The following is a 144,179-nucleotide window of genomic DNA, read 5'->3' on the forward strand; positions in this document are numbered from 1 at the left end:
CAAGGGTTTCTCCAGGTAATCGGCATGCTGCTCCGATCATGCTCCGCGTGGTCGGAGCAGCGTCATGTTTATCTATTTATCTTTGTGTTTCTCATGCTGAAGTGTTGTTGATGGCGAGTGATACTAGTTATCTTAAGCGATTATGATACTGCATTAGTTCTGAATAGTATATCTATGCTCTACTTGCTGTTCGTAATCATTTAGCTGCCCTTGTACGTGATCCCAGGTGCAAGGGCAGCACCTTGCTCTATTCTTGCTTAGTAGATCTATTATGTTATGGTAGTTCTTTGTACTACAAGGATTTGGTTTAATATTCGTATGATTAGGCCCTTCAAATGGGTTGAATGTTCTGGTTGCATGTCTGGTGCTTTATGGTAATCTAAGGAGGGATTATTCCGGGAATCGGCTTATTAGTTGGTTTTTAGGCCTCTTTTTGGGTTAGTGTCTTATTATCCTTCATGTTCGTTAGGCTTAACCACGCCTAGGATGTTCCGGTTACACGGTGAAGACTTTTACTGTCGTAGATTGGATTAGCTTGGTGATTACAGAGCATGCTTTTATCTTTTCTATCGGATTCGTACAAGATATTTGAATATTAGTAGATCCGATCTGTTAAACGAGTGCAATCGGCTTCTTTCAGCCGATTTTGAGGGTTACCCGGAGATCCGATCTAGTACAAGAATAGGTCCGGCCCAGTACAGAGGCACCATCGGCTTTTCTAGCCGACCTCGGGAGTCATTTTAAGAGCCGATCGTGGCTCGGAGTAATGTTTGACATGGCTGTGCGTGCAGGGAAATAACTGATAACAACTTCTACACCTTCCTGATCAGGTATAGGTCAGATGGCACGCCTAGCACTTCACCAAGCCAGGGCGTGTGTCGGACTTCTGGGCTGTTAACCGAGGGATTGGGACCCACCAGCCGTCTTGGAAGCCTCCCGTCTCCTCGTGTTGCCTGTCTCTGCTCGCCGGTGAGTTTTGACCGATAACACATTCTAGCACGCCCGGTGGGACTTCATCGACTACTTCATCGACTCATCGACTACTTCATCGACTACATCGACTACTTTCTTTGACTACATCAACTACAATCGACTGCATCATCTTCTTCGGCTACATCGAATTTCGTTGTCAAGATGCCGAACGAGAACCCGATTACTTATGAAGAGTTGTCTGATGAGCACAAGCAGAAGTATAATGAAATAAAGGCTGCTTTTGAAGCCAATCTCATCGGCTCATTTGAAAGGACCCGTCACCACGACATCAGATGGAAGGGATTTTCATCTGAAGCTGCACTCGACGAAGTGGATCTGTCTACTCCTACGGAAGAACGCACGCGAGCTCTCCACTAGGAAGTCAACTACATGGTGGCTCATTCATTACATTGACATTCTAAGAGTTTAGTGAACACCCTTGAGCATGTCGCAGTACGTGTGGTGTAGGAGATTATGAAACACCAGTACTCTCCAACAGGACCTGTTTTAGGGAGTCACAAAAGGGAGTTGCCTTCTCAAGCCAAGCCACCAGTGCCTTACACATTTGCAGCTCCAGAGCAACATAATTCTCCAACATACGTCATATACAAGGTGGGAGGTGACACTGCTGATTACCAATTCTTTAGTGAACCCCCCAAGGAGGTACCGCATGGGTATGTTTGTGCGTATATACCAGATGGCGGTAACCCGGCACAACCCACGCAGAGAACAACTGGGAGAACATCTGTAGTCGATGCCGACAAACAGGCATGGCTGGCTACTTATGCGAGAGGGCCGAGTCACGAAGGTACGCACTCGGCCCCAGAAGTTCATACAGTGGATCAGATTAGTGCCATTTTGAGATATCAATTTGGCATTCTCCCAAGAAGGCGAGTGATCGGCTACACCAAGCCGTACCCAAGTGAGTATGACTTGATTCCCCTGCCGCCCAAGTATCGGCTGCCTGAGTTCACCAAGTTCAGCGGAGCGGAAGGATCCAGCTCCATAGAGCACGTGAGCTGATATCTGGTGCAGCAGAGGCTGGGATTGCTGATTTGGCACAGGTCCGCTAGAAGCGGGGAGAAACGGTGGCAGAATACATCCAGTGTTTCAGAGAAGTTAAGAACCGGTGCTACTCAACTCGGATTTCAGAAAAAGAGGCAGTTGAGTTGGCGTCTTTGGGATTGGTAAAACTGATCAGAGATCTGGTTTTCCAGCTGGAGTTCAACTCTTTGGCACATCTGGTACAAAAGATTACAGTATACGAGCAACGCCACCCAGAATTATACCAAGACAAGTTCAAACGTCAAGTAATAATGGTTGACGCTGAAGAATCCGAAGATTCTGGGGATGACCAAGAGATAGCAGTTGTAGAGTGGGCACGGGAGGCAAAACCCGTGTCCTGTAAGTGGGTGAAACAACAAGGACCTTCGAAAGGATTTGATTTTGACGTGAGCAAGGTCGAACAAATATTTGACTTACTCTTGAAGGAGAAGCAGTTGAAGTTCCCTGAAGGTTGCAAGATCCCAACAGCTCAGGAGCTCCAAGGGAGATCATACTGCAAGTGGCATAACTCTTTCACTCACGGTACCGGTGACTGCAAGGAACTCCGGCGACAGATATAATCGGCTATTGAGCAAGGCCGATTAATCTTGGGGCAGTACACCATGAAGGTTGATACTCAACCATTCCTGAATGTAAACATGGTGGAAGAGTACGACCGGTCAACACGTCGTCAGCTGGATTTTATGTTCGGGATTAACATGGCAGGACACACATCACGACAGCAGGAGGCCGATTCCTGCGATTGGCCCCAAAAAGAAGAAAGGGGCTATATCACCGAAGAGCAGGTGAGGCACGTCAGGAATCAACGACCGGTTTCCTCTCATCTTCTGAGAAAATACCAGTATCAGTATCAGCAACGTCTCCAACGCGAGACTGAAGAAGAAGAATACGAGCGGCGCACTGGGAAACGCCTCAGGAAGCGAGAGGATACACGAGACCATTGGCATTGCCCGTTCTTCAAGTACTGTTGGGATTCTGGTATGAAATGACTACCCACTCTTGAGGATTGCCCAGAGTGCAAGTCTCAGAAGCAAGATGCAAGAAGTGCCTCAGTTTTTCAGCGTTTAGGACCAGTGCAGCCCCGCCATGGACAAGCCGAGTCATCACGCATGGGGGGAACTCAGAAGGTGAGGAAGACAAATGTCACCGACCACGCTGGTGTCCTGATGGGCTTAACCGGTCCTAGAAGCAGAGGGTGCAACGGTTGCGCAGCCTAGAAGAAGCCGAGGCTCAATATTTGGAAACGCTGAGGAATGCGCGACCGGATTTGGCGGAGAAAGTTCACCGCCCCCAAAAAGCAGAGGCAAGTTCTTCCAAGAAGGTGTAGCATCCCAAGAAGTCGAAAGACATCGGCTGATGCACACATGGTGTTTGTTCTTTCTGCAGAGTTTCATGCACCAGGCCATGAGGAGGTGCCAGTGGCTCAACTTGACTTGGGGCCACGGCCATTCATATTTGAGAAGCCCCGAGAGAGGAATTATAGGCACTTGAAGGCTTTATATCTTAAGGGTTACATAAACAGCTAGCCTGTCAGCAGGATGCTAGTCGACACAGGAGCAGCGGTTAACATAATGTCGTACCCAGTGTTATGCGGGTTGTGGCATTCTGTTGGGGATCTGATTAAAACCAACATCACGTTAAGTGACTTCAACGGACAAACTTCGAAGGCGCAAGGAGTCCTCGGCGTGGATTTGATGGTAGGAGGCAAGACCATCCCTACTTCATTTTTTGTTGTCAATAGCAAGGGCTCGTGCACCGTCCTGCTTGGGAGAGATTGGATCCATGCCAATTGCTGTATCCCTTCTACAATGCATCAGTGTCTGATTCAATGGGATGGAGATGAAGTAGAAGTAGTCCATGCGGACGGTTCTGTTGAAGTTTCACATGCCTCCATGAGTGTCTGGGACGCGGAGGACCAGGAGCCGATCTCAGGGATTAGCTTGGAAGGTTGCGACCGCGTGGAAGCTACAAAAAATGGGGTGAGGCTGGTCTTATCCACTGGCCTTACGGAGTAGACGGGGTGCCAAAGTTAGTTTGTACCAAGTGTCAGACCCGGGGCCACGGGACTGTGTACATAACGTAGTTTAAAGAGGTTTAAGAGATTAAGTCCGTCTTATCTCTTATTCATCTTGTTTATCTCTTATTTATCCTCTTTAAGTAGGAGATAAAGCTAACCGATACAAAGGGAATCTACTCGTGATATGTTCTGGTACGATTCCTTAGCTGGTGTTGGTTAGTATCCTTGTAACCCTGGCCTCCCGGATATATAAGGGGGGACAGGGACCCTCTCAAAACAAGATCTTCAGATCATTCTACACCAAAGCCAATACAAACCACCACACAGGACGTAGGGTATTACGCACCTCGCGGCCCGAACTTGTCTAAGTTTTGTGTTCCTTGCACCTTCGAGTTCCTGATCTCGGCGTCTCCTCACCTAAAACTTACCATCTTGGGTATATCCCTCGGTGGGCAACCGGTTAAACACCGACAGCTGGCGCGCCAGGTAGGGGAGCCCGTCGAAGATCCACCGGCAAGCTTGATGGGTTACCTGGAGGGACCACCATGCCAAGTGGGTGCGCTGCATTACCTGGGACAATGCCGTAGAAGGGAGACTTGCATGGGATGAGCATGTTCGTTAAGTCCAAGCCCATCTTTCTCATAGTGCTGGCGAAGATGAGGTTGAGACCACTTCCGTCGTCGATGAGAACTCTGGTGAGCTTGACTTCTGCCACCACTGGGTCCAGAACCAGGGGGAATTTGCTGGGCTCTGAGAAGCTTGTCCACTGATCGTCACGTGAAAATGAGATGGGGACCTCCGACCACCGGAGTTGTCATAGTACCGCCGGATCGACGGACATGATTTCTCGGAGGAGCAGTTTCTATTCCCTCTTGGAATTGAACTCTTCATCACCTCCAAAGATGATGTTGATGGTTTTAGAAGCATCTTGGAACTTCATGTTGTTTGATTTGTCCCCCTGGTCGTCCTCTTCGGACTCTTTGTCCGCTGGCTTGTTCTTCTTGCCACCACCCGGATTGCTGAATGTCCTCCGGAGGTGGTAGCAATCAATTGCCGCATGATTAGCACCTAGATTCCATGGGCATTTCTTCTGTAGGAGCTTTTCGAACTCCTCCTGCGTCGTAGTATTCCTGCCTCACGAAGGACGATCCACAGCCGCGACGAGGTCATCTAGCTGCGCTTTCGGGATGGACCCGAGTAGTCCCGCTGGCTCTTGTCAGTATGATTGTCGTTTGAGCGCCTCAGGTTGCTGTCATTGTGCCTCGGAAACCGCTCCCGCATCTTTTACTCCTGCTCAGACGAGTCGTGCACCATGTCACGAAGTCCTAAAATAGTTTTCGGTTTGTTCCGCCCAAAGTCTCTGTAGATGCTTGGGTCGGTGATGCCATTGTAGAAGCAGTCGATAATGTCTTCCTCCGAGATATTCGCAATGGTGGCGTGCACGTCGAAGAAACAGCGTGTATAGGACCGTAGGAGCTCGTTACATTCCTATTTACATTAAGCAAGGTCGTGATGAGTACCTGCACGAGTGATCGCCCCCTGGAAGTTGTCGATGAAGACTTTCTTGAGCCGCTCCCAGGAGTCGATCGAGTTGTTGCTGAGGCTCTCCAACCACGTGAGTGACACAGGGTCCAAAGCCATCGGGAAGTAGATGACCTTGGTGATGTTGGAGCCTCCTGCAACTTCAATGGCGGTGGAGTAACAACGTAGCCATTGCTGAGGAGCTTGCTTGCCATCATACTTGGTGATCCCAATCGGCTTGAAGCCCTCAGGGTACTTGTAACTGCTGAACCGTGCTGTGAACGCTGGAAAATGATCACTGCAGTCAGTACCCTCTGTCTCGGCTACTTCACACTCTCTGTGCCTGCAATCAATTATGGATCGCACATCGTGTCCTTCATTGATTCTCTGGCGCAGGTCTTCTGGAGGATTCCGATGATTGGCCTGGTGCGGGTTGCCTCCCGGAGGTGGCTGCTGCCTCCCGCCAGTGGCCTAACTCCCACGAGCGTTGTCGTTGTTATTGCTGCGCTGAGGTCGAGGACGGACGCCTACCTTTCGACTGTGAGCCTGGCTGCGGCTTTCGCCCACGTGTTCTTCTCTGATGGTTGACGCTGGGTTTTGTTGATCGAGCTGAATCCATGCCCTCTGCATGTAGCGAAGTGCTTGATGCAGGTTTGGATTGTTACTACGCTCGAGTATGGTAGTTACCCTGGCGATGTTGGCCATGGGAGTTCTGAAGCCCCACTCGCTCACGGCGATGAATTGGACGTCTAGCTCACGATGAATAGATTGCATGCGCTCGTTGACCCTCCTTCAACGGACTGCGCGGGCTCTATTCCTGGCCCTTCGTGCCTCACGATCGGTGTCGTTTTTGTCACTGGTGTTGGCTGTGGCCTCATCTTCAGATATCATATCGAGTGCGACGATGGGTAAGTTGCCATCATCCTCGCCCTCCGCCGCCATCAGCACCTGGTGTGAGATGAGCTCATCAGAGCTCGCTTCGACTAGCTCGGTCAACTCCTTTGCCACGGTGGCTAATGGCCTGCCCTCCTGAAAAGGCAAGGGCTCAAGGTGTGCCACAAGTCGGTCTTCGTCCTCGAGTAGATTAGAGAGTTTCATGCCCTTCCAATGCATGAAACAGCCCTTTGGAGTGGAGGTGATCATCAGACCGTTGTGACCAAGATAACCCGCAGCCCCCCGATGTGCAATGGCTTCGGGCTTTCCGATTCGGAGTAAATAGTCCAAGTCCTTTTCCAATGCAGAGAGGGACTCGGAATTGTTGGCCTCCTGAGGTTCAGTGGCCGAATTGCGTAGACCGAATCATGATCGGCTATGCAAGTCCTCAGATTGGAACGAGTCCAACCCGAGCAAGGTTGTTGTAGCGCTGGACGGAGTCGCGTCGAAAATAGACCCCTCCTCGGTCCTCGTAGCGGAGCCATGGATTGACAAGTCATCGAGATTATCGACGAACTCATCGAGGTCACTATGAAAACTCGCTGCGAGAGTTTTTGGCTTCATGTCGATGAGGAATCAACGAAAATTGCCCGCAGCATCTGCGATGCAAAACCACGAGCCAAAAATGAACGTCGTGCACTGAGGGGGCACAGCACTGGTGAACTTGAACGATGCCATTGAGTTCGCCGGTGGATCTTCGATGTGCACCCCTACCTGGCGCGCTAGCTGTCGGTGTTTTACCGCCTGCCCACCGAGGGGTATACCCGAGGTGGTAAGCTTTAGATAGGGTGACGCGATATGCGTAATACCCTATGTCCTATATGGTGGTTTGTATTGCCTTGGGTGTTGATGTTGTGTTTTGAGGGGGGTCCCTGCCCGCCCTTATATATCCGGGTGGATAGGGTTACATGAATCCTAGTCCGATACTAGCCTAGGAACCGTACTCGAGTACAACTTGAGTAGCTTCCTTCTGTATCGGCTAGTCCTACTTCGCATGCGAGTAGAAGTACAACATAGATAAGGTATAGGACATGTCCTATCCCCTAATCCTGTACGAACTACGTTATGTACAAAGTCCCATAGTCCTGGGTCTGACAGGGATCAAGACCCCTAGCCTCAGACTCAAACCGCCTCGCTTGCTCCAGCCACCAAGCCAACGAAGCAGATAGATGCTGCAGTGCTGGAGGAGCCTACCCGTGAGACCGTGGAACCCACACCCATCGTGACCAATGAAGTATTGATCAATGAGGGTGCAAGAAAAGATGGAGGAGAAGATCTCACAGTGATTGATCCAGCAGCCAAGTCGCCAGCCCCCGGGTCTCAGTACCTAGGCCGAGTACAAGTGCCTCCGCCTGCGAGTGCAGACGCCTCTGACGCCAGAATTGCTACAACAGGCGCAGCGGAGGGCATTGGTAACATAGAGGTGACCGTGGAGCCACAGCAGAGCGCACCAGGTGACACCACTGTTGCTACCTCGACCTTCGAAGGTAGTCCTAATGACTTTTCAATAAATGATGTTCCTGATCCAACTATGGAGTTGCTTTTAGATCCTCTACTGCATCCTGACAAGGTGTCCTGTATGATGGAGTTCGGACACCGGTTCTTTGAGTACACTAAAGTAAGTAGTCATACTATCTGTAGTATAGGTGTTGTTGAGAACTGTAAGCTGATATTGTGTCATCTGCCGAGTAAGATGTTGTCCAGGGCTCCAAGGAGAAATCGTTGATGTTGAGGTCCGTCGACGACGGACTTCATCATGCTGAGGTCCTAGAGAAAGAACTCGCTGAGGAGAAGTAGAAGAACTCCTAGAGAAGAACTCGATGGCCTCATGTCTTCACACCAAAACCAGATCATAGACATCCAGCAAAAATATGATGCATCACTTACAAAGGCCAAAGACCTAGCTGCCCATAGCAAGAGTAACTGTAGCCAGCTTGTCTCCGAGTTGTTGCCTTATGTAGAGTAGTCATATTCTATAGTCTAGCTGAGTACTTTGCCCTTTAGTTTCCGCAGAACTTAGTAGAGTAGACAAAGCCCTTACTGACTAGAAGTTTGATATACACCACCTTTCAGAAAAAAAGAGCGCCTTCAACAAGCTTTTGAAAGCTTTCAAATGACTTCTGCAGATCTCACTGAAGAGCACAAGACTATGACCAAGCAGCTGCAAGATGCAGACAAGCAACTAGTAGCCAATATATAGCAGATCAAGTCGTTGAATCGAGACAAGGAACGCAAGCAAAAAGAACTCGACGAGCTTGAAGCTGCTGCGCGAGCCTTAGTCGATGTGGTGAATCCCAACATAAGCGGGCGTACCTTGCTGGAGCGTCTGCGTGATACTCCCCGAAGTATTACCAATTATGCAGCTGGGACAGCCATAGTCACCCTAGCGTATGTCCTAGCGCTTGTCAAGTCATATATCCCATTCATGGATATGAAGTTGCTTGTAAACGGCGCTGCTGCTGGTTGCATGGAGGATCAATTCAATGAGTATCATCAAGAAATGGAACCTGTGGCACACATGGAGGATTTTAGTGAAGATCTGTTTTGATTGCCTATGTAGCAAAAAATAATGACCCTATCTTGTGGTATATATGTGTTATGCCTGTTGATGTGTACAGAGTACTCTTATGGTACTTGTCAATCGTAGGACTTTTTAGAAAGATCAAAACTCGTGGGTTAAGTTACTCAGAGTGCAACGACTCTGGAAGTAGGTAGTAACTTGGCGTTCGGTAGTTGGCCCCGCAGAGGGACTTAAGCAAATCAGGGTTTACTCACAACACGCAATACTCTGGATTGCTTGAGTTGTATAGGTGTGAGGACCTCTTCAACGTTCTTGTAGTGAGTTAGCGCAATCGGTTCTATTGAACTGTGTATGCTAGTACTTGAGGTAGTCAGAACATGCGCAAGCAATCATTGCGGCTTTGGCCATAGCAGCCTGTGGAGAGAAGTTGTGTAGAAGTGACTTTGAGGCGGCAACCCCCAAGCATTTTTAGTGACTTAGCGTAGGTAGCACATTGTTAGTACTCATGGCTAGAGCCCCCGAGTTCTACAATAACCTTGGAGATAGAAGTAATCGTTTGGGAACCAAATCAACTCTTTATTGAATAAAATATGCTATGTTGTAGCTGACAACATTGTGTACAAGTTATCTAAGGGTTAAAATGCTTTAGGAGCTTGATATTCTAGGAGTTTGGAACCTCATGGCCATCAGAGTACAATAGTCGATATGACCCTAGCCTTGTGACTCCTGAGATGATGAAGGGCCCTTCCCATCAGGAGTTGAGCTTATGTGGCCTAGTCTCATCTTGGATGAGACGGAGGACCATATCGCCAATGTTGAAAGATCTTTCTTGGACATTGCGGTCATGACAATGCCAAACGCCTTGTAAGTAGTAGGCTGACTAAATTTAGGCGTTGCATCTGACCTCTTCTGCGGAGTCAAATTCAAGCTATCTTGCCTCGTCTGCCTCGCCTTGTTCATACATCTCCAGTCTTGGAGACTCTCACATGATGTCAGCGGGAAGGATAGCTTCCGATCCGTAGAAAAGAAAGAAAGGTGATTGTCCGGTGGCTTTACTCGGTTGAGTGCGTAGCCCCCAAACGACTAGTGGTAACTCATGAATCCACTTGCATCCCTTTTCACTGTTCTCATCGTAAACTCTTTTCTTTAATCCATCAAGAACCAAGCCGTTAACGTGCTCAACCTGGCCATTGACCCGCAGGTGAGCCACCAAAACATACTTGACCTCAATGGCACTTCTCCCGCAGAATTCCTAGAACTCATGCGAGTGGAAATTGGATCCTAGATCCGTGATGATAGTGTTGGGAAAGCCGAACTGATGCAAGATATCCAGATGAAACTGACTACTTGGTCTGCAGAGAGCTTTTTAATTGGCTTGTACTCGATCCACTTTGTAAACTTGTCGATAGCCACCAATACATGAGTGAAACCTTCTAGCGCTGTTGTTAGAGGCCCAATCATGTCAAGACTGCAGCATGAGAACGGCCAGGAAGGTGGTATGGTGTTGAGGTTGTGTGCTAGGAAGTGAGCTTCCTTGCCAAAGAACTGATACTTGGTACACCGGCGGACAAGTTCTTCGGTATCTGCCAAAGCCATGGGCCAGTAAAAACCTGATCTGAATGACTTCCCGACTAGTGTCCTGGACGCTACATGGTTACAGCAGGTTCCTTCATGAATTTCCCAGAATATTGCTTTGCCCTCCTCAGTCTGGACACACTTCATGAGGATGCCTATTGCTAATCCACGCTTGTAGAGTTTATCACTGATCAGAACGTACCCTTTGCTTCGCCTAATGACACATGCAGCCTCGGCGCTCTTCTCGTCGATGCCGGGGGGTAGTTTCTGCTCTTTGATGAAGTCGATGAAGGTTTGCCACCAGTCAAATTCAATCATCATGACCTCTCAACTAGCTTCTTGGGGAGCTTGATCGATGATCATTGGATCTTTTCTTCTGATGGATGGGTGGTGTAGCTCGTGAATGAAAACACCTGGTGGGATGTTTGCTCGATCGGAGCCTAGCTTGGAGAGCACATCAACCCCCACATTGTTGTCTTGAATCACATGGAGAATTTCTAGACCTGAGAATTTGTTCTCCATCTTGTGGATTTCTGCAACATACGCGTCCATGGTTTCTTTGCTAATATCCCACTCCTTGTTTACTTGTTGGACTACCAGCAAGGAGTCGCCATAGACAAGTAGTCATTTGATTCCAAGGGAGATTGCTAGATGTAGCCTGTGCAATAACGTCTCATACTCGGCTTCGTTATTGGAGACCTCAAATAGTATCTAAAATATGTATCTAAGTTATTCGCCCTTTGGTGAGATGAAGAGGACTCCTACGCCGTCGCCTTCGAGCTTGAGTGAACCATCAAAGTACATGACCCAATGCTCTAGCATGTTGGCTGGAGCTGCAACTTGATTTTCTCGCCATTCTGCCATGAAATCGACTAGTGCTTGCGACTTGATGGTGGTGCGAGGCTTGAAGTCGATGCGGAGAGCCCCTAGATTCACTGCCCACTTGGAGATACGTTTAGTGGCATCCCGATTGTGGAGTATATCTACCAGTGGGAAATTAGTGACAACTGAGATCTTATACTCGTCGAAATAGTGGCAAAGCTTCCTCGATGTGATAAGTATCACGTAGAGAAGTTTCTGAATTGTCGGCTAATGAACATTAGATTTAGAAAGGACTTCGCTGATGAAATACACTGGCCGCTGCACACCAAAGGCATGGCCTTCCTCAGAGCGCTCCACCATGATGGCCGTGCTGATGATGTGAGTAGTCACGGTGATTCCTCCGATTCTCATCTAGTAATGGCCTTCCTCAGATTCTCATCTAGTAATGGAGCCGTGAGGATTGGGGGTGACTGGAGGTGATGCTTGAGGTCTTCTAGCGCTCGTTCCGCCTCCTCTATCCACTTGCCACTTCAGAAGCTTGAAGAAGGGTAGTCCCCGTTCCCCAAGTCATGAGATGAATCTGTTGAGGGCCGCCATGCACCCTGTGAGCTTCTGGGCATCCTTGATCGTCTGTGGAGCCCCCATGTCGGTGATAGCGGTAATTTTTCTAGGTTAGCTTTGATTCCTCGCTGACTGATGATGAGTAGTTTCCCTTGTGGTATGCCGAAGACGCACTTAGTCGAGTTGAGCTTCCACAGGAATCTGCTCAAGCTGTTGAAGGTTTCCTCGAGGTCGGAGATGAACTCATCGTGGGTTCTGGTCTTGATGACCATGTCATCCACGTAGGCTTCAACATTGCAGTGTAGCTGGTCGGCGAGGCATTGCTGGATGGCTCACTAGTATGTGGCTCCTGCGTTCTTTAACCCGAACAACACAGTCGTGTAGGCATATGCTCCGAATGGGGTGATGAACGCCGTCTTGATCTGGTTTTCTTCCTTGAGGGCAATTTGATGGTAGCCCGAGTAGCAATCAAGAAAAGAGAGCAGGATGCAGCCAGCCGTGGAACCGATGACTTGGTTGATGCGTGGGGGTGCAGAAGGATCCTTCGGGCAGTGCCTGTTGAAATCAGTATAATCCATACACATTCTCCATTCATTATTGTTCTTTTTCAAAACAAGTACATGGTTATCTAGCCACTCTAGGTGGTAAACTTCTTTAATGAAACCTGCCGCAAGTAGTTTTGCCAATTCCTTCTTGATGGCCTCCCTCTTGTCTGGAGCGAACCGACGTAGTCATTGCTTCTTTGGGGTGGCTTTTGGATCGACTTTTAGGCAATGCTCGATCAACTCCTTTGGCACCTCTAGCATATCCGCTGGTTTCCACACAAATATGTCTCCGTTAGCCCTAAGTAAGTCAATGAGTGCGCCTTCTTATTTGTCGTCCAGCCCTGCACTGATTAGGGTCGTCTTGGATGGGTTGCCCTCCTACAGTTGGATGGTCTTAGGGAAACTTCGCTGGTGTTAGGTTTCACCATGGGCTGGCTTAGCTTCCTTTGCTGATGTACAGTTGGAATCTCCATCTCTGACTGAGAGAGTTGCTGCTCGGCCGCGAAGACTTCAACTAAAGGTTGTGGCACACAAGTAGTCGAGGCATATTCAATTGCCTCTTGGTCGCAGTCATATGACTTTTTCAAGTCGCCACGAAAGGTAAGCACCCCTGTCTTGCCTGGCATCTTGAAGAGCAAGTAGACGCAATGGGGTACGGCCATGAATTTGACCAAAGCAGGCTTGCCAAGGATGGCGTGGTACGATGACTCAAAGTCTGCCACCTCGAACTTGATGTACTCCGTACGGTAGTTTTCTTTTGTCCTAAGGTAACTGGCAGGGTCACCGAGCTAATTGGTGTAGCCACATTCATTGGAACGATGCCACAGAAAAGAGCCTTGCTGGGGGTGAGCATCTTTGATATGTTCAGCCCCGTCTTCTTCAATGTACTCACAAAAAGCAGGTTGCGGCCGCTCCCACCGTCGATGAGTACATGGGTGAGCTGTGAGCCCGCCACTACAGGATCCAGAACAAGTGGGAACTTTCCTGGCTTGGAGAAACTGGTCCACTGATCCTCTTGGGAGAAAGAGATCGAGACCTCATTGTATCTTAGAGGCCACTGTATGGCTGGCTCGACAGATAGGATCTCGCGCAGAGTAAGCTTCTGCGCGCGCTTGGTGGGGAAGCCACTATCACCACCGAAGATGACGTTGATGACGTTTCTGGGTTCCTGGAAACCTTGTGCCCCCGACTTGTCTCCCTCGTCGTCCTCCTTCTCCCCCCCCCTGCCACACTGGAAGAGTGTGTGCTTGGACTTCAGGTGCATTGGGCATTGCTTGTGCAGGATCTTCTCGTACTGGTCCAACAGGTTCCCCGACTTCTTTCCGTGCGGGTTACGCTCAATAGCCACAACTTTATCGTGTGGCTTGCGCTTTCGAGAAGATCCTGAGTAGTTCCGCTAGCCTTTATCGAAGCAATGTTTGCTATTGCGCTTGTCGTTGTTATGCTTGGGGAAGCGCTCATTCTCCTCATCCTCCTGGTCGGCCCATTGCTGCATTGTGTCATGAAGCTAAATGACAGTCTTGGGGTGGTTGCGGCTGAAGTCGCAGTAGATGTTATTTGAGGCAAGGTCGTTCTGGAGATAGTGGATAACAACCTCGTCGGTGATGATGGCAATGATGGCGCGCATCTCGAAGAAGCCGCGGGTGTATGACCTCAAGGTCTCATTTTCCTTCTGCTTGACCTGAGACAACTCATGACGAGCACCTTCTTAGAGCATGGAGCCCTGGAAGTTGTCGATGAAGACCTTCTTCAGATCCTCCCAGGAGTTGATGGAGTCTTCCTTGAGGCTTTCAAGCCAGGTGAGTGGTGTGGACTCCAATGCCATCGGGAAATAGATGACCTTGGTGGTGCTGGAGCCGCCTGACACTTCAATGGTAGTGGAGCAGCAACTAATCCACTATCGTGGGTCTTGCTTGCCATCGTACTTGGTGATGCCGACTGGTTTGAACTCCTTTAGCTGATCACGGATGGTGATGTTGCGAGTGAATGCTGGGAAGCGATCACTATCATCGATGTCGAGGAGATCACCACCGCGCTCGCAGCATCTCGAGTCGATGATGTCTTCTCCCTCCTCAGCGATGGGAGAGAGGGACTTGCCTTCTTGGAAAGGTAGTTCTTGTGTGAAGTTCACAAGGCAGGAGTCGTATTCGAGTAGCTCAGAGGGCTCCATGCCCTTCGAGTACACGAACTGGCCTTGCGGCGTTGAAGTTATAATCAGGCCTAGATGACTTCCCAATAAGGGTTCGGAGTCGTCATCCGAGTCCAACGACTTGTCGAAGACGGGGGCCTCCTAACAAGCGGTGGCTCCCCCTTCTCCGATCTTGAGTAAGCAATCCAAATCCTCCTCCAGATCGCAGAGGGACACAAATTGCATGGACTCCTAGGACAGAAGCCGTGTTGTGTAGCCCGAACTTGAGTCAGGTACGCCTCTCCCTAGATCGGATTGAATTTGACCTGAGAAGCCCAGGTGCAGCATGAGTCGAAATCATGTCAAAAATGGACTCCTCCTCGATCTCCCTAGCTAGGTCACGGAGCAGCATCTCGTCAAGATTGTTGACAAACTCGTTGAGACGGCTGCGCAGGGTTGCTGCAGATGCCTCCGGTTCTCTGGTGTTGACTAGATGAATGCTGAAGCCACCCGAGCTAGTGGCGATGCAGATTCAGGAGCTAAAGATGAAAGTTGTGCCCTCCTCGTGCACATCGCTGATGAAGTAGAAAGATGTCATCGAGTTTGCTGGTGGATGCTTGATGAATACCCCTACCTGGCGCGCCAGCTGTCGGTGTTTAACCTTCAAGGCCACCAAGGGAGACCTCCGAGGTGATAGATTGTAGGTAGGATATCGCTGAGATCAGGAAGGTGCAAGGAACACGAAACTTTAGACAGATTTTGGCTGCAGTATGCATAATACTCTACGTCCTGTGTGGTGGTTTGTATTGCCTTAGATGTGGATTGGTTTGGAGGGGGTCCCTCCCCGCCCTTATATAGTATGGGGGATATGGTTACATGGAAATCCTAGCCAAATACGAGCTTAGGAGTCCTACCCGAGTGCTACTCGGGTACTTTCCTTCTGTTTCGACTAGTCCTACTCTGTACGAGTAGTTACAACTAGTGTATGGTATGAGCCATGTCCCGTCCCTTATCATAGATATGTACGCCATGTGCGCAGTCCCATAACCCCGAATTTTACATCTGGTTAACTTCACGTTCCTATAATTTTTTTATTCGTAGCCTTCTATTTTTGAGAAGTTTATTTCACAAAAAGTAGGTAATTTTTCATGCAGAATTTCTAATAGCCTGCAAATAATTTTTAAAAATCTTTTTCTAGAAAAATTATTTTTAAAAACAGCCCCTTGAAAGAAATAATTATAGTAACTTCTTCATACAAGTTTTAAAGAATTCTTTAAAAGTACCAAGAAGATTTTCTTAAGAAAACATATCAGAAATATGAAGGAGAGGGAGTAAATTTGTTTTAAATAGACAGGAGCAATGGAGCAGATGAGTGTGAAGAAAAAAAGGAAAAGTGGCAACAAAAAAAAAGCAAAAGGGCCTCTAATCTAGTGGTTAGAGCATCTGAGTAGCATCAACCACGCCTGTGTTCGACTTCCCTGTGTTATTGAGGGTAATCAAATTGGATGCTTCTATGTCACAGAGAGGTAATTTGTAGCAAACTAGTGATACATCGGATTTTGATGACAGAGAAAGAGAGAATAAAAACTATATTCATGCAATAGTAGGATTTAGAAACATGGCGGAGGAGAGGAGAAAAGGTAAGAAAATGAGCTCCATCCGACCTACTCTCTCCGTCCAATAAAAAGTGTAATTTCTCATTTGAAAAAAAATCTCATAAAAATACAATTCTAGAGATTGGATCTTAACTACCTATCTAATGAAGTGATCAGATTTAATTTGCATATAAACTAACCGCATATGATAAATAAATGAGGATATGGAAGTCTTTTCACGCCACCACTAATCTTTCTGAAAAAACTAGAATTGCACTCTTTATGGGACGGAGGGAGCAGGAGTATTTTAGAAACTTTGGGAACGTTTTATTTCAACAAAGGAGATTTTATGAAGAAAGCTGATATTTAAATCAGAAGTGTCTCGAAACAAAGCCAATTAACGTGTGACATTTTTACCGAATCACAGATCCCATCCCTGTATCCCAAAACCACAGGCGACCTGATCTTTGTTGGACGTCCAGCATATAGCGACCTCTCGCAATCGCACGAATGAATGAGTGAACGAATGGCAAAGTTGGTTTGGTGTTCCATGTGTTTCGCGCAAAGCAGCAACCGGAATGGGACACGTATTGTACGGCTTTGCTGGTGTGTATCTTGTCTGGGTCCATGATGACTGCTGATGCTGCTCTGCGGTACAGAGTTTGACGTGTCCTCTTCTTTGCATAGATTTCTTGCTCGCTTGCTCGATTAGGACTGATGATCACAGATTCTATATTAGAAAATTCATTGACCTCTTCTTCCTATACATCTATGGATGTTGGTTGGTAAGTAGCGTTTGGTTCCAGGGATGTGTTAGGATAGAAACGTTCATTCCGGTTCTTCTAGTGTTTGGTTCCGACATAGTACCTTTAAGATATGGGACGTGCTCGTCCTCAAAAATAGATGAGACGCAGCTCCCGTGCCAAAATCCTTAGTTGATGCGTGCACGTACACGTGGGAATGGATTAAAATCTATATCCAAATCAGAGAAATACAAGGAAGATCTACATCTATATATGAAGTTCACGTCCAATCCTGGCCAATTTAGATATGAGAAAACTCAATCCAATCCAATCCATTCTCTCAAAGTTCAAGATCCATCAAAATTACACAATTAACAGTCTCTCGAATGTGTTTATATGGATGGTGTGCGTGTATTTATAGGATGCACGTGAACACCAGCCTGAGCCTGTGTTTCGAAAAAACAAAGAGCATTAAGAGCTTTTATATCAAACGAGAAATGAACGCACTCATTCAGGCATCGCATATGCACGTGAACACCAGCCTGGGTCTGCTCGTCGTTGCAGACACTGACGAAGTGCAAGGTGCAATGGTGGAGGCGAGACATAGGGCGGTGGTTCATTGCAAGGTCCATCGTTGGCAAGCTCGAACACCCGTCCAAGGTGTTCGATTTTGAGATCATGCCGCCAAGGTCGTCGATTTTGAGGTCGCGTCGTCCGGTACGGTGGGCGGGTGGCTCAACGAGGAGGGAAGCTCGCCCTCGCCGGCGGCTGCACGGACGGTTACCGCCATATACTGATACGCCCATACCTGCCGATGTTAAGGATTTAAGGATTGGGGCAAGCAAGTGTAGGGTCCGCCGAGGAGCATGACTCCAATGGCTGCCGTGTGGGCAATGCCGGCGATGTTGAGCTCTAGCCCAATCGTGAGGGTGCCAGAGCAGTGGGATCCCACACTAGTAAGAGAAAAAGCTATGATAAGTACCAGTATTAAAAAGCTATGAAAAAGCTATGGGACCTATACTAGATCCGGTAACCACCCGGTATTAAAAAGTTTACATTAGTACCGGCTGGTGTTACCACCGATACTAAGGCTCCAGCCATACTAGTATAGGTCCTTAACATCATCCAGTACCAGTTGGTGTTACCACTTAGTACTAAAGGGTTCTTCGCGGGTTAAAAGCATTTCTTTTTTAATTACAAGTGCTGTGTAGATGAGATGGTATGAAAGTATCGCGCGAGGCAAGAGATCTCCTCGCACCGCACGCGCGCGTATTTTGCGTGAAAAAATTGCGTAACTTATGAAGAAGATCGAGACTTTTTGGCATAAACTCCATCCGGTACTAAAAGTTCCCTTTACTGCCGCATGTTTTACCCGTGACAAAGATCAAATCTTTTAATCTTAACTTTGTACGGTTGGTACTAAAGAGTATAAGTCTTTTTTCTAGTAGTGCCAACTCCACATGCAGCTCAGCCCGTTCGGCCACCAATCACGACCGGAGCGCCGCCATCGCCGGGGGATTGAATTCGCAGCTGCGCAGTCCAATACATGCTTGGACATCGAGGTTTTTTATCCATACGTAATCCAAAGTCCATAATACGTTTGGACTTGTAGCGTGTGGATATCCACTTCCAAATGCAGTCCAGCCCAAGAAAGTACTGAAGGAAAATGTCCAATTGGATTTTGAATTTTCAAGATCCATTCCCACATCTACACACGTATTCAAGTGCTAGTTTCTTTTTTTTTTCCGATCCTTGCTCAAGTTTTTTTATCAAGCTTAAACTTTAGATAATAGATGCTTGCGTGCTCTATAAATTCCCGTTTGGCAGCGCTCCCTCCGCTCCGCTCCGTGCAAGATTCTGCGGAGCACTACCAAACGGGAGAAACAGCGATACCTCCGCCTACGAATCGGGCACAATCAATTCAACTGATTTCATGTCACGTGGGTAGTGAAAAAAAACCTGCTCCCCCCGCTCCACTGCAGATTCACCGTTCGTGCCCGACGCATGCATATCCATCTTCTCCGGCCGCCGCTCTCTTCGCGCCCAAGTAGAGGAAGGCCGAGTCGGAGTTCTCCGCCCGCGCCACTCTTCTCCCCGGCCAAATCGACGAGGGCAGCCGGAGCTCTCCACTCGCGCCGCCCATCTCCCTCGACGAGGCCATGCCGAAGCTCTCCTCCCGCGCTGTCATTCTCCCCGCCCAAGTCAACAAGGCCAGTCGGAGCTCTCCGCCCTTCTCCCTGCCCAAGTCAACAAGGCCGTGGTAGAGCTCTCCATCCACGCCGTCCTTCTCCCCGCCCAAGTCAACGAGACCATGCCGGAGCTCTCCGCCCACGCCACCCTTCTCCCTAGTTTGCGGAGGTCGATTTGCACTGCTGGAGTTCCATTCGCATCGCTGGAGATCAATTCCCCGCCGCTGTCTGGAAGAGCGGCGGCGGCGTGTGGAGCGGGAGCTACAAGAAGCATCATCAAACGTTTATTTGGGAGGGCAAGAGCTGCAGAATCGGGAGCAGCAAGGAGCGAGGAGCGGAGCAGAGCGGTGCGCGTCTAGAGCGCTACCAACGCGGCCTTATATTCTTGGATGAATTTTTAATGCACCGGTTCATATGCTCGTGTTTAATAAGACGATAACACCAAACAAGGTGGTAACACTGGATGCGTTCTCGAGGTAAATCGGCGTAGATAGATGACAGCTAGTAACTCCTTGTTTAATTTCTTGTTCCAAATTCTGGAACATGACAGAAAAGGAATGTGTAGTCCCATTCTCCCTTTAAGTAACTGTAAAACACGTATACTCAAAAACCGGGTCTAAAGATTATATTCCTACTACTTTTAAATATATGACATTTATTACAAGCTAGTCAGCTCATGTAAAATAGATTATATGTCTGACACATGTATATGCCCAAATAAAAACAAGTTCCTTTCTGTGTCACTCTCGCTTGAACACAAACGAGTGATAATATACTAAAACCATTGTACTCAGCTCAGTTAAACCTTTGCTTATTAATTTGCAAGCTAGAAATCGACTCGACTGTCACAGGTAGCATCTACATACTTAACCCAAGATTACGAATGTGTGGTTCAGGAGGAGCGGTGGGCCCACCCCTCGCACATGAGATGGTGAGATGGCATCCCATTCCCCGTGTTAGTGCGCGAATGGAGAACCTGAAGTACATTCCCGTTCCCTGAATCGTCTCCCAACCACTGCCAACCCCAGATCAGGTGGCACTGGTCAGGCTTCCGCTGTCTCGTCCCAGAGCCTTTTGACCTGCATACTTCACTTTTTGGCATCTGATTTCACATATCTAGGTACTAATCTAAGCTTGATGAGACACACAAGCGTGTGGGAAAATATTAAAAGGTGCCCGTCTTCATACCTGCATATCTGAAAATGGACAATGGATATATCTTGCTTGCTGCTTCATGGCTTGATTTATTGAAATATTGTTATAGAGATGAAATGTGTGTCAAATAAAATCAGATCCTTGGTTAAATCAATACTTAGGTGCAAATTACACACATTATTCTAAATGTTGAGTTGAGCATAAACGGTACTGCATGCATATGGTAATGGATCATGGCCTTAGTGCTCTCTTTACAATCCAATTTGATCCTTATATATTTTTAGCTCAAAATTATATAAGATTAGCCCGGCCCTTAGATTATCTAGACTAAAATTTAAAACACTTTACCACCCCTAACTGCATATGTACTGGCCGGTCTATAAAAAAAAACTTAAGAAGAAGATGAATTATAGATGTGCATATGCATTGTCCTGCAAAAGTAATAGAAAGAAAAAAAACTGTATCACGACCGATATCTGTTGTCCTGGAAAAAGGTCTTTGATTATTTTCTTGGTGCAATAAGCTTAGAATTTTATTCGGGCGACATGATTACACTTTGTTAACAGTGCATATGATGTGTAATTGTGTCCACCATCTCTGCTTCAACATATGGATCCATTGAAAATTTCGCAAAAAGAGTGTAAAAGGATCCATGATCTTTCCACCAACTGTGAGGTAATTCTAACTCCAAGGAAGTCAAAGTCCCTTGAAGATCCATGGTATTTTAGTTCCCAGATCGTTTTTAACATAATTCCAAAGAAGTCATTTTCTCTCGGGAGCTACGAAAGCGTAAAGAAAAAAGTTGTCTGGAGCGTAGATATTGATGACCATTTGTTTCTACATCGATTGAAGTTCTTCAAGTGAAAATTTAAATTTGGCAGGAACGGCCCATCTCAAAAAAAGTCTCCATGCATAAACTGAATAAAATTTATCCCTTCACAGAAAATATGCCACTAAACCACCTTATTCCTATATGTAGTAGCAGCCACCGAAAAGGCTCCAGCCTACACAATTCCAGCAAAACCAGCACCGTATTGGATTCAACTACCTAAGCTCCGAAAACCGAACAAAACAATTCCCAAAAGACAAATAAAAGGAATTTCAAACAAGAAAAAAAAGATGAGGTACAAAAAAAACTGAAAATACACAGAAGGTGACCGTATTCCCTAGCTCTCCTCAGTTCTCACCGGCCCCAAGTGGGAGTGACGTCCGAATCTACCGTCGCCGTGTGGCCACCGCGTGCTCTGCTCTGATCTGCTCCCTCCCTCTATTTCTACCACCTCGTCTCGCCCTCGCCTTCCAGTCCCCCCGCGCCACCCCCTCCCCGGCCTTCCCTCCCTGCCTCGAGCCTCCCACCCATCTTTAGCCGCAAGAGCAACTCGATCCACCGGCGCCCCGTAACGAACCAAACAGGTGGACCCTCGACCCTCTCGCTCCCCTCCGAAGCTGCCAGGCGAAGCGAAGGTAAGGCCTCGCTGTCTGCGACCTAGTTTTGCTCTGTTTCCATCGTGGGCGCCTGAGCTTCGTCTTCGTCGTGCATAAATGTTTTCTCCCTGTTTGGCGATCTCGTCTGTGCCTGCGCGTACCTGTGTGGCCCCCGTTGGGGCCTGTTTGGAGAAGGGGGGTTGTGAATTCAAATCCTTAGGACTTGGTTCCAACTCGAACTAGAATCTGAAAATCAATAAAGCAACCCCCCCCCCCCCCCCCCCCCCCCACAAGTCATTCTAAGCAGGCCCTGACAACGTTCTTGGCCGTCGTTATCGAGTTCTTGGAAACAATCTTCCATCTCGCGGTAAATTCATGAACCCTGTTGCTCTGGATTGGGTTCGTCTTCTTCTTTTTTTCTTTTCTGAATTTTTGTAGCTATGATTTTGATTTATGATTCTCTTCTTCTTATGGTTCTGAATTCTGGATCAGTAGTGCTAGGGGAAGAAGAGGGTCCAAGCCTTGACTGTTGGTTTGCCTCCGTCTCTTGTTGGTGTTTCCCTGTCCATCCGTTTCAGTGTGATTCTGAATTTGTCAGCTGCCAGTTAGTTACCGGAGAGGAAACCAAGATCAGTTCCTCCCTATAAGAGTCTGATGATCTTTTCCTTGGAGTTTTACCCACAGGTCCAATCACAAGGCAGACCAAACCATTCCTCTCCCTCCCTCTCCCCCTCACTTGTTGTTCATGCGCTCACTAGTTTACCACGATAATTTTGGCCTGAAACTTCACGGCTGTCCCATTCCGTTCAATCATTCGCAGCGTTTCGCGATCCCTTGACAGCTCGATTCGTGGAGGAATACTTTAATTGAATTTGTTGCATGAATGCTCCAGAATTGTCGCTTATTTGCGTGGCTCCATTATTGGCAACGACTCCGACCAAAGGTTGGGCCTGCTTTGAACTCGTCGTGCGCGTCTGTTAGGATACCACATCGTATAGCAGCCTACCAAGAAACAGAGCCTTCTTCTCCGCACTGCCTCTCCTTGCCTCACGGATCGAGATCAGTTGCTGGGCATGGTGGTTGATCGCTGTGTGTGCCTGTATTAGCTGCAGTTCTTCTTTTTCTTAATTTCGATGAAGGATTCCCAACCAATTGGTTCTTGACGAGTCGTTGATTGATTGATTGATGCAGGGCTAGCTGCCAAGACGGCACCTCTCCGGCTTCAAGCGCCTCCGGCTCTCCCCCGTTCACTCTGGCCTTCCCCGTTCCACCGCCGCCTCGCAGCTTGAGCGAGGAGCATGCGAATTTGCCCTCTTCCGGCTTCGCCGTCGTCGTCCTCGCGATCGCCGCGTCGCTGCTGCGGAGGGCGTCTCCCGTAGATAACGGCTAAGTGCTGTTGCTGATTCCGTCCTTGAACGCCAGCAGACGTGCGCAACAAGGGATGGCCAAGATGAGCTGCTTCCCCACTCTGCTCGCCGCCGGCAGGAAGAAGAAGAACCACAAGGTCGCCGCCGCCAAGGTCAGCGGCAACGAGTGCCCCAAGGTGAAGCCGGTCGAGTTCATCGATGCCCCAGTTGCTCCCGGCGGCGGGGAATTCGAGAACAAGGTCGCGCCGCGCGACGTCGAGTTCGCCGCCGCCGCGGATATGGTCCCCGTGGCGTCCCACGAAGGAGGTGATCAATTCGTCGCCGCCAAGGCGTCGGTTAAGGGGGGCGATCTGTCAGATTTTGAATTCGACTTCCACGTGCCCAACAAGTCAGACGGCGACGGCGTGGAGAAGCGAGCCACCGACACGGCAGCGAACGCCGCGGTGATCGCGGGCGACGCGGAGGCGGAGCCGTCGCCCAAGCTGAAGCGGTCTTGCTCCAACATCGAGACCAAGCGGCCCGGCCCACGCGAAGCGCTGGAGATGCCGGCGCGGTCGCGCTCCTACGGCGATCTGGGGGATCTGATCGGTGGCCTCGCCCTGGACACGTCGGCAACTCCGCACGGGGCGCCGGAGGCGAGCCCGGCATCGGTCAAGACGTCGCACACTGCCGACCGCGTCATGCTCAAGAAGCGGTCGTCGAGCCAGGTGCTGCCCTCGCGTAGCCGGAAGCTCTGGTGGCGGCTCTTCCTCTGGAGCCACCGCAACCTGCACCGACCGGGGTCGGCGCGCCCGGTCGAGGCGTGCTCTCCGGGTCGCCACGGAGGATACACCTCGGACACGCTCGAGGAGGGCCCGGCCGCAGACCGCAAGAACAAGAAGATCATGGTTGACGACTCGCCGTCTGCGTCGAACCAGTGGGTCGCCTTCTGCGCCGAGAACTCCCTCCACGACCGCGTCAGCGCCTGGGTGTGCAGCATCGAGAACGAGCCTCCGTTCCGCATCGCCGAGGTGGACGAAAACTATGATGGAGTGGGCAACATGGATGACGACGATGAGCACGGCGAGTGCGCGGCGCGCCCGCGTCCCGTCGAGCTGGTGGAGTCATCTTCAGGGAAGAACCACGGCAAGTCCAAGCGTTGCGCGGCGGCCGACGAGGTCGTCCAGGCCAACACCATCGTACAGTCCCTGAACGCCTTCTCGTCGGTGGCGCACATATCTGGGATGGGGCTCAAGGTCGTGCCGATGATCGCGCCGTTCTCGAGCCTCCGAGCCGTCAACCTCTCCAGCAACTTCATCGGTAAGCACTGACAGCCAACAAAATCTAGCTAGGACTAGGACAATATTAACAGTAGTACGAGTAGTACTTTCTGTAATAACTATATAGTTTCTTTTGCCGGACAAGTGCTGAATCTGTGTTTCTCTTTCAGTTCACATCTCCCCAGGATCGCTGCCGAAGGGCCTGCACTCGCTCGATCTATCGAGGAACAAGATTGCAAACATCGAGGGGCTCCGGGAGCTGACGAAGCTGCGCGTGCTGAATCTCAGCTACAACCGGATTTCGCGCATCGGGCACGGTAAGCACGCCTGTTCTGAACTGCCACTAGTCTTTCCAAAATTTCAGAGTTCAGGTTACTGCTCCATGTCTGTAGTAACTGACAGAGACCAGGGTCTGTTATCCATTGCACACATGCATGATGGCATCTAGCCGACAAGTCGATTTGGATCAGAATCATTGAACGAGACATCCCACATTGTGGTATCTGTTTCATATCTTTTCTGCCAGCGGTCAGTGGACACCGTTGTAGGGACCTGGGAGCTGGGACCATTACAGCTGAGATGAGGAAAACCCTGGCATTTTGCTGACCCCTGTATCTTGATGTCCGTATATGCATTTGCATGTCTGAGCTGGTACTCTGATCGCTCATGATACCATCTTAGCTTAGCTTGTCCGATCACATGATTTTCAGAATCAATTAGGACTTGGGAGCAGGTCCTTGGAAATGGTTGCAGAACGAATTCAATCAGAGCAGGTCCTTGCTGGAGGCTGGAGCCATACAGAGCTTGCAAACATGATGTTCAGAAGCACAATTGTTGGATTGTTTTTCTCATTGGATTTTTCTGCAGGGCTGTCGAACTGCACGGCGATCCGGGAGCTGTACCTGGCTGGCAACAAGATCAGCGACGTGGAGGGCCTCCACCGGCTGCTGAAGCTGGCGGTGCTGGACCTGAGCTTCAACAAGATCACGACGGCCAAGGCGCTGGGCCAGCTGGTGGCCAACTACCACTCCCTCCTGGCACTCAACCTGGTGGGCAACCCGGTGCAGGCCAACGTCGGCGACGACGCGCTGCGCCGGACCGTGACGGGCCTCCTCCCGAACCTGGCCTACCTGAACAAGCAGCCTGTGAAGCCGCAGCGCAGCGCGCGGGAGGTGGCCACGGACAGCGTCGCGCGCGCCGCGCTCGGCGGGTCGGGCTCCGGCAGCCGGAGCCTGCGGAAGAGGGCGTCGCGGCGGCTCACCCAGAGCCCCCGGTCGTCGTCGCTGACGAGGGGCCGTAGCGGCGGTGGGGACGGCAGCGTGAGGAGCAGGTCTAAGGGAAGGCACCACGGCTGAGGCAGGACGAGGATTGGAGGAGGTGAAATGAAACCGATCGGAGGCAAACGCTATGAATTCCATCTCCAGCGTGTGACATTTTGGTCATGCCTGCCTGCCCGGATCTCAGAGAACTGCGATGGAACAATTGAAGTACATACTCTTTAGACAGAGGGAGATTGAGAGATTTTGGTTAGATTACTACGGGCTTGATGGATTGTTTGTAGATGCAAAAGTGCAATTTAAGATGACGTTGCCCAAATTCTCGGATGATGAAGTACTGAAGATCAAAGGTTGATATCAACGTTTCCTATCCTATTTAATTGATTAGCCTTCTCGTTAATTTTCTGCCAAAAAGTTGAAGCCCCAACAGAGGAGACAAGATATCGAGCAGCATACATGATTAGTGAAGATGCAGTGAGAAAAAAAAAGCAAAAATAAACTTCCGACCTGCCGGATTCGAACCAGCGACCTAAGGATTTATCTGCAACAACTACAGTCCTCCGCTCTACCAACTGAGCTAAGGTCGGTTTGTGTGCTCCTTTTGATTTAACAATTTATTAAAGCATGCTCCATGGGCCTCGGGCTGTTATCACTTGCGATGTGGGCTGAAGATCAATTGATGAATTCATCGTTTGGAAAACAAAAGCGCCACAAATATGCCCGAAGGCACCAGGAATTAAACCCCAAATCTCACCACGAAGCAAAGAAGCATATACGTTTCCATGCACAATCTAACTAATAGGTGTCTCGCCTAGCCTGCCTTCCAAGCAATCCCCATCAACCTGCGGGTGTTTTGCAACGGTGCACCGCACGCACGCCGGGTATCCATTCCTTTCCATGCATGCCTTGCCTTGCCTGCTCGGCTCGCCCCGCTCGACGGCTCGAGCAAGCAACAACGATACCCAGCACGTCACCAATGCAATAATCCACACCCACCCTATATATACATATATATTGTCGCTGCATTGCAACCCCTGCTTAAGCTTAACGGTCGCATACTGTTCGGCCATGGAGAACCCAGGGTCGTTCGGCGCCGGCTGCCGCCTCCTCCTCGCCCTGCTGGTGATCGCCTTCGCGCGCCCGTGCCATTCCTCCCTGTACCACCTGCCGCCGCCCGTCATGATCTACCACGCCGGCGCGGTGCTCGACGGCGCCGTGCCGGTCTCCGTCCTCTACTACGGCGCCTTCTCGCCGCACCAGAAGGCCATCGTGGCCGACTTTCTGCTCTCCCTCTCCCCGCGCGGGCGCCAGCCGCAGCACCACTGGTTCGGCGCGCCGGGCCCCGCCCCGGCGCCGTCGGTGGCGCGATGGTGGGAGACCGTGGACCGGTACGTGCGCAAGGCCGACCGGGACCCGCCGCGGGTGCTGCTGGCCAGCCAGGTGCACGACGAGGCGTGCTCCCTTGGGAAGACGCTCTCCAGGCTCCAGGTTGAGCGGCTGGCGGTGCGCCTCGGCGTGGCGCCCGGGGGCGTGGCCGTCGTGCTCACGGCAGCCGACGTCGCCGTCGAGGGGCAGTGCAGCAGCGCGTGCGGGGCGCACGGGGCCTCCGCGCCGGGGGGCGCAGCGCACGTCTGGGTGGGCAACGCCGCCGTGCAGTGCCCCGGCCGGTGCGCGTGGCCGTTCCACCCCGCGGAGGGCGCGGCCTACGGCGCGCGACACGCGCCCGGGCGCAGCGGCCGCGGCGGCGAGACACTGCGCGCGCCGAACGGCGACGTCGGCGTGGACGGCATGCTCGTCAATCTGGCGGCGATGCTAGCCGGCGCGGTCACCAACCCGTACGGCCACGGATTCTTCCAGGGCGACCCTGGCGCACCGGTCGAGGTGGCGGCCGCGTGCCCGGGTGTCTACGGCCGCGGCGCGTATCCGGGGTACCCCGGCGCGGTGAGGCTGGACACGGTCACTGGTGCGGGGTACAACGTTGTGGGCAGGAACGGCAGGAAGTACCTCGTGCCGGCGCTGGTCGACCCCGACAACTACTCCTGCATCATCATGTCGTAGACCCATCAGCTGAGGCTCGATTGAATTGCAGCCGTTATACATGATGAGAGTTTAGGAGTTGGGGCCACGCATGGTTGCTTGCTGATGACAGCGCTTCAGCGCTGAAGCGCTGGTATCTACTTCCTCCATTTTAGATTGTAGATCATTTTAACGAATTTAGATATATAACTTTCGCTATGGACTTAGATATACACTATATCTAGATACATAATTTATGTATTTAGATTCGCCAAAACGACCTATAATTTAGAGCGGAGGTGCGCACGATCTAATGTTGCATGTAATTTGTCCCTAGGTGATGAGTACTTGGATTTAGTTGGAGTCGTATATATACACCATGAATAAAATTATGACTAACTCTCTGAGAAGAATGTGAACTTTTGTATGCATCCATGGCACGCGGTTGTGTTGTGTTGGTGGGTTGAGGAGACAGAGGTCTGTCCGTGTGGGTGTATACCCCTATCATCCAAGATCGAGTCTTCTAGTCTTTTCCCATTTAGACCTATTTTCTTCTTAGTGAAATACTGCTTAGTTGTTTTGTATACATTGGAGGATAAAGAAACATATTGCATAGGGAACCTCGAAAGCCAAAGCCTTTAGGAACCATAGTCGACAATTGTTTGTAATCTTCTTAACATATATGAGCATGCCTGGATGGGTTAGAACTAGAGTTTAGTCAAAACTAATGTTTAGACGTCTAAATTTTAGTGGGCTAAAATTCATCTTGTCCTATTTAGATACCTTGGCTAAATTTTAATTGTAGTATGACAAAAGTAGCTTATACCTTGTGCCAAGTATGCCCTATGAGAGGATAACATTTGGGGAGGGTATTTCAGTATTTTGTTATCCGTGTAAAGAAATTAGCCCTATTAGCTGGGTTTTGAGAGCTAATGGACTAAATTTTAGTTGGGGTTGGTTGATTTTTAGTATCCCGCAATGTGGATCGGCTAGAGCTAATTTTTAGCTAACTAAAAATTAACCCTTGATCCAAACATGCTCTATGTATTAGCAATTAGGAGTATTACAAAGATAGGTGTGGACATAGTGGCACAAGACTCGATGAAAATGGGTTTAGTGTGGTTAGTGTGGAAGTGATCGATACGATGAAGAGGACTATTGTGAGAGAGCAGTGAAGGCAAGAATAATATAAGTTGAAGAAGTCTAGCGAGCTGGATAGAAATTGGATGGCTACTAGGCATCACTCGAGAAAGAGAGGCTTATTTCTTCCTGAGCATGTCAAATAGCTAGTCCCATAGAAAAATAGTGAACTTTATACAAGCAAATTGTAGAGTTTTATAAGCTAAAGTGTTTAGAAGCTATAGAGAATTCAATTCTTATTAACATGTTGCCATTAGACTATATAGATGTTACTAAGGTCATGGCACCTCCATTTCACTTAGGAACCGTCGTGGAAAGCCCTTCTAAATTAAAGGGAATTACAAAAATTCTCATATTAGTGGAAGACAATTTTTTAAACATAAAAACTTCCCGCTTTCCCTCTCTAAAATTTAAAGAACCCGATTACTTAAACGTGAGATCCACAAACATTTTTCTTTGACAATTTCAATGCTTTGTCTCTATGGAATATTTATAAAAAAGAATGCTTTAAATTATCAAAAAAGAATGCTTTGGCTCCATTTAACCTAATAGGATCCGGTTAAATTGGCCGTAAATTAACCTCCCCGCACGGTCCATCCATTTTTGGAAAGTATATTAAATTTGCTTTCTTCGGCAACCCTGTCTCAACCTCCTGGCCACCAATTTTTTTGGCGCCGACTTGCGCTTGTCGCGCAACACAATCCTGCGGGCCCCATGAAACCCCCTATCCCGCCTCCCCTCTCCTCCGCCACCGCTAGAATTGCTTTGTCAAAATATCAACCTAGTTTCCACCACCTCATCCTGCCGCACCGAGAAACAACACAAAAGGGCGGCAACGCGAGCAACCTCTGCGATACACAGATCAACGAAGCCAAATAGGAGCCACCAGCCAAATAGGAGCCACCGAAGCTAAAAATGGGGAAACACAACAGATAAGGTGTGTGACACAGATAAAAAAAGTCTTCTATGCGGCAAACGTTTGCAACTTCCATTCCCCTAGGTTTCCAACAACAACCAAGATCCATAGGGGGAAATCACATCACCCCCATAATGCAAAAAAAGACAGCAGATCTTCAAATGCAAATGTGCAATATATGCTGTAGTAGAAATCCACTCTTGTTGAACCAGATTTGAATCCGCTGTTGTAGAGCCTTCATTCATGCAGAAAGAAAAAAATGCTTGATTAGATTGATTGTGCTGCTGAACAAACTAGGAAAAAGTATACATAAAAAACAAAAAATAACCGATATGCCTGTTTAACTGTACATTATTGCCTGCTGAATCACATTTAGTTGCTTTTTGATGCATGTACAAAGTGTTTTTGTTCTTCTATCTAAATCAGGTCTGTGACCTGCTGAATTATTATGCAGGAGAAGAGTTGCAAAAAAGATTAGAAAATGGATTTAAATGAGCTCCCACCAGAATTTGATTATGATTTCCTTGATGAGTCGTATGTAAATCCGTCCTATTGCACTAAGGCAGAAGTTGGTGGGGGGGGGGGTGGCTGGGGCAGTACATGATATTGAGCATGTTCCAAATCAAGATCAAGCTGCAGTTCCTATCGGCATCTATTTAGCTGTTGTTGGCAACAATCTAGCTGAAGCCACCCAAGGTGTGCGGGCAAATGCTGATGACACCCAAGATTTACAAATTGTGGAAGAGATCTGGTCAACACCTCCAGTGCCATACACTGGGCAAACATTTCCACTAAACAAGAGGTGAGGGAGTTCTACAACTCTTATGCAAAACGGATTGGGTTCTCAGTTCATACAGGGACTTCACGCCTCTCAGGTTTAACAAGGGAGCAGCGGAAGGTTCTGTTTGTTTATAGCAAAGAAGGCCATGGAAGGAAGATGAAAGAAGGCAAGTCAGCTGCTGAATCTGATGATATCAATTATGAGGTGGGGGATTCTGAACTTGAGAATAACAACGAAGAAAATGACAATGAAGATGTTAAGAAGAAGAAGAAGTTGGATGGTGGAAAGAGAAGGAAAAGGGAGAAGATGCATCATACAAATTGCAAAGCAAGAATGGTTGTAAAGCTAATTGGTGATAGATGGCATGTGATTTTCTTTGCTCCGGATCACAACCATGAACTTATAGTGAAGCCTTCCCTGGAAAAGTTCATGAGGTCTCACAACGGCATTCCTAGGCAAGGGAAAGATTTTATTGCATTGTTGCATGGTTGCAACTTAAGTACTGGGAGAATAATGCAACTAATGAATGAGTTCTATGAGTCTGCGCAGCTAGTTCCATATGAAGCGATGGATGTTGGCAATTTCCGCTCCAACATTCGAAGAACAGAAAAATACAAAGACATGCAGAAGACATTGGACTACTTTAGGGAACTGGAACATGAGGATGTTGAATTTTTCATAAGATTAAACTTGATGCCGAGCACAGGGTTGAGAGCCTCTTTTGGTTTGATGGTGCAGCTAGGCATGCTTACATCGAGTCATACCATGATTATGTGTCTTTTGATGCAACCTACATGACAAATATGTATGATATGCCTTTTACTCCTTTCATTGGGATCAACAGGCATTGGCAATCATTCATGTTAGGGTGTGCCTTCCTAAGGGATGAAAAAACGCCTAGCTACACTTGGTTATTTGAAACATTTCTAGAGGCAATGAAAGGCAAAGCGCCTGTGAGCATTATCACCGACCAAGATGCTGCTATGAGGTGTGCGATTGCTCATCTATTCCCTAATACTAACCACCGGAATTGTCGGTGGCGCATTATGGACAAGTTCAGTGGTACAATTGAGCCTGTGTTAGAGGGGGGTGAAGAGCTGGAAGAGGACTTCAAAGAATGCATGAACCACACTGTGACACCGCAAGAATTTGAAGAAAATTGGGTTGCTATGATAAACAAGTATGGGTTGCATGACAATGTCCATTTTTAGCGCTTGTATGCAATTAGGAGCAGCTTTGTGCCAGCATACTACATGCACTGTTTCTACCCCTTTTGCAGTCCACACAGAGGAGTGAGGGGTTCAATGCTGTCCTAAAGAAATATGTGAACTCCAACATGTCTGTTCTGCACTTTGTCAAGCAATACCAGAAGATTCAAGGCAAATGTTTGGTTGCGTAGGATGTGCAAGACTTCAGGACTGACGATAGAGACAGAAGAAGGTGGTCTAAATACCCTATTGAGAAACACGCATCTACTATGTACACTAAAAACCTATTCTACAGATTCTCAAAGGAATTTGAGAAGACCGCTGAGTATGATGTCAAGCCTGAAGGGGAATTCCAATACGTGCCTAACAACAAATTTGTTTATGGCTATGGCAAGTGGACATATCTCGTGACTGCGATTGAGGATGAGGGGAGTTATTACTGTGAGTGCAGCAAATTTGATTGAGATGGTGTGATATGCTGCCACATTATGAAGATAATGACTAGGCTGGGTGTGAAAACAATACCTAACCGTTTCATATTGAAAACATGCACACAAGAATCGGTCCCTGAGAAAGAGAATAGTAATGCTAATACACATGTGCAAGCCGACTTTATTGCCCGTGGTATGCCCCTAAACAACAAGATGACTCTATGATTCACAAATCTGTCAACATCATTTGCAGGATTAGCTGCTGAAGGGTGTGTTTCGAGGGAAACTTATGATCTTATGGACAGTCATATCAAAATGATGTGCTCTGGACTAAATGAAATCAAGAAGAGGAAGAAACCAAGCAGGCAGAGGGTCCGTGCAAACGCTCAGCCTCCTAGAGGGGACAGTATGCCTAGTGTTACACCTGAAAGTGCTGCAGATATGCTAGTTGTTTCAGCTCCTGCTACTTATATGCATTCTGCTCCATCTAGCGAAGGCGCAATTGCAACTACAAATGTTTTGCCTAATATCTAACCATGTGTGGAAAGAATAATCTGTCTAACCTGGTGCTATGCACTAGATTAATCTGCTGGTTAGTGACTTTGTCACATGCAAAATTGTTCTGACACATATTCAAAACTTTATTTTGCAGGTGGCGGTGTTGGGCCTACTAACAACCCCGGTGCTGGTGCATTATCAGACCCTGTGGGCAACCCCCCGAGGTCAAAAGTGAAAGGCCATAAGAAGGAAAAAGACTGAAAAAAAGGGATGAACGCAGAAGCGAATTGGAAGAACAAGTGCAGCATTTGCAAGTTCACTGAACATAATGCAGCAAGATGTCCAGAAAAGGCGGGGGAGAAAGTTTCAAAGTTGGGGAGTGTCCATGCTTTGGGGAGCTTTAGGGGATAGTGACAGTGTGTGAGAGAAGCTATATTTATCTGCTTTCTTAGCATATATATTCTGTCTTATGACAGTAAAATTTACCAATACAAAGTGCCATTGCTGAGTATGGAAAAGAAAAAAAATGCTATTGTGCTCATGAGAAAATGCTTCATAAATACACTTGAGATGCTTTTATGTACTATGTTGATTTGCTTGTGATGGTTGAGCTCTGATTTAGTTACTTTAGTACAATATGCTAGTATGGGCATGGAAAAAAAATGCTTGTTGAATATACTTGAGATGCCTAATAAACTATATTGATTTGATTGCGTGACAAAAAAGAATCATACCTATGCCAAATTCAAGATACTCTCCCAGTTTACATCATTTTCTTCAAAATTGAGCCACGTGTGTGTCAGGATCTTCCGCATGTTGCAAATATCTTGAAAGTTGCAAACTAAACGCCCATCTCAATGTTGAGCATGCATCAACATGTGGAACCCACAGTCGCAGCTGCATATGGAAACTAGGAAAATAAGATGCAGTTTCATCTGATTTGCATACATTGAAAAACACACAGTTTTTTGCTTACTTGTTTGCTTGTTTTGGAACTCCAATTTGAACAATTTCATAGTCCTCTATTTGCTTGCTTGTCTCAGCGTAGTGGGTTTCCCACAACTTTTTGATTGTGTTGATGATAGTGGCGGAGCACTGTGCCAGCGCTTCATTCTCCAATGTCCTCATGGAGTCAAGGATTTCGAACCTGTTATTCCGCAGATTTACAACAATCAGGAAGTAATGCCCTGAGTGTTCGTCGTTCTGAACGAGCTTCTGCAATACAGGGAACAATACCTGTGTATTTTGTTTCACAAAAGAAAACTGATAAGAGCTTTGGAAAAAAAAACTTAGAAGGATAAATAGATAGAGAGAAAAAAAGTTTGGCTTTGCAACATACCAGTTGCCGGTGGTTCATATTGTTTCGGTTTTTGTGAATGCATGTTTGACTGCACGTGCTTTAATTTGTTGACTTTGAAGTAATGTCTGCAATGTGGTTTGATCATATGAAAAGATACCGGAGAAAAAAAAGGATAGAAAATGTTGTCATTGGACAGAAAAGTAAAAAGGTTGCTCGAAAACTCACTGTAATGTGAAGCGGCATGACCCATCTGGTGGCACCCCTTGTCTTCTTGCCATTGATTACATAAATGCCTATCTCCACGACGGTGTTGATTAGCTTTCCTCTTGGTTTTACTGAATCAACTAAATGTCCCAATGTAGCGTGGGTGAACAAATAGTTGAGTATGACTACACTGCAAAACCAAAAAACAGTAACACATACACAATTTAGAATTTGTGAGCGCACAGAAAAACTAGGTGTTGATTTTCAGTAAAAAAAAAATATGTACTAGTGGCGGGCATGATATACATACTTCCTGTTCTTGGACCTCGACACCTCGTCGACCTTCCTGAGCACATACATACTGCGTCGTAAACCTTCGTCACAGCTCTGCTGCAATTGAACGAAATCTTCCGTGCAGCTTGAACATAAGAAGATTGCAGTGCAGCAGCCATCTTGAACTCCCTTCTTGGTGGAGGTGCATACTCTGGTGTGATGGAGTAGTCTCCAACTTGTGGTACCTGTTCTGCTACATGAGAGCTTGTCCCGACATCTTGCGGTGTTCCTGCAACTTTTGCTGTTGCTCCTGATAGCTTGCTGCAGTGGAATCTGCAACTTTCGCTGTTGCTGCTAAATAGGAGGTTGTCCCAATAGCTAGCGGTGTTCCTGCAACTTTTGTTGATGCTCCTGAATGTTTGCTGTTGCTGGAATCTGTCCTTGGCACCTGTGGTGGTGCATAAGATGTTGTCCCGATAGATTGAGGTGTTCCTGCAACTCTAATTGTTGCTCCTGAATACTTGCTGATGTTAGATTCTGTCTTGGCGCCATTGATATTGTGGCATCCCCATGCCTGGCCTTTGCTTGTTCATTGATCTGAATAGCCTGTGCTTTCAAAATTTCATATACAGCATCATCTAGCCCATCCAATGACCATGCAGACCCCGGGTCTCCTGAGAGAAAAGAGAATTGAAAAATGATTAGACATATGGTGAAATTTAATGAACTTGCTTGCTAATGCATTAAAAAATAGATGTGGTGGCAGCGAAAAATAAAAAAATTGAACTTGTTACCTGGTGGTTCATGGCCGTTTGTGTTAGATCCTTTCTGAGGTGGTGTGGGCTCTTCAATGAACTTCATAATATCACAGTCAGGGGCGAGGAAATCCCATGAACTCCCTTCGGCAATACCAAGAACTGCATTCGATGAACTAGCTTCATTGGCAGGTTTTTTTGTCCCCGTGCAACCTTGATCTGAACCACCATCCTTATCGGGCTCCGCTGCATTAGTTGGCTTGTCTGGCAGCATTAATCTTGAGCGCCTGCTGATCAGATTGCCCGCCTTGATGGGTGGTTGAACTTCAGGTCCTGTGCTCGCCAATTCTTGACGTGTAGGTTCACCTCCAATGCTGTCAGTGGCAGGTGCTGTTTCCCCTCTGCCTGCTTGGCTTGTGGCTGATTGCATCCTTTTTAACCGTCTACTAAGGGAGATAAGGTCTTCTTGTTCTTCTTCTTGTTGTTGTTCTTTTTTTTCTTCTTCTTCTTCATGATCATCTTCATTCTCAAATCCTTGGTCTGAACCATCCTCGCTGCTGCTAATCTACTCTTCTTCATCTTCAGCGTAGTCTGAATCTTTGTGGTCTTCTTCTTCGTCATCGTTTTCATGTTGTTTTGCAGTTTTCCTCCGCTTTGATCTTCCCAAGTCCGGCCTGGGAGAGTCTTCAGCCTCGGCCATGTCTTGTATGAACGTGTCGAGCAAGTCTGACACTCCACTCAGAACTTTGCTCACAGCATAAGCAATTTTCCTCTTCTTCTGCAAGACATTAAAAAGTGAAATTCATTGTTGCATACTGATTTGATGGATACATCCTATGAAACTTCCTATGGAGGAAACCTAAATTATTTTAAAGGAAGAACAAACACACCTCAATTGCCATCTGTGGGGGCACCTTTGATGCTACAAATCTGTTGACATCATCCATCTGGGAAACCAAAACCTGGGCCACCGAATTCCCTGGTAATTTTAGCTGGAAAAATGGAGAAACACCAGAAAGTTGTGTGAGGCCATCTACATAACCTAATTTTACTGCAGTGAATGTGCATTAGTCGATTACCTTTAGTTTACCAAAAGATACATTGCAATTTGTATCAAGCTTGATAATCTAGTCCAAAAGTTTCCTTGTCCATGCAGCAATCCTGGGCTGGGTTGCTGGAATTTGAACATTACCAACAGCTAGAGGATCTGCGTAGAGGATCTGCAAAAAAAAATATAAGAAAAAAAGGTAAAAACAATGCAAGAGATGCAAATGCAGGAAAAAAAGCAAAAAAAAGGTAAAAGACGCAGAAGGTATTACAGTAGAAAAAAAGGAACGGGAACTTACAACAAGTAGTAAGAAGCAGCCCCTCACAGAATTTTTCTTGTCTATTTTTCTAGCTGCATCCTTAAGTTGGTCAACTACAAATTGACACCAATTCAGCTTCTTCACGCACGTAAGGTCAACTAGTGCTAGGTAACATCTGGGGCTTATTCCCAAACTGGTGGGCGGACACAAAAAAGTTGACACCGCTATCTTCAGCCAAGACCTCAAGAAATCCTCATTTGCGTGGTTGTTTTGTTTGACCCTTTCCATCATTTCTTCAATCTTGGGTGCTTGCCCTTGAATAATCCCATACTTGCTGTGGATGAAGTTGATCGCATCCACATCAAGCTCGTATTTCACCTCATCGCCCTTGTTTGGCAAGTTTAGGATGTCAGCCATAGACTTTGATGTCACTGAAATCCTACCCCTCCTAGGGAAAACTAGTTCTGATGATTCAGCATCAAAGCACTCCACCATCAGCCAACCATCGAATTTGACTTCATGAATCATCTTGCGCTGATCTTCAGACATGTATTTATATAGCTTGACAAGTCTAGCTGGGGATGCCCTGTTTCTAAGGTTCTGCACACATTTGGACAAAAAAAATACAGTGGAAGCTCAGAAATTGCCTAATGAGATGCATGAATTTGCTCTGCTGAAAAAGATTTATGGCCTAACTGTAACTTGGGGCTATTGCATGAAAAAAAGGGGGGGAGGAAACACATACTGCATTAGATGATGTCGCACGGGCTGCGTGCTGCTTCTGTGCTCTTAGCATTGTAATTGGTGTGTGTTTCAGAAAAAAACTGCACATTAACAAATGAAGAAGTTAGTTCTGGTGGTGGCGGTAGTGCTGCTGGTGGTGTTGTGTGGGAGACAGGTAATCCATAGAAAAATGACAAAAAAAAGTACCCCCTCAATGCCGAAAAAGTCTAGTTCTCTTAACATAATCGATAGCAGAACAATATGTGCGCTTGAGCAAAGTATGTTCAGACAAGTGAGCATGTATATATACACATGCTCAGGGAAAAATAACTAGACATGTTCAGATTTAATTATCTGAATATAAAAACTAATAACCAGACATGTTCAGATTTAATTGTCTGAAAATAGAAAAAAAGCTAATAACTAGACACGTTCAGATTTAATTATGTGAAAAAATAGAAAAAGCAAAATAACTAGACATGTTCGGAATGACTAGATTAAACTGCAAAAAACATGACAACATGAACAGAATTTCAGCCTAAGATCACAAAGCACATGCGCGGGCTAAAAAATACACAGTGAGCCTACAATAACAAATATCATCCTAAAAAACTCAGTGCACATGCACACAGTGAGCCTACAATAGCAAAAATTCACCCCTAAACTGATACACATTCACCCCTAAAAAAAATCACAAAACCGCAGCGAGCCTACAATCACAAATTCAACGTAAAAAATTCCAGAGCGCCTGCACATGTAACCAACAGCCTATTCGATCCAACCAGATATATGATATGATTGTCCGAGCTACCATAAGCCTAAAATCACGGAGCACATGCTTGAATTTGGTTGGTGCAGGGGTAGGGGTAGGGGGCATTCACTCACCTGATAAGATTTCCCCCCCACTGGGTGTGAGCCCTGTAGCAAAAATTCACGGGATGAGAAACCCCCTATCTGGGTACATGGGACTGTCCATGTGGCACACTTCTTTTAGGATATGGGATGGGATATGGTCCACGCACTACATCTGTTGTAACTACTTATAATGTAGTAGGATTACTCGCACAGTAGTGAAACTAGTCGGACACGGTAAGAAACTATCCGAGAAGTACTCGGGCAGGACTCCTGGGCTTGTACCCGGCTAGGATTTCCATGTAAATCTGTCCCCGTAGACTATATAAGGGCGGGCAGAGAACCCCTTGAGGACAATCATCATCAAAGTCAATACAAACCACACAGGACGTAGGGTGTTACACTCTTAGCGGCCCGAACCTGTCTAAATCTTGTGTTCCTTTGCACCTTCGAGTTCCTGATCTCGGCAACACCCTACCTACAAATTCACCACCTCGGGGGTATCCCTCGGTGAGCGTGGCGGTAAAATACTGACAGCTGGCGCGCTACGTAGGGGTGTTCATCGAGCATCCACCAGAGAATTCGATGGCATCTTTCAACTTCACAAGCGCTATGCTCGACGAGGACACAACCTTCATCTTTGGCTCCAAGATCTGCGTCGCCAACGTTTTGGATGGCTTCAACAGCCACCTAGCCAACTCCAAGGAGTCAGAGGCCTCTTCATCAACTCTAAGCAGCGATCTCGATGAGTTCATCGACAACCTCGATGATCTGTCATTTCCCGATCTGGCCCAGCAGATCGAAAAGATATCCGTTTTCAACGCAACTTCCACTCGTGACGCACCAAATCTAGTCGGGTCGGATTCAAACCGATTTGAAAAGACCACACGATCTAAATCCTTCTCCAACTTGGAGGAGGATTTGGATCTACTGCTCAAGATCAAGGATGTGGGCACCACCGCTTGCTGGTGGCCCCCCATTTTTGACATCCACTTGGACTCCAACGAAGAGTACTCCCCGCGTAGTACTACACCTTCAAACCGGTCCCGAGAAGGACTCGAAGACGAGGGAGCCACCGCTCGTCGGGCGGCCCCCGCCCTTAAAACCACTCGCAACCCGACAGCCACACCGATTCTTTTTCGGGCAGCCTTCTGGGTTTAACCATCACATCAACACCGCAAGGAAGTTTCATCTACTGGAAGGGCTTTGAACCCTCCGAACTACTCAATTACGAGTCCCGTCTTGTGGCCTTCACGCAGGAACTACCCTTCTAGGAGGCTAGACCCCTCTCTCCCATTGCGGACGAAGGAGAAAATAGCACAGAGGTACTCGAGTACAGCCTTATGGCTAACCACTCGCCGGATCGTCAAGTCTGCATGGCCTCCCTTCACAACGCGGAGGATGACGAGCTGGACCCCTAGTACGACAACGAACAACTCGCAGACGTCTCAGCCGACGAGCCCACAGCTGATGCTCCCCAAGATGAAGACGAGGAGCACCAAAGAATCCGGCGGGTAAAGAATGCCAAGCGTGCTCAACGCAGGCTCAACGCGCAGAATCGTGCCCGTGAACCAAGGGATCTCAACAACGCTTTTGCAGCAGTTGCTTATCACGAGTACCGTACGCTGATTGGCGCCATCGCAAAAGCAACACTCTTAGCTCAATAACTCCCACCCAATCTTCAGATACAAAGGCTACAGTATCTCACCCAGCGTGCGCTCGTGCAACTCGATGGGCAACATCCAGTGTCTTCCACTCGGAATCAGCCCTCGAGGTCTGAGCGCCATGGTGATACCGCGCTAGTCAGTTGCACCCCTGGAGGAGGCCCCGGGGGTCGAAGGAACGACAACCGCCAGCGCAACGAGGGCCACCCGTCCGCGCATGGCAACAATGAACAAGAAGTACAACAGCCAACTCGCAACCAGTGTGGGGCAAGGCATCAAGGCCAAGATCCACTCGAGGCCAACCTTCATGACGCTCCCACGATCGACCTCAGGCAGAAGATCAATGAAGGCCATGATGTGCGGCTTGTTATTGAAGCGAGGAGAAGGGACCGTACCGGCAGGCGCCACGATGATGACGACAGCGACCGCTTCCCCGCCTTCACCACTAGCATCACCGACAAGTCCTAACCAAAGGACTTCAAACTAGTCGGAATCCCCAAGTACGACAGTAAGCAAAACCCGCGCCAGTGGATTTGATGCTTCTCCGTCGCTATTGAAGTTTCAGGGGGATCCAACTCCACCAAAGCTCTCTACTTCCCGGTGGCTCTTGAGTTCGCACCCCTCATGTGGCTTGAAAGCCTCAAGCCAAACTCCATCAACTCGTGGGAGGACCTCAAGTGGGCCTTCATCAACAACTTCCAGGGATCCATGATTAAGGTGGGCACTCGCCACGATCTATCCCAGGTGAAGCAAGAGATGAACGAGACCCTAAGGTCCTACACATGGCGTTTCTTCAAGACGCGCGCCACCATCACCAACATCACCGATGAGGACGTCATCCACTGCTTCCAGAATGAGCTCTTCTTGAAGCACACGTACCACGACTTCGGGCGCAACCGCCCGACTACCGCCGTGGAGCTGCATGACATGATGACACGGTGGGCTGACCCAGGAGGACGAGGAGAACGACCGCTTCCCAAGCGCAACCACGACAAGCCAGGCAATGGCAACGGCCACTTCAACAAAAGACAGCGGAACCACTCATAGAACACCCAAAAGCACAAGCCAGACCTAGAAGTCACGGCTGTTGAGCGCAATCCGCGTGGCAAGAAGTCGGGGAACAACCAAACACAATACGAGCAAGTCACTCAATGCACCACTGCTCCCTCACGGAGGAAAGCAAAAGGATCAGGAGGATGATGAAGGAGGTGACAAGTGCCCGATACACCCGAAGTTGAGACACACGCTCTTCGATTGCGTCACCATCCGCAAGTCACTCAATGCACCACTCCTCCCTCACGGAGGAAAGCAAAGGGACCAGGAGGATGATGAAGGAGGTGACAAGTTAGGGGCTCAACACTTCTAGGATACGAAGAACGTCATCAACGTCATCTTTGGTGGATTCCCCTCCAAGCACGTGCAGAAGTTAACCCTGCACGAAATACTCTCTGTGGAGCCGGCCATGACAAGGCCTCTGAGATACAGCGAGGTCTCGATCTTCTTTTCCAAGGACAATTAATGGACCAGCTTCTTCGAGCCGGGAAAATTCCTGCTCGTCCTAGACCCTATCATGGCTGGCTCACAGCTAACCCGAGTACTCATCGATGGTGGGAGCGGTCTCAACCTGCTTTTCGCGAGTACTCTGAAGAAGATGAGACTGGACATCTCCAAGATGCTCACTCCTAGCAAAGCTCCCTTCTACGGCATCGTTGCGGGTAATGCGGCTACACCACTCGGGTCAGTGGTCCTGCCAGTCAACTTTGGGATGAATGACAACTACTGCATCGAGTACATCAAGTTCGAGGTGCCGGATTTCGACTCGTCATACCATGCCATCCTTGGCAGACTGGCACTAGCCAAATTCATGGCCGTGCCCCACTATGTCTACCTGCTACTTAAAATGCCAGGCAAGACAGGCGTACTCACACTCCGTGGCAACTTGAAGAAGTTGTTCGACTGCGACCAGGAGGCGATCGAGTACGCCATGACATCACACGTGCCAGAACTCTCTACAGAAGTACTCGCAGCCATGCTGAAGCTGACCAATTCAGAGATCGAGATCCCCAACCAGCGGCCTACCCACTCGAGGGTTAAACCCAACCCCAGCAACGTCGGCATCAAGACCATCCAGCTACAAGAAGGCGACCCGCAAGATTGCTTTGATCGGGGGCATCTTAGGCGACAAATAGGAAGGCGCGCTCGTTAGCTTCCTTAGGGCCAACCGTGACATATTCGCGTGGAAACCAGTGGATATGCTAAGGGTGCCCAAGGAGTTGATCGAGCACTGCCTAAAAGTCGATCCTAAAGCCACTCCAAAGAAGCAAAGATTACGATGCTTCACCCCCGCAAGAGGGAGGCCATCAAGAAAGAGCTAGCAAAACTATTCGCGGCTGGTTTTATTAAAGAAGTGTACCATCCCGAGTGGTTAGCTAACCCTGTACTAGTCTTGAAAAATAATAATAATGAATGGAGGATGTATGTGGATTAGACTGATCTCAATAAACACTGCCCAAAGGACCCCTTCATGCTCCCACGCATCGACCAAGTCATCGACTCTACGGCTGGCTGTGTCTTGCTCTCCTTCCTCGACTGCTACTCGGGCTACCACCAGATAGCTCTCAAGGAAGAAGATCAGATCAAAATGGAGTTCATCACCCCCTTTGGAGCATATGCCTACACTACAATGTCATTTGGGTTGAAGAACGCAGGAGCCACCTACCAACGGGCCATCCAACTATGCCTTGCGGACCAGCTACACCGCAACGTTGAAGCTTACGTGGATGACGTGATCATCAAGACCAGATCCCACAATGAGTTCATCACTGATCTCGAGGAGACATTGAGCACCTTGCAACGATTTTGATGGAAGCTTAACCCGACGAAGTGCGTCTTTGGCGTGCCACAAGGAAAACTACTTGGGTTCATTGTTAGTCACCGAGGAATTGAAGCAAACCGGAGAAGATCAACGCCATCACAGCTATGGACACTCCAAGGATGATCAAGGATGTCCAGAAGCTCACAGGCTGCATGGCAGCTTTGAATCGATTCATCTCCCGACTTGGAGAAAGGGGACTACCCTTCTTCAAATTGCTCAAGCTCCACGACAAGTTCAAGTGGACCGAGGAAACAAACCAGACGCTGCAAGACCTCAAGCACCATCTGCAGTCGCCACCCATCCTGACGGCTCCCTAACCAGGTGAGAATCTACTACTCTACATCGCCGCGACTACTCATGTTGTTAGCACGGCAATCGTGGTGGAACGCCAGGAGGAAGGCCAGGCCTTCAGGGTGCAGCGACCAGTCTACTTCATCAGCGAAGTCCTCTTTGAATCTAAGGTTTGTTACCCAATGATTCAGAAAATACTTTACGGTATACTCATCACTTCGAGGAGCTTCGCTACTATTTCGACGCATACAATATCCTGGTGGTCTCTAACTTCCTATTGCCGGATATCCTCCATAATCGGGACGCTACCAGGCGCATCTCCAAGTTGGCAGTGAAGCTAGGAGCCCTCACACTCAACTTCAAGCCCCGCACAGCCATCAAGTCGCAGGCACTAGTCGATTTCATGGCAGACCGGCGAGAATACCAAGTGGAAGCCCCAACCAACCAACCAAATATTGGGTCATGTACTTTGACGGCTCACTCAAGCTCGGTGGTGGTGGTGTGGGAGTACTTTTCATTAGCCCGAGAGAAGAACATCTCAAGTACGTGTTTCAAATACTATTCGAGGTTTCTAACAATGAAGCCGAGTACGAGGCATTATTGCACGGGCTACGCCTGGCGGTCTTCCTGGGCATCAAGCGACTACTCGTCTATGGTGACTCCTTACTGGTGGTTCAACAAGTCAACAAGGAGTGAGACATCAACAAGGATACCATGGACGCTTACGTTACGGAAATACGCAAGCTCGAGAACAAGTTCTCGGGGTTAGAAATTCACCATGTGATTCGCAACAACAATGTAGGCGCGGATGTGCTCTCCAAATTGGGTTCTAATCGAGCTAATGTCCTACCGAGAGTTTTCGTTCATGAGTTGCATCACCCTTCCATCAGGGTAACAAACTCAAGTTCCATCCCTCAGGGTCCCATGGAACCTGACCGAGAGGTCTTAATGATCGAGGTCGACTGGAGGGTGGCCTTCATCGACTACATCCAGGAGCACAAACTACCCCCCAGCATCGACCCAAAAAGTGCTGAAGCTACTCGCATCCTACGGCGCAGAAAAGGGTATGTTCTAGTGGGGGGTAATCTATACAATCGTGGATCAGCATCAAGCATACTCATGAAGTGTGTCAGCATGGAGGAGGGAAAGAGATACTCCAAGAGATTCACGAAGACGTGTGCGAGAACCACGCGGCTTCTCGCACACTAGTCAGCAAGGTGTTTCGATCTGGTTTCTACTGGCCGACTGCTTTTGTAGATGCCGAAGCACTCGTTCGCCGGTGTACCAACTGCCAATTCTTTGGCAAACAGCCTCATGTCCTGGCTCATAACCTCATCACCGTACCACCTTCATGGCCGTTTGCATGCTGGGGCCTGGACATGATAGGGCCCTTAAAAACTGCACCGGGAGGTTTCACACATGTGTTGGTGGCCATCGACAAGTTTACCAAGTGGATCGAGTACAAGCTAATCGCAACGCTCTTAGCGGATCGAGTGGTTACTTTCATTTACAACATCTTACATCATTTTGGCTTCCCCAACACCATCATTACAGATTTGGGATCCAATTTCCACTCGCATCAGTTCTGGGATTTCTATGAACGCAGTTCCATTGAAGTCAAATATGTTTCAGTGGCTCACCCACGGGCCAATGGCCAGGTTGAGCGCGCCAATAGCTTGATTCTTAATGGATTGAAGAAAAGACTCTATGATGAGAACAGAAAAAAGGGCGGCAAGTGGATCGATGAGATCTCATCAGGTCTAGAGGCTTCGCACACAACCAAGCAAAGCCACAGGATAGTCACCTTTCTTTCTCGTATATGGGTCTGAAGCTGTTGCCTTATATTTATAACACTTTGATAGTCAAGAGTCGAGACACTGCCGATAAGCAAATTACCGGCTGACGTGATGTGGAAGTCTTCACGACTGGAGATGTTTGAAGAAGGCGAGGTTGACACTGCAAGACATCTCGAACTTGACTTAGAAGAGTAAATCTGATGCAACATATTGTTCCAGTCGGTTTGCTACTTACAAGGAGTTCGTCGTTACCACGACAGGAACGTTTAATAACGCTCTTTTAATGTTGGAGATATGGTTCTTCGATGAATCCAGGATGATACCGAACTACACAAGCTTATTTCATGATGGGAAGGACCAAAGTTACAGGCCCTGAATCTTATCGCTTACTGTACCCTGATGGCCAGCAGGTACCAAATTCTTGGAATATTGAGCATCTACATCATTTTCATCCTTGATCAACTGGGGACGACATCTTTTATTGATGCTTGGAGATGGATACTTCTAGCACAACTTGTAGGATCGAGATGGCGGACTAGAGGAGGGGGGGTAAATAGTCCTTTCAAAAATTAATTGCGCCGGCTAACCGAAACTTATGCGGAATTGAAACTATTCGCTTAGCCAAGACTTCACCCCTCTAACTATGACTCTAAGGCACGTACACAAAGCAAATGGAGTGCCAAGCTAGAAAAAGCTCTCCTAACAATTCTAATGCCAAGCCACACAAGTCTAAGCACTAGTACTTCACAAACAAGGGGAGCTCCTACACAATTCTAATGGGCAATAGCACAAAGCCAAACCTAAGCTCACTAGATTCTCAAGGACAAGAATACACAATACAAACTCAAGAGCTCAACTTGCTTAGCTACACAATCTAAGCAAGAGCAACTAATTAAACTACACAAGCTAACTAGTTACACTATGATCTCTACTTCTAGCTACACAAGCAAGAAGATGATTAGCAAGCTACACAAACTAACTAAACACTAGAGAGCAACTACACAAGCACAAGATATATATGAATGTAAATACAAGGCTTGTGATTTGGAGAATGCAAACCACTGAGAAGAGTAGACAAGATTGACACGGTGATTTTTATCTCGAGGTTCACTTGGTTGCCACCAAGCTAATCCCCGTTGAGACAAGCTCCAAGGTTGCCGCCGATCCTCTTGCTAGTGGTGACTCTCAAGTCACACTCTCCCATGTGGAGTGCTCACACCGAGCTCTAGCACATGATCCGAACGAACCACTTGTTGCTCTTCACGTCTCGCTCAACTAGAGTTGCTCTTCGCGGCTCCCGCGGGGAGAGCACAATACCCCTCACAATCTCTTCTCCGGAGCACCACACAATCTTCTTGCGGGCTTCAATGGAGCCTCTTCCCACCAAGCCATCTAGGAGGTGGCAACCTCCAAGAGTAACAAGCACACCGGCTTGCAACACGATCATCTAGTGCCACTTGATGCAATCTCTCAAAGCAATCGCACTAGAATCGCTCTCTCACTCAATCGGATGATCACTATCAAGTTAGAGTGAGTAGAGGGCTCTCAAGCACTCTCACACATGGACACCAAGTCCCCAAGGTGCTCAGCACCCTCAAATGGCCGGCCACACCCTCTATTTATAGAGGGAGGCCCCAAACTAGCCGTTACACTCAAATCCCGTGAAAACAGAGATTTCACGGACTGTCCGCCTCACAGAAACCGGACCGTCCGCCATTCAAAACCAACGGCTAGAACTGCAATTATTATGTGTCAGAGTCGACCGTTAGAGCCCCGGGCGGACTGTCCGCGCCCCTGGGGCGGACTGTCCGCGGTTCAAAACTTCAAACCAACCGATTTGCAAACGTCTCTGACTAAATCTGGAAGTGACCGGCAGACTATCCGCTCCCCATGGGTGGACTGTCCGCAGTTCAAAAAGTGAGCAGACACAGAAACCATAGTGTTTCTGTCCCAAAATTTTTAGTAGGAGGCGGACCGTCCGCCCCCAAGGACCGGACGGTCCGCAGTTCATTTTGGACCACCAACAGAGCCAAAAACAGCTCTGTTAGAGCTCATCCGGGATAACGGCGGACCGTCCGCCCCCCATGGGCGGACCGTCCGCAGGTCTATTTCCAGCAGAAATGTACCTCGGTAAAACAGCCATAACTCTTAGCTCCGATGTCCAAATTAGGTGATCTTGGACTCTATGGAAAGCTAATTCAGAGGGCTACACAACTCAACTGAATACTTGGTCCAAAACAAAATGGATCAAAGCAGTATTCCACTCTAAGAGACAACCTAATTTCGGGAGAAAACCGAAAAACCTTCCTTGCTTCCCAAAGTTGATCAACATCAACTCCAACTCTTTCTCCTTTGCAAATGTGCCAACACCACCACGTGAACAACACCATGTGCATGTGTGTTAGCATTTCACAATCATTTTCAAAGGATTTTCACTTGATCTCACCCACTTGATCCTAGCAACATCACAATGTTAGATCGCTCAAGTGGCACTAAATGACCGATATGCAAACAAGTTTGCCCCTCTTGATAGTACGGCCATCTATCCTAAATCCGGTCATGCACTTCTCTACACAATCTTTGACCGGTGAAATGAAATGCCCTACAAGTCATACCTTTGCCTTGCGCATTTCATTTTATTTTCCCAAATGTTGATGCCAAACAAGCACCAAATTCCATCAAGCCTTTTGATCATCTTCATAAGTCAACACTTGACTTGATCTTCCTTGAATGATATGATCCACTCCATATCATCACATGACCTCTTTGGTCCATCGATCTTGACCTTGCTCGCTCTTCACCGTTGCCTCGGTCCATCGGCGCTAAATCTTGCCCAAGCTTCACCGCCTCGCGGTCCCTCAATCCAAAGCATTGACTTGCCCTTCTCCATTGCAACCGGTCCATCAAGCCAAGCCTTGTCTTGATCTTCTCCATTTTGGTCACATAACTCCATGTTATGTCTCATATGCAATGAGCTCCTCGATCACACTATATGAGCATAGCATCAACCCTTAGCCATTTCTCCTCTATGGCACATGTTGCTCATACTAGTGTCTTTGTGTGGACTAATCTCCTATGTATCTCAACATAAACACTTATTAGTCCACCTAAGTTGTCACTCAATTACCAAAACCAAACAAGGGTCTTTCAATCTCCCCCTTTTTGGTAATTGATGATGACTCTACAAAGATATGGAAATTAAGCATATTCCAAGCTAGCACTTTACACACGTGTAAATAGCTAACTTGGTTTGGATTTTATATTTCTTATCCATCATTAAGACCACTTGTGAAAGATTGGATAAGCACCATAAAGATCCGACTTGGTAGTGATAACTCCCCCTACATGTGTGCTCAAGAGATTTAATTTTTAGACTCACACACATGCATAAATATAAAATTTGTGGGATTGTTATCACTACTAAGTGATGCTAAGGTATATAGGATAAACCTTTGAAGCGTGATACCAATTTGAGTTGCATCCTTGAAGTTCATTCCTTAGCATCAATGAGTAATTAGACATTCATCAAAAACTCAAGATACCTCATGAGATCAACAATATTAGAAAGGCTCTTGATTCATTTGTAAAAAAAAATGTCTAGCTACAATCTATGCATGCTAGTTATCAAATCATCAATCAAGTTCTATGACTAGCATATATCACACACACGCAATGCATATATATTTTAAAACTTATGCAAATGCAAGCAAGCACATGAATATGCACATATCAAATGCAAACAACTAAGTTCATGAGCTTGCTCCCCCTACTTGTGTGCTCCTCTTGTCCAAGAATATTGATCCTCCTCAATATTGCTCCTCTTGATCCATGTCCATAATCGCACTCTCATCTCATCTCCCCCTTTGTCATCCAAAGATAATTCATATCTTTGTTCATTTCTCTCCCCCTTTGTCATCAATGACCATAAAAAAGGGCCGAAACTACATGAAATTTGCCATGTGAAGATCAATGGCTACCACTTGAAGTTGTATCTCTTGTACTTGTAGGGTTACCACTTGAATACCCCTTGTAGGCAATCATATGAAGCGCTTGTGGTTTGATACAAAGAGTTGGACTTGGGTAGATGGCTGAGTCTTGAATCTTCATTTTTGATGGACACTTTAAATTTGATTAAAATTGACACCACTTGTAACAACAACATGTGAAAGCATGAAGACCACATTGACATGCCACATGTAGGATACTAGTAGGATTCTTGACCTTGATACCTTGTAGTGGGGCTCCTCCCCCTATGTCAAAGTGTTTGTCAATCTACTTGAATGTTGAGCTTTTCTTGATGAGGGTTGTTTTCTTGATTTGAATTGATCACTTAAAGTAGAGGATCACTTGTGAAACCACCATTGTTGCACTAGATCTACTTGAATGAATACCATTTGTATGACCATGTATATCACTTGTAGAGATATAGTGATATACCTTTTGTTGAATCTAGTATCACTTGTAAAATCATGATGGACCACTTTGTTGAATTGGACATTGATAATCAATTCTTGAACTAAATTGTTTCCATGAGCTTCTTTCTCTTTGACTTGATCTAGACTACTTGCCCAAATAATTCAACTCGGTTTGGACCAATGACAAGCTTCTTCACACCTCATTCTAAGGGTTATCTTGACAATGTTGAGTTAAATACTTGAAAGCTCATTTTCTAGATCAACTACTTAGGTTTACTAGCTCATAAACATGTCATATGTTACCACTAGATCATATCAAGCATAGAAGCAATAGTGGCATCATAAAACATTTAAAATTATTTTATTTTTCATGAATGATCACTATATATGACTATATACACTAATCATGTCCTTAGCATAGTATGAATGCATATGTCAATCAATTTCACCTTGCTATGTTGGAGTAGAGGATAGTCATTAGCTTCCAATTTAGCTCTCCAAATAGCATCATGAAGTTCAATTATAATAGCTTGGTGAAGACAATGAATACCAATATGAAAACCATTCTTCACCCATATGAAATGAATACCACTTATCATGAAATCCACTATCTTGTTGTGGTTGGCTTGCTTCATCTCTTTGATCCTTGCTTGCATGAGAGAATACCATTTGAATATCACTTGAATTATCATGAATCTCTCTATGTTCGGTGTTGCTTGTTTTTCTTAATCTTCCAATTTAAGTACCAAAAATATGATAAGCACACACTACAATCAAATGGCCTTGTACCTAATACTTGTCATGCTTCTTGTCATGCTTCTAGCTCCTCTCAAAACCAAACCTAGGTTCCTCAACCACTTATAACGATGATTCCAACTTGAGGACATTTCAATTTAAGTGACTCAAGATCAATCCAATATTTGTCACTTTTCTGGCAGATTTTGTACTTCTCAAAGAATACATCAAATCTCTCAAAGTACATGTTGAATTGCCACGAAAATTTGTGGAGATGTGTGGCACTAAGTCATCTAGTAGCCATAAAAATTTGAGCTTCAATGCATTTCTAGATTGCTACCAGGTTTCACATCTTCACTCATGGGTGCATGCTGAAAACTGCTGCACATGCATTGACAAGATCTGCTCCAAAACCAAAGTATTTCTCATCATATTCTCATGAAATTTGTACAGCAACTAGTACCATAAGTGTAGGGCATGGATACCAAATTTCAAGACAATCCAAATAGATTTGATCATCCAACTATGGCTATCTTCTCAGCTTACTCAGATTTTCAATAAAGGACAGATTTTGAGCAATTGAGCTATACTTCATCAAATTGAATCAAACTTGATGTCAACTTATTTGAATACTCTCACAAAACATATATCCAATTATATCACATACTAAATGTCATCTCATGATCATATCCATTCAAATTAACTCAATTTTGATTACAAGCATTTAATCCATTCAAACATCTTATAGCAAGCAATAAGAGCATATATATATCCAATTCAAGCATCTCATATGCACCCAAATGAATGTGATCAACTAGGGATATACCTTTGTAGCTCATGATAAGTTTAGCTGCTTGGATCCACCCGAAAACCGCATGAGCGGACTGTCCGCGTTCCTTGGCGGACCATCCGCACTTGCTTAGTGGACACACCATCGGTATAACCGAAGCTTGCCGGTGCGTCTGGCGGACCGTCCGCGGACAATGGCGGACTGTCCGCTCAACCAAAATTCTGACAGCCCAGAGTTTTGCCAACTTTCATAATTTCAATTTTGAATTGGTATCATTGCTCATATAAAAATCTAAAAATCTCAAATCTTACATGAAAACCTTCCAAAGACTCATATGAACAAGTTACAACAAGAATTCAAAAATAAAATGAGTAAAATCATAAAAACTCATAAATGGCTCAAAATTGCTTCAAAAATTCAGAAAAATGGAACAAAGAGTATACATAAGAACCAAATGTCATATGTACTAGTTTTTAAATCATTTTTGAGAAGTCAATGTCATTTAACTCATTTTCCAATATGCAAAATAATTTTTCATCCAAAACAAGATTCAACTCAAATAAATTTGCAAGCCATCAAATATTTCCAATAAATCATCACAACTAGAATAAGACATTTGTATGTTGTAGTACTTGGACTTCATTGTTTTGACTGGACATTGGGATGAGAATAGCACTAGGCTTCAATTACTGAACCAATCACATAATGAACAAGATAAAACCAATTAAGTCAAGCCTCCAATGTCATTGGTACCTACACACATTTATCCACGTTTTGATGGTACCCAAACTAGGTTGGGTCCTCTCAAGTTAGGAGCAACATACTTTGGCAAAGCCTTAGTATGAATAGCGGGATATTTTGTAATAGCAACAAATGAGGTACCATTACCATCCTTTCTAAGCATAATATGTGCATCAATTGAAATAGGCTTAGAATTATTACCTAAGGGACATGAACAAGCCATGTGTCCCTTTTCCCGACATAAGTAGCATCTTCTCTTTTGTTGAGCCTTTCCTTCCTTACTCATTTGATGCTTCTCATTGCCTTGCTTCTTATTATTTGCTTCAGCCTTCTTCTCAAACTTGTTTGGGCAACCCGAAACTAGGTGACCCAATATTGCACAACTATGGCACTTGATGTGAGCATGTGGATTCTTATCTTGAATCTTATACTTGCTCAACATCTTGGCATCTTGAATATGAGTTGGATGTCTTGCTCTTGCCTTGCCACCCCTTCTTGTTCTCTTTTTCATCATCTTCAAGTCATCAACTTGATCATCATGGTTGATCTTGACTTGAGGTTGGGGTGCCTTCTCTTGCTCAACTTGTGGCTTTGGTTGAGCTTCTTGTTGCTTCACCAATCGCTTGGTTGGATACATTGAGGTGAGGTGACCCCAAGTGCGGCAATTTAAGCATTTGACATGTTTAATCTTTTCTTCTTCCTTCTTCAACTTGAGGTTTTCTTTGTTGGGGCAACCATTTGCAAAGTGTCCCATCTCATGGCATTGAAAGCACATGAAATGAGATAGCTTCATTTCTTCTTGCTTCTTTATTTTCCTATCATATTTATTCTTGCCCCATCTCTTGCCTTTGGCTTTGCTCTTGTTGGAACCAATGCCGCTCATGTCATCGAAGTTTCTTTGATTTTTTATTATGCTTTCAAGGGTGACTTTTGATTTTGTCCATCTCTCTATCTTGTTGCTCAAATACTTCACTTGACTTTGGAGCTCTTTATTTTCTTCTACAAGGTTAGTCTCATATTGCACAGTAGAAGAAGAACAAGCATCTAGATGTGAAGTACATGGCATAGACAATAAATCATCACATGAGGTGGATACATGTTTCTTGCCTACATCACAAGGGTTAGCAATATTTTGCAATTGATCCTTTGACCCATGTGATGAGCTCTCACTAGTTTTAATTTCTTTATTAGAAAACTTGCTAGTGAGTAAAGCATGGTCTAGTACCAAGTTCTCATGAGCAACACTAAGCTCCTCATGAGTCAATTTCAGCTCCTCATGTGAACAACTCATGACATAAAGTAGATGTTTTTGTTGTTCACATGTGTCTTTGAGAAATGAGTTTTCTTTTTCCAATTTGATTGTTTTGGCTAACACTTTCTCAAATAATTTATTCATGCTAGTATATCTATTCAAGAGCTCATTATATGAATTAGGATCAATCACCTTGCAATTTGATACCTTTGTGTCACCTTGTGACCTGAAGCAATGTGATGATGGAGATGAGCTTGAAGTAGAAATATCATCCATGTATGAACCAACTTGATCATCAAGTGTGCTTGGAGTAGGATCATCATTTGCATCACTTGAATCATCACCATCAATCATGTCAAGTGAGCTAATTGTACATTGGTCATCATCATCATCATCATCATCATCATCATCATCACTTGACCATGAGGTGGAGCAATCTTCCACAACTACCATATCGTGGATGTGCTCACCATCCTCATGTATTTCCTGTATGGCCTTAAAATCATCATGATCATCGGAGGCCGCCCCATATTTCTCATTTAGATAACTCCAAATCTCATGGGCGGTTTCCTTGTCCATGACCTCACAGAGAATGCAATCATGCAAAGATCTAAATAATATGTTAGTAGCTTGGATGTCTAGATCTAGGCATTTCTCTTGTGTTTGAGTTAGATTTCTTTCATCCAACACATGAGAAAAACCTACATCTACCATCCACCACATTTGAGGGCAAAAAAACTTAAAATTATGTGTCATTCAATTTTTCCACCGTGCAAAGTGTGTGCCATCAAAAATGTGTGGACACTCAACATCTAGCCCATAAGACGCCATCCTCTCGGGTCGGTAAGGACCACAAATGAGAGACCTCGGCTCTGATACCACATGTAGGATCGAGATGGCGGACTAGAGGGGGGGTGAATAGTCCTTTCTAAAATCAATTGCGCCGGCTAACCGAAACTTATGCGGAATTGAAACTATTCGCTTAGCCAAGACTTCACCCCTCTAACTATGACTCTAAGGCACTTCCAAAAAGATCCTACACAAAGCAAATGGAGTGCCAAGCTAGAAAGAGCTCTCCTAACAATTCTAATGCCAAGCCACACAAGTCTAAGCACTAGTACTTCACAAACAAGGGGAGCTCCTACACAATTCTAATGGGCAATAGCACAAAGCCAAACCTAAGCTCACTAGATGCTCAAGGATAAGAATACACAATACAAACTCAAGAGCTCAACTTGCTTAGCTACACAATCTAAGCAAGAGCAACTAATTAAACTACACAAGCTAACTAGTTACACTATGATCTCTACTTCTAGCTACACAAGCAAGAAGATGATTAGCAAGCTACACAAACTAACTAAACACTAGAGAGCAACTACACAAGCACAAGATATATATGAATGTAAATACAAGGCTTGTGATTTGGAGAATGCAAACCACCGAGAAGAGTAGACAAGATTGACACGGTGATTTTTTATCCCGAGGTTCACTTGGTTGCCACCAAGCTAATCCCCATTGAGACAAGCTCCAATGTTGCCGCCGATCCTCTTGCTAGTGGTGATTCTCAAGGCACACTCTCCCACGTGGAGTGCTCACACCGAGCTCTAGCACATGATCCGGACGAACCACTTGTTGCTCTTCACGTCTCGCTCAACTAGAGTTGCTCTTCGCGGCTCCCGCGGGGAGAGCACAATACCCCTCACAATCTCTTCTCCGGAGCACCACACAATCTTCTTGCGGGCTTCAACGGAGCCTCTTCCCACCAAGCCGTCTAGGAGGTGGCAACCTCCAAGAGTAACAAGCACACCGGCTTGCAACACGATCATCTAGTGCCACTTGATGCAATCTCTCAAAGCAATCGCACTAGAATCGCTCTCTCACTCAATCGGATGATCACTATCAAGTTAGAGTGAGTAGAGGGCTCTCAAGCACTCTCACACATGGACACCAAGTCCCCAAGGTGCTCAGCACCCTCAAATGACCGGCCACACCCTCTATTTATAGAGGGAGGCCCCAAACTAGCCGTTACACTCAAATCCCGTAAAAACAGAGATTTCGTAGACTGTCCGCCTCACAGAAACCGGACCGTCCGCCATTCAAAACCAACGGCTAGAACTGCAATTATTATGTGTCAGAGTCGACCGTTAGAGCCCCGGGCGGACTGTCCGCGCCCCTGGGGCAGACTGTCCGCGGTTCAAAACTTCGAACCAACCGATTTGCAAACGTCTCTGACTAAATCTGGAAGTGACCGGCAGACTATCCGCTCCCCATGGGCGGACTGTCCGCAGTTCAAAAAGTGAGCACACACAGAAACCATAGTGTTTCTATCCCAGAATTTTCAGTAGGAGGCGGACCGTTCGGCCCCAAGGAGGCGGACCGTTCGCCCCCAAGGACCGGACGGTCTGCAGTTCATTTTGGACCACCAACAGAGCCAAAAACGGCTCTATTAGAGCTCATCCGGGATAACGGCGGACCGTCCGCCCCCCATGGGCGAACCGTCCGCAGGTCTATTTCCAGCAGAAATGTACCTCGGTAAAACGGCCATAACTCTTAGCTCCGATGTCCAAATTAGGTGATCTTGGACTCTATGGAAAGCTAATTCAGAGGGCTACACAACCCAACTAAATACTTGGTCCAAAACACAATGGATCAAAGCAGTATTCCACTCCAAGAGACAACCTAATTTCCGGAGAAAACCGAAAAACCTTCCTCTTCCCAAAGTTGATCAACATCAACTCCAACTCTTTCTCCTTTGCAAATGTGCCAACACCACCACATGAACAACACCATGTGCATGGGTGTTAGCATTTCACAATCATTTTCAAAGGATTTTCACTTGATCTCACCACGCCACTCGATCCTAGCAACATCGCAATGTTAGATCGCTCAAGTGGCACTAAATGACCGATATGCAAACAAGTTTGCCCCTCTTGATAGTACGGCCATCTATCCTAAATCCGGGCATGCACTTCTCTACACAACCTTTGACCGGTGAAATGAAATGGCCTAAAAGTCATACCTTTGCCTTGCGCATTTCATTTCATTTTCCCAAATGTTGATGCCACACAAGCACCAAATTTCATCAAGCCTTTTGATCATCTTCATAAGTCAACACTTGGCTTGATCTTCCTTGAATGATATGATCCACTCCATATCATCACATGACCTCTTTGGTCCATCGATCTTGACCTTGCTCGCTCTTCACCGTTGCCTCGGTCCATCGGCGCCAAATCTTGCCCAAGCTTCACCGCCTCGCGGTCCCTCGCTTCAAAGCCTTGACTTGCCCTTCTCCATTGCAACCGGTCCATTAAGCCAAGCCTTGTCTTGATCTTCTCCATTTTGGTCACATAACTCCATGTTATGTCTCATATGCAATGAGCTCCTCGATCACACTATATGAGCATAGCATCAACCCTTAGCCATTTCTCCTCCATGGCACATGTTGCTCATACTAGTGTCTTTGTGTGGACTAATCTCCTATGTATCTCAACATAAACACTTATTAGTCCACCTAAGTTGTCACTCAATTACCAAAACCAAACAAGGGCCTTTCACAACTCCATTTTACCGGTTCATGACTGGTATTACGCACAAGTTTTCTGAAGGGGCCTCGCACCCATATTTCTAGTACCTAATTGATAGTTTCCGACTAGTCTCTTGGGTTAATGAAGGGGCTTTGTGCTCATACTTCCAATACAACTCTGTTTTACTCATTTACGACTTGTACTATGTGCAAGTTTGCTGAAGGAGCCTCGCTCCCTTATTTCCAGTAATATGTTACTAGTTTTCGACTTGTACACTATGTTATTGAAGGGGCCTGACTCCCTTGATAAGAAGTTTACTAGTTTATGACTAGTTGTACACCTGTTCGACTACTTTGACTACTTGCCTTGCCTACAACCCTAGCCGGGATCGACTCCGACTAGATGGCTTCATCGACTGTTCAATCACCAACGGCTACTTGCCCAACGCCTGGGCTTGGGGGCTGACATCACCGATTGCTATGTATACTCTATGATATTCATCTGGTGCCTCGGCTCGGGGGCTTGATGGAACAAGGCACTCAGCGTGCCTCAAGTGACAGCTCTCATGCTTACATGCTGGACGCTGTAAAATTAATCGACAATACCCGATCCAAGAGGCTTTTTAAGATTTATCTTGGGTAGATGTTTATTAACCATTATTTCAGGAATTTTATTCCGAAATAAGGGATTTGTTCATATTATTACCAGAGGTCTTATGTAGTCATTGCCTCAGGGCACAAAGATTGATTTAAGAGGTAATTTTAGGTGTTTGTTGGTGATGCTATTTGTTTAACTATTTTTTAGGGAATTCATCCTGAAAAAAGAGGTTTTCAAATTTACTACACCAATTTACCCATGTTCACCATCAAATCTTTGCCGTCATTTATTGCATGCCATGATTCTTTGGATCCTTTATTCCAAAACCTTGGGGATTTGGATTCAAGACTCGGGGGCTGTGGGACACATGTCATCAGCGACTTATTTTTTTAAATCTGCTGGAAGATAAGGATAAAAGATTCAAGATTAAATTGACTCTCAGCCTGATTCTATGAGTCAACCTAAGGCTCGGGGCTACTCCATATGGAGTGTGAGTTTAATCGCACCCCATATAAAAGAAGTCTGGACAACTACTCGAGGTATGAGCATCTCACAGCCTTGACGCAGCCAGAAAAGCACTCGGAGGACACCTTCAAGATGAAGTTCGGGAGAACTCGAAGACGCCTCTAGAAGTACTCGGACGCCTGCAGTACTCGGCTACAAGAGCTCGGGGGCTTGTCAGACCCGGGCACACGGGACTGTTCACGTGGCACACTTCACCTAGGATATGTGATGGGACATGGTCTGTGGCAGAACCAACCTGAATTATACCGGCTCAAGTACGCGAGTCCACTCCAGAGGGCTCCAACGTGCTTCAAACGGTATAATCCCTTGGCCTGTCGGGTAACGTCCCGATAAACCACCGATACACAGGATCAAATAAGGTTACCTCACACGAAGGTGAGTCCAGAGATACAATCACCATCACATTTTACATTACAGAGAAAATTACGTTACAAGGGTTCCAAAAGAGGTACGAAGATTTAAAATTCAGAGAAAAGATTACAAACTGTTAAAACTATAGTTTTTAGCAGCGGAAAACATATGCGATGATTACAACACGTCATTAAGACGGATGTCATGCTAAGCCCGAGCACGACATCGCTCGATATCACCAGTGCTGGCCGGGGACGGATCCCATTCCTCGGACCAATCTTCTGGAAAAGCACAGGGCCATGACAAGGAAAGGGTAGGGTCTTCAAAGGCTTTACCTGAAAAACATAAAGCTAGCAAGGCTGAGTATACTAATACTCAGCAAGGCTTACCCGGGATTGGGTATACTTTAGCCCATAACTAGACTCATGAAGGCTTATAATAGCTCTGGGTTTAGTTTCAGCTGAAAAGCAACTAAGAGTAGATCCTTAATTTCAACTTTTAGCTTTCAGATTCTAGTTGATTATCCATTCTAGGTAAGCACCTATAACTACTCAGACATGGTAGAACCTTTAATCAAAGCATCATCTTTGATAATCATAAGATTGCTCTTATTACTCAATGTGACAAAGGAATTAAGCAGTCTCAATCATCGTGAGAGGCGGACGATTCGAATCGAATTTAACCTTGCAAGGTAAACCTAACACACACGCTTGGAACACCACAGGGTCGTTCCGAAGCAACCGTTTGCCTTTCATTCCGACTCATGGATCAGATCCACCACAAGCGACTGCAGGTCATACGCACTTCCAAAGTGCAGGACGTACGTCTGTAGCGCGACTACAAAACCCGTACTCCTGGTTGCCCAGCAACACGTATGCCTACACGTCGAACATAAGTAACCAAAAGAAGCAAGACGAGTGGTGGGAGGTATGTCCACTACTCGGGCCGATTGGCTACTAGGCTTACCGCTTACCATATTTCGCGGCATGTGGTTAGTACTTTCAAACGCTTAACCCCGATCACCACACGCTGCGACCTTATCAGTAATTTTAACAACACAGACGGGGTATCACCTCAATCATGATACCTCACAAACTCCCGTCCGTCATCCTTATAGTGATAACAGGAATGTAAGCATTACAATTCCTATATCGCGCGAGTGACAGGAAATCACCCGACTTCTACCGGTCCTATTAGCATAGCAGCTAGTCGGACTCAAGTACTAGTATCCATCACATTGGTTCCTAGGAGAATGCAACTAGGGTTTCAAGCAATTCCTAAGAACTTAATGCATAGAATACGTAAATAGATATAGGTTGCAGTGTAATAAAAATAGTGGGTTATGTCCGGGGCTTGCCTTTACTGGTGGGGCTGAAGTTAGAAATGTTAACATCTTTCAAACTTTGGTTCGGGGCTTCAGATATTCCCTTGGTGACATTTACTTGATCTTCAGGAACATCCTCCGTAGACTTTAGGGAGATCTTGTAGATACCGTTGCCGAAGTAGTCGTATCTACATGTAATGCGACATCACATTCAAATATGCACACAAAACTATCTTACTTCACAATAAAGTTGCAATCTAACACTCATTTAACACATTATTCACATAACAACCAAAAAGATCTGAACTAAACCTAGACAAAGCTTTAGGGGGACAACCAACTAGAATCAGCTACTCGTTGAAGATTACAATAAAGCCGATTGGAAACAACAGGGTTTAGCTGATGGAAAGGTGTATCGATTTCCTAGGTGATCGATGAAAGCATCGATTATTTTGGTAGAAGGATGATTCCTAAAACAGTTGTGTTCTATTTGAGATGTGCTTAAGGATTATGCTGGGTAACTAGGTGTGGTTGTATCGACTCGATTACGTCAGCACAATTATTGAGTGACGCACAGCCGATGGGAGTGTGGTTGAGGATACATGACCGATAGATATAGATAGCCGATCTCTCAATCGATAAATCGGCTGATAGAGGTGTGTGGATAAGGATGGGAAAACTAAAGATTGATCGGCCGTGTTTGACCGATATGGAAAAGCAACCAAAATCGGCTTGGGTCGGCTGATGGCAAGAACCCTAAGATTGTGTGTATACCTTTGATACATCGACTCTGTGCAGTCGATGTAGGATAGATAAAAGAATTGTATCGACTGTAGCCGATACTAGAAAGGTAACAATCGTATCAGCTAACTAGCCGATAGTAGAAGCATATCACAAGAAATATATCGGCTGACAGCTGTTACGCAGAAATATTCTAAACTCAAAGGAAACGAATGTTTAGCGGTTGAACTGATAGTCGACGTTGAAGCATAGCCGTAGAGGTGTATAAGCTAAGCAACAAAAGTACATAAACTAACAGGGATCCTTTTACGAAAAGGATCTTAAGGAAACGGCAATCAAAACAAGGATAACGTCTTAACGGTAAGGATATGAGCACTTCGTGGGAAAGGATTAACTAGATATCGCATATCTCCACTTATGACATAACTTCTATAGCTTACGCTTTAGCTATAATACAAGCATACAATATAAAGCACAATAAAACATTCATTCCCTAACATTTGACCTAGACCACACATCAAAGATCTCAACTCAAGATCATAACATAAAACTTGTAGAGTTTGACTTAGGGTTTCAAACGAAACTGATTTTACATTTTTATGAACTTCCTATGAAAATCTATGAAATATAGAAGTTCATCGATTTGAAATAAAGAAAGTTCTGGAAATCTTACAGAAAACACCCTAGAACTTTTTAAAATATAGCAATCAAGTCCCTAGTCGGGGAAAACAGATAACAGGATGTTAACGACGATATCCCGGCAAAGGAATCGCTGGCATTAAGAAGATTCAGTAGGTTAGGGCAAACCTTGAGGTAGCCTTGGTTATGAAGAAGAATACGCGGAAAGTAAATTCCCGCGGTGAATAGGATTGGCGAAGAGAAAAGCTCGACGATAACGAGATCCCGTGGATGACGAAGGGGCTTGCCGAGCATGGTTGCCGTGGGTGGAAGATAGCCGAAGGAATAGTCTCCGTGGTGACTCGTGGTCTTGCTCAGTGATCGACGAGGAAAAGGAATTGCTGGGTGTCGTGGACTCCTGGGACGAGACGACAGAGCCGGATTGGTTCGCTATGCCAAATCCTCCGCGAACCTCAAGGTCCTCTTGTTCACGGGTTAAGCCTTCACTGCCCATGCGCGTGTGCCGCTGAGACATGGTCGGCACACCCGCACAGTTGCTCCTTTCGAATTCGCCACGCTATAACCATTTCTCCGCCTTCGCGAGGACCGTGGTTCACTTGCCTTAGGGTCGTGCCTTTCGTTGTCCTCTCCTCAACGGCCTCCGATCGATGCGTTGTACATCTCCGCAGTTGGCATCACTTCTCTCGCGGCCAGCATTTCGTCGAACACCTTAATTGCATCTTCGATACGGCCACTTCTGCACCACCAAAGATCACCGTGGCGTAGTCAGGGTCGACGCCACCATGTTCCCGCTTCTCGCGCAGAAATCCCGCTACGCACCGCCGGTCCTGGCGCAGGGGCTCGGCGTCGCCCACGTTCCGCTCCGGCACCGCTCGCGAACCGTTCCAGTCCTGCGCTTGCCCACTCACGCGTGCCTGTTCGCGCTGCTGTTACTCCACCCATGCGCCTAGGCTGCTTCGCTCCAGCACTTCAATGCACTTGGACAAAGTAAGACTTGTGGCAGCCGCATTGCTCTGCCGGCTGACCTGAACCATGATCTCGGTATCGTTGAGGCAAGTAGCAGAAACAATGGGAGTTACAATCTCGCTCGTGTTCTGAACTCCTGGTTTGCAGTTGGCGTTCGTTAGCTCCTTCTTTCTCCTCTCCAGGTTGTCCACCTGCTTCTGCACTGCGTCGCTCCCACGCACTCCCGCTCGGTCCACCTGCGCGACATCAGCCTCGGGCCCGCCTGCAGGGCTGCAGCCGCACCGCTGGCCTGCCGTCCGCGCGCCCCGCTAGAGCTGCACCACCGCTTGGGCCCGCCGTTCCCTGCGCCTCTGCAGCTCCAGCTCGCCTACGCCTGGCCGCGCCCGCGCGTCGCACGCTGCGCCGAGCCGTCGCCTGCCCGCCTGGAGCTGCCGCTAGCCTGCCTGCCGCTCTGCTCCCGCGGCCCGCGCTGCGCCGCGTAGCGCCCGCGCGCCCCCAAGCTCCTGCCGTCGCTCGCTCTCCGGTGCTCCGCTCGCCACTCGGACCCCCCTTGCTCTGGCGCTGCTGCTTACTGCTCCCGCCCCGCTTGCTCTTGGGCCCATCTCCCGCGATGCCCGCGCGTGCGCCGCCAGGACCCGGCCTCGCCGCACACGCCCGCGCCCAGGCCGCCCGAGCCTGCCCACGGCCTCAGGCCTCGCGCCGGCCTCCGTCTGCCCAAGCCGCCGGCTCGCTTGCTCTGCCTGCTGTGTGTGGAAGTAAACGGAGAGAGAGAGAGAAAACAGTGGGGATAGGATGGAACCAGAACATGTGCCGCCGGTGGAGATAAAAGAACAGAAGGGAAGCGTCAGGATAAAGAAGAGAAGAGGAGAAGAACAGATGGACTTTCTCAAGGACCTAAATGCAAATACAGAAAACTGCAGGGGCCTGACTGTAAAACAAAATTTCCGGTAGATTTAAAATCCGAATGAAGAAATGCCCAAAACGAAAGTTGGAGAGTTTTTCAAACTCTACAACATTGCTTTAGGGCCCAAGTTCAAAAACTCAAAATTTACATTTTTACACGTAAACTTTTGAACAAAAGTCGGATTTGAATTGCTTTTGTCCCAAAAGCGTAATTTTATAAAATTCAGGACCTAAATGCAAGCATTTGTAACACGTCATTATGACGGGATAGACTCGTCATAATGGTTGGATAGACATGTCATGATGACTTGCACTTTTTACACTTTAGTCCTAAGTAATTTGAAAGTTACTTTTGTAAATCAAACATTTGCATAAAAGGACTTGTACTTTTATAAAATTACGTAAATATCCTTATTTTTACCATTTTACCCAAACTTTTTACCCACTTCAACACATGCATTTCAAATGCAATTTTTGGATAAATATATATTTTTTTACAGGGAATAAAATAAGAAAAGCATATTTACAAAACCATCTTTTCATTTATTTTGAAATTACCCTTACCCAAATACATTTTGCAAAAACAACCCTAGGTTTTTCTGTAATTACAAAAATACCCTTTTTACTCGCACTTTTAAATTTTCAAAAACTTCACATAAACACACATAAGCTTTATACAAACAAACACATATTTCACACTAACAAAATATATGTCTAGATTACATATACATGAACTGTCACAGCCTTCCCCCCTAAAAAGAATCTCGTCCCGAGATTCGGACGAAAGACTCTTAAGGGAAGAGAAGCAATTCACCCATCAAAAGTAACAGAAAACAAACATACTAGAGAAGATTGAGGTTGATGACAAGAGCATGACGAGATGAGTATAACGAGAGCCTGAAGAGATGGTACATAGATGAGTTTAACAAGATAAGAGATTATACATAAGGACGATAAATGTCGATGACATTCATCACAAAACTCATGGACAACAAGTAAGGATAGCACAAGAGACTGATAAGTGAGGTTTGAAACATTTCTGCTCAGAGTTTATTACTTGAATGATTTAAATGAGGTTGATTGCAAAACATGCCTATTTATGCCGATGCAATCAAGGGATAATGATAAGATGCTTCAATTCAGAGTGCAATGCTCGATATATAACCATGAACATGATGCACTACTGAGATGTATGATTACAATGATGGTGCAACATGAGGATGAGGGATCCCATGCACGACTGAGATGATGCATAAGACACAATGCAATTGCCATGATGTTGATCAAATGATGCATACACTATGATGCAAGGATGATGATACTTGCAATGCATGCACGTATGAAATGCATGAAGTATGATGCATACTGCTATCATGGGTTGATGATATACACGACTCGCACCCTGCAACCGTTCTCTCGTAACTAATCACCTGGGTGGTTCTATATCCTTAAGCGAGGATCAAAAGTTAGGACACTAGTAAGGTTGCATAAAAGGGGATTGCAGTGGGGTTACGTCACATAGACCTAGTCACTAGTGCGCTCCTAATGGCTCAATCATATGGCTGCAGCACACATGAGGCCTTAGGTTCCGACACGGCAACATGATCTTGTGATTAAACACCACCACAAAAGAGGAATAGCAACCCTATAGTGCCAACAGCAGCAAGATAGGTCTTAAGAAGCCGAAGACAACCTAAAGCTGTACAAGAGGCACACTCGTTAGTTAGTCTACGGGCTTTCGATGATGATGCAACACCATGCATTGACCAAAATGGTATATGTTATGATGCATGACTTTTTTGCCGGGAGAATTGTATGCAAAAAGTAATTATTGTCATACATCTTTTTAATTTATCCAAAATCATCTGAGCAAAAATCGAAGGTGCAACTTTCAGATGTTGTAACCAGAATAGACAACAAGATATGGTACAACATCGAGAGAGGACAGATGATTCACTAAATAATGGATCCAAGGGTTTGCTGACAACTATCAAGATTTAACCCTTAAGGAAAAGCAAGATCAAGGGTTTGATTTAGCTGTCAAGCTAAGATTGGTGATAGGGTTCAAATATAACCCATTCCACTTGATTCACAAAAGGCGTTCTCAACTCTAAGTTAGCCTAGCAGATTACGTTGGCTCTTACCACACAAAATCAAAACAGGCATTCAGATACAAGCACATATTTCAGTTCATCAACGTAACAACCAAGACAATCAGGTCAATCCAAGATAACATGATGCATGCACGTTCTATCGTCCTCACAAACAAAAATAACTGCCAAGTAGTCTTGGTCTTACGTGGTTAAGTACGGTGGCATAATAATACGTCTCTCCCTATATATACTAGTCGTTCTTACGTTCAAGCTTACGTAACGAGGTTAGCGTACCTGCAGAAAATCACAAGATGTATATATTGAACCTTTCATGCCAGCATGTCATGAAAGCGTCCCCAATCATTACTGTCCACTATAGAAACAGCATCTGTACAATTACCGCCGTACAGACAACGTTAACATACGTCGTCGAAACAACGTATTCACGGGGGTACCGCAAAATGCGGGGGTATGAACTGCGATCGCCATACCCTGCGCCGAACCATATACTCCCAATGTAGTCAACCGAGGTTGGTACATTGGCAGCATCTCAAGTAGGCCACTGCTTGAGAAACAGCGTTCGGTTCGCATCACCGACGGGAAGGCCAAGCTCCCTCAGTTGGCTGAGGATCCTTACCTCCTTACCTCATCGTCGAAGGTGTCGTTACAGAATGTAAGGTTGAGTTGTGCATGAATTTAAGTTTTGACAGAAAAGTAATGCTGGTAGTTAGTATTATATATATATTATAGCCACCTCTATTTCCCTTATAAGCATTACCCTAGGGCTTTACGTACTAAGTACAATCCTTAACGAATCCAACGTAGTTTTGCCAAATACTCTGTTGGTCAAAATTTTATACTGAAAACATTTTTTAAGGTAAAATGTATCTCCAGGGTAACCTTATAGCTCTGATACCAGCTGTGGCAGAACCAACCTGAATTATACCGGCTCAAGTACGCGAGTCCACTCCAGAGGGCTCCAACGTGCTTCAAACGGTATAATCCCTTGGCCTGTCGGGTAACGTCCCGATAAACCACCGATACACAGGATCAAATAAGGTTACCTCACACGAAGGTGAGTCCAGAGATACAATCACCATCACATTTTACATTACAGAGAAAATTACGTTACAAGGGTTCCAAAAGAGGTACGAAGATTTAAAATTCAGAGAAAAGATTACAAACTGTTAAAACTATAGTTTTTAGCAGCGGAAAACATATGCGATGATTACAACACGTCATTAAGACGGATGTCATGCTAAGCCCGAGCACGACATCGCTCGATATCACCAGTGCTGGCCGGGGACGGATCCCATTCCTCGGACCAATCTTCTGGAAAAGCACAGGGCCATGACAAGGAAAGGGTAGGGTCTTCAAAGGCTTTACCTGAAAAACATAAAGCTAGCAAGGCTGAGTATACTAATACTCAGCAAGGCTTACCCGGGATTGGGTATACTTTAGCCCATAACTAGACTCATGAAGGCTTATAATAGCTCTGGGTTTAGTTTCAGCTGAAAAGCAACTAAGAGTAGATCCTTAATTTCAACTTTTAGCTTTCAGATTCTAGTTGATTATCCATTCTAGGTAAGCACCTATAACTACTCAGACATGGTAGAACCTTTAATCAAAGCATCATCTTTGATAATCATAAGATTGCTCTTATTACTCAATGTGACAAAGGAATTAAGCAGTCTCAATCATCGTGAGAGGCGGACGATTCGAATCGAATTTAACCTTGCAAGGTAAACCTAACACACACGCTTGGAACACCACAGGGTCGTTCCGAAGCAACCGTTTGCCTTTCATTCCGACTCATGGATCAGATCCACCACAAGCGACTGCAGGTCATACGCACTTCCAAAGTGCAGGACGTACGTCTGTAGCGCGACTACAAAACCCGTACTCCTGGTTGCCCAGCAACACGTATGCCTACACGTCGAACATAAGTAACCAAAAGAAGCAAGACGAGTGGTGGGAGGTATGTCCACTACTCGGGCCGATTGGCTACTAGGCTTACCGCTTACCATATTTCGCGGCATGTGGTTAGTACTTTCAAACGCTTAACCCCGATCACCACACGCTGCGACCTTATCAGTAATTTTAACAACACAGACGGGGTATCACCTCAATCATGATACCTCACAAACTCCCGTCCGTCATCCTTATAGTGATAACAGGAATGTAAGCATTACAATTCCTATATCGCGCGAGTGACAGGAAATCACCCGACTTCTACCGGTCCTATTAGCATAGCAGCTAGTCGGACTCAAGTACTAGTATCCATCACATTGGTTCCTAGGAGAATGCAACTAGGGTTTCAAGCAATTCCTAAGAACTTAATGCATAGAATACGTAAATAGATATAGGTTGCAGTGTAATAAAAATAGTGGGTTATGTCCGGGGCTTGCCTTTACTGGTGGGGCTGAAGTTAGAAATGTTAACATCTTTCAAACTTTGGTTCGGGGCTTCAGATATTCCCTTGGTGACATTTACTTGATCTTCAGGAACATCCTCCGTAGACTTTAGGGAGATCTTGTAGATACCGTTGCCGAAGTAGTCGTATCTACATGTAATGCGACATCACATTCAAATATGCACACAAAACTATCTTACTTCACAATAAAGTTGCAATCTAACACTCATTTAACACATTATTCACATAACAACCAAAAAGATCTGAACTAAACCTAGACAAAGCTTTAGGGGGACAACCAACTAGAATCAGCTACTCGTTGAAGATTACAATAAAGCCGATTGGAAACAACAGGGTTTAGCTGATGGAAAGGTGTATCGATTTCCTAGGTGATCGATGAAAGCATCGATTATTTTGGTAGAAGGATGATTCCTAAAACAGTTGTGTTCTATTTGAGATGTGCTTAAGGATTATGCTGGGTAACTAGGTGTGGTTGTATCGACTCGATTACGTCAGCACAATTATTGAGTGACGCACAGCCGATGGGAGTGTGGTTGAGGATACATGACCGATAGATATAGATAGCCGATCTCTCAATCGATAAATCGGCTGATAGAGGTGTGTGGATAAGGATGGGAAAACTAAAGATTGATCGGCCGTGTTTGACCGATATGGAAAAGCAACCAAAATCGGCTTGGGTCGGCTGATGGCAAGAACCCTAAGATTGTGTGTATACCTTTGATACATCGACTCTGTGCAGTCGATGTAGGATAGATAAAAGAATTGTATCGACTGTAGCCGATACTAGAAAGGTAACAATCGTATCAGCTAACTAGCCGATAGTAGAAGCATATCACAAGAAATATATCGGCTGACAGCTGTTACGCAGAAATATTCTAAACTCAAAGGAAACGAATGTTTAGCGGTTGAACTGATAGTCGACGTTGAAGCATAGCCGTAGAGGTGTATAAGCTAAGCAACAAAAGTACATAAACTAACAGGGATCCTTTTACGAAAAGGATCTTAAGGAAACGGCAATCAAAACAAGGATAACGTCTTAACGGTAAGGATATGAGCACTTCGTGGGAAAGGATTAACTAGATATCGCATATCTCCACTTATGACATAACTTCTATAGCTTACGCTTTAGCTATAATACAAGCATACAATATAAAGCACAATAAAACATTCATTCCCTAACATTTGACCTAGACCACACATCAAAGATCTCAACTCAAGATCATAACATAAAACTTGTAGAGTTTGACTTAGGGTTTCAAACGAAACTGATTTTACATTTTTATGAACTTCCTATGAAAATCTATGAAATATAGAAGTTCATCGATTTGAAATAAAGAAAGTTCTGGAAATCTTACAGAAAACACCCTAGAACTTTTTAAAATATAGCAATCAAGTCCCTAGTCGGGGAAAACAGATAACAGGATGTTAACGACGATATCCCGGCAAAGGAATCGCTGGCATTAAGAAGATTCAGTAGGTTAGGGCAAACCTTGAGGTAGCCTTGGTTATGAAGAAGAATACGCGGAAAGTAAATTCCCGCGGTGAATAGGATTGGCGAAGAGAAAAGCTCGACGATAACGAGATCCCGTGGATGACGAAGGGGCTTGCCGAGCATGGTTGCCGTGGGTGGAAGATAGCCGAAGGAATAGTCTCCGTGGTGACTCGTGGTCTTGCTCAGTGATCGACGAGGAAAAGGAATTGCTGGGTGTCGTGGACTCCTGGGACGAGACGACAGAGCCGGATTGGTTCGCTATGCCAAATCCTCCGCGAACCTCAAGGTCCTCTTGTTCACGGGTTAAGCCTTCACTGCCCATGCGCGTGTGCCGCTGAGACATGGTCGGCACACCCGCACAGTTGCTCCTTTCGAATTCGCCACGCTATAACCATTTCTCCGCCTTCGCGAGGACCGTGGTTCACTTGCCTTAGGGTCGTGCCTTTCGTTGTCCTCTCCTCAACGGCCTCCGATCGATGCGTTGTACATCTCCGCAGTTGGCATCACTTCTCTCGCGGCCAGCATTTCGTCGAACACCTTAATTGCATCTTCGATACGGCCACTTCTGCACCACCAAAGATCACCGTGGCGTAGTCAGGGTCGACGCCACCATGTTCCCGCTTCTCGCGCAGAAATCCCGCTACGCACCGCCGGTCCTGGCGCAGGGGCTCGGCGTCGCCCACGTTCCGCTCCGGCACCGCTCGCGAACCGTTCCAGTCCTGCGCTTGCCCACTCACGCGTGCCTGTTCGCGCTGCTGTTACTCCACCCATGCGCCTAGGCTGCTTCGCTCCAGCACTTCAATGCACTTGGACAAAGTAAGACTTGTGGCAGCCGCATTGCTCTGCCGGCTGACCTGAACCATGATCTCGGTATCGTTGAGGCAAGTAGCAGAAACAATGGGAGTTACAATCTCGCTCGTGTTCTGAACTCCTGGTTTGCAGTTGGCGTTCGTTAGCTCCTTCTTTCTCCTCTCCAGGTTGTCCACCTGCTTCTGCACTGCGTCGCTCCCACGCACTCCCGCTCGGTCCACCTGCGCGACATCAGCCTCGGGCCCGCCTGCAGGGCTGCAGCCGCACCGCTGGCCTGCCGTCCGCGCGCCCCGCTAGAGCTGCACCACCGCTTGGGCCCGCCGTTCCCTGCGCCTCTGCAGCTCCAGCTCGCCTACGCCTGGCCGCGCCCGCGCGTCGCACGCTGCGCCGAGCCGTCGCCTGCCCGCCTGGAGCTGCCGCTAGCCTGCCTGCCGCTCTGCTCCCGCGGCCCGCGCTGCGCCGCGTAGCGCCCGCGCGCCCCCAAGCTCCTGCCGTCGCTCGCTCTCCGGTGCTCCGCTCGCCACTCGGACCCCCCTTGCTCTGGCGCTGCTGCTTACTGCTCCCGCCCCGCTTGCTCTTGGGCCCATCTCCCGCGATGCCCGCGCGTGCGCCGCCAGGACCCGGCCTCGCCGCACACGCCCGCGCCCAGGCCGCCCGAGCCTGCCCACGGCCTCAGGCCTCGCGCCGGCCTCCGTCTGCCCAAGCCGCCGGCTCGCTTGCTCTGCCTGCTGTGTGTGGAAGTAAACGGAGAGAGAGAGAGAAAACAGTGGGGATAGGATGGAACCAGAACATGTGCCGCCGGTGGAGATAAAAGAACAGAAGGGAAGCGTCAGGATAAAGAAGAGAAGAGGAGAAGAACAGATGGACTTTCTCAAGGACCTAAATGCAAATACAGAAAACTGCAGGGGCCTGACTGTAAAACAAAATTTCCGGTAGATTTAAAATCCGAATGAAGAAATGCCCAAAACGAAAGTTGGAGAGTTTTTCAAACTCTACAACATTGCTTTAGGGCCCAAGTTCAAAAACTCAAAATTTACATTTTTACACGTAAACTTTTGAACAAAAGTCGGATTTGAATTGCTTTTGTCCCAAAAGCGTAATTTTATAAAATTCAGGACCTAAATGCAAGCATTTGTAACACGTCATTATGACGGGATAGACTCGTCATAATGGTTGGATAGACATGTCATGATGACTTGCACTTTTTACACTTTAGTCCTAAGTAATTTGAAAGTTACTTTTGTAAATCAAACATTTGCATAAAAGGACTTGTACTTTTATAAAATTACGTAAATATCCTTATTTTTACCATTTTACCCAAACTTTTTACCCACTTCAACACATGCATTTCAAATGCAATTTTTGGATAAATATATATTTTTTTACAGGGAATAAAATAAGAAAAGCATATTTACAAAACCATCTTTTCATTTATTTTGAAATTACCCTTACCCAAATACATTTTGCAAAAACAACCCTAGGTTTTTCTGTAATTACAAAAATACCCTTTTTACTCGCACTTTTAAATTTTCAAAAACTTCACATAAACACACATAAGCTTTATACAAACAAACACATATTTCACACTAACAAAATATATGTCTAGATTACATATACATGAACTGTCACATGGTCCATGCCCTACATCTGTTGTAACTACTCGTAATGCAGTAGAATTACTCGCACAGTAGTAAAACTAGTCGGACACGGTAGGAAACTACCTGAGAAGTACTCGGGCAGGACTCCTGGGCTTGTACCCGACTAGGACTTCCATGCAAACCTGTTCCCCAGACTATATAAGGGCGGACAGGGACCCTGTGGCAGAACCAACCTGAATTATACCGGCTCAAGTACGCGAGTCCACTCCAGAGGGCTCCAACGTGCTTCAAACGGTATAATCCCTTGGCCTGTCGGGTAACGTCCCGATAAACCACCGATACACAGGATCAAATAAGGTTACCTCACACGAAGGTGAGTCCAGAGATACAATCACCATCATACTTTACATCACAAGGAATTGCATTATAAGAGTTTTCAAAAGCAGTACATTACAAACTGCTAAAGTTATGGTTTTTGGCAGCGGAAAACATACGCGATGATTTACAGCACGTCGTCAAGATGGATGTCATGCTAAGCCCGGGCACGACATCACTCGGGATTATTGGTGTTGGTCGGGGACAAATTCCATTCCACGGACTAACCTTCTGGAAAAACACAGGGCCATGACAGGAAAAGAGTAGGGTCTTCAAGGGCTTTACCTAAAAAACATAAAGCTAGCAAGACTGAGTATACTAATACTCAGCAAGGCTTACCCGGTCATGGTATACATAGCCATGTAACTAGACTTATGAAGGCTTATAATAGCTCTGGGTTTAGTTTCAGCTGAAAAGCAACTAAGAGTAGATCCTTATTTTCAACTTTTAGCTTTCAAGTTCTATGTGATTATCCATTCTAGATAAGCACTTATAACTAAGCAAGCAAGGTAGAGCTCTTAATCTCAACCATCAGTATTACTCATCATATAGTTGCTCTTGTTACTCTGTGTGATAAAGGGATTACGTAGTCTCAATCATCGTGAGAGGCGGACGATTCTGAATCGAATTTAACCTTGCAAGGTAAACCTAACTCACACGCTTGGAACACCAAAGGGTCGTTCCGAAGCAACCGTTTGCCTTTCATTCCGACTCGTGGATCAGAGCCACCACAAGCGACTGCAGGACCATACGCACTTCCAAAGTGCAGGACGTACGTCTGTAGCGCGACTACAAAACCCGTACTCCTGGTTGCCCTTGCAACACGTATTCCCACACGTCGAACATAAGTAACCAGGAGAAGTAAGACGAGTGGTGGGAGGTATGTCCACTCCTCGGGCCGATTGGCTACTAGGCTTACCGCTTACTATATTTCGCGGCATGTGGTTAGTACTTTCAAACGCTTAACCCCGATCGGCACACACCGCGACCTTATCAAATTCAACAACATAGACGGGGTATCACCTCAACCATGATACCTCACAAAACTCCCGTCCGGCATCCTTATAGTGATAACAGGAATGTAAACATTACAACTCCTATATCGCGCGAGTGATAGGAAATCACCCGACTTCTACTGGTCCTATTAGCATAGCAGCTAGTCGGACTCAAGTGCTACTACTCAATACATTGGTTCCTAGGGAAATACAACTAGGGTTTCAAGCAATTCCTAAGAACTTAATGCATAGAATACGTAAATAGATATAGATTGCAGTGTAATAAAATAGTAGGTTATGTCCGGGGCTTGCCTTTACTGGTGGGGCTGAAGTCAGTGAAGTTAAGATCTTCCGAACTTTGGTTCGGGGCTTCAGTTGATCTCTTGGTGACGTTCATTTGGTCTTCAGGAACATCCTCTGCAGATTCCGGGGAGATCTCGTAGGTACCGTTGCTGAAGTAGTCGTGTCTACATGTAATGCAACATTACATTCAAGCGTGCACACAAAACTATTTTATTTTACAGCAAGGTTGCAATCCAGCATTCATATAACACACTATTCACATAATCAACCAAAAAGATCTGAACTAAACCTAGACAGAGCTTTAGGGGGACAACTAACTAGAATCAGCTACTTGTTGAGAGTTACAACAGAGCCGATTGGAAACAATGGGGGTTTAGCTGATTGATCTGCTTTGGTCGTGCCTAACAGAGGCGTGTCTACTGTGCGATCTTATTGATCTAGGGTTGTGTACTTTGGTCTGGGTAGCCGATTGATAGGTGCACCAGTTTCCGGATTGATCGATGAAAACATCGATCACTTTAGCAGAGGGATGATTCCTAAAGCAGTTGTCTTAACTGAGATGTGCTTAAGTGTTATTCTAGATAACTACATGTGGTTATATCGACTCGATTACGTCAACACAACAATTGAGTGACGTATAGTCGAATGGAGTGTGGTTAAGGGTATAGGACCGATAGATATGTAGCTGATTTCTCAGTTGATAAATCGACTGGTAGAAGTGTATAGATAAGGGTGGGAAAACTAAGGATCGATCGGCCGTGTTTGACCGATATGGAAAAGCAATCAAAATCGGCTTGGGTCGGCCGATGGCAAAAACCCTAAGATCGTGTGTGTTTCTCCGATACATCGACTCTGTGCAGTTGATATAGAACAGAACAAAAGAATTGTATCGGCAGTAGCCGATACTAGAAAGGTAACAATCGTATCAGCTAATTGGTCGAGGATAGAAGTATCGACTGACAGCTGTTACACAGAAACATCCTAGACTCAAAGAAATGGATGCTTAGCGGCTGAATCAAAAGCTGATGTTAAATCGCAGCTGCAGAGATGTATAAGCTAAGCAACAGATGCACATGAATTAACAAAGATCCTTATACGAAGAGAATCTTAAGGAAACGACAATCAAGACAAGGATAACGTCTTAACGGTAAGGATATGAGCACTTCGTGGGAAAGGATTAACTAGATATCGCATATCTCTACTTATGACATAACTTCTATAGCTTACTCTTTAGCTATAACACAAGCATACAATATAAAGCACAATAAAACATTCATTCCCTAACATTTGACCTAGACCACACATCAAAGACCTCAACTCAAGATCATAACATAAAACTTGTAGAGTTTGACTTAGGGTTTCAAACAAAACTGATTTTACATTTTTATGAACTTCCTACGAAAATCTATGAAATGTAGAAGTTCATCGATTTGAAATATAGCAAGCTTTGGAAATTTTACAAAGAACACCCCAGAACTTTCTAAAACATAGCAATCAAGTCCCTGGTCCGGGAAAACAGGTAACAGGAAGTTAATGACGATATTCCGGCAAAGGAGTCGCCGGCATTAAGAAGATTCAGAGAATCAGGGCATACCTTGGGGTAGCCTCGGTTATGAAGGAGAACACGCGGAAAGTGAATTCCCGCGGTGAACAGAATCGGCGATAAGATGAGCTCGACGATGACGAGATTCCGTGGTTGACGAAGAAGTTTGCAGGGCAGGGTTGCCGTGGGTGGAAGATGGCCTGTTGTCTTGTACACGCACGCGCTTGCTGAATCGAGTCAAGCCGGCCACTGGCAAACACTTCCGCTCGCACTTGCGAACGCGCTAGTTCAAATCCGCTCGGACCTTCACCTTCGCTTCGCCACCTTTCTTTTGACTCGCCGCGCCATAACCGCCCCTCCGCCTTCGCAAGGATGAAGGGAGCTCGCCGTGTGTGGCTCCTTCAAGCTTGTCGCATCTGGTTGCCGCCTCCACTTCATCGTCGGTGTTGCGCTACGTGTCAAATCCGTGCCACGTTACTCCTGTCCTGACCGCCTTGCCGCTGCACAGTTGCTCCTTCCGAACTTGCCGTGCTGTAACCGTCACCTTCAACTTGCCTCCTCTCCTTCCAGCTTGCTGCCCCTTGTGCCTCTCACGCGCCAGCGAGCTCGCATCCTCGACACGGCCACGCTTGCGTCCTTAGAGATCTCCATGGCGTAGTTAGGGCCGATGTCACCGTGTACCCGTATCTCGCGCAGAAACCCTCCACCATAACTCCTCCTGCGCGTGCCGTTGCTCGGCACGTCGTACTCCAGCATCGCCTGCTCATGTCCATGGGTCCGCTCTGCTCCGGCCACCCAACACCTGCACACACCGCCAACTTCTGCGCGTCACCGCGCGCACGCTCGCGCGATCCGCTCGGCGCCGCCCACATTCCTGCCGCTCCAGCACCGCCCGCAAACCGCTCCAGCGCCCACTCGCCTGCGCGCCATCGCTGCGAGCTCCTGCACTGCCAGCCGTGCGGCTCACGAGTCTGCATCACACCCGCACGCCGCCAGCTTGCTGGGCACGCGCGCGTCTGCTCCTGGATCGCGCCCGCTCCCTGCGTCTCCACTCACGCCGCAGTCGTCAGGCTCCGCCTCTGGCCCCTCGCTCCAACGCACCGCAGCCGCGCTGCCTGCGCCAAGCCGAGCCGCAGCCAGTGCCCATTCGCCCCCGCGCCGGCCATAGCCGCCTGCTCGCCGCCGCGGCTGCCGCGCACCTGCACTCCGTCTGCGCCAGCCGCTCACACTCCGCCGCTCCGGCCCCTGCACGCGCTCGCTCGCCTGGGCCACCGTCAGCCCGCGCCGCTCGCCTTGCCGGGCCGCACTCCGCTCGGCCCGAGCTGTTGCTTGCCTCTGCTCTCCTGCGCGCTCGCTGCCCCAGCGCCGGCCAGCGCGCTTCGCCGCCTGCCGTTCGGGCCCAGCCGAGCCGCTGCCGTCCGCACCACCTGAGCCGCTCGCCAAAGCCACCGCGCCTGCGGCCGTCCGCCGCTCGCCTCCGCTCCGCGCTCGAAGCCGACTCGGCCCTGCGCGCCTGGGCCGCGCGTCCGCGCGCGCCCACCTGGCCTGGGCTGCTCGCCCAGCCGCCACCGCCGGCCGCCTTGCGTCTGGGCCGCATGCGCCGCGCGCTTGGAGCCGTGCCCGTGGCCCGCCGCCGAGCGCCGGCCCACCATCCGCGACGCATGCGCTGCCTGCGCGCGCACTCTGCTCTCCCGCGCACTGAGCTGCGTCGCCGCTTGGGCCCGCTCCTGCCTGCGCCAGGGAGCCGGCCTGCCGTCGCCTAGAGGAACGAAGGAACAACAGAGAAAGAGAGAGAGGTACCGCCCGAACAAAGAAGCCAGGAGAGGATAAGACCGAAAGAGAGAGGTAGAACAGAAAAGAAGGAGGATTGGAATTCCCCAAGGGCTTATACGTAAAATCAGAGAACTACAGGGACCTATTTGTAAAACAAAATTTCCCATTGATTTAAAACCCAAATGAAGAAATGCCCAAAACGAAATTTGGAGAGTTTTTCAAACTCTACAACATTGCTTTAGGGCCCAAGTTCAAAAACTCAAAACTTATATTTTTACACGTGAATCTTTGTACAAAAGTGGGATTTGAATTGCTTTTGTCCTAGAAATGTAATTCATAAAATTTCAGGGCCTAAATGCAAGCATTTATGATACGTCATGATGACGGGATAGACTCGTCATTATGATTGGATAGACATGTCATGATGACTTGCACTTTTTACACTTTAGCCCTAAGTAAATTTGAAAGTTACTTTTGTAAATCAAATACTTGCGTAAAAGGACTTGTACTTTTATAAAATTACATAAACACCCTTATTTTTACCATTTTACCCAAAATTTTTACACACTTCAACACACACATTTCAAATGCAACTTTTGAATAAATACATAACTTTTTACAGGGGATAAAATAAGAAAAACACGTTTCACAAAACCACCCTTCACTTATTTCGAAATTACTTCCCATCCAAACACATTTTGCAAAAACAACCCTAGGTTTTTCTGTAATTACAAAAATACCTCTTCTTACTTGCACTTTAAAATTTCAAAAGCTTCACATAAACATACACAAACTTTACACTTAACAAACACATATTTCACACTAGCAAAATATATCTAGTTTACAAATACATGAACTGTCACAGCCCTCCCCCCTAAAAAGAATCTCGTCCCGAGATTCGAACGAAAGACTCTTAAGGAAAGAGAAGCAAATTACCCATCAAAAGTAACAGGGAGCAATCACACTAGGGAAGATTGATGTTGATGATAAAAGTCATTGAAGTATGATGAGATGAGTATGACGAGAGCTTAGATAGATTGTACATGGATGAGTATGACAATATAAGAGAGGAAAAGGTGATCAAGTTCTCATAGAATTGAGATCACAATCATGAAAATGATAAATGTCGATGACATTCATCACAAAACTTATGGATAGCAAATGAAGATAATACAAGAGATTGATAAATGGTGTTCGAAACATTCCTGCTCAGAGTTCATTATCTGAATGTCTTTGATAATGTTGATTGCAAAATATGCCTATTGATGCAATCAAGGAATAATGACAAAATACTCCAACTTAGAGTGCAATGCTTGATATATAACCATGATCATGATGCACTGTTGAGATGTATGATTACAATGATGGTGCAACATGAGGATGAGGGATCCCATGCATGACCGAGATGATGCATATGATACAATGCAATTACCATGATGTTAACCAAGTGATGCATACACTATGATGCAAGGATGATAATACTTGCAATGTATGCATGTATGAAATGCATGAAGTATGATGCATACTGCTATCATGAGGTGATGATGCACACGACTTGCACCCTGCAACCGTTCTTTCGTAGCTAACACCTGGGTAGTTCTATATTCTTAAACGAGGATCAAAAGTTAGGACACTAGTAAGGTTGCATAAGAAGAGATTGCAGTGGGGTTACGTCCCATTTACCTAGTCACCAGTGCGCCCCTAATGGCTCAATCATATGGCTGCAGCACACATGAGGCCTTAGGTTCCGACACGGCATCATGGTCATGTGATTAAACACCACCACAAAAGAGGAATAGCAACCCTATAGTGCCAACAGCAGCAAGAAAGACTTAGGAAACCGAAGACAACCCAAAGTTATACTAGAGACACACCCGTTAGTTAGTCTACGGATTGTCGATGACGATGCAACACCATGCACTGACCAAAGATGATATATGCTATGATGCATGACTTTTGCCGGAAGTTTTGTATCCAGAAGTAGTTATGGTCATACATCTTTTTAATTTATCCAAAATCCTCTGAGCAAAAATTGAAGGTGCAACTTTCAGATGTTGTAACCAGAATAGCCCACAATATAGGGTACAATATCAAGAAAGGATAGATGAATCACTGAATGATGGATTGAAGGATTTCCTGGTGATTATCAAGGTTTAACCATCAAAGGAGAAGCTCAATGGTTCTGCCGAAACAAATTCAAAGCAAAATCAAGGGTTTGATTTGGCTGTCAAGCTAAGATATTGGTGATAGGGTCCAAACATAACCCAATTCACTTGATTCACAAAAGACCTTCTCACTCCAAGTTAACCTAGCAGATTACGTTGGCTCTTACCACACAAAGTCAAAACAAGCATTCAGATACAAGCACATATTTCAGTACATCAACGTAACAACCAAGGCAATCAGGTCAATCCAAGATGTCATGATGTATGCACGTTCTACACGTCCTCGCAAACAAAAATAACTGCCAAGTAATCTTGGTCTTACGTGGTTAGTTACGGTGGCACAATATAAATACGTCTCTCCCTATAATAGCTAGTCGTTCTTACGTTTAAGCTTACGCAACGAGGTTAGCGTACCTGCAGAAAACCACAAGATGTATATATTGAACCTTTCATGCCAGCATGTCATGAAAGCGTCCCCAATCATTATTGTTCACTATAGAAATAGCATCTGTACAATTACCGTCGTACAGACAACGTTAACATACGTTATCAAGATAACGTATTCATGGGGGTACCGCAAAATGCGGGGATGTTGCTGTTCATACCCCCTTACCTAATTATATACTCCCAATGTAGTCAACCGAAGTTGGTACATTGGCAGCATCTCAAGTAAGCCACTGTTTGAGAAACAGCGTTCGGTTTGCATCACCGACGGGAAGGCCAAGCTCCCTCAGTTGGCTGAGGATCCTTACCTCCTTACCTCATCGTCGAAAGTGTCGTTACAGAATGTAAGGTTGGGTTGTGCATAAATTTAAGTTTTGACAGAAAGTAATGCTGGTAGTTAGGGTTATATTTATATATACTATAGCCACCTCTATTTCCCTCATAAGCATTACCCTAGAGCTTTACGTACTAAGCTCAATCCTTAACGAATCCAACATAGTTTTGCCAAACATTTTGTTGGTCAAACTTTTATACTGAAAGCATTTTAAGGCAAAATGTATCTCCAGAGTAACCTTATAGCTCTGATACCAGCTGTGGCAGAACCAACCTGAATTATACCGGCTCAAGTACGCGAGTCCACTCCAGAGGGCTCCAACGTGCTTCAAACGGTATAATCCCTTGGCCTGTCGGGTAACGTCCCGATAAACCACCGATACACAGGATCAAATAAGGTTACCTCACACGAAGGTGAGTCCAGAGATACAATCACCATCATACTTTACATCACAAGGAATTGCATTATAAGAGTTTTCAAAAGCAGTACATTACAAACTGCTAAAGTTATGGTTTTTGGCAGCGGAAAACATACGCGATGATTTACAGCACGTCGTCAAGATGGATGTCATGCTAAGCCCGGGCACGACATCACTCGGGATTATTGGTGTTGGTCGGGGACGAATTCCAATCCACGGACTAACCTTCTGGAAAAACACAGGGCCATGACAGGAAAAGAGTAGGGTCTTCAAGGGCTTTACCTGAAAAACATAAAGCTAGCAAGACTGAGTATACTAATACTCAGCAAGGCTTACCCGGTCATGGTATATATAGCCATGTAACTAGACTTATGAAGGCTTATAATAGCTCTGGGTTTAGTTTCAGCTGAAAAGCAACTAAGAGTAGATCCTTATTTTCAACTTTTAGCTTTCAAGTTCTATGTGATTATCCATTCTAGATAAGCACTTATAACTAAGCAAGCAAGGTAGAGCTCTTAATCTCAACCATCAGTATTACTCATCATATAGTTGCTCTTGTTACTCTGTGTGATAAAGGGATTAAATAGTCTCAATCATCGTGAGAGGCGAACGATTCTGAATCGAATTTAACCTTGCAAGGTAAACCTAACTCGCACGCTTGGAACACCAAAGGGTCGTTCCGAAGCAACCGTTTGCCTTTCATTCCGACTCGTGGATCAGAGCCACCACAAGCGACTGCAGGACCATACGCACTTCCAAAGTGCAGGACGTACGTCTGTAGCGTGACTACAAAACCCGTACTACTGGTTGCCCTTGCAACACGTATTCCCACACGTCGAACATAAGTAACCAGGAGAAGCAAGACGAGTGGTGGGAGGTATGTCCACTCCTCGGGCCGATTGGCTACTAGGCTTACCGCTTACCATATTTCGCGGCATGTGGTTAGTACTTTCAAACGCTTAACCCCGATCGGCACACACCGCGACCTTATCAAATTCAACAACATAGACGGGGTATCACCTCAACCATGATACCTCACAAAACTCCCGTCCGGCATCCTTATAGTGATAACAGGAATGTAAACATTACAACTCCTATATCGCACGAGTGATAGGAAATCACCCGACTTCTACCGGTCCTATTAGCATAGCAGCTAGTCGGACTCAAGTGCTACTACTCAATACATTGGTTCCTAGGGAAATGCAACTAGGGTTTCAAGCAATTCCTAAGAACTTAATGCATAGAATACGTAAATAGATATAGATTGCAGTGTAATAAAATAGTAGGTTATGTCCGGGGCTTGCCTTTACTGGTGGGGCTGAAGTCAGTGAAGTTAAGATCTTCCAAACTTTGGTTCGGGGCTTCAGTTGATCTCTTGGTGATGTTCATTTGGTCTTCAGGAACATCCTCTGCAGATTCCGGGGAGATCTCGTAGGTACCGTTGCTGAAGTAGTCGTGTCTACATGTAATGCAACATTACATTCAAGCGTGCACACAAAACTATTTTATTTTACAGCAAGGTTGCAATCCAGCATTCATATAACACACTATTCACATAATCAACCAAAAAGATCTGAACTAAACCTAGACAGAGCTTTAGGGGGACAACTAACTAGAATCAGCTACTTGTTGAGAGTTACAACAGAGCCGATTGGAAACAATGGGGGTTTAGCTGATTGATCTGCTTTGGTCGTGCCTAACAGAGGCGTGTCTACTGTGCGATCTTATTGATCTAGGGTTGTGTACTTTGGTCTGGGTAGCCGATTGATAGGTGCACCAGTTTCCGGATTGATCGATGAAAACATCGATCACTTTAGCAGAGGGATGATTCCTAAAGCAGTTGTCTTAACTGAGATGTGCTTAAGTGTTATTCTAGATAACTACATGTGGTTATATCGACTCGATTACGTCAACACAACAATTGAGTGACGTATAGTCGAATGGAGTGTGGTTAAGGGTATAGGACCGATAGATATGTAGCTGATTTCTCAGTTGATAAATCGACTGATAGAAGTGTATAGATAAGGGTGGGAAAACTAAGGATCGATCGGCCGTGTTTGACCGATATGGAAAAGCAATCAAAATCGGCTTGGGTCGGCCGATGGCAAAAACCCTAAGATCGTGTGTGTTTCTCCGATACATCGACTCTGTGCAGTTGATATAGAACATGCCGATACTAGAAAGGTAACAATCGTATCAGCTAATTGGTCGAGGATAGAAGTATCGACTGACAGCTGTTACACAGAAACATCCTAGACTCAAAGAAATGGATGCTTAGCGGCTGAATCAAAAGCTGATTTTAAATCGCAGCTGCAGAGATGTATAAGCTAAGCAACAGATGCACATGAATTAACAAAGATCCTTATACGAAGAGAATCTTAAGGAAACGACAATCAAGACAAGGATAACGTCTTAACGGTAAGGATATGAGCACTTCGTGGGAAAGGATTAACTAGATATCGCATATCTCTACTTATGACATAACTTCTATAGCTTACTCTTTAGCTATAACACAAGCATACAATATAAAGCACAATAAAACATTCATTCCCTAACATTTGACCTAGACCACACATCAAAGACCTCAACTCAAGATCATAACATAAAACTTGTAGAGTTTGACTTAGGGTTTCAAACAAAACTGATTTTACATTTTTATGAACTTCCTACGAAAATCTATGAAATCTAGAAGTTCATCGATTTGAAATATAGCAAGCTTTGGAAATTTTACAAAGAACACCCCAGAACTTTCTAAAACATAGCAATCAAGTCCCTGGTCCGGGAAAACAGGTAACAGGAAGTTAATGACGATATTCCGGCAAAGGAGTCGCCAGCATTAAGAAGATTCAGAGAATCAGGGCAAACCTTGGGGTAGCCTCGGTTATGAAGGAGAACACGCGGAAAGTGAATTCCCGCGGTGAACAAAATCGGCGATAAGATGAGCTCGACGATGACGAGATTCCGTGGTTGACGAAGAAGTTTGCCGAGCAGGGTTGCCGTGGGTGGAAGATGGCCTGTTGTCTTGTACACGCACGCGCTTGCTGAATCGAGTCAAGCCGGCCACTGGCAAACACTTCCGCTCGCACTCGCGAACGCGCCAGTTCAAATCCGCTCGGACCTTCGCCTTCGCTTCGCCACCTTTCTTCTGACTCGCCGTGCCATAACCGCCCCTCCGCCTCCGCAAGGATGAAGGGAGCTCGCCGCGCGTGGCTCCTTCAAGCTTGTCGCATCCGGTTGCCGCCTCCACTTCATCATCGGTGTTGCGCTACGTGTCAAATCCGTGCCACGTTACTCCTGTCCTGACCGCCTTGCCGCTGCGCAGTTGCTCCTTCCGAACTTGCCGTGCTGTAACCGTCACCTTCAACTTGCCTCCTCTCCTTCCAGCTTGCTGCCCCTTGTGCCTCTCACGTGCCAGCGAGCTCGCGTCCTCGACACGGCCACGCTTGCGTCCTCAGAGATCTCCGTGGCGTAGTTAGGGCCGATGTCACCGTGTACCCGTATCTCGCGCAGAAACCCTCCACCATAACTCCTCCTGCGCGTGCCGTTGCTCGGCACATCGTACTCCAGCATCGCCTGCTCATGTCCATGGGTCCGCTCTGCTCCGGCCGCCCAACACCTGCACACACCGCCAACTTCTGCGCGTCACCGCGCGCACGCTCGCGCGACCCGCTCGGCGCCGCCCACGTTCCTGCCGCTCCAGCACCGCCCGTAAACCGCTCCAGCGCCCGCTCGCGTGCGCGCCATCGCTGCGAGCTCCTGCACTGCCAGCCGTGCCGCTCACGAGTCTGCGTCACACCCGCACGCCACCAGCTTGCTGGGCACGCGCGCGTCTGCTCCTGGATCGCGCCCGCTCCCTGCGTCTCCACTCACGCCGCAGTCGTCAGCCTCCACCTCTGGCCCCTCGCTCCAACGCACCGCAGCCGCGCTGCCTGCGCCAAGCCGAGCCGCAGCCACTGCCCATTCGCCCCAGCGCCGGCCACAGCCGCCTGCTCGCCGCCGCGGCTGCCGCGCACCTGCACTCCGTCTGCGCCAGCCGCTCACACTCCGCCGCTCCGGCCCCTGCACGCGCTCGCTCGCCTGGGCCACCGTCAGCCCGCGCCGCTCGCCTTGCCAGGCCGCACTCCGCTCGGCCCGAGCCGTCGCCAGCCTCTGCTCTCCTGCGCGCTCGCTGCCCTAGCGCCGGCCAGCGCGCTTCGCCGCCTGTCGTTCGGACCCAGCCGAGCCGCTGCCGTCCGCGCCACCTGAGCCGCTCGCCCAAGCCACCGCGCCTGCGGCCGTCCGCCGCTCGCCTCCGCTCCGCGCCCGAAGCCGACTCGGCCCCGCGCGCCTGGGCCGCGCGTCCGCGCGCCCCGCCTGGCCTGGGCTACTCGCCCAGCCGCCACCGCCGGCCGCCTTGCGTCTGGGCCGCATGCGCCGCGCGCTTGGAGCCGTGCCCGTGGCCCGCCGCCGAGCGCCGGCCCACCATCCGTGACGCATGCGCTGCCTGCGCGCGCACTCTGCTCTCCCGCGCACTGAGCTGCGTCGCCGCTTGGGCCCGCTCCCGCCTGCGCCAGGGAGCCGGCCTGCCGTCGCCTAGAGGAACGAAGGAACAACAGAGAAAGAGAGAGAGGTACCGTCCGAACAAAGAAGCCAGGAGAGGATAAGACCGAAAGAGAGAGGAAGAACAGAAAAGAAGGAGGATTGGAATTCCCCAAGAGCTTATACGTAAAATCAGAGAACTGCAGGGATCTATTTGTAAAACAAAATTTCCCATTGATTTAAAACCCAAATGAAGAAATGCCCAAAACGAAATTTGGAGAGTTTTTCAAACTCTACAATATTGCTTTAGGGCCCAAGTTCAAAAACTCAAAACTTATATTTTTACACGTGAATCTTTGTACAAAAGTCGGATTTGAATTGCTTTTGTCCTAGAAATGTAATTCATAAAATTTCAGGGCCTAAATGCAAGCATTTATGACACGTCATGATGACGGGATAGACTCGTCATTATGATTGGATAGACATGTCATGATGACTTGCACTTTTTACACTTTAGCCCTAAGTAAATTTGGAAGTTACTTTTGTAAATCAAATACTTGCGTAAAAGGACTTGTGCTTTTATAAAATTACATAAACACCCTTATTTTTACCATTTTACCCAAAATTTTTACACACTTCAACACACACATTTCAAATGCAACTTTCGAATAAATACATAACTTTTTACAGGGGATAAAATAAGAAAAACACGTTTCACAAAACCACCCTTCACTTATTTCGAAATTACTTCCCATCCAAACACATTTTGCAAAAACAACGCTAGGTTTTTCTGTAATTACAAAAATACCTCTTCTTACTTGCACTTTAAAATTTCAAAAGCTTCACATAAACATACACAAACTTTACACTTAACAAACACATATTTCACACTAGCAAAATATATCTAGTTTACAAATACATGAACTGTCACAGACCCCCTCGGGGACAGTCATCATCAAAGGCAATACAAACCGCACAGGACGTAGGGTATTATGCTTTTAGCGGCCCGAACCTGTCTAAATCTTGTGTTCCTTTGCACCTTCGAGTTCCTGATCTCGGCGACACCCTACCTACAAACTCACCACCTCGGGATATCCCTCGGTGGACGTGACGGTAAAACACCAACACCCCCTACCGAAATCTAGTAATAGGTGCCGGGGAGACGCTGGGAGGCTGGGGGATCGCTCACCTGATTCATTGAGATTCCACCAAACCACCGGATGGCGGAGGGGCCGCAAGTTACTGATGATCTACGCTTCCAGTCGTCCACGACCCGACGGATGTGGTCGTCGATGAGCTCCACCAAACAAATCAAACAAGCATTATGATCACCTTTGCGTGCAAAAAACCCCAGAAAATCAAACGCAAAAAACTCCTGTGGGCGAGGGGGCATGGATGGGGGGGGGTTCACCTGCGCTGATCTGCAGTTCCTATCATCTCCGATTCCAGATGACCTTGATGGATAACCTCCACGATAACCACGAACAAAACAAACTGAGAAAATCAAAAACGCTGCACGCGAGGGGGAATAGATGCCTCAAACGGGGCGTAAGGGGCGAACTTTTACATGGGGTGGGTTTGCGCTTCAATCCCTCTTAGAAATGCTCTCACAAGAGCCCATATGTGCACGCGGATGGTGGGGATTCGAGCAAATGCCTCCAGGGCGGATGAGAGAGTGAGAGAGGAACTTAGAGAGAGGGGATGAGTAGAGGATATGAACGGGCGCGCAAAATGATGTTTTGAATAAAAAATTACCTCCGCTGGCTGGTACATGGGGCCGCCAGGTTAGAGGCGCGTGGGTGGCCGGCTGGCCGCGCCGTTGGATCCAGGATGGACGACGGATGCAGCCGGCTGTTCAGATGGATGAGAATACGGCCAGCCGTAATAGAGTTTTATATTTAACCTATTAATGTTTCTTCTAATATTTCTATGTGTTTTCTGGAAAAATAAATCCAAATTCAACATTTCTGGTCTTCCAACGCTGTGAAATCCTTTGCGCGATACTACTATTTAGCTCCAAAATTTTCTAATTTTTTTAGGTAACAAATTAGTAACAGCGACCTTTTGCTTCGAATCGAAGCAGCCCGAACCGAGCGAATCAACGGCCGCGATTGGATGTTTGGTCTAACGAGAATCAATCATACTCGCCCAGTCGCCCGACTCTCCCAACTACCAGTGGTTTTCCCCATTCCATTATTTTCCCCTCTCCCTTTCAGATCCGATCTGATCCCCGCCGGCGACCACCGGGGCACCGCCATGGCGCTCAGCCTCCGCCGCAAGCAGCTCGGTAAGACCTAACTCTCTGTTCGTCCTCCTCTCTACACCTATGTGTCCGCCCATGTCTGGCTCTGACCGCGCTTTCTGCATCCGATCCAGATGTGATCGTGCGGATGCTGCATCTGAACCAGCAGCAGTTGCCGAACGGCGGCGAGGGGCAGGGGGAGGAAGAGGCGTACAAGCTCCTGGTGATGGACCCGCCCTGCATCTCCCTCCTCTCGCCGGTGCTCAAGGTTGGCGACCTCCGCCGCCACGGCGTCACCCTCACTCTCGGCATCGACCGGCCGCGGCAGGCGGTCGCCGACGCGCCGGCCGTCTACCTTGTCCGCCCCACGCTGTCCAACGTCGACCGCATCGCCGCCGACGCCGCTGCGGGCCTCTACGCGTCGTTCCACGTCAATTTCTCCACTTCCGTTCCGCGGCCCTTGCTCGAGCGCCTCGCCGCCTCCTGCGCCGCCTCGCCTCCCGCGTGCGCGGGCCGCTTGGCCCGCGTCGCCGACCAGTACATCGATTTCGTCTGCCTCGAGGAGGGGCTCTTCTCGCTGGCCCAGCCCCGTGCTTACGTCGCGCTCAACGACCCCGCTGCTGCCGACGCCGACATCACTTCCCTCGTCGACGCCGTCGCTCTGGGCCTCTTCTGCGTCTTCGCCACCCTCGGTGTGGTGCCTGTTATCAGGTGCGCTCGCGGGGGCCCTTCAGAGATGGTCGCCGCTGCGCTTGATGCCCGGCTCCGCGATCACCTACTTGTCAAGCCCAACCTCTTCACGGAGGCTGCATCTGCCGCTGTTGCCTCGTTCCAGCGCCCTGTGCTGTGCCTCTTCGACAGGAATTTCGAGCTCTCTGTTGGAGTGCAGCACGACTGGAGCTACCGGCCGTTGGTCCATGATGTGCTTGGTTTGAAGCTTAACAAGCTGAAATTACCTGCAGAGAAGTATGAATTAGATGACTCTGATAAATTCTGGGTCACAAATAGCTGGTCACCGTTCCCCAAAGTCGCTGAGGAAATTGAGGCGCAGCTTGCCAAGTACAAGCAGGATGTGGATGAGGTGAACCAGCGCACTGGTGGTGGCAGTGGAGTTGAGTTCGATGGAACTGATCTGATTGGCAACACAAGGCATCTCATGAATGCGGTGAATTCACTCCCTGAGCTGACAGAACGGAAGAAGATAATTGATAAGCACACAAACATTGCAACAGCATTGCTTGGGCATATTAAGGAGAGGTCTCTGGATGGATACTGTGACTGTGAGAATGATATGCTTGTGAATGGCACTGTGGATCGGAACACACTGCTGAGCCTCCTTAGAGGCAAGGGCACTAAGGAAGATAAGCTTCGGCTAGCTGTGACCTACCTGCTGTCCTTTGAGACACCGCCATCATCGGAATTGGAGCAGGTTGAGGCTGCACTTCGGGAATCGGAAGTAGATATGTCAGCATTTCAGTATGTGAAGAGGATAAAGGCATTGAACACTCAATTTGCTGGTGCATCAGGCACAGCAACCAAGAGCAACATTGTCGATTGGGCCGAGAAGCTTTATGGGCAGTCCCTTAGCGCTGTGACTGCAGGCGTGAAGAATCTCTTATCAGATGGGAGGCAGCTGGCGTTGACAAGGACAGTTGAAGCTCTGATGGAAGGGAAACCAAACCCAGAGGTGGATGACTACCTCCTTTTTGACCCACGAGCCCCTAGGTCAGGAACTGGTGGTCAGTTTAAAGGACCCTTCAGAGAAGCTATTGTTTTCATGATCGGTGGTGGAAATTACATTGAGTACAGGAGCTTGATGGAGCTAGAACAACGCACACAGCCTTCGAAGCATGTTATATATGGTGCAACAGAAATTCTTAGCGGTGCGGAGTTTATTCACCAACTTGCGGAATTGGGGCAGAAAGCTGGATTGGGTGGTGGCAGCAGCAACATACCACCAGGTGCTGAGCAGTAGATAGAAGCTCTTACCAGACCTTTTGAAGTTAAGGATTGATTCATGCTTCAGAGATTACAGTAAATAGGCTTATACCCCGCATCTTGTTTTAAGGAGCGAAGTTATCCAGGCTGTGTAGACTAGTGGTACCAAATTTCCTAAACTCAGGTTTATGCTCAATTGAATGAGGTGTCAATACATAGCTTTGTGGTTATTTCAATTTGGGTGTCTGATATAATCAATTGCCCATGTATGCCTATTTTAATTTGCTGTACTCTATTTCCTTTTGTCCCTTTTTAGTTTACTGAGAAATTTTTTGGAATTATGTTTGCACACTACCATGGATCTGTCCTTGAATATTATGATCAAACACCATTTCTGATCTTTTGATAAATTGATTTTAGTTGAGATCATGGTACTACCAGGTGCTTAAATATTTTCTTGCTGTAGTGCATGCATGCCTTTCTGCTGATCACACGTGGGTTCCTGTGATAGCATTTACATGATTCACTCTCGTTAGTATGTGTGTGTGATAATACTATTATGCGAATACATTTTGCTGGTTGAGAATGTACCTCAAGAATGTGGCAAAGAATTATTTCCCTTGCATAGTTGGATGCTTGGATTATGGTGAGTGTATTGTTCAAGGCCGTAACTACTGTATGACATTTTTATTGAAGCACAGCTAGTGCATTGTGCTGTTTCCAGTATGCATGTTTTTCTGTCAAATTAGATGATAATGATACAATGGTACACATTAAGAATGTGGGAGTTTAATAGTCTTTATCCCAATAAATGGGCTGAGGTTGCGTTCTATTTCATGTTCACAGCCCAATATATGGGCTTTGCTGCGGCCATAACTGTCATGTAAATCTTATTCACTCCCTCATTTTCACGATGATTTATGTCAGTTGTCCCTTCCACAAGTGATTGTTATTGGACCATTCTAGTATTATGTTTTATTGGTTTCTCCATGAACAAGTTATATGCTTCTACACAGTTGAATTACATGATATTGTTTATTTAATGGCACACCAGAAAACCCCTTAAGATGCATAACACTTATTGTTCTTCAATTGAAATATACACTCCCTGTTCATTTAATTATCTCCGTGGTACAACTGGATGGTTATGCTTCTTCCTGCAGTACACTGTATCACTGTGCCTAATTGTCATGGAACCTTGCGTTTTGTCAGATTGATCAGTGTTAGGACATGACTTTGGTTGAATGATAGCAAAATCTGTATGTACCTTGGTTATGTCTGTTTCAGTGATCCTGCATTGGCCATCCAATTTTATCCTGTTATTCATCTGAAAGAACCGAGTTTTCTGTATGGTGTAGTGGAAACTGGTAAGCTGCCGCTGAACTAATAAGGTCCCTTGTATACCTCTGCTGATACAGCCTCTGCAGGTGTCGCTAGAGGCGGCACATGTCATCGATGATTTCTTGTTCTAGATCATCCTCTATATCTGCATCCAAATCATCAAGGAATTCAGCTCCTCATTTGAACTGTGTTCTCTGATATGCCGCCCTGCTTGCAAAAAGAAATGGTGAAGTAGTTTGTGCTATGTGTTTTCTCAACCTTGCTTTTGCTTCAGCTTCTTGTGATATTTGTAAGTAAATGTTAACAGAAGCTGGTGTATGTTTCAGTTGTTCCAGGAAAATAAGTTGTATGTGATCCAAAATACTGCTTATCTTTCCCTATACCTGGAAGGAGCATAACTAATAATTTTGTATAGTTACAGCATGGAAACTTAAGAAACATGATAAGAAGGGGAATATCATAGCTCTGGAGTAACAATTTAATTAGATTAATACTCAATTTGTTCCAAAATGTAGGCCGGTTTTTAGATGCTCTGAGTCTGCGCTAACTTCGACCATGTTTATAGAATACTGCATCAATATCTATAACGTCAAATTAGTTTTATTAAACACTGTTATGACCGGCATCACGCACCAACGCCTGGCCGATCCAGTGGCTAGGCCAAGCTGACGGTCATGGGCTGCTTGCCCAAGATTTCCCTTAGATTAGTTTTGGAATTAATCAAGCGAGGCAATTATCTTGCATGGCCTCACGGGGTCTTCTCCCACGCCTCCTCTCCCCCGCGCATGCCGCCGCCGCTCGCCTGCTCGTTGCCAGGGGTTCAAGCCCCGGCCGCCGCCCTCCTACCTCCGCAGCTGCGGTAGGACCCCTGGTCCTATCATACCAGAGATGCTAGGCATCGAGGATCCGGCAGCCGCTGGTTCTACTGTCGGCCCCGACGCCACCGCGAAAGCCATGGCCAACATCGCCATGCAGCTGGTGAACCTCTCCACCCGCATGGTGTCCTTGAAGAGCTAGAAGGCGTCCTCTTCGGCGAGCGCCATGCCCCAGGGTTTTCCCTTCGGGATGCTGGATTACGGCTCATTGGCTTTCCCGGCCGCTGCCCCCACAGCCACCGTGTCCACCGGGCAGCCCGCTTCCGCCGTCACCACTGCTTTGTCCCCCCCTCCCATCCACCAGATCAATTTTCCCCACTCACCGTCCCCAATTCCCACCATGCCGATGTTCCCACAACTGCCGCCATCCTCCACACTGCCGGTGTACGTAGCGACAGGCGCACCCGGGATGTACGCCGGTGTGGGCGTTCCCCGTTTTAGCAAGTTGGACTTTTCCACCTATGATGGCAAGCAAGACCCCCTGAATTGGCTCAACCACCGCGAGCAGTTTTTCAGGGCCAACCGACGCTCGCTTTGGATCGGGTCTGGCTCGCCTCGTACCACCTCGTCGGGGCCCAGACGAAGGCGTGCCGTCGTGGGAGTGGTTCAAGGACCTCTACCACCAGTCCCGCCATCCGCTCCAATCGCCTCCTGGAATTGGCGCGGCTGCCCTTCCACTCCACGGTCTAGGACTTCTAGAAGCGCTTTAAAGCAGTGGTGTGCCACGCACCACATCTGCTGTCAGATCTGGGACCACGGGACTGCGCACATGGCGTACATATTCTAGGATAGCGGATGGGATATGGCCCACACCCTACATCCGTTGCAACTACACGTACCGTAGTATAACTTGTCGGAATAGAAGGAACCTACCTGAGTACCACTCGGTTAGGACTCCTAAGCTCGTATCTGGGTAGGATTTTCTTATAATCCTGTCCCCACATACTATATAAGGGTGGGTAGGGACCTCCCTCCAAACATACACACGTGAGGCAATACAAACCTCCACACAGGACGTAGGGTATTATACTTTCGGCGGCCCAAACCTATCTAAACTTTGTGTTCCTTGCACCTTCGAGTTCCTGATCTCGGTGATACCCCACCTAAAACTCACCACCTCGAGGGTACCTTTGGTGGACTTGGCGGTAAAACACCGACATCTACTGGCCTGCCAGAAGGCAGACCTGTCCTTGTCGGGGGCCTTCCCGAACACATCCAGGTCGACATCGAGCTATGGGAACCCAAGACCTCCAGATGTCCATGTATCTAGCAAGGGCTTATGAGCGCCGCGGGGCAGCCACCATGCCGCCCCAGCTGTAGCGGGCCGTCCGGCCTCCCCAGCGCCCTCCCTCGACGCCAGCCGCCCCGCTGCGTGCCCCAGCTACAGGGGTGCCTGCTCCCCCGAGGAAATTCCGCCGCCCCACACCGACCGAGATGACCAAACGCCATCACTAAGGGCTGTGCTACAACTGTGATGGGCCATACGGTCGGAGCCACTAGTGCCAATGTCTCCTCTACTTGGAGGTCGCCGACTACGAACCTAGCCGACGAGGCACCCGAGGAGGAGAGCGCCGAAGCAACCCTCGTGGATGGGGCTGATGATCTGGTCGTGTCTCTTCATGCCATCGCCGGCATCCGCACTGAGGACACTATGCATATCCACATCGACGTCTGTGGCTACTGACTCATCGCCCTCCTAGATAGCGGCTCGACCCACAACTTCATCAATGCGGGGGTCATGTGCCGCGTCGGGCTGGTGCCGGTGGGCGCCGCCATTCGGGTCATGGTGGCCAATGGCAACCGCATTCCCTATGACGGCGTGGCCTGCAATGTGGCCATGTGCATTGGCTAGGAGGACCTCTCCATCAGTTGCTTCGGCATCGACTTGGACGGCTTCGACCTCATCCTTGGCGTCAACTACCTCCGCACCTTGGGGCCCATCTTGTGGGACTTTGAGGACCTGTCCATGACCTTCTAGAGGGGCGTCCGCCGCGTGTTCTGGAAGGAGGTGGGTTCCCCCCACCACGCCGCCACATAGCGGGCCCTCCACTACCTTGTCGGGGACCCCTAGTTACTGCTGCTGGAACACCTCCTCGAGCATTACAACACGATCTTCGATGAGCCTCGCAGGCTGCCACCGGCGCGTCCCTATGACCACCAGATCCACTTGCTGCCGGGCACAGTACCGGTGGCCATCCTCCCGTACTGGTACCCGCAGCTTTAGAAGGACGAACTTGAGCAGCAATGTGCTGCCATGTTGGCCCAGGGCATCATCAGGCCGAGCACGTCCCCATTTTTGGCTCCGGTCTTGCTGGCGGATGGCACCTGGCGCTTCTGCATCGACTACCGAGGATTGAACGACAAGACATCGAAGGACAAGTTCCCAATCCCAGTAGTTGATGAGCTGCTGGATGAGCTCCACGGTGCCATGTACTTCACCAAGCTAGATTGCGGTCTGGCTACCACCAGGTGCAGATGCACCCGGCGGACATCAAGAAGACAGTGTTCCACACTCAGCACGGCCACTTCGAGTTCCTCGTCATGCCCTTCGGCCTCTCCAACAAGCCAGGCATACTCTAGGCACTCATGAATGACGTCCTCAGGCCCTTCCTCCGCAGGTTCGTGCCCATTTTCTTTGATGACATTCTGATGTATAGTTCATCATGGTCTGAGCACTTGCAGCATGTTCGCCTCGTCCTCGACGCCCTCCGCTCCCACAGCCTCCATTTGAAGCGCTCCAAGAGCTCCTTTGGGGTGTCGTCGGTCGCCTACCTCGGCCACATCATCTCCGCCAACAGTGTCGCTACAGACAATGACAAGGTGGATGCCGTCTTGTCTTGGCTGGAGCCTCGATCGGCCTGGGACGTGCGCGGCTTGCTGGGACTGGCCGGCTACAACCGAAATTTATCCGGGACTTCGACAATCACCACGCCCCTGACGTGGTTGCTGTGCAAGGACACCTTCGCCTAGACACCTGAGGCGGTGGAGGCATTCGCGGCGCTCAAGTGCGCTATCTCCACCGGCCCAGTCCTCCATATGTCGGACTTCGATCAATAGCTCATCGTTGACTGCGATGCCTGTGGCACTGGTTTGGCGCCGTTCTCCACCAAGGGGCAGAGCCAGTGGCCTTCTTCAGCCGACCATTCGCCGCCCGCCACCACAAGCTAGCGGTGTACAAGCGATAACTCATTAGCCTAGTGCAGGCCATGTGGCGCTGGCGGCCGTACCTCTGGGGCCGCCAGTTCCTCATCCGCACCGACCACTATAGCATAAAGTTCGTCCTGATCCAGCGGCTATCCACCGCTCCTCAGCATCCGTGGATCAGCAAGCTGTTCAGGATCGATTTCGCGATCGAATACCGCCCCGGGCTCCTCAACATGGTGGCGGACGCCCTATCGCGCCGCGACACCAACACCGGTGCCGACGCCGCCGCACTGCACGCCCTCTCGAGCCCTTCGCTCCAGCTCCTTGACGAGGTGCACGCCGTCACTGCGACCGACGAGGAGATGGGTCGTCTCCTCCTGCAGCTGCAAGACGCCTCCATCGGGGCGCTGTGGTGCACCGACGATGACTTCCTGCTCCACGGCAAGCGCATCTTCATGCCGGCGCAGCATGACCTGCATCAGCGAGTGCTCGCGCTGGCCCATACCACCGCCCGCGAGGGTATCCAAAAGACTCTCCAACGACTACATGCAGGCTTCTACATTCCCAGCGATAGGGCGCTCATCCAGGACTACATCCGTGCCTACTTCACGTGCTAGCGCAACAAGACGCCGACCCTACAACCCACCGGCCTTGTTCATCCACTAGACGTTCCATCACAGGTGTGGGATGAAATCTCGATGGACTTCATCGAGGGCCTACCCAAGGTCCACGGGAAGACCATGATCCTCACCGTCATCGACCGCTTCTCCAAGTACGCACAGTTCATCGCCCTCATCCACCCGTGCTAAGCTGCCTCGGTCGCTCGTGCCTTCTTCGACGGCATCGTTCGTCTTCACGACTTCCCCACGTCCATCGTCAGCGACTGCAACCCGGTCTTCACCAGCCACATGTGGTGCGACCTCTTCAAGATGACTGGCGTCAAGCTCCGCTTGAGTACAGCATTCCACCCTCAAACGGACGGCCAGTCGGAGGTCGTCAACAAGGTGATCGCCATGTACCTCTGCTATGTCACAGGGGACCGACCGTGCGCTTGGGTAGACTGGATCCCATGGGCAGAGTATTGCTACAATACTTCCTTCTACACAACGCTTAGCACCAAGCCCTTCGAGGTGGTGTACAGCTAGCCACCACCGCCTCTACTTCCTCACGCTGCAAGGGCCGCCCAGACGGAGGTGGTGGACATGCTGCTATGCGACCATGATGCCTTACTCATGGAGGTTCGCAACCGTCTTCTCCAGGCCCAGTAGCGGCCAAGCGCTACTACGACGATCACCATCGGGAGCTGGAGTTCGCGGTGGGTGACCGGATGTGGCTCCATCTCCTACACCACCCGACACACTCGATGGAGTCCCGACCCAAGGGGAAGCTGGGACCGTGATATGTCGGGCCCTTCCAGGTGCTGGAACGTGTGGGGCAGGCGGCCTATCGCCTTCAGCTTCCAGCAGGCGCCTGTCTACATGATGTGTTCCACGTGGTGCTGCTCAAGCCATTCCACGGGGAACCTCCTACGACTCCACCGGCTGTACCACCAGTCCGAGACGGCCGCCTGCTTCCTGTGCCCGAGCAAGTGCAGGGCGCCCAGCTACAATGGGGTGCCTGGCACGTCCTCGTTCACTAGCACGGCCTGCCAGCAACGACGCCACACGGGAGCTGCTTCAGTCGTTCAAGAACCTCTACCCCGACTTTCAGCTCGAGGACGAGCTGTTTGAAGAGGCGGGGAGAGATGTTATGATCGGCATCACGTACTAACGCTGGGCCCTCCAATGGCTAGGCCAAGCCGATGGTAAGGGGCTGCTTGCCCAAGATTTTCATTCCTTAAATATTTTGGTTTTTTTCCATAAAAATAGGATCATGTTTGGATTTGTTAGAAGAGGGATAAATACCTCTAAACAGTTTTGGAATTAATCAAGCAAGGCAATTATCTTGCCTGGCCTTACGGGGCCTTCTCCCAAGCCTCCTCTCTCCCTCGCTCGCGTGCGCTGCCGCCGCTCGCCTGCTCGCCACGGCGTCTACTTGCCGCCGGGGTTCAAGCCCCGGCCGCCGCCCTCCTACTCCTACAACCTCCGCGGCCATGGTAGGACCACCCCTGATCCTATCAAACGCACTATGAAGTATGTCTTGATAGTGTATTTATTTAGTATTATAGGTAATCTATTTTTCTATAAATTTAGTAAAAACTTAGGAAAGTATGATTTGAGATAAAACTAAAACGATCCACATTTTAGAACAGAGGGAGTAGATGATAACCTGGCTAGGGCCGCCTATTGTCCAGACAAACGAAAATTCTATGCTGATGTCTTTTTGTTGGCTAAGGGTGTGATTGGTTCCTGCATACCGCCCAACCTGGCCCGTGGGATGCAACATTGGTATGATTGGTTAGCTAAACTAGCTTCTGAGACTGGTCCGCGCCGTGCAAACAGTCTCTCCCAGCCAGGCTCGCTAGATGCAGGAATTCAAGCGTATCTCCGCGGCCAAGCTCGCGCAGTGCATGCGTGAGCCCATGGGTATGCGTGTAGTGAGAGCAAAAGTAAATTGGATGAGCGTTGAGCATGCAACCAAACAGAGTCTCTGACGAACCAGGCTGGATACAAACAAGAACCAAACAAGAGGCTGTCGCATGCGGTGAGCCAGGCCCGCGAGAGTATGTACCTGACATGCGAGCCAGGCCCGGCTGGTTCACGAACCAATCACGCCCTAAGATGTTTGTGTGCTGTTTCTGTTCTGACAACATTTTGGAATGAGGGAGTACAAGGTAACAGCGCTGCCCATGCAGACGAACAGAAGTTTCTACGTTGATGTTCTTAGAGCCCGTTTGGTAGTGGTCCCGCGGCTCCACTCCATGCGAAAATCAGCGGAGCGGACAGCGATTTTCATGGCCGATTCTCGGTCGAAGATCCCGGAGCGAAAAAACGATTCCACGTAGAAGGGGAAGCGAAAATCGGTCGAAGATCCCGGAGCGAAAAAAACGATTCCACGTAGAAGGGGGAGCGAAAAATACCTGCTCCCTCATTCTCTTCCGTTCCCCACCCGCGTCGGCCGCCGCTCGTCCCCGACGCCCGCTCGTCCCCGTCACGCCCGCTCCGCTCCGCTCGTCCCGCCGCTCATCTCCGACCGCCGCTCGTCCCCACTGCCGCTCATCCCCACAACGGCCCTTCGTTGATTTGGAGCCACAGCCCCTGATTCGCTTCCGAATCGAGGCTCTGCTGCCCCTCTCCGCGGGGCTCGAGGTCGGCTGCAAGATCCCTCTCCGCTGCGCCTTCCCTCGCCTCCCTGCTCGAGGATTTCGGGAGCTTGATTCGTCTCCCCTTGCTCGCCTCCCTCCTTCGGCCAGCGAACTCGATTCACCTCCCCTGCTCGCCTCATCTCACCTCCTTGCTGCCGGTGCCGTAGCCTGTAGGCCCGAGCTCCCTCTCGCTGGTGTGCTGCCTGCTTGCTGGTGCCGTGCCGAGATCCCGGCCGCCTCCGCCGGTTCCGCGCCACCGGCCTGAGCTCCCTCTCGCTGGTGCCGCGCCGCTTGCACCGTAGGCCTGCTCTCCCCTCGCGCCGGTGCTGGAGCGAGAAGAATCCCCACCAAACGGTGATTTCGCGACAAAGGAGCCGAAGGGAGCGGGAGTCGAGTGGAGTCGGAGCTAGAGCTGCTGAGTTGGAGCAGAGAGCGCGGGGGGCCTTATTGTTGGCTAATGGCTAGGGTCATGCTCTGTTTCTGTTATGATATATTTTTATTGGTATTGTTAGGCTATCTCCAACCGTCATTCTCGATATCATTCTTTATATCCTTCATTTACAGAATTCTCTATAAGATTCTCTCCTCTATATCTTATTTCTCTCCAACAACGTTCTCTAAATCTCGTTCTCTATACATTAATCCCTATATTAGAAATGTATTTTTTCCAAATTTTTGTACGTACATATTTATCATACCTCAAATGCTATAGACATATTTTATTTTTTATTTAATTCAGTGTTTAAAACGTAAAGAAAAAATAGAGAAGAGGAGAGAGAATCTCTGTATATAGAGAAAACTTGTAGCGTTCTCTATTTTAGAGGACCATTTAAAGAACGCTGCTGGAGCAATAGAGAACGGAATCTTCTCTATATATAAGGTAGAAAATAGTTTAGAGGGTACCGTTGGAGACAGCCTTACACTTCATATTGTGCCGGACCAGACCCTTTCGTACGCTTGCACTGGACATTATCAGGCCAAAGATTCGGACAAAATTCCTTGATCACCTGCTGATTCATGTCCTTGTGTGATCTCGTAGGCACTTTATGACTTGAAATTTTTGTTCAGTAGTTTTACTGGCAAGCCGGATCTGCATCCGAGTAATTCAAGGCAATTAAGACTTGAATCTTTGTTTTGATTGAACATTCCAACATGGATAGACCCCAAAAGGATACTTGGGGCAATGACATTGTTTCGTTTCCTTTCTTTGTTTGGTTTTTCATGTCTTGCTTGGTGACCCTCCGAAGTCCAAACATTGAGTCCTTCTGCTTGAAGATAGCATTGGATAAGCACATATTATTGTTGGAACCTTGTGCCATCGAAACATGCGGCATTCACGGCAGTGAAACCTAAAGGTTATAATGAGCCGGTTTGACAATGTGCTAAAGAAATTTACGGAAAGTGTGAGTTCGGGTTCTGATACTGGTGGTAAGATGAATCAATGTGTCCATCCTGAGAGTCGGAGCAGGTGAATTAAGATTAAAATTAGAGCTAAGCCTAAGGTCCAACTGAAACTGTGTTCAAATAAACCTAAACATTTTTATCTAGAATACTATTTTGATAGGTTTCAAAACTTTTTGAGTTCTCCGACACCAAGCCAGTGATCTATCATCTGGTGTTTGATTTTGTCGTAACTTGTGCAACGTGCTTAACTTTTATTGTAGCATGCGCAATGTGACTAAAACCAGACATCAATGGCATGAATTGCTCGATAGCCAGCCAGCAATTAGTGTTGAGAATATAGACAGATGCATTATTAAATTTTGTATGAAATAAATCATGATGAACACAGAAACTAGCCTGCATAAGTCTAGCATACTAGTCAGCATAAACAGCATAACCAGGAATTCAGGATTATTTCATAGAAATTGGGTTAGTACATGCAACAACATGTCAACATGTTGACATGTACACGTACTAGGCCTTGGCTGGAGGATTGATGACGACGAACCGCCGCTGCGGGAGACGACGAAGGCGGTTGGCCCGTGAGGCGATGGAGTTGGGTGGAAGACGCGCCGTGGTGAAGATCTTGAGCAATCGCGCAAAAACGCTTCCCTAAAATCTTATTCGCCCTCTCCCGGTGCAGGATACCAAAGGCGAAGAGTTCCGAAGACCTGCTCTCCCGTTCGTCGGTGCACGCCGGCGCTCGGGATGGAGAAGACTATGGTGGCGGCGCAGCAACGAGAAGAGGCAACAACCCTAGGTTTTGGTGTGTGTTTGGTGGAGATCGATGAGTCGTATATATAGGGAAGACAAACCGATCTCGCGTTGTGATCGGGATCTAAACCGATTAGGTTTAGGGTTTAGACTTCCATATCTCGTAGACTTAGGGACCTAATCACCAAAAATTAAAACATCAAAACGAAGCCGCGCCCCCGCAAGGCAAGGGGCCGTATTTCGACGGACCATTCATGCAGGTGCCGCGCCCATGCCCTTCGCCCCGCCCGAGCCCGAGCCCGGCAAGGCGTGCGCGCGCGTGTGGTGTTTTATCTTCCCTCCTCCATCACATAGCTTAGAGGAGTGGAGACAACCTTCATATTTATGTTGGTCATCCCACTCCTCCACTAGCAAGGTGAGACTAAATTTTTACCACTTCCTCTTGCACACATGGGGCTTTGAGATTTATTAGAATTTTTGAATTTGTTAATGGGCCATGCCCACTAAAATTCTAGCAATCACCCACCAGATTTCAAATGCCCATTTAGAGTTTTGCCTGTTCTTATCACTGTTTAATATACTGGTGTTTTAGCTGAGACTGTTAAGTTGAATTTCCGTATAGAACTTCAAGTTAAGCTTATTCACAACTTGACAATGGACTATGCCTTGAATTGCTAGTTTTCTACGAACAAGTTTCACTCAAAGTCATAACCAGTACATGGCTGCCAGTAGCCTACCCCGCGGGTGGAGCATATATGTCGTACTCCCTGATCTCTTCATGAGCTTGCTAGAGATCACCCAAGTCTCATAGACTGCGATGTTTAACAATCAGGCTCATATAGGTGTGTTCTTTCAAGAACGCTCTGTAGGACAGCACCTTTACTTATCAAAGCCAATAGAAATACATTAAGTCATATAGCCAACCTGCCTTACAGCATTTGAGAGTATTGCATCTTCACTTAGAGAGGGTTAAAAAGAAAAATTAATCTCCTCATTTAACCAATAGCTTGTTCTTCCCAGGTCCTAATTTACGGAATCTCCGATCACATAGGTTGGGTTACTACTATAGCAACCTATATGGGTCTCATACCCATCTCCCTCGATGCATTTTCAATCACATTCCATGAAAGCCTTTTTGTAAAGGGATCTGCCAGGTTTTTCACCGTTGAGATATAAGTCACACTTATCACTCCGGAGTTTCTCAACTTTCTGACTGACTTCAGTCGTCTCTTGACGTGTCTTGATGACTTCGCATTATCCTTAGCACCGTTAACCTTGACTATCACTGTTTGATTGTCACAGTTCATAAGGATAGCCGGCATTGGTTTTTCAACCATAGGCAAGTTCATCAAGAGCTCACGCAACCACTCTGCTTCAATAGTTGCTGTGTCTAAAGCAGTAAGTTTTGCTTCCATGGTTGACCTCGCCAAAATGGTCTGTTTGCAAGACCTCCGTGATATCGCACCACCTCCAAGGATAAACACATCCCAATCGTGGCATAAAGCTCATATGCACTAGAAATCTAGTTCGAATCACTATATCCCTCTAGCACAACGGGGTGCCCAGAATAGTGAATCCTATAGCTCATAGTGCCTATCAAGTAGTGCATAACCCTATCAAGTGCATGCTAATGATCAGAACCTGGGGTTGACATGAACCTGCTCATTTTGCTCACAGCAAAAGATATGTCAAGCCTCGTTGCACTAGCTAAGTACATGAGTGAACCAATAATCTGTAAGTACCTCAATTGATCCTTAGCAATTTTCTTGTTCTTGCAGAGTATCACACTGGGATCATAAGGTGCTGGAGATGGCTTGCTACTCATGTAACCGAAATGGTTTAAGACTTTCTCCACATAATGGGATTGTGACAAAGTAATCCCATTCTCATCCTTAATAAGCTTGATGTTGAGGATCGCATCAGCTCACAGATCTTTCATATCAAAACTCTTTGATAAGAAATGTGACAGTTCAAGTATTTGTAAACTAGGCACATTATTTGTTAGTGTAAAGTATGTGCTTGCTAGTGTAAAGCTGTGTGTGTTTATGTGAAGTTTTTAAAAATTTAAATGCACATAAAAAGGGTATTTTTATAATTACAGAAAAACCTAGGGTTATTTTTGCAAAATATAATTGGATAAGGGGTAACTTCAAAATAAGTGAAGGGTGGTTTTGTAAACACGTTTTTCTTACTTTATCCCCTTAAAAAATTAATAATAAAATAATAATAAGATAATATAATAATATAAAAATATGTATATATCCAAAAGTTTCATTTGAAATGTATATGTTGAAAAGTGTAAAGAGGTGAATTGTAAAAGGAACTTTTAAAGTTACTAAAAGTTAAAGTGTAAAAAGGTACAAGTCTATCCAGTCATTATGACATGTCTATCCAGTCATCATGACATGTCTATCCAGTCATCATGACATGTCTATCCAGTCATCATGACATGTCATAAATACTTGCATTTGGGTCCTAAATGTTATGAAATTTACACCCTTTAGTATAAAAATATTATAATTTTGACTTTAGTCCAAGGTTTTAAATTAACACTTCATTCTTTGAGTTTTTGAATTTAAACTCTAGAACAAAGTTGTAGAATTTGAAAAGTTGCACAACTTTTATTTTAAACACTTTTTCATTTGAGCTCTAGAATAATGGGAAAACTTGGTTTACAATAAGGTCCCTATATTTTCTGTAATTGTAGAAAAGTCCCCGGCTGCATTCCACTTTGCTTCCTCTTCTATTTCTTTTCTGCGGGCTCTGCGCCGCCCCTGCCATGGCCGCCGGCGTCACCCACGCACGGCCAATAACTCCACCGTGGCCTTATCCTCTCCCAGCGTTGTTTACTTCCCCTCCTTTTCTTCCTCGTCCTGCTCAAGCCAAGCCGAGCAGACCACCCAGCTCTTTTTCTTTCTCTCTCCCTGTCTCTGACTTTCTCTTCACCGAGCAAAGCAAATCAGAGCAGGGCATGCAGCCGCAAGCACCCCGGCATCCTAGCACCTCCACCTGCTCTTTTTCCCCCTCTGTTTTGTTAGCAATAATTTGGACATGGGAGAGTGTTAGCAGTGTGCGTGCGTCTGTTAGTGGGTGTGAGTTGCGTTTTTGTTAGCATGTTAGGTGTACGTGTGTGTGTGTGCTGCGTGCGTGCGTGCTCTTGCATGAACGAGCGCACCAGCAGCAGTTGTGTGCGCATGGCGTGTGTCGCCAAGGCCGGCGCGGGCGGCAGATGAGCTGTGGCCACGGCGCGCTGGTGGACCGGGTCGTGCGTGAGCTGCAGGGAAGCTCCGGTGGCCACGGTTGAAGTTAGTTAGGGGAGTGGTGTGCGTGGCGCTAATCTGCATGGGCGAGGCCGCATTGTCCGGACGAGCGATTGGCTCATGGCGACGTCGAGCGGGTCCTGCGGATCATGGCGTGGAGGCCGGCTCCTGGCCGTCGTTGCGGCCGGGGCGTTCGTCGCCGGAAGTACTGTGCGTCTCCTTCCTTGCGTTCGTGCGCGAGTGATCAGGAGAGGGAGAGTTCCTGGCTGTGCCAACATGTTTCCCTCACGCAAGCACAACAGCAGCACAATGATGACGATGACCCCACGTCCGGCGACCCCGTCGTGTCCCTCGCCACGACTGCAACGAGCTGCAGCAGATGGAACTCGCCATCACCGGTCATCCCAACACCGCCGATCGCTTACTGGATGACAACCACGCTAACCAGAAGCTGTTCCCGAACCTCGTCGCCATCACGTCTGCAACCGGGAGGACTAGCTGCAAGGTGAAACCAAGTTGTTGCCTTCCTCGCCCAGAACCTGTTCGACGATATGCCTAGGCCATGCTACTGTCCGGCGCTGCCTTTCCTGACAAGCTAACCTGCAAGCCGCCATCACCGCCGGTGAGAAACCGAGGGCCTCTCTGCGAAACTCTTTTATTATTTCATGTGTGCAAAACAGCTAACTTGTAAAATTCGTAGGAAATTGTAGAAAAATCATAAAAATACCAAACTAGTTTTGGTTGAATCCTTAAGTTATCCTCGACTACTTTTATATAGAAAGTTTAAGCTGTATGTGTGTAGTTTTTGACGTAAATACTAGGAATTGAGTGTTTTAATTGTATCTCGTGTTATGTGCATGTGTTGTGGCTGATTTTTGGAACTTAGGTTGTATGTGATACAATGCTTAGATTTTATTAAGGATGTTTCTATTAATATTTGTATCTGAAATTTATACTCTAACTTCCTTTTCGCATGCGTAACCCATAGTAAAAATATTAGGCTTAATATTAGGCTATACACTAAATTATGAAGTTATGCTTATTTTCAAAGAAAATTCATGAACAATAGCTCTAGTTCATGAAAAATTATGAGAATATTTTGAGGTGTTATTCTTGAGTAGTGTGTCATATAACTTTATGGACCTAATTTGATTAATCAGGAATATAGCATTATCATATCAAGTTTTATTTATCCTAGTTGTTCTACACCTGATCATTAAATATCATTAGCTAGTCAAATAAAATAATCAAATATGCTACCTCATGCAGTTAATTAAATGTTTAGGGTAACCAACCGTGTTACTTAATGTAACTAGGTAGTTTAATTAATACCCAATAAATGATTGCCCAGTAGAAGAATGAATGATATGATTGGTAAATAGAATATTGTTTATTTTGAATTGTTGATAAGTTTGGTAGTATTAGCTTATAATTTAGTGGTGTTAAATTGATTTACCTAAAAGTATGTGTTACAACTTGTATGCCAAACTGATGTGATGCAAAATATTTTTGTGGTAGATCTGTGTAATGTTTAGTAACCCTTTTCACAAGAGTGCTCATGCCTTTGCCCTTGTCTTGATTGCAATCTTGTTAGAGCCCCTTTCTATATAAAGATCCTGGTTATGTCTTGTGTATCGACTGCTTAGTCAATACACCTTTGTAGCTATGCTTCAGCAATCGGCTACTAGCTCAGCCGATTTTTTATAGGCATGACCCTATCGGCCATATGCCTTTTGGCTACGCGTCTGTAAAACACCCATCGGCTAGATGCCTACCCATCACATGCCTTCTTTAGCTGCACATCTATCGTCACAAGCCTATCAACCACATCCTCTTCAGTCTAGTTCCGCGCTTGTGGTTCCATCAGCCTATACCAAGTGTAGTGTTCTGTTCCACCTAGTTCTTTGTAGCAAGTTCGGTTTAGATGAACCCATCGGCTGTACGTCAATTGATTATTATACTGACGTAATCAAGTCGATACAACCACACCTAGTTACCTAGAATAACACTTAAGCACATCTTAGTTAGGCACAGTTATTACAGAGTAGGACAATCAGCTACACGGCTGATATGACCCAGTAAATATAAGAGAACATTAAGGGTGAAAACCAGCTACACAGCCAACCCACCAATCGACTGAATACGCTGAGACACAGATCATACGGATACATAGTTCGACTAGTCTACTAGTACACCATCGGCTAGTTACTCGCACTAGTCAACTAGCTATGCCGATACATCACTCGACTAGTTCTACCTAATGTGTAAATCAGCTAATGTGCCGATACGCATAGTGATCAGCTAGACACCCGATTTAGATGGCATATCGGCTGCACCTGCCGAAACACACCACCACAGATCGGCAAGTTAGCACAGTAAGAGTCTCTGTTAGGCACGACCAATACAGCGTTAGCCAATCGGTTAGCACCAGTAGATATCCAATCGACTAGACCTGATGCACATGAATCGGCTAAGGCCAAGGCCAATGAACCAACCAATCGGATAGACCAAAAACTTGCTGATAATCCAATCGGCAAGATCCTTCCTTTGTCTGTTCTTAAAGTACTGTACTTTTAACATTCGTACCCATATCAGCTGATTTGACCCCAGGTGAACTCAAATCGGCTAACCTCTTCTGCTTATATATACAGAGACCGTTTCTGCCAATTTCTCCTTCAAACGGAAATCAGCCGATTTCCTAAGGCAAAGTAGATAGCTCCCTCCTTTGCCAATTCTATCGGCTGAACCCCGGTTGTTTCCAATCGACTCTGCTATAGTCTTCAACAAATAGCCAATCTTAATCAGTTGTCCAACTAAAGCTCTACCCAAGTTAGTTTCTGATCTTTTTGAGTGTTATGTGAGTAGTATGTTAAATGAGTGTTGGAGTGCAACTTTATTGTAAAGTAAAATAGTTTCATATGCACATTTTAAATGTAATATTGCATTGCATGTAGATACGACTACTTCCGCAAATGGTACCTACGAGATCTCCCAGGAGTCTACAGAAGATATTTCTAAAGACCAAATGAACGTCACCAAGGAGTTGTCTGAAGCCCCAAACCAAAGTTTGGAAGATCTTAACTTTACTGACTTCAGCCCCACCAGTAAAGGCAAGCCCCGAACATATCCCACTACTTTAGTACACTACAATCTATGTCTATTTATATTATATCTTGCATTATGTCTAGGAGTTGAAATAAAACCCTAGTTGCATAAGATCTTAGGAATCCAATGTATTGAACCCGAGTCCTTATCGCATAGGTGCTTTGCTAATAGGACCGGTAGAAGACGGGTGATATCCTGTCACTCGCGCGATATAGGAGTTGCTTGTTTACAATTCTGCAACCACTATAAGGATAATGGACAGGGTCATGTGCTGTATCATGACCTGGAGATTTACCCTGTCTGTTTTGTCAAAAGTGGTTAAGGTCGAAATGTGTGGTAGTGGTGGCTAAGCATTTGAAAGTACTAGCCACATGCCGAGAAATATGGTAAGAGGTAAGCCTAGTACCCGAATGGCCCGGCAAATGGACTTGTCTCCACCACTCGACTTTTATTTTATGTTTACACGCACCGACGTGTGGGAGTACGTTCTGCATGGCAGACAGGAATACGGATTTTGTAGTCGCGCTACAGACGTATGTCCTGCACAATTGGTGTGCGTACGGTCCTGCAGTCGCTTGTGGTGGCCCTGATCCATAACCCGGAATATGAGGGAAATGGTTGCTTCGGAACGCCCTGTTGGTATTCCAAGCGTGTGTGTTAGGTTTACGTTGCAAGGTTGAATCTCGATTCAGGAATCGTCCGCCTCTCACGATGTATGAGACTGCTTATCCCTTCTGCCACATCTAGTAAAAGTTGTAATTATTGATGGAATAATTCTGATGGATGATAATATCTATCTTGCTTGTTTAGTATAGGTGCTTACCTAGAATGGCTAATCAAACTAGAACCTGAAAGCTAAACGTTGAAATTAAGGATCTACTCTTTGTTGCTTTTCAGCGGAAACTAAACCCCGAACCATTATGAGCCTTCATGAGTCTAGTTATGGGCTAAAGTATACGCAATCCCGGGTAAGCCTTGCTGAGTATTAGTATACTCAGCCTTGCTAGCTTTACGTTTTTCAGGTAATATCTTTGAAGACCCTGCTCTTCCCTTGCCTTGGCTCTGTGCTCTTCCGGATGGTTGGTCCATGGAATGGGATCCGTCCCCGACCCACGCTGATGGTCTCGAGTGATGTCGTACCAGGGCTTAGCATGACATCCATCTTCACGATGTATTGTATATCATCGTGTATGTCTTCCGCTGCCAAAAATCATAACCTTAACAGTTTGTAATGTTTTCCCTAATTTGAAACTTCGTACTGCTTTATGAAAACTCTTGTAATGTAATTCCTAGTGGTGTAAACTGTGATGGTGACTGTATCTCTGGACTCACCTTCGTGTGAGGTAACCTTATTTGATCCTGTGTATTGGTGGTTTATCGGGACGTTACCCGACAGGCCAAGGGATTATACCGTTTGAAGCACGTTGGAGCCCTCGGAAGTGGACTCGCGTACTTGAGCCGGTATAATTCAGGTTGGTTCTGCCACAAGAAAGACTTGACATTATTAATCACCTCATTGTTTGTGCCAAAAATCAGTATGTCATCCACATACAGGCATAACATAACTCCTTGGCCCCCACCATGCCGATAGTACACACATCTATCAGCCTCGTTAATGACAAAGCCCGCAAAAGTTAAGGTTCCGTCGAACTTCTCATGCCATTGCTTAGGTGCTGCACACCTTGCCTTCTTGACCCTCAGCTACAAACCCATCTGACTGATCAATGTAAATCTCCTCGTCCAACTCTCCATTTAGGAAAGCTGTCTTAACATCCATCTGATGTATGATAAGACCATATGAGGCAGCCAGGGAAAGTAGTGCTCGAATAGTGGTCAATGTAGCAACGGGTGAGTAAGTATCAAAGAAGTCTTCTCCTTCCTTTTGTGTGTGACCTTTGGCCACAAGCTGAGCCTTGTACTTCTCAATAGTTCCATCAGGCCTAAGCTTCTTCTTGAACACCCACTTACAACCAATTGGTTTGCAACCATATGGTCGTTTAGTTAATTCCCAGGTCCCATTGGATAGAATCGAGTCCATCTCATTATGAATAACTTCTTTCCAATCATCAACATCAGGAGATGCGTATGCCTCTGCAATAGACGTGGGAGTGTCATCCACAAGGTACATAGTGAAATCATTACCAAAGGATTTTGCAACCCTCTGTCTCTTGCTCCTCCTAGGAGCTTCACTGTCATCCTTCTCAAGGATTTCCTCACTCTTGACAGGTTGTTTAGAAAACCCAACAGGTGCAGTAGGTTTAGGAGTTGTCTCAGTAGAAAATCTAGAAATGCTATGTATATCTTGCATTGGAAATATATTCTCAAAAAAGGTTGCATCACGAGATTCCATAATAGTATCAACATGCATATCAGGTACCTCAGATTTAACTACTAAAAATCTATAAGCAATGCTCCACTGAGCATACCCCAGAAAGACGCAATCCACTATCTTCGGTCCCAACTTGCGTTTCTTCAGAATTGGTATATTGACTTTCACCAAACATCCCCATGTGCGCAAATAAGAAAGCGATGGTTTTCTCCCTATCCACATCTCATATGGTGTTTGATCTTTATTCTTGTTTGGAACTCTATTCAGGACATGACATGAAGTCAACAGAGCCTTCCCCCCCATGCCTTAGATAAACCAGCAGTGTCTAACATGGCATTAACCAAGTCAGTTAGTGTGCAGTTTTTCCTCTCAGCAACCCCGTTTGATTCGGGTGAATAGGGAGGCGTCCTCTCATGAATAACACCATGTTCCTCACATAATTCATCAAATAGTGTGGAGAAATACTCACCACCGCGATTAGATCTTAGATGTTTGATCTTTCTTTCTAGTTGATTTTCAACTTCGGCTTTATAGATTTTAAAGTAATCTAACGCTTCATCCTTAGTTTGCAACAAATAGACATAGCAAAATCTAGTCGCATCATCAATCAACGTCCTGAAATATTTCTTTCCACCTTTTGTCAACACACCATTCATCTGGCAGATATCAGAATGTATGAGTTCTAGAGGTGCCAAGTTCCTCTCCTCGACCGACTTATGAGGTGTTCGAGGTTGCTTCGATTGCACACAGCTATGGAACTTAGAACCTTTGCTAATGGTAAAATTTGGAATTAAACACATGCTAGAAAGCCGAGACATTAAACCAAAATTAACATGATATAAACAAGAATGCTAAACACTCGCATCATCATTAACACCACCGTAAATATGGTTCACTGACTTATTGCAAAATTCTACAAGGGAAAAGCGGAACAAGCCTCCGCTATTACAGCCTTTACCCACGAATTGTCCATGCTTAGACACTACTAATTTATTGGACTCTAAAACTACCTTAAAACCATCCCTACATAGAAGAGAGCTGCTAACGTGATTCCTTTTGATAGAAGGGTCATGATGCACGTTCTTCAACTGCACGATCTTTTCCAAAGTAAAGTTCAGATCTACCGTGCCAACACCATGAATAGAAGCATGCGTCCCATTCCCCGTTAGGACGTAAGAAACCCGAGCAACCTGGTAAGAAGAGTACATAGAGATGTCAGCACACACACGAACATTAGCACCCATACCAAGCCACCAACTAGTAGATTGAAATACTGAAAAACAGTAGGTAAATTACTATACCCGACTCTAGTGTTGCTCGCGGTCACTGTGTTGATAGTCTTGGATCCAGATCCATTGCTAGCCTTCTCCTTGCGATCTGCACGGTTTGGAAAGTCCCTCGTGAAGTGTCCCCCTTCACCGCACGTGAAGCAAGCTTCTTTAGCATTTGTAGTCTTCTTCTTCTTGAAGGTAGTAGTCTTGACAGGCTTGTTGGCAGCCTTCCCTTTGTTCTTGCTGTGAGGGTGGTTCTTCTGCACCATGTTGGCACTGGAGTGACCCTCACCTCCTTTTTCAGAAACATTCTTAGCCTGAGCCTTCTCCTCAAAATCAAGAGATGATATCAAGTTTTCAACTGATATTTCCCGTCTCTTATGCTTCAGAGCAGTGGCGAAGTTCTTCCATGAGGAGGGCAACTTTGCAATCATGCACCCAGCCACAAATTTATCAGGTAAAGGAAACTTCAGGAGTTCGAGTTCCTTCACAAGGATCTATATCTCATGAGCCTGCTCTACCACAGAATGATTATTCACCATCCTGAAGTCATGAAAGCTCTCCATGGCGTACAGTTCACTGCCCGCATTAGCCGTATCATACTTTGCAACCAATGCATCCCACAACTCTTTCACATCTGTTATGTGCATGTACACATCATTCAGATGATTAGCAAGGACACTGATAACGTAGCCCATGAAGAGATTGTTGGCATCCGTGAACTTCTTCCTCTTCTCAGGAGAATGTTCACCTACTGGTATACCAAGCCTCGCTTCCCGTGCATGCATTACGGTAAGCCAAAGACGGACCTTAACTTGCCATCTCTTAAAGTGCACACCAGAAAACTTTTCTAGCCTTAGTGCATCAGCAAATCCAGCTATTGTAAAATCAACAGATTGCCTATAATAATGTTTTTGGATTGTTGAGAATATAGGCAGATGCAATATTAAATTCCGTATGAAATAAATCATGATGAACACAAGAACTAGCATGCATAAGTCTAACATACTAGTCAGCATAAACAACATAGCCAGGAACTCAGGATACATGCTTAAGGAATAGATCAGATCACAGAATACTTACTGAGCCTTTGCTGGAGGATTGATGACGACGAACCACCGCTGCGGGAGATGACGAAGGCGGTTGGCCCGTGAGGTGACAAAGTTGGGTGGAAGACGTGCCGTGGTGAAGATCTTGAGTAGTCGCGCAAAAGCGCTTCCCAAAAACCTTATTCGCCCTCTCTCGGTGCAGGATACCAAAGGCGAAGAGTTCCGGAGACCTGCTCTCCCATTCGCCGGTGCACGCTGGTGCTCGGGATGGAGAAGACTACAGTGGCGGCGCAGCAACGAGAAGAGGCAAAAACCCTAGGTTTTGGTATGTGTTTGGTGGAGGCCGATGAGTCATATATATATGGGGAAGTCAAACTGACCTCCCCGAAGTCACAAAAGGAAGCCCGCCCCTGCAGGGGGGGGGCGGATTTTGACGGCCCATTCATGCAGGTGCCGCGCGCCCGTGCTCTTCGCCCCGCCCCGCCCGAGCCCAGCCTGACGAGGCGTGGTGCGCGCGCGCATGTGGTGTTCTATCTTTCCTCCTCCATCACATAGCTTGGAGGAGTGGAGACAACCTCTATATTTATGTTGGTCATCTCACTCCTCCACTAGCAAGGTGGGACTAAATTTGTACCACTTCCTCTTGCACACATGGGCCTTTGAGATTTATTAGAATTTCTGAATTTGTTAATGGGCCAAGCCCACTAAAATTCCAGCAATTAGTAGGTGGCTTAACTGTTTAACACGGGCATGATGTCCTTTTGCACATGCTACTTAATAAGTTGTTCTAAGAATTCTTATTCAGGGATGGAGGGAATACGGAAGCTAATAGAAGCTATGTAAGGATGGTTTCGGCATGGGCGAGTTCTTTTCAGAAGCAAAGTGCAATAGAAACGAAGGCATTTGCAGAGGGGATACGCCTGGCCTCACAATGGATTCAGGGCTCAGTGATAGGTTGGAACTCAGTTTTATCATTACAGAAGCAAGAGAGTAGCCCTGGCTGCTGACGGAATGGTGGGTAGTTCAGGTGAAGAGAGTGTAACTCAATTGCAAATCAATTGGCTCAATTAGGGACCGTTTGGATCCCTGGACTAAACTTTAGTCCCATCACATCAAATGTTCAGATATCAATTAGGAGTATTAAATATAGGCTAATTACAAGACCAATTGCATAAATGAAGGCTAATTCGCAAGATGAATCCATTAAGCCTAATTAATCCATGATTTGGTAACGTTGTGCTAAAGTAAATATGTGCTAATGATGAATTAATTAGGCTTGATAGATTCATATCGTAAATTAGCCTCCATTTATGCAACTAGTTTTATAGTTAGCTCATATTTAGTCCCTCTAATTGACATCCAAATATTCAATGTGATCCGGACTAGAAATATTAGTCCCTGGATCCAAACAACCCCTTAGATGGAATTGTGCTCACTGCGAAATGGTTGTGGGTAAATGGTTGTGGGTAGCGCCTGCATCACTGCGTGCGTCATAAAACATGATTGTAATACTATTCATGTCTAGTTAATAGATGTCTCTCCTTTACCCTAAAAAAAGGGAATGATGAAGTGTGGTGGACATGCCACTCCATGTTGAGACATTGAGGAATGCACCTAATTCAGGGGAATGTGCCCAATTAAGATTAGGGAATGGAACAAGGATATTATTTCATGGAAACCTAAAAAATAACCAAATCTTCCAACCCTTGTTCTGTTAAGTTGTTTTTATCCTTAGCTACCATAACTACACTCTAATTCTCATCTGAGTCCCAAATCTTCTGCTTTGTTGTTGGTATAGGTCAAGTGATTGTTAATTAGAATTCCTGACCATATTAATATTGTTTAAATAGTTTGTCCATGAACAAGCTGTATTCCTATACATAGTGGAATAACATAATATAATTACTGTAGGAACCGCCCAATTTAACACCATTTTAAGCGAACCGCCGGTCATTATCATTAAGATGAGAGCTAACACGCGCTCGCGCCAAGAGCGTGCCACGTGTTAACCCACATCTAAGTTATAAACAACCAACACGTCATTCGTCAGAAATAATATCAAATCCGGTAGTCCCGGTATGTGTTCCACCATATGCCCAAGATCACGCATACACACATACCGTTTACAATCACATATATTGCCAACGAACCACAAAGAGCAATTTTTAAGCAACAAGTTTTAATAACTAAACATTACAAGCTCAACATAGGGGGTTCAAATCTAAAATTTAAGGTTCAACAACAAAATACAAGCCTCGGGCTTGCAATTTAACGTTTAGGAAGGGAATGAATCATAAAGTTTAATGTTTAACATGACATCCCCAAAAGAATGATTGCACAGCGGATAACTTGATAACGCGATAAAATAATGGAGTCTTGCTGAAAGACACCATCAAGGCTGCATCGACCTACTCCTCACCCGCACCGGGATCGGTGGGGTAGAAGTGGCCAAACACAACTTCCAGCTCACCTGTAACTTAGTTTACAAAGCAACATGAGTAAAAAGATACTCGCAAGACTTACGCAGTTAATTAATAACCAAGGATTATGCAAATGAAGGCTCACAAGATAAGGCTTTAGGGTTAAGTAATTTGCATAAGCATGAGCTCTCTAATCCAACACTAACTTTCTAGCATTTTAATTATCTTGCCCAAACCACCTCAATTTTAGTTAATTGAATTACAAAACAAATAAAGCATCATGAGGTGACATAAACAAAATCCGAACATAATCGATACTTCTACGAAGAATTCATTGGATATTGAGCTTGCTTGTAACCGAGAGCGCAGCAATTCGAATTGATTAATTAACCTTGGAAGGGTGTTCTTCTTTACCCACATGACATAAGCACCATGCGACTAACCCAACCGATCATGTTGGGCAAGGGGGTACTTGCATCAACCTTTTCCGACAAGTCTCAACCGTTGAACATCACGCCTAACTTGTGCGGAGAGTCACCTAGATCCACCGGGGACACCCCTAAGCCTCTCTACAAAGCCCTATGGCCACGCATCTAGGACCGTGCATCAAAGATTAAAACTTAGAAGGTAATCGGCTCATCCATACCATGATTGGATATGTGGTAGTACGATAAAATGCTCAAAATCGAGCTCATCCACGGATGGTCTTTAACCGATTCAAGAGGACTATGCCTCCAAGACTTCTTTCTCTAGGCCCTATATTCCGCCCAAACCATGAAACTATTTTTCCAAGTAGACCGATCCAAACTTTCAACATTCCAAAACCGGACAAGGGCGATCAAGGTAACAAGTCGTGTAGTGAGCAAACTGATTCTATTCCAACAATTCCTTACAAGTTATAGACCAACTCTAAGCATGGCTAAGCATTTATTCAATTGATTAGCTACTAACTACAAGTGTCAAGGATATGGATATATAAAAACAAGGGAGGTCAATGTATGAAAGTAGGATCAACGATGCAATAGATAAACATTTAGCATAAACACATATACCCAAGTGAGATAACTAAATCCAATCAAGTTAAGCGGGTCAAGGAATCATGCTTAGCTGCTTGCCTTGGGTTTCTTCCGGCTTGACAACAAACTCAACTCCCGGCTCAGTTTTGATGGTCTAGGTGGGCTCAACGGGCTCGTTCTCCAGCGTTTCGGTCACTATAATGCATGAATGAAATTCATGCATTAGCATGATGCCGATGATATGAAAATGATATGATATGAAATGAGGAATGAATATCACACTTAAACAAGGAAGCAACACGAATGCTAGAAAAAGGATCTCGCTTACTACGCTCTTAAACATAAAGACCGAACGCGAGGATTGCTCAAAACAATTCATCTAGCAAGCATAAATCAAGATTTAATTTTTGCATACAGGGGACATCATAAGGAAATCATGGGAGTCGGATTTGCAGAAAAATCATTATTTTTGTAGAATTACTTATGCAATTTACAATTTTTAGCTACTCTAAACAAGTTAAATCTCAAAAGACATGCAAAAAATTTCCATAAATTTTCAGAAAATTACCAAGGAAATAGACATGAAAACAAAGATAACAAAAGTGGTTTTGACATTTTATCACCTTTCAAACAAAAGTTATGAATGAAACAAGCTTGCATGCAAAAAACAAATAAACACACTAAAACCCTATCAAATAGCATAGATTCATTTGCACAAGTTGCACCATTAGATAGCACATTTCACAATGATTCCAACAAGATTTAATTTGGCATTTTTAGAGCATCCTACCATTCATCAAGCAATTGACTCACTTTGGAACATAACTAAGTGTACAGGGCATTAACATGCACAACAACAATGTTGCCATGCAGATCTATCACATAGGAAACCAACAAAACAAGTTTCATAATTTTTGGAGGCCTACACAAATTTTTATAGAATTTACAAGTTAACAACTCAAATGAAACAAATCAAAACTTTGAAAAACACTACGGCCACCCGGATCCGGCACTCCCAGGTGCCGACAAGTGGGCCTAGGAGGCTAGGCTGGCCCGGGCTGAGTCAAGGCCGGCTGCTGGCCTTGGCTCACCGCGGGGGCGCTGCCAGAGCGCACCCACGATGCGGCCCGCGCGCGAACGTGCGCGCGCGATGCGGCGTCGCGGCGGCCAGCGAGGGGAACGCAGCCAAGAGCGCGAGTGGGGTGAGGGTGGCGTGCGCATGAGGGGCTTGGCGCGGTGGGGATGCTCACCCGCAGCACCAACGGGCGGAGCAGGGCGGCTAGCGGCGGCGGCGGGCGGAGGCCGACGTTGAGGGGCTCCTGCGGGGAAGGAAGAAGGGAGGTGAGGGTTTGAATCGAGCAAGGGGGTTGAGGAGGTGCCGTGCCCGCGAGGAATCAGGACATGACTCTCCGGCGGCAGTGAATCGCAGCAACCGGAGGAGAGGAGGAAGGAGGAGACGCGGGTATGGGAGAGCTAGGGTTTTTGGGGGGAAGAGATGGTGGCGTTTGAATGGAGTGAGGGAGGAAGGCGAGCGGCCGCGGGGTGGCTTCCCATCCGCGGCCACGCTAGCCTAGCCAGCGGCCGACGGCATGGTGCCGCTGTGCAGGCTGGCCAACGGGTGAAGCCGGAGGCGCGGGGAAGGCGGGGGCGGAGGCTGATGGGTGGGCCCGGGGCGAGTGGAAAAAGGAAAAACGGTGATTCAACTTCCAAATTCAAAAACTTGTACTTCCCAACCTTCAAAAATTGCCAAAAATTTACTGGAGCAAGATTAAACTACCAAGAACACAGTGCAATAACAAAAACTTAAAAAGCTATTAACGATTGCTCATAGAAATTCAAACAGTTCTGCAGTTTTCAAAATTTCAAAGAGTTTTATGGCTCGGGATAAACATCACCAAATTGAGAAAAAATATTTAAAATTGACCATTTGAGATCTAGTATTTGAATAAAATTTTTAGGAGCACAGCTACTTAGCAAAATTTAAACTTGCTTCACAACACTCACTTAAACAAGGCAAGAAAATTAATTAACTCAAGCCAATCACATGCACATGATGCTTCATTATGCTTGGATGATGCTCATGATGATGTTATTTTAATTGTTTACCACGTTTATTTACTTTGGGTCATGACAATTCTCCCCCCTTAAGAAAATCTCATCCCGAGATTTGGTAGATAGAAAGCAATAAAGCTTCGAGTGTATTGAGGCCATATTCACCTAGACAAGATGAACACCGAAGAGAGGATGTACAAAGGCATGGGTGGTGTGGAGTGGTAGGACATTCCTAGTTTTTCTTTGATGGTTATTGTGTACACATATAAGATATCTAGAAAGATAAACTTCATGAAGAAAGTGGGGTGCGGTAGAGGAAAGCTTACTTATGGAAGAAGGAAATCGGGGTAGTCTTGGCGTAAATGATCCTCATGTTCCCATGTGGCTTCATCCTCGGAGTGGTTGCTCCATTGAACTTTCACAAACTTCACCATTCTTCGCTTCACTTTCCTTTCGTCATAATCAAGAATGGCAATGAGATGCTCCTTGTAGGTAAGGCCCGCTTGAAGATCAAGTGTTTCAAGGTTGGCGGTGTCGGTTGGAACACGGAGACACTTCTTCAATTGAGAGATATGGAAAACATCATGAACGATGGAAAGTGATTGAGGAAGATCCAATTGATAAGCCACTACTCCAACCCTCTTAGTGATTCAAAAGGATCCGACGAAACGAGGTGCCAATTTTCCCCTTACTTGGAAATGACGAGTGCCCTTGAAAGGAGAGACCTTGAGATAGACATGATCGCCAACCTTGAAATGGAATTCACGGCGGCGACGATCGGCATAGGTCTTTTGACGCGATTGAGCAATGCGAAGATTTTCACGAATAATCTTGACTTGGTTCTCGGCATCTTTCACCAAATCCGGGCCAAAGAAAGGCCTTTCCCCAGATTCGGACCAATTGATAGGTGTTCTACACCGTCGTCCATAGAGGGCTTCAAAAGGAGACATTTTGATACTTGCTTGGTAACTATTGTTATAGGAAAACTCCACGAATGGCAAGCATGTGACCCATTTCTTCTCATATATTAGAACACAAGCTCATAGCATATCTTCTAGGATTTGATTTACCCTCTCGGTTTGACCGTCGGTTTGAGGGTGATAAGTGGTGCTATAGGTGAGGTCGGTTCCCATGGCTTCATGAAGACTCTTCCAAAAGTGGGCAACAAATTGAGGACCACGATCGGAGACAATAGTTTTTGGAACACCATGAAGGCATACAATGCGAGTAAGATATAATTCCGCATATTGCTTGGCTCGGTAGGTAGTCTTGACCGGAAGAAAGTGAGCCGATTTTGTTAAACGGTCAATGATTACCCAAATAGAATCATACCCTTGAGGAGCCCTTGGCAACCCGGTGATAAAATCCATTCCAATATTTTCCCGCTTCCATGATGGAATAGGCAAAGGTTGAAGAGTACCGGCCGGTTTGAGATGTTCGGCCATTACCCTTTGGCAAACATCACACTAGGCGACATATCGAGCGATTTACCGCTTCATGCGAGTCCACCAAAACCTTTGCTTGAGATCTTGAAACATCTTGGTACTACCCGGATGAATAGAGAATTGAGAATTATGGGCTTCATCGAGAATTAAACGTCTCAAGTTGTGATCCTTGGGCATGACAATACGCTTCCCAAAGAATAGGACTCCTTAATCATCACAAGAAAAACACTGAGCTTTACCCTCCTTCTTCAAGGCACAAATTCGGGCCATACCTTTGTTATTCTTTTGAGCTTCCTTAATTTGATCATGGAGATTGGACTTAACCATGAGAGCACCAAGATAACCTTCCTTGACCATTCGCATTCTAAGTTTCCGGAATTCGTCACAAAGAGTATGAAGAGGAGGCCCCATAGTCAAACAATTGCGTTGGGCCTTGCAGTTTATTGCATCGGCAACAACATTTGTCTTTCCGGGATGATAGTGAACTTCAAGATCATAGTCTTTGATTAACTCAAGCCACCTACGTTGCCTCATGTTGAGATCAGATTGGATGAAAATATATTTAAGACTCTTATGATCGGTGTAGATGTTGCAATGATTACCAAGAAGATAGTGGTGCCATATCTTTAGAGCATAGACAACGGCCGCAAGCTCCAAATCATGGGTAGGATAATTTTTGTGACATCCCGAAAAAACTTACCAAAGAAATCATACAATAAAAATATCTTTTTCAGAAATCTTTTTGTCGAAGCCCTAATTCCCCGGAACCCCGAACAGACACCCGAATCCGACCGCTGTCACCTCCACCCTTTTTCTCCTCGCGCAGCGTGCAAATGTCGCGCGCGCGTGGCCGACCAGCCGCGGTCGCCGCCGCGAATATCGCAGGCGCGCGTGACCCCTTTTTCTCCCTTTCTCTCTTTCCCTTCCACCATTTCTTCTTTTCCCTTTCTTTTTCCTCATTTTCCTTCTCTTTTCTTTTCCTCCCCTTTTCTTTTTCCTTTTCTTTCCCTCCCTTTTCTTCCTTCCTTTTCCCTCCTCCTCCCTTCCCCTCCCTTCTCCTCTCCCTTCCTCTGCTCCCGAACACCGCCCTCCCCTCGCGCGCGCACACGCGCCCCTGTGCCCGGCTGCCCGCGCTCACGCGCGCGCCCCACGCGTGCACCGCGCGCCGCGCTCGTGCCGCCCGCCGCTCGCGCCCCCGCACTGGCCCGCGCCTCGCCGCGCCGCGCGCGCATGCGCGCGCCCTCCCCCGCACGTGGCCGCGCTGCCCGTCGCTAGCCGCACCGCCCGCCGCTGTTTCCCCTGCCGCATCCCGCCATCGCCCTGTGCTCGCACCGCATCTCCCCCACGTGCTCGATGATGCCTCGATGCCCACGCCCTCGCCGCACGCCGCATCACGACGCAAGCGAACAGCCGAACACCATTAATGGCGCTCCACGCCACTCGCCGGCCTCCACCTACCCCCGGCCTCCCCACCGCCTCATTCCGCCTATAAATAGGCCCTCGCCCCGCTCACCCTTCCCCCATGGCCTCCACCGCCACCGCCCACCGCCTTCCTAGCCCCCAACACCGCCACACCGAGCCGCCTAGCGCCGCCGCCTCCTGCTCTCGTGGGCACGCCCCCTCGATCCACCTCGGTCCAAGGTGAGGCCGGGGATGGAATCCCCTCGCCTTCCCCTCTCTCTTGCCCCCATCCCTGGCCGCCGCCGCGCCCCGGGCGCCGGGAATCGGCGCCGAGCGCCCCACCCCCCCTCCTCTGTTTCCCGTGGGGAGAGGAGGAAGAAGGTGGCAATTTGCCACAAAACCCCCTGGCCCCCTCCCTTTTCCCCAAAAGAACCCCCCCTTGTGCCACTTTTAACTGCAGGCCCTTCTGCTCCTAGTTATTTAGGAAAACAACCCCCGTCATGTAAGCCTAATATCAAATAAACCCCTACACCTTTCTAACATGCCCCAAATATTTCTAAAATTTATAACCAAGTCCTTTTCCGTTTCATAACCATTTATAAATGAGCCCTGGACCCCTGTTTAACCCCCGAACCCTCTTTAACTCGTCATTTTATGCGCCAAACGGTCTCCGATCGACCCGAAACTTTACCACACCCTTTCTAGTATAGTTCCAACCATGCCATTAAGAAACCAACCAAGAATATTACCCCTATCTCCATAACTAAATTATTTCCGATTCAAGCTCAATGATGAAAGCTTTTAGTTCTTTCGCTTGATTGTGTGCCTGTTTGTTTGCGTCGTAGGACACGGAGTGAACGAGGAAGGTCCCGAGTGTGATCAAGCGAACGAGGACCAGTTCTGCGACCCCGAACCCGAGGGACAGTGCTTCGATCAGGACCTCCCGCAAAGGATTTGATGATGGCAAGTTCAATCCCGCCCTTTAATGCATGTTTCTGTTCTAGTTTTATAAACACAACCCAGTGGCCTGTTTTAAAAAAATTGCATGGTTTTGCTTGCTGAAAACATGGTAGGAAAGCCACCCTTATTTGTGATAACCATACCTTGACCACTTGGTTTAAAGAAAATGTGTGTGTGTGGGACGGGATAAAATGTGGTTTTGAAAGATGAGTCAGACGAGATGGATATCATTTCTGTGTGAATTGCCGTTGGTGTGCTCGTACCTGTGTGGTTGAGCGAGGAAGGGAGATATCCATCTTGTCACCCCTAAGGACCGAGTTGATGTGTCATCTCACCTAGCTTCCTGTCGTGCAAACCACTTGACCATTGTATGGGCAACGGCTTAGCTTAAATCCCACTAGTTAGACTGATAGCCATCAGGAGGGCTGAGAGCAACGGGTAATCAAGGAGAAGGGATAAGCTCTGTGTGACTTATGCCCAGGTTAAACCTCGGAGATAGGTCGAATAACCCCTTGATGGATCCCGTGGTGGCTAGTCAGGTCTAGCTAAGGTGGGTAATGGCTTTGTTGGGATCTGCACCGACACTAAGGTGATCGTGCTGTGGTACCCCACCTGCGGGTAAAGTTGCACACCTCTGCAGAGTTAAAGATCTATTCGAATAGCCGTGCCCATGGTATTGGGCAAGTTATGGTGTGGTCCCATAACTAGTGCTTCTCTCTGGGAATGGTTGGACTGGTGTGGGTTGTTTGGAAAGTGTCCGGTAGTAGTGCCATGTGCTACGGTGGACGGGGAGTCCGGTAGCAGCTTAAAACTTGGATCCTGTGTGGATCAACACCATGTGCTCCTTGATACTCAAAAACTTGTTTTGAAAATTGTTTTAAACGAACCTTTGCATATAACTGAGTTTTCCGCAAATGAACTCTGACCTTATCCTTGGACTATCCTATGCGTTGATTTCTATTATAACCCCTCCCCGTGGGTGTGATTGGACTTGCTGAGTACATTTGTACTCACCCCATTCTTATTTCTTACAGCAGAAGATCCAGACTACCTCCCCAAAGACGTCGAGTAGGGTTTCGTCCTGCACCCAGTCTTGCCTGTGGTTAGGGCCACCGCTGGAGTTCCGCATGGCACAAGACTCTGATGACCCTCTTTTCGTAGCTAGTGTAGTAGTGTGGGTTTTAGTTGTAATCCTCGCGATAGTGGCGCTTCACTGCCCATTACCGCATAGAGTTGTACGGTGATGTACCATCTGATGTGATAAAAGTGTTATCAGCCTCCTGGGACTGATAAAGCATCACTTTTAAGTCTTCCCTGATGGAGGGACGCTTCAGGTGGTATCAGAGCCGTAGGCTGGCCGTAGGACGTGACCCTAGAAACAAGACCCTTTTTTCAGGCCCTAGGACTTGTTCCGACTTAGTTCTTTTTCTGCACAAACACTCACCACTGGTTCTTGCCCTGTTCCAGATGGCTGACAATGGATGGATTGACGGAATCTGCCACACAGAGTCCGGCCTTCCTACGCTGTTAATACTCAGCCTGGAACCCATCGGAATTATGGAACCACCAGAATATGCCTACCGAGAATACACCTCCAAGGGTACCCTTCGGTGCGACATGATGGTCTTTGTGGGAAAGAGCACCCGCTACCCCGATGTGGACCCCTGGTTCATCTCCACCTCTGGCTTTCGCTTCCCTGACACCTACCGTAAGGCCGCCCGTAAAGCCCTGCGACGACTGCGTGTGATCTACAAGCACCACCTTCAGCGGACTCCTATGGGATTTTTCCCACCTACCGAGGGAAGAAGACGCACTTGGATTGCCCAGATGAGAGGACTTGGAAGAGAAGAAGAAGATCTAGAAGATACGGTCTCCCACCTATCCATCTACCTTACCGGCTTGGATGAACTCTACCGCGAACAGGCGGCACAACTGAAGCAGCTAATCCATAGGGCAGAAAAAGCAACCAAAGAACTGGAAGAACAACGGATAAGGGCCACACGCGCTGAGTATTCCTTAGCCGCCCTCCAAGCCCAGATGCAGGAATATGAAAACCGCAGAGAAATAGGTGGATAGATAGAGGAAGAAGAGGAACCCGAGGAAACCCATTGGGATAAAGGTACTCAGACCGAAGATGAGGTGATGGATCGGTGCCTCCCAATAAAGAAGCGCCATATCAGGATCGGGGAAGAATCCCCATGATAAGAATAGCACTCCAAGCTAGAACCCTACCCTAATAACCATGTATCCATGGAAACGGTACCCCCCATGTTGTAATAATGAATGTTACCTACTCCCTTTTGTACCTGTGCAAGATTGTTTACCCTGCCCTTATTTCAGATGGCTGAGGAAGGATGGACCCAGGGCAATTGCCAAGCTGCACCTGGCTTTCCCAACCTTTTGATCAACGCCCTGGAAAGCCTTGGCGTTACGGAACGCCCAAGGTACTACAGCAGAGAGTACGAACACCATGGTACCCTCCGCTGCAGGGTGATTTTGGTCATCGCCAGGAGCAACCGCTACCCCGACATCCAGCCATGGCGAGTGACTGCCACAGGGTTTAGGCACCAAGACACCTACCCCTTGACCGTTAGAAAAGCACTCCGTTATTTATGCTAGATTTTTGAAGGACACCTTGCCGCCACACCAGTGAGGTTCTTCCCACCGGCCATCAGAACCCCAGTTTGGGAAGCACGCATGAGAAATCTGGAATGACGTCGCCATGAAGAAGGCCCTCTGTACCAAGTGGCTACTTATCTAGCCGCCTTGGACCAACTCTTTGATGAGCAAGCCAACCTTCTAAGAGAGCAGACCCATCGAGCTGAGCAAGCAGAGCTCGCAGTAAGACTGCAGCAGATCCGAACCGCCCAAGCCGAGGCAAGGGCCGCAGCCGCGGTCAGCAGCGAAGCAGTCGCCCAAGAGAGCCTCAGGCAGGCCCGAGACCGGCGTATGCAAGAGTGGACCCAAAGTGGAACACCAGTCCCGGCAATTGGAGAAGACCATCTTTTACTCGGGACACCCGTCATAGGATGGGGACCACTCTTTGGAAACGCACAAGCCCCACCTGAGAACCCTAAAAATTCTGCTGCCGCCGTCGAAAGGGATGCTGCAGCGCAACCCTTGACAGATGGGAACCTAGAGGACGGCGAGCAAGGATTACTCACACTCCCCGCCCCGGAAGAAGGCACGCCTCACGAGTAAAATAACCGACGCCTCCCTAGTGATGTACCCCCCAGCCTCTTTCGCTTAAGTCGTACCCTTAGGCATGACCCCGGACGAGTAGTACGAGATTTGGTTCTACCCCAAGCTGTACCCCCTTGCAGTAATGAAGTTGTTCGTGCTTGTCATGCTGTGTGCTGGTTTGTTGTGTGCTATTTGTTGGTGTGACTACCGGCAGGAGGTAGATTCTGCCTTATATACGAATTAAACAACTTAAACATCACATAATCGTAACCCCAATCTACCCAATCAACAGGTGACTCCCCGGAACGCCACGAGGGCCCCCCGTAGCCGGAACCCCGCTGCCGCTGGTGCCGGAGCACAGCCTGTTGGACAAGACCTCCCTCAGGGAGAATAGGAAGTAAGCCAGAACCAAGGAGAAAATCAAGGAGGAGAACAACTACCACCACCCCCACCCCTCGGAGACCTGGCACAGATAATCCACAACCAAACCCTTATACTGGAAACATTGGCCAATGCCCTCGTTAACCGGCAACCACGAGTGCAGAACATGAATGACAAGCTGACAGCTTTTCTAAGGACCAAGCCGCCCACCTTTGCCAGGTCCTGCAACCCTCTGGATGCAGATGACTGGTTACGAGTAATTCAGAGGAAGCTCGAACCGTTTGAATGCCAGGACCGAGACAAGGTTCTTCTGGCAGCCCACCAACTCACCGGAACCGCATTAGCCTGGTGGGAGAATTATTGTGCCGCAGCCGAGGATGCCTCTACCATCACTTGGGAGGAATTCATGAGGGAGTTCCGCCATTATCATATCCCTTCGGCCACCATGAAGCGCAAGGCGGATGAGTTCCGCACATTGCAGCAAGGAAGCATGACGGTGGAAGAGTACACCCACCGGTTCATAGAGTTAGCCCGATATGCACCGGAGGAAGTGAATGACGATGACAAGAAACAAGACATGTTCAAGAAGGGACTAAACCCAGAACTCCGGACCTTGCTTACCCCTCAGATCTATCCTGACTTCAATACCCTGATGAACAAGGCTATCCTTACGGAAAGGGCCAAAACCGAAGAAAGGAAGGATAACAAACGCAAATTCCTGGAAAGTAAGGCCCGCCAACAGGACCAATTCCAAAAGCCGAGGAACTTCAGCTACACTGCACCAAGATCTCAGGCCCCAATGCAGTATAGGACTCAGTCTCAAGTGACAGGACCATGGGCCCCTAACACACAGCCTAGGAGCCAGAGTACCATGAGGGCCCCGCAGAGCAATGCAAGCCTGGTCGTCTCCGACAACAACAATGTTAAGGCTTGTTTTAACTACCGCGAAACGGGGCATTTCATTGCCAATTGTCCTTATGCCAAGAATAAGCCGGCTACATCAGCCTTCTCCAACACGGTGAATGGACCCAGACCAGCCCTGACCGGTGCCAACCGAGTACCCATCCGCAACAACGACAACAGTCAGCAGACGAAGCAGCCCCAGCAATCATTTGGACGAGCTCGCGTCAATCACATCGATGCGCAGGAGGCTCAAGAAGCTCAGGGCGTAGTGCTTGGTGAGTACCTAGTCAACTCAGCTCTGGCAATAGTACTATTTGATTCTGGAGCATCGCACTCGTTCATATCCTCAAGTTTTGTGGAAAAACACAAAATACCTACAGTACTACTAAAAACACCCCTATTAACCCGGACGCCTGGAGGCGACATCAATTGTCAATTAGGTTGTCCACGGGTAAGGATCAATTTAAGTGGGGTAGAATTTCTAGCAGACTTGGTAGTACTTAAGTCTAGGGGAATAGACGTGATCCTTGGAATGGACTGGTTAAGCCGGCACAATGGTCTCATAGGCTGTACTGACAAAGTGGTACACCTAACAAACCCCGAAGGAGTACGAATAACCTGCCATACCTAGGAAAGTGGGCTTAACCCAATGGTGTTTAGCATGGAAGCCAAGTCCTTAGAAGAAGTTCCGGTAGTAAACGAATACCCGGAGATCTTCCCCGAAGAACTTTTCGGTATGCCGCCGGACAGGGATATAGAGTTCGTCATTGACCTTATCCCTAGAACCTCCCCTATAGCCAAGAGACCCTATAGGATGGCGGCCTCCGAGTTGACAGAGTTAAAGACGCAACTAGAAGAACTGCAACGAATTGGCTTCATCAGACCAGCTCGTCGCCCTAGGGATCTTGGCTTCAGTCCCAAATTACTTTATATCGACAAGTCCGTTGGCAATCTTGGCGAGAAGCTGCTCCCTGACCTAGCCAGGGATCTCAAGGAGCAGTCCTTTTCAACGCGACTTCAACTCGTGCTGCACCAGGCTTCCTCAGATCAAATTCAATCTGGTTCGAAGGATAGTGTACCTGATTCACCCTTGGATTACGCAATGCAGCCACTAGTTACCAGGAGGCCAAATGCTTTGAGTCTCTATCCACATTGAGGGAGGACTTGGATCGCCTACTCAATGCCGGGAGGCTCCTATCTTTGACGACTACGATTCGGACTCTGCTGATGATGCGATACCTTTTATGGACGGTCACCTGAGCCTGATGATTACATCAACACCACAAGGTCGCTTCATGTACTGGAAGGGCAAGAAACCGTTTGAACTATTCGAAGACGACGCTCGCCTTGGTGCATATCGATACATTGCCTTACCAAGAAGTCAGGCCCCTTCCCACAATCACCGAAGAAGGAACCGCGCTGGTCGACCACAGATCCGACAAGCACACCTCACACCGCCACATCTACATGGCGAAAGTAGAAGGTGAAGGCAACGAAAACCCCAACGAACTACTTGAGCAAATATCCGGGGATGAGGTCACTGCCAATGCCGGTGATGAAAATGACGCTGAATGTGACGCCCGCAGATTGAGGAACCAGAAGTGCGCTTCATGCAAAAGGAATGTCGTAGACTGCTAACAACATCTACAGTGCGATCTCGACGCAGAGTTCGTGTCAACAGAAGAGCGGGGCTTCCAGACCCTGATCGCCAACATCGCCGGTATCACTGCAATACTAGCCTCTAGCCGAGACCCAGTGGCAGAATCAGCTTTGCGACTGGCTCAGAAGGCATGGTTACAGCTTGATCGATAGAACCTGGCATCATCAGTGCCGGCCAAACACGAGGGAGTGGGCGAAAGTCATAGACACCCACAGGTTAGCCACACTCCCGGGGGACATACCCGTTAGCGTCCTGAGGGCATTGAAGCCAACAATGACGCTACGCAAGGCAGTCGCTCCATGGGTGGGAGGCCGCGGCCACCACCAAGGGGCAATAGGCCACCACCACCACCAAGACAATGCCTCGCTGGCAATTACAAACATCGACCACTTGAAGACTTGCTGACGGATGATCTTCGTTAGAAGATCAATGAAGGCCGCGATGCTCGCTCCGTCATCAACGCCCGACGAGAAGAGTGAGCTGCAGCTGGTGGCTACCATGTACCAGATGATAGTGATCACTTCCCAGCATTCGCATGATGATTCAGCCTGTACTAGTACCTGGAGGGCTTCAAACCGATCAGCATCATCAAGTATGATGGCAAGCAAGCTCCTCAACAATGGCTCAGGTGCTACTCCACGGCTATAGACGTCGGGAGTGGCTCCAACACCACCAAGGATGTCTACTTCCCGATGGCCCTAGAGACCGCTCCACTAACGTGGCTGGAGAGTCTCAGGAAAGACTCCATCGACAATTTTTAGGGGGAGATCATGTCGGTGTTTTACTGGCTGCCCACCGAGAGGTATACCCAAGGTGGTAAGTTTAGGTTGGGAGACGCCAAGATCAGGAACTTGAAGGTGCAAGGAACACAAGGTTTAGATAGGTTCGGGCCGCGATGTGCGTAATACCCTACGTCCTGTATGGTGGTTTGTATTGCCTTGGATGTTGATGTTATGTTTTGAGGGGGTCCCTGTCAGACCCGGGGCCACGGGACTGGGTATATAACGTAGTTTAAAGAGGTCTAAGAGATTAAGTCTATCTTATCTCTTATTCATCTTGTTTATCTTTTATTTATTCCGTTTAAGTAGGAGATAGAGCTAACCGGTACAGAGGGAATCTACTCGAGATATGTTCTGGTACGATTCTCTGGCTGGTGTTGGTTAGTATCTTTGTAACCCTGGCCTTTCAGATATATAAGGGAGGTCAGGGACCCCTCTCAAAACATGATCTCTAGGTCATTCTACACCAAAGGCAATACAAACCACCATACAGGATGTAGGGTGTTACGCATCTTGCGGCCCGAACCTGTCTAAGCTTTGTGTTCCTTGTACCTTCGAGTTCCTGATCTCGGCGTCCCCTCACCCAAAACTTACCACCTTGGGTATATCCCTCGGTGGGCAGCTGGTTGAACACCGACAGCTGGCGCGCCAGATAGGGGAGCGCGTCAAATTCATCAGGTTAGTTCCTTCTCAGGGTACGACATTCGTTTTTGGCTCGTGGGTCTGCATCGCAGATGGTGTGGGCAACTTTTGGCAATTCCACGTCGACATGAGGCCAAAGACCTCTGCTGCGGGTCCTCGCAGCGACCTCGATAAGTTCGTCGACGGGCTCGACAACTTGCTGCTCCATGCTTCCGCAACGTGGATCGTGATGGAGCCTGCTCCGGGTTCGACTTCTTCTAGTGTTGCGGCAACTTCCCCTGGGTTGGACCTGTTCCAATCTAGGGATCTGCATAGCCGATCCCAACTTGGCTCATGCAAACCGGCCACTCATCTTCAGGAGGCCAACGTCTCTGGGTCCCTCTCCATGTTATAGAAGGACCTGGACTTTCTGCTCCAGGACGGAAAGCCTGAAGCCACCGCGTGTCGGGGGGCTTCGGGTTGTTCTAGTACCGGTGATCTGGTGATCACCTCCTTGCTGGAGGGGCGCATTGTGCATTGGCGGGGCATGATGCTCTTCGATCTACTCGAGGCAGAGGGTCAACTTGTGGCTCATCTCGAGCCCTTGCCCTTTCAAGAGGGCAGGCCATTGGCTACTGCGGCGGAGGGGTCGACTGAACTAGTCGATGAAAGCTCTCATGAGCTTTCCTCCCGCCAGGTGCTGATGGCCGAAGAAGGCGAGGACGATGGTGATCTTCCCATCATCAACTTTGAAGCGGTCTCCGAAGATGAGATCACGGCTAATGCTGGCAACGAGAACGACGCCGATCGAGAGGCGCGGAGGGCCAGGAACAAGGCCCGCACAATCCAGCGAAGGAGGGCCAACGAGCGTAGGCAATCTATGCATCACGAGCTTGACCCTGAGTTCGCCGCCGTAAGCGAACGGGGATTTAGGACTCCGGTGGCCAACATCGCTAGGGTAACGGCCATCCTCGAGCGCAGCCATGATCCGAAAGTGCGTCAAGCACTCCTTTACACATAGAAGGCTTGGATCCAGCTGGATCAGCACAACCCAGTGTCCACCATCAGGGAGGAGCACGTGGGTGAGAGTCGAAGTCACGCTCACAGCCGAACGGCTGGCGGCCGTCCTCGACAATAGCTCAGCAACGACAACGCTCGCGGAAGCCAGGCCCCTGGCGGGAGGCAGCAGCCACCGCAAGGGGGTCATCCGCAACAGTTCAATCATCGACCTTCTCCAGAGGACCTGCGCCAGCACATCAATGAAGGTCGCGACGCACGGACCGTGATCTCCTCAAGGCGCAAGGTCCGCGAAGAAGTCTAAGCTGAAGGCACTGACAGTAGCGATCGATTCCCTGCTTTTTCTACTCATTTTAGCAGCTACAAGTATCTAGAGGGCTTCAAACCGATCGGCATTACCAAGTACGACGGCAAGCAAGCTCCTCAGCAATGGCTCCGTTGCTACTCCATGGCCATTGAGGTTGCAGGGGGTTCGAATATCACCAAAGTCGTCTACTTCCCGATGGCTTTGGACCCTGTGCCGCTTACTTGGTTGGAAAGCCTCAGCAACAACTCAATCGACTCCTGGGAGCGCCTCAAGAAGGTCTTCATCAACAACTTCCAGGGAGCGATTGCTCATGCAGGTAGTCGTCACGATCTTGCTCAGTGTAAGCAGGAACGTAATGAGCTTCTGCGGTCCTACACACGTCGCTTCTTTGACGTCCGCGCCACCATCGCCAACATCTCGGAGGACGACATCATTGATTGTTTCTACAACGGCATCATCGACCTGGGCATCTACAGGGATTTTGGGCGGAACAGGCCGAAGACTGTTGCGGGCCTTCATGATATGATGCACGATTGGTCCGAACAGGAGGAGAAGATGCGGGAGTGGCTCCCGCGGCGTCAAGATAGCAATCTGCAGTGCCCAAATAACCTTTATGTATTTGAATTCCACTTCCCTTTCTCATTTATTTAATACTAAAGGACCTTAATTAGTTTATAATTATATAAAACCAACCCTTTTCCTTAGCATTTAAATTTTTAAACATACTTTCACCACATTTTACACACAACATCATACTAAAATTTAGGGTGTGACAATACTAATTACCTGAGTGTCATAGCCTTCCCCCCTAAAAAGAATCTCGTTTCGAGATTACGGAACAGAATGAAATTGGATGATCAAGTTTGGAGGTTGGCTTGAAAGAAGTCAGGAAAATTATGCTGAAGATAAGATTCGGTTTCCCATGTTGCTTCTTCTTCCGTATGATGGTTCCACTGAATCTTGAACATCCTAATGGTTTCTCTTCTAGTGCTTCTTTCTTTGGTGTCTAATACTCTAATTGGATGTTCGGTATAGGTTAGATCAGGTTCAATTTCGATGGTTTGGGGATTGATGATCTCGTTAGGAACCTTGATGCATTTCCTAAGTTGAGACATATGGAAGATGTTATGGATGGCCGCTAATTGAGAAGGAAGTTGAAGATAATAAGCTACTGGTCCACAGATTTCAAGGATTTCAAAGGGTCCGTTGTATCGAGGAGCAAGTTTCCCTTTTACGCCAAACCTTTGAACACCACGGGTAGGAGATACTCGAAGATAGACAAAGTCTCCAACTTGAAACTATAATGGTCTTCTTCGCATGTCAGCGTAGCTTTTCTGTCGAGATTGGGCTGCCTTCAGATTGTTTTGAATAGTCTTCACCTTTTCCTCTACTTCAATGACTAAGTCGGATCCAAAGATCTTACGTTCGCCGGTTTGTGACCAACTTAAGGGAGTTCGACATCGGCGACCGTATAATGCTTCAAACGGAGCCATCTTAATGCTTGCCTGATAACTATTGTTGTAAGAGAATTCTGCCAGTGGCAAGCATTTGTCCCAATTCTTGTCATACTGAAGGACACAGGCTCTAAGCATATCTTCCAAAATCTGATTTACCCTTTCGGTCTGACCATTTGTCCGAGGATGATACGCGGAGCTTCGAATTAACTTAGTTCCAAGAGCATGTTGAAGTTGTTCCCAGTATCGAGCAATAAATTGTGCTCCACAATCAGAAATGATCATCTTAGGTACTCCATGAAGATGAACGATTTGATCCAGATAGATCTCGGCATACTTTTTGGCATTATATGTAGTATGCACAGGAAGGAAATGTGCAGTCTTCGTCAATCGATCAACGATTACCCAATTGGAGTCATGCCTCAGAGAAGTGTTGGGTAAGCCAACAATAAAGTCCATACTGACATCCTCCCACTTCCAAGAGGGAATAGATAGAGGTTGAAGAATACCGGCAGTTTTCAAATGACTGGCTTTGACTCTTTGACAGATATCACATTCTGAGACATACTTGACAATTTCTCATTTCATACGAGTCCACCAGAAGTTCTATTTCAGATCCTGGTACATCTTCGTACTGTCAGGATGCATAGAGAATTTGGATAGGTGGGCTTCATCCAATATCTGTTTACGGAGTTTATGATCCTTAGGTACAACGATACGTTTGTTGAACCATAACACTCCTTCTGGATCTACTCGGAAGCACTATACTTCCCTTCTCCTTGTATTATCTTCTGCTTAATGATTCTGACCCCTTTATTGCGTTGTTGAGCTAAAACAATGCTATCCCTAAGCGTGGCTTCAATTGAGAGATGGTTCAAGTCACCTTGGGGAATGATTTCTAGATTAAGATTTCTCATTTCCCAACAAAGAGTCTCGTTGAAAGCTTCTACAGATAAACAAGAACAATGTGCCTTGCGACTAAGTGCATCCGCAATGATATTGGCCTTGCTTGGATGATAATGTACTTCCAAGTCATAGTCTTTGATAAGTTCTAGCCAGCGTCTTTGCCTCATATTCAGATCTGCTTGTGTAAAGATGTACTTGAGGCTTTTGTGGTCAGTATAGATATGACACTTCGTACCCATTAGATGATGTCTCCAGACTTTCAGGGCATGAATGACAGCTGCAAGTTCAAGATCATGGGTAGGGTAGTTCTGTTCATGAACACTGAGTGCTTGTGATGCATATGCAATTACTCAGTTGTCCTGCATAAGCACACAACTAAGTCCGGTTCCTGAAGCATCACAATAGATGTCGAAGGGTTTTGACACATCTGGTTGAGCTAAGACTGGAGCAGTCGTAAGATGGTCTTGGAGAGTGTGGAATGCATCTTCGCATTTTTGATCCCAAGAGAATTTGTGATGAGAACATGACTCGTATGGATACAAACATAATAAGAACATATTTGGGGAGACACATGGATGATGAGTATGTGATATGCTTATGTACAGCCAATCATGCTAAAGACAAGGTGAGCTTGTTCCTATGTTATTTGTTTACTTATTTTGAGAATAGATTGCTATCTAAAAATATTATTATAATTAGGAATCATGGAGATGATGATGGAGTACTCAAAGATAGGCATGGAGGGGGAGAGGACCAGCAAGGGACGTCCAACCCAAGTTAGAGTCCTAAACAATATCAAATTCGAGTCCACCTCGGATTCCAGAACCTTACTTCACCAAAACTGATGCCCTGGCCACATACGGAGTCGGATTTGGACGTTCTATATATGGTTGGAATCATCATTTCATAGAGCTTCCAATGGCATCGGTCCCACCTCAAAATTCCATCTGAGTCGACAGGAATTGTTGACACAAACGGGCATCCAGAATCTGACAGGGTGCTGTGTCACCGTCTTTTGGGCCGTTGGCCCGTGTACTGTGTTGAAGCCCATTAGGGTTGTGTCCAGGGGACTTGTACGCTCGCAACTCCTTTTTATTCAGTAGCCATCGCCACTTTAGGGTTTAGGTTTTGCTTAGATTCATTCTGTCATCAAACAGTGTCTTCGTTCATCGGTTTGTGAGACCCCATCTCGTAATCAAGTCTGTTTGTTTGCATCTCCTGTTCTTGCTTGTGTTCTTGATTGTGCTTGCAGGAATAATCCTTCATGGCGAGGTCATTCGTGTGACATGGGTGATAACCAACGGAGTAGTGGTGTAGTGATTGCGGGGTTCTGTTCGTTCGGAGCCTTGGATCATCAACGTCGAGTTCTCCACAAATCAAGTTTACCGTACCTCTCGGAAGATCGGGACTCATCCTTCTATCAATTTGACACCTTTCTTTAGTAGTTCGGTCATAGGTTTGGCTATTATGGAGAAGTCAGGAATGAAGCAATGATAATAGCCAGCTAGACCAAGAAAACTACAGATTTGATGGACTGATGTTGGAGGTTTCCAGTCCATCACTTCTTATACTTTACTGGGGTCAACAGATATACCGTCACCGGAGATAGTATGGCCCAGAAACTTAACAGTATCTAACCAGAACTTGCACTTGGAGAATTTGGTGTACAAATGGTGGTCTCCTAATCGCTGAAGAATAACATGAAGATGTTTTACATGGTCTTCTGGATTTTTAGAGTAGATCAGAATGTCATCAATAAAGATCACAACAAATTTGTCGAGTTCTTGCATGAAGACAGAATTCATGAGATACATGAAATATGCTGGAGCATTAGTGAGACCAAATGACATGACTAGATATTCATATAGACCATACCGGGTGGAGAAGGCTGTTTTTGGAATATCACTTGGCCGGATCTTAATTTGATGATAGCCGGAACGAAGATCAATTTTGGAGAATACTTCGGCCCCGGCTAGCTGATCGAAAAGAATATCAATGCAGGGTAGGGGATATTTGGTTTTGATAGTCACCGCATTGAGAGGACGATAATCTACACATAGCCTTAAGCTATTATCTTTCTTTTTCACGAATAGAGCTGGGCAACCCCATGGTGAAGCACTTGGATGAATGTAACCCTTATCAAGGAGGTCTTGGAGTTGGATTTTTAACTCGGCAAGCTCATTAGGTGGCATACGATAGGGTCTCTTAGAGATAGGGGCTGTGCCGGGCTGCAGTTCTATGATAAATTCGATATCCCAATCCGGGGGCATTCCAGGCAAATCGTCTAGAAAGACATCTGGGTATTCACAAATGATAGGGATATCCTTTAACTTGATCCCGGTTGCAGCATAGGTGCAAGAATTGATGTACTCCCGTTGTGGAAGGTAGAGAATGGTAGGTTCGTGCTCAGGTGAATCTATTTCCACGGTTCGGGAGGAGATATCTAATGACACATGGTACTGGGTCATCCAATTCATACCTAAGAGGACATCCATTCCTTCTAGGTCTAATAACAGCAAATCTGTCCTCATCAGATTTTTACCCATTTGAATTGGCACGCTTCTACAAACTTGGGTTGAAGAAATTTTACCGCCAGGAGTTGCTATTATATAGGCCCCATTAGCAGGATAAAGATCCAAGCCTAATTTAGCCCCACATTTTGTACTGATAAAACTATTTGTGGCACCAGAGTCAAAAAGAACAATCACAGGTTGATGGTTGATAGAGAAAATATCCGTCATTATTGGTGTCCCCTCGGGAAGTTCGGAGAGGGTGGTGAGGTTCACCCTTCCCTGGCGGACTTGGACCACTTGCTTCTTGCCCCTTGCTCTTGCTGATTGGATTGGACGTTTGCCCTTGGAAAGATTTCCTAGATTGAGGGCAATCCTTGATGAAGTGGGATGGGCTTCCGCAGTTGAAACAATGATAGTTGTTGTTTCTTTGGTTGATTGGCGGAAAACTCGGCCGTGGACCTTGTTGTTGTTGCTGTTGAGGCCGTGGTGTCAGTGGTCGATTGAATCGTGCCTGCTGGGGTGGTCTGGCTACCCATCTGCCAGGCAAGTTACTTCGAGGCGGTGCTCGGGTAGCGGTGCTCGGGACCAACCGATACCTTAACGGTTGCGTAGCTGAAGGCCCCGTGGGTGTCTTCCTTTTCTTTTCTGCTCTGTGGGCTGAGATGCAGTCTTCCTGAGTGATGGCCATGTTGACCAGCTCATTGAAATTATCGGCCTTTACCAAATACAGTCGTTCTTTAAGTTTGGCGTTCAGGCCTTGGCGAAAATGATCCCGTTTGCGGGCATCATTGTCCGCATGGTATCCCGCGTACTGGCACAAGTGGTTAAAGACTTGTGCATATTGTAGAACGGTGTGGTTTCCCTGAGTTAAATTCAGAAATTCATTGAGCTTTCGCTCAGTGAGTCCTTCGGGGATGTGATGCGCTCGAAAAGCGGTCCAAAACTCGTCCCAAGTGACGACATGACCGGCAGGCTGCATGGCATGATAATGATCCCACCAGATGCGGGCAGTGCCACGGAGTTGTTGGGCTGCAAAGAGCACCTTGTTCTCATCTGAACATGGGGCAAGCAATAAGGTGAACTTGGACTCGATGGTGCGGAGCCAAGCATCAGCGTCAAGGGGCTCGTCCGCCTTATGAAATAGTGGAGGCTGGGTACTGAGGAAGTCTTGATAACTGGCCAATAGAGGTTCATCTCGGCCTCGGGACTAGTGATGGAACTGGCCCATTTGAGCCTGCACAAGCTGGTTGAGAAGTTCTATTTGTCGGGCCATGACCTCGGCCAGATTTGGCGGGGCTGGTGGCGGTTGCTGGGAACCGCTGGCTTGATCTGGCCGAAAACCTTTCGGAGTTCCGTGAGTAGCTCCAACCATCTGAAACAGAGGAGATATCCATTATCAACCATATCCTTACTCCTAATTTTTAGATGATATACAGTTGCCAAACAGAAATGTAATTCATATGCTCCATTCAATCGACTCATTTCAGATGCAAGGATATTGAGCAAGATGGTGAAACAGGAGGTTTAGATTGCTACACATACACTGGTGGTCCTTACATCTTACATCAGGGCGCTTTGACTACTATAAGCCATTCCATAAATACACATGCCACATATAATACAACAAGTGGCTCTAGATCTAGGTAGACTACTCACTACCTATGTCACATCTTTCTACACTAATTATAACTAAGATGTCACCAACTTAAACAAAACTAAAAGTCATCAAAGTTGCCCATGGATGACTGACTGCCTGAAGAGGAATGATGGGGACTAAGAACAGGATCTCCATGCTCAGAATCGAGGTCTGAAACTCCCTCAATTTCCTCTGGATCTTCTTCTTCGGCTTCGAGTGCTGGTACAGCAGGAGGTGCTGGCTGCTGTTGGAGTTCATTGATTTGAGCATGGGCATCATCAACCTCAAGGATGAGGTTGTGGATTTGTTCCTGGAGAAACTCAATGATCATGTTGTGTTGGGTGATCATTGCATCACTCTCATTGATTTGATCTTCTCGGTGATGAATAGTCTCCACTCGGGCGGCGATGATTCCATCTTTCTCTGTCACCAAGGCTTGTAGCTGCTCAATCTAGGTGACTTGTCGGTCAGTATTCCTGAAGTGACCTTGCGCGATACTAATCAACTGACCCATACCGTGACGTAGTAGAAGTTGATAATGATGCTGAACATTCATGAACCGAATAGTACCCTGAAGTGCTTCTTCCGTTGAGCCTTCCAACCTGTGACTTTCAGGGACTACCCTGAGATTCCACTCAGGATCGTTGGGATCTGTTGTAGGGAATAGACCAATAGGCTATCCTGCAACTTCCCTTGGATGCTGATTGCAGAAAAGGTAGATGGCTTCCAGAGCTGCTCCCTCAATAGTATCGACTATACGATAACCCACCACGTCAACTTTGATGGGCTGCCATTGGGAGCGGAAGGGATGTTGGGGAATAGTCATTCTGACTCGACATCGACGAACACCTTCTTCCAGGTATTCCACTGCATCATACTGTGGGGTTCAGTATAGCCGAACGAACATAACAATTCCCAAAGAAGACGAGGAAAACCCTCCCAGTGCAAGGCATTTGCGTGGAGATGCCCTGCCGGATCCCAAAAGACGTTGGAAGGGGCTGCTATCTGCAACAAGAATGCAAATGTTGAGACTTGTTTACCCTGCTGAGAACTCACAAGGTAAATGGAATGAGATAATCAGTTCTGATAACAGCAAAGACTGGAAATCAGATGGATGCTTAAGGTACTCCCCTTAGAGCTACTACACAAATCCTATCAACCCATTCTAGAGATAAGCAACACACTATTTATCCTTAATACAACAAAACATACATTGCATTCATTTATTTGATGATGGATTATGCATGCACGTACTATTCGACCTCACAACCAAAAACAACTGCCGAATATCTTCGGACTTACGTGATTAATTTTGGTGGCATTACCCATACGTCTCTCACTAATAACTAGTCGATAAATCCTATCCGTCTTAACCTATTAATCGTGGTTAGTACTGTTCACTAAAGAAATAGCATCTGTACCATTACCGCCGTACAGACAACGTTAACATACGTTATCGAAACAACGTATTCACGAGGGTACCGCAAAATACGGGGGTATGAACAGCGATCGCCATACCTTGCGCCGAACCATATACTCCCAATATAACCAACCTAAGTTGATATATTGGCAGCATCTCAAGTAGGCCACTGCTTGAGAAACAGTGTTCGGTTCGCATCACCGACGGGAAGGCTAACTCCCCAGTTAGCTGAGGATCCTTACCTCCTTACCTTACTACCGAAGGTATCGTTACAAATAATAAAGTTGGGTTGTGCATGAATTTAAGGTTTAACTGAAAGTAGTGCTGCAAGTTAGGATTATACCCTATACATATATATACCAATAGCCACCCGATCATTTCCCATATAAATCCCTAGGGCTTTGCGTTCTAAGCACCAACCTTAACGAATCCAACGCGATTTGTAAACTCATTTGTTTAGCAAAGTTTTATCCTGAAAATACTTTTTAAGAGCTACTGCAATTGTAAAAATAAACCTACAGCTCTGATACCAGCTGTGGCAGAACCTTCTAAATTATTTCGGCTCATGTGCGCTAGTCATCGCTATTCAGCCGATACTAACTCAACGCACTTCAAACGGAACAACCCATTGGTCTGTCGGGTCTCCGCCCGATACAACCACGGTTCAATAGGATCGAAGCAGGTTTTCCTCGCACGAAGGCGAGTTTACAATCACAGCACAGCTCATTAACTTTTAATTTATAGAAACGCAAACATTGTTACAAACCTTTTTCAAACTTAATATAAACTTATACAAACAGTGTTTAAAATGATAATCTAAACAGCTTGTCCAGGTTTACAGCAGAAGGAGAATAAACACACGACTACACACATCGTGAAGGTTGACACCATGCTCAGCCCAAAGCTTGGTATCACTCAAGAGGGTCACTGCCAGCTGGGGACGGATCCCATTCCACGGACCAGCCATACGGAACAGAAGTTGGCCATGCAGAACTATCCATGGGGTTCTCGAAGGTTGTACCTGAAAGATAGACTAGCAAGACTGAGTATACTAATACTCAGCAAGACTTACCCGCTTCGTGGTATACTTATCCAGGTAACTAGACTCATGAAGGCATTGAGAAGTTTCTGGGTTTAATTTCAGCTGAAAAGCAACAAAGAATATGATCTACTTTCAAATTTTAGCTTTCAAATTCTACTTGATTAGCCATTCTAGGTAAGCACCTACACTAGACAAGCAAGGTAGAGATTAACATTCAACAAGATTATTCCATCAAGAGTTACACTTCTTACTGTATATGGTAGAAGGAATAAGCAGCCTCAATTTCCGCGAGAAATGGATGATTCTGAATCGAATTTCACCCTTGCAAGGTAAACCTAACTCATACGCTTGGAACATTCAAAGATCGTTCCGAAGCAACCGTTTCCCTCATATTCCGGGTTATGGATCAGGGCCACCACAAGCGAGTGCAGGACCGTACGCACACCAATTGTACAGGACATACATCTGTAGCGCGACTACATGATCGTACTCCTGTCTGCTATGGAGAACGTACTCCCACACATTGGTGCGTGTATACAACAGAAATTAAATTAATCGAGTGGTGGAGACATGTCCATTTGCCGGGCCATTCAGGTACTAGGTTTACCGCTTTACCATATTTAGTGGCATGTGGCTAGTACTTTCAAACGCTTAGCCACCACTACCACATACTGCGACCTTATCAACTTTTAACAAAACAGACAGGGTAAACATCCAGGTCATGATACAGCACATGGCCCTGTCCATCATCCTTATAGTGATTGCAAAATAGTAAACATGCAATTCCTATATCGCGCGAGTGATAGGAAATCAATCGACTTCTACTGGTCCTATTAGCAGAGCGTCTATGCGATAAGGACTCAGGTACAATACAATGTTTCCTAAGATTCAATGCATCTAGGGTTTCATTTCAACTCCTAGACGTAATGCAAGATACATAATATATATGTAGAATTGTAATAAATTGAAATATTGTGTGATGCATCGGGGCTTGCCTTCTTGAGTAGGGTTGGGGGCAGGAGTGTCAAAGAATTCCGAACTTTGGTTTGGAGCTTCAGTTAGATTCTCGGCGATGTCTGTCAGGTCTTCAGAAAACCCTTGGTCTTGTTCCAGGACTAGCTCGTAGTCTCCATCGTCGAGCATCGTTGATTCTACATGGTATGCAAGGATTTAAGTGAGATGGTGCCTAGGTTAAAGATTTTATTTCACGATAAAGTTGGAATCCAACAAATTAACTAATAAAAACTCATGAAGTAAGGGGGTTTTGGATTCCAAGTTATTAGTTATACTTAAGTCATGAAATTACGTTGAAGTAATTGGCAAGTTTAATTTTTATTTTAAAACTCATAAAGATCCTAACCTTGAATTTTGGTGGTTAAATTTATTTTCAATAAATAAGCTTATTGTGAATTTTTCAAAATTTTCTGGGAACAAAAACTAAAGCATTTGAATTTGAATTCAAATCTCAAGTTTAAATTCAAATCTTGGGTAAATAATTATAAAGTCTTGAAAAGTTAATTATGAACTAATTATCAATGTACTAGGTTATGGTAAAAATATTTAAACATAGAAACCTTAGGAATATGCTTAATTAAATTCGATTTGCAAAAGTTTAAAAGAACTTAAACTACAAAATTGCACTAAGCATGAAATTTTACACTAGCTCAGACATGATCTAAAGACACTACATACCAAAAATCATAAGAAAGTAAGTTAATATGCAAAAGTTATGCATAAGATACCCTTTTACTTTGAGTTTAAAATAGATCAAAATGCATTTAGTTTCATACCAAACTTTATTAACAAAAGTTGTAGATCTTGATTTTTAGTTTCCAACAAAACTGGTTTGACAATTTTTGGAGTTTCCTACAATTTCTTATTGATTTTACAAACTGGCAGCTTGCCCACATGACATAATAAGGAGGCTTACATTGGGGTCCTTGGTTTCTTGCACATGGGCCCTTGGAACAGGAAAACTATTCATAGATATGCCCTTGACTCTCGCCGACGGCGGCCGGTGGATCTGCTCCGGTGCGTTCTTGCCGATGGCGAGGTCTCTGGTGAGGATGGACCGGCTCAGCATGACCTACGGGACATGTAGTGCTGGTTGGGGGGTGATGTGCTCGACGAGCAGGGGTAGAACATGGCCGGCGGCGAGGTGTGGCGGCAGCCGTGATGGCGTGCTCGTGGTCCCGGCGAGGGGCTGGCAAACAAGGATGAGCAAGGCGCGCAGGAGCACCACGGGAGTGTGGGGATGCTTTCCCCGTGCCTAATTTGGTCGGAGACAGGGCGGAGGGTGGTGCTCGACGGTGGGGTGGCTCAGTTTCTTACCGACCGTGATGGTGGCATGGTGTTCTGCGGGCTGGGGCGGCAGAGGGCGGTGAAGGAGGGGCGGGATCATTTCAGGGAGATGACGTGGTGCTGTTGGTACCCTTGATCGGGGTGAAGAGCCCTGTACCGGTGGGTCGACGGGAGGCCGAGCGACGGTGGAGGAAGGAGCTCGTCGGCGCTGCGGTCCGGCAGTTTTGGTGGAAGAAATGGAAATTGGTTTCCTTTGTGAGCTTCTGTGGGTCATGGCAATGCTGCTGATGCACTGGATCGGGGTCTGGGGATCATGGTGGTGGCTGTCGACGATGACCAGGGACGGCGGCGGGGGTCGGGTGAAGGGAGGTGATCGGAGCAGGAGAAATTGAGCGAAAAGGAGGTGTGCAAATGCAAGGGCGAGTGCTAGAGAAGCTGTAGGAGGTGCTCGGGGTCCAGAAGAGGATGTGGCTGTGTGCAAGCAGGAGCTGGCACGGCGGCGGCACGCGTGGTGGCACGGCGAAGCTCGGGTAGCGGCGGGATTGGCGTGGCGCGCGCGGAGGACGGCAGCTGGGGAAGGCTACGGCGGCGGCCGGCCGGAGAGCGACACGTATGGTCGCCGGGAAGCAGGAGGTGGCACGGGGTTGCTACGATGGCGAGCAGTGGTGAGGGGCGGCTCGGGCGGACAGTCGGGCGGCATGGCAAAAGCAGGGACGGCCAGCACGGGGTCGGGGAAGGCGGCGGCGAGGCAGGAAAGGGCACGTGGCCCGGTGCAGGACGGCGCTGAGGCGGTGGGGGTGGCGCACATGGCTGGCCAAAGCGGTGTTGGCACACGGCAGAGAAACAGAGGAGAGGGAGAGAGAGGTAGACGAAGGAGGACTCGGTTGAAAATTTCAGAAAGGATAGGGACCCTACTGTAATGCTCAAATAACTTTCAAACCAGAGCTCAAATGAAGATGGGCCCAAAAGCAAAAGTGTAGGGTCTTTCAAATCCTACAACTTTTCTTTAAGGTTCATTTGCAGATGAGCAACAGATTTGAAACTACTATAAAATTTAGCAAAGTTTCTAAACTTTATATAAATCCTATTTAAAAACTACACTACATATACATCCTATGTGTAGTTTCACCTATATTTATGATTTAAACACAAGTTTTTGACTTTTGCCAAAATAACCTTTATGTATTTGAATTCCACTTCCCTTTCTCATTTATTTAATACTAAAGGACCTTAATTAGTTTATAATTATATAAAACCAACCCTTTTCCTTAGCATTTAAATTTTTAAACATACTTTCACCACATTTTACACACAACATCATACTAAAATTTAGGGTGTGACAATACTAATTACCTGAGTGTCACATCATGAATATTGTTTCCGAGGGTTTGCTTCAGGAAAAAAGTCTTGTCAACTGGCGCCCCTCTTTTCGCGAACCTCTTCCTATGGAAAATGTGGACGAAATTATCACATTTTACCATTTTGCCTAACGGGGTTTGGCCCTCCCCTCTTGCTCTTTCATCCGGGGTCTTCTTTACTACTATGGGCTTGAGCTCCATCACCTCAACCCGAATTCGATTTGCCACATTGCTATCTTCATTCACTTTTGCGAAGCTTTTCTTGGAATTGAACCCCACTGGGATCTTTTCCAATTTCTTTTCCGAGTAAAGCCGCAACCCACCTCCAAAAATCCATCCGTTGTAGGGGGCGCTGGCATCCAGCTTAGACAACAAGCCGGCGATAGATATCTTTCCTACAAATTCCCCTCCGACATTCCTAGGTGGAAAAATCATTGGTTCTACATCGGAAATCATGCCCCCAACTCCCAGAAAGGTCAAATAAACCGCCTGTTGTAAGGCCGGAGTGGAATACCGAACTTTCCAGGGGGGACATGGATCAAGTCGATGAGTTGCTAGACACCATAGCAGCTCATAAGGAAATGGGAGTGACCGGTGCATCCGTAATGTTGTCCTTCTTCAAACGCCGGATCTAGCCCATCCAACAGCGCCATACACTAGGCTTCGAGTACATGGGCACTGAAGATCTATCTCAAATGTGCGCAGAGGAGCTGTCGGATGAAGCTGCACTCATCCGGGTCAAGCGAGTGCTGCTGGACCTAAACGCAGTTCCCTACGTCCCAAGGTTGCTTTCTGCACAGAATCCTCCAAAGCCGGTAAGTGTTCAACTAGTTTCAAAATAAATTCTGTTGCGCTGCAACCACTAACTGAAAATCCTCTGTAGGGACACACAGAGTTGTACCGGAGCTATCCACCACAACCCGACATCCCCCGACCAGACCACCTTCTTCCCAGCGCCGCGGCAGAAGCAAAAAAGGCTCAAGCATCCGAAGCTCAGCCAAGTGGCTGTAACACCCTAATGTAAAATTTCATATCTTATAATGAGTTTAATTGGCTTTAATAAAGTTTCTAAGGTTTTTCTTTGTTTAGCTTGCATATAATTATAATTTATTTCACAAAGAATTAAAATTTCATTTTAGGTTTAACATGTTTGTGCATTCATGCCGGAGCATAAGTTTTTATTTGAGTGAGTGCATAGGAGTTTGAATTCAAATTTGAATTGAGTTCAAATAGATTTGAGTTGGTTAGAAAAAGAAAAGGAAAAGAAATAGGGAAAAGCAAACCTAGCTTTTAGCCCGGCCCATCTCTCTCTTCCCCCACGGGCCGGCTTCCTTCCCCGCGGCCCATTCCTCTTTCCTTCTCGCGCAGGCCCAGCTCCTTTCCCTCCCTGCACTCGGCCCAGCAGCACCCGGGCTCTCCCTCCCTCTTCCTCTGACTGCTCGGCCGCACCTGTCGGCGCCCCCATTTTCGCTTTTCCTTCTTCTTCCTTGCGCCGGCCTCCTCTGCTCCGCTTTCGCCGTGCTCCCTCGCTGTTCCATGGCCCCGCTCCGCTTCCAGTGCACACGCCCGAGGCCCACTGACCAGCCCCGAGCCCCCTTCTTCCAGAAACTTCGCAGCCGAGCTCAGGGTCACGCAAATCCGTTGCGCGATCCATTTTCACCATGGAGTCCGTGGCGCGCATGCCTAGGGCACCCCTACCGCCTCTTAAGCACCACGCCGCCTCCCCTGTGACTTCCCTAAGCCGCAACCGCAACCCTAGCCACGCCCAGCTCGCTCTCACTGTCAAATTTCACCACGATCGCCGTTGCAGGTGAGCTCGGCCTCTACCGAAATTTATCGCCGCCGGTGACACTTTTGCCTCCCTGACCCACGTCCTTGCTTCGCAGCTCGACCATGGATCAAGCCATGGGATTCAGAAGCCCGGAGTAGGCCCGCATTGACCCCATCACCGAGCTTCTCGCCGACCCGCCGCCGGACCACATTGCCGGCCTTGCTGCACAGCCTTGCCCGCCGCTCCGAGCCCTCGGTGAGCATTAGCACGTTTCCATCCTCCTTTTGAGCTAGATGTGTAGGCCTGTAGAGCCCGCCCAAGGCTAGAACGGTGAATCACCGGTGCCCCGCCGCCGCCAGGCCGCGGTGAGCTTGTTGCAGCACGGCCCGATCCTACACGTGCCTTGTCTTGGCTCACTCTAGCTCTACACATGCACATGGAACCTCTAGCACTCAGACCCGAGCCCCGCAGAGCGCAAACACGCGCACGCCGGTGAGCTCTGCTACACCGAGCCGCCTCCACCGCCGCGCGCTCTTCTCCGCAGCCGGCAGCACCGTGCAAACCACTCTAGTGGATTACACATGCCACGGGCATGCTCCCCGACCAAACCCTAGCCCGTTTCACCCCGGGAACATCAAGATCGAAGAACTCCGGTCATGCGCTGCCGCGTGATTGGTCGCCGGCGACCACCGCCGCCACCCCGCGCGCCCAAACCCTGTGAGCCGCCCGATCCGCAGCCGGTGACCCAGATTAGATCTAAACCCCAAGGGATAGGAGCCCTCGGATCTCGATCCAGTGGTTTAGATTACTCGGTACCGGTTCGCCTCTCTTCAAACCCGAGCCCTTCGATCCAAATCCAGCGGATCAGGTTCACCGCCCAGATCGGACCGTCCGATCCACCGTGATCAGATCGGACCATCCGCTGCACCCCGCCAGATCGGACCGTCGTCCGAAACCACCCCGTCAGATCGGACCATCCAATCCAGATCCGACGGCCCAGAAGAGAAGATACCTCTTCGGCCTGGCAGATTTGCTAAAGAGCCCCTAAGCTTTCCCGAAACCAACCCACAGTCCACGTTAGTTCAAAAGTAATTCCATTTAAGTCATGTTTTTAGTGTTTAGGCCCCTGACCTTTCCAGATATAGGACCCGCCATCCAGCCCTTGAGTTTTGGCATGTTAGACCCTAGATCTAACCTTTAATTATGTTTAAGTCCCTAGTTTTTGTGCAGAACCCCCTGGAACTTCCTATTTTCTCACAGTTAAGTCCCTGGATCTTGTTTTAGCCCTAGTTTACGCGTCTTAGCTCCGTTTTGAGTGGTTTTCACGCCCACGCGACCGTCGTAACGCGTAGAATAACTTTAGCTCAGTTTGGTGTGCTGTTTTATTGTATTGTTGTACTGTTTCTTATCTTTTGTCGTTTGCATGTATGTGCCTGTGTGGACCATGTTTTGACGTTATGATCGTGAGTAGACGTTGAGCCACCAGAGGAGTACCAGGAGCCACCTTCTTCAGACGCGTTTGAGCAGCAGCCAGGAGAGTTTGAGGAAGGCAAGTATAACATGAACATCCTATCACTTTTAAATACAATTTCATACTGCATTTTAACACTGTGTGCCTATAAGGATTTCCTAGCCACTTTTATCCTTTATATATAAATACCTTGGGTTGGATTTTGGTTAAGTTGTGCTAGGTGCTGCGCTCTCACACATTATGATCCTTTTTAATTAAATTTGATTAATGGTATATGCAACTTGATTCTGACAGTGGCCCTCTGTGCTGTGTGCTTGAGCGGCTCACGCCTCGTTAAAATATGTTTTTATAGAAACATGGTTTAGGGGGCCAGCACGGTGCTTAGTGCTTGGTTGGCCACTCTCTATAAGGACCGGTTCATAGAGCGACAACCTAGGATAACCGCGCAACCACAAGACTGGAATGGGACGGTTTTGGCATACAAATTAGGTCATTTTGGTTTGGGAGTAACTTACCTGCGGGGCAAGAGGGGTGGTAAGCTTCTATGGCCCTCGCGCTACGAGGCTTGGTCTGTGCTATGTGCTTGTACCCCCTCGAGGCTTGCTCCATAGTTGCTGATCCAGAATTCTTAGCGGTTACACCTTACCAATGTGTCCTTTGTAACGGCCTCGTAGTGTGCTTACTAGTCATCTCACCTAAGGGAGTGTGA

The 144,179-nt window shown here is 47.2% G+C and overlaps 4 protein-coding genes and 1 non-coding gene across 6 annotated transcripts; 3 read left to right on the plus strand and 2 right to left on the minus strand.

Moving 5' to 3' along the window:
• Positions 1 to 21,634: 21,634 nt before the first annotated feature.
• LOC112875327 lies at positions 21,635 to 26,031 on the plus strand. Of its 2 annotated transcripts, none has more exons than XM_025939133.1 (4): positions 21,635 to 21,806; positions 22,959 to 24,433; positions 24,564 to 24,710; positions 25,261 to 26,031. In XM_025939133.1, the coding sequence occupies exons 2-4, from the start codon at positions 23,209 to 23,211 to the stop codon at positions 25,746 to 25,748; spliced, it is 1,860 nt and encodes a 619-aa protein (XP_025794918.1). In that variant the 5' UTR covers positions 21,635 to 21,806; positions 22,959 to 23,208; the 3' UTR covers positions 25,749 to 26,031. The 2 variants fall into 2 exon arrangements, with proteins under 2 accessions (XP_025794918.1, XP_025794919.1); XM_025939134.1 differs by lacking the exon at positions 21,635 to 21,806 and adding an exon at positions 22,722 to 22,856.
• A 140-nt stretch (positions 26,032 to 26,171) lies between these two features.
• Positions 26,172 to 26,257, minus strand: TRNAY-GUA. The gene is given in 2 exon segments: positions 26,172 to 26,207; positions 26,221 to 26,257. It is a non-coding gene; the product is annotated as a tRNA-Tyr (tRNA).
• A 236-nt stretch (positions 26,258 to 26,493) lies between these two features.
• Positions 26,494 to 28,085, plus strand: LOC112876929 (protein EXORDIUM-like). Its single transcript, XM_025941109.1, has one exon. The coding sequence runs from the start codon at positions 26,568 to 26,570 to the stop codon at positions 27,726 to 27,728; it is 1,161 nt and encodes a 386-aa protein (XP_025796894.1). The 5' UTR covers positions 26,494 to 26,567; the 3' UTR covers positions 27,729 to 28,085.
• Positions 28,086 to 29,750: 1,665 nt separating this feature from the next.
• Positions 29,751 to 51,390, minus strand: LOC112872944. The gene is made up of 13 exons (XM_025935981.1): positions 50,677 to 51,390; positions 49,565 to 50,252; positions 37,245 to 37,323; positions 36,539 to 37,099; positions 36,385 to 36,412; positions 36,083 to 36,171; positions 35,833 to 35,970; positions 35,232 to 35,757; positions 34,832 to 35,111; positions 34,186 to 34,354; positions 33,637 to 33,896; positions 33,395 to 33,570; positions 29,751 to 29,977 (listed from the first exon to the last, which is right to left on the minus strand). The coding sequence occupies exons 2-12, from the start codon at positions 49,624 to 49,626 to the stop codon at positions 33,438 to 33,440; spliced, it is 2,325 nt and encodes a 774-aa protein (XP_025791766.1). The 5' UTR covers positions 49,627 to 50,252; positions 50,677 to 51,390; the 3' UTR covers positions 29,751 to 29,977; positions 33,395 to 33,437.
• Positions 51,391 to 85,637: 34,247 nt separating this feature from the next.
• LOC112876692 (SEC1 family transport protein SLY1) lies at positions 85,638 to 88,107 on the plus strand. Its single transcript, XM_025940859.1, has 2 exons — positions 85,638 to 85,785; positions 85,875 to 88,107. Exons 1-2 carry the CDS (start codon positions 85,755 to 85,757, stop codon positions 87,713 to 87,715), a joined length of 1,872 nt encoding a protein of 623 aa, XP_025796644.1. The 5' UTR covers positions 85,638 to 85,754; the 3' UTR covers positions 87,716 to 88,107.
• Positions 88,108 to 144,179: the final 56,072 nt, after the last annotated feature.

Source organism: Panicum hallii, chromosome 9 (assembly GCF_002211085.1).
Source record: "Panicum hallii strain FIL2 chromosome 9, PHallii_v3.1, whole genome shotgun sequence".
Classification (NCBI taxonomy): Eukaryota; Viridiplantae; Streptophyta; class Magnoliopsida; order Poales; family Poaceae; genus Panicum; species Panicum hallii.

What these genes read in the sequence shown, in the direction of transcription:
- LOC112872944 (XM_025935981.1), bottom strand. Translation starts at nt 49,626, where the DNA reads ATGATGCTATTTGGAGAGCTAAATTGGAAGCTAATGACTATCCTCTAC. An exon ending in GCTGCTTCTTACTACTTGTT is followed by an intron (nt 36,413 to 36,538) that starts GTAAGTTCCCGT and finishes TTTTTTTTGCAG; the next exon opens with ATCCTCTACGCAGATCCTCT. An exon ending in CCCCACAGATGGCAATTGAG is followed by an intron (nt 35,971 to 36,082) that starts GTGTGTTTGTTC and finishes AATGTCTTGCAG; the next exon opens with AAGAAGAGGAAAATTGCTTA.
- LOC112876692 (XM_025940859.1), top strand. Translation starts at nt 85,755, where the DNA reads ATGGCGCTCAGCCTCCGCCGCAAGCAGCTCG. An exon ending in CCTCCGCCGCAAGCAGCTCG is followed by an intron (nt 85,786 to 85,874) that starts GTAAGACCTAAC and finishes CATCCGATCCAG; the next exon opens with ATGTGATCGTGCGGATGCTG.
- LOC112876929 (XM_025941109.1), top strand. Translation starts at nt 26,568, where the DNA reads ATGCATGCCTTGCCTTGCCTGCTCGGCTCGCCCCGCTCGACGGCTCGA.
- LOC112875327 (XM_025939133.1), top strand. Translation starts at nt 23,209, where the DNA reads ATGGCCAAGATGAGCTGCTTCCCCACTCTGCTCGCCGCCGGCAGGAAG. An exon ending in CCTCTCCAGCAACTTCATCG is followed by an intron (nt 24,434 to 24,563) that starts GTAAGCACTGAC and finishes TTTCTCTTTCAG; the next exon opens with TTCACATCTCCCCAGGATCG. An exon ending in GATTTCGCGCATCGGGCACG is followed by an intron (nt 24,711 to 25,260) that starts GTAAGCACGCCT and finishes ATTTTTCTGCAG; the next exon opens with GGCTGTCGAACTGCACGGCG.